This window comes from Zalophus californianus, chromosome 5 (assembly GCF_009762305.2).
Source record: "Zalophus californianus isolate mZalCal1 chromosome 5, mZalCal1.pri.v2, whole genome shotgun sequence".
NCBI lineage: Eukaryota > Metazoa > Chordata > Mammalia > Carnivora > Otariidae > Zalophus > Zalophus californianus.
The window spans coordinates 119975121-120081448 of NC_045599.1; the positions used below are offsets into that span (position 1 = coordinate 119975121).

At 39.3% G+C, this 106328-nt stretch overlaps 3 protein-coding genes across 20 annotated transcripts; all 3 read left to right on the plus strand.

Moving 5' to 3' along the window:
- The first annotated feature begins 9162 nt into the window (after positions 1-9162).
- On the plus strand, positions 9163-40236 carry PAIP1 (poly(A) binding protein interacting protein 1). 5 transcript variants are annotated; one of them, XM_027606524.1, is made up of 11 exons: positions 9163-9185; positions 10845-11014; positions 19742-19927; positions 23275-23387; positions 28113-28224; positions 29768-29893; positions 31157-31263; positions 32004-32121; positions 32913-32967; positions 36581-36674; positions 39053-40236. In XM_027606524.1, exons 2-11 carry the CDS (start codon positions 10916-10918, stop codon positions 39144-39146), a joined length of 1104 nt encoding a protein of 367 aa, XP_027462325.1. In that variant the 5' UTR covers positions 9163-9185; positions 10845-10915; the 3' UTR covers positions 39147-40236. The 5 variants fall into 5 exon arrangements, with proteins under 5 accessions (XP_027462325.1, XP_027462324.1, XP_027462322.1 ...); XM_027606523.2 differs by lacking the exon at positions 9163-9185 and adding an exon at positions 9333-9506; XM_027606521.1 differs by lacking the exon at positions 9163-9185 and adding an exon at positions 9776-10029.
- Positions 40237-45200: 4964 nt separating this feature from the next.
- On the plus strand, positions 45201-81763 carry C5H5orf34 (chromosome 5 C5orf34 homolog). Of its 2 annotated transcripts, XM_027606116.2 has the most exons (13): positions 45201-45513; positions 50093-50326; positions 50488-50577; positions 53406-54049; positions 60250-60348; positions 61445-61568; positions 68253-68344; positions 68819-68888; positions 69677-69847; positions 70254-70348; positions 72010-72108; positions 76919-76959; positions 81427-81763. In XM_027606116.2, the coding sequence occupies exons 2-13, from the start codon at positions 50132-50134 to the stop codon at positions 81618-81620; spliced, it is 1914 nt and encodes a 637-aa protein (XP_027461917.2). In that variant the 5' UTR covers positions 45201-45513; positions 50093-50131; the 3' UTR covers positions 81621-81763. The 2 variants fall into 2 exon arrangements, with proteins under 2 accessions (XP_027461917.2, XP_027461918.2); XM_027606117.2 differs by lacking the exon at positions 69677-69847.
- Positions 81764-82911: 1148 nt separating this feature from the next.
- Positions 82912-99285, plus strand: TMEM267 (transmembrane protein 267). 13 transcript variants are annotated; one of them, XM_027604333.2, is made up of 6 exons: positions 82912-83639; positions 86115-86229; positions 91371-91539; positions 93381-93473; positions 95894-96281; positions 98696-99285. In XM_027604333.2, the coding sequence occupies exons 5-6, from the start codon at positions 95970-95972 to the stop codon at positions 99029-99031; spliced, it is 648 nt and encodes a 215-aa protein (XP_027460134.1). In that variant the 5' UTR covers positions 82912-83639; positions 86115-86229; positions 91371-91539; positions 93381-93473; positions 95894-95969; the 3' UTR covers positions 99032-99285. The 13 variants fall into 13 exon arrangements, with proteins under 13 accessions (XP_027460134.1, XP_027460136.1, XP_027460138.1 ...); XM_027604335.2 differs by lacking the exons at positions 91371-91539; positions 93381-93473 and adding an exon at positions 86930-87058; XM_027604336.2 differs by lacking the exons at positions 82912-83639; positions 91371-91539; positions 93381-93473 and adding exons at positions 83656-84050; positions 86930-87058.
- Positions 99286-106328: the final 7043 nt, after the last annotated feature.

A 106328-nucleotide genomic window follows, 5' to 3' on the forward strand; every position in this document is an offset into this window, starting at 1 on the left:
TGTGAGTGCCCTATAAGAGTTAAAACAGAAAGAAGAGTCAGTTGACCCTTGAAAAATGTAGGGGTTAGGAGCATTGACCCTCTCCCACCCCCCTTAATTGAAAATCTGCATATAACTTTTGACTCCTCCAAAACTTAACTAAGAGCCAACTGTTGACCAGAAGCCGTACCAATAACATAAACAATTAACATACGCTCTGTATATTATATGTGTTGTATACTGTATCCTTATAATAAAGTAACCTAGAGAAAAGAAAATGTTAAGAAAATCATAAGGAAAATACATTTACAGTACCATATCTGCATATAAGTATAGTTCAAACCCATGTTGTTCAAAGATCAACTGTACTGGGTTTTGGCCTTGTGCCAACAAAAAGAGCAGTACATAGACTGTGCCAGAGAGAGATGGGGAAATAGAACACATCAGTAGCAAAAGACCTCTTACTTGATATTTATACATTAAACATTGATGTTCCCAATTGTCTTTCAAATGCCATATTTGGACCCTGAAAATAGCATTTCTAGCTATTACATTACCTTGTTGCTAGCCAGCAAGCACTTCAGTTCAATTAGTTGAATTGTGCAATTAGTAGAATGTTGCCCGTTGTAATTATTCACCGAGAACTTCCTCTAAAATTTTCAACCCAGATCTCATGCTCGGACCACCACTTTCTTTCTTTCCAACTCCCTTCTTTCTGACTCTTGATTTCCCTTTTCCTTCCAATCTATCATTTATCTTTCATTTTCAATCCTCTGGCTTAAGCCATGAGCAGCCCCTCAGCCCCTTCTGACTTTACTCTCCTGCCTTAACTGCATTAATGAAAGTTCATTCCTACATCAGGTTGTCAAGAGTTGCTAGAGAAAAATCACAAAATTGTTCAGAGCGTTGCCCCTGTAAATCCCTGGTCTCCAACTTCAGCTGGACTTTTTGCAGCCCCCAGCAGTTCTCCTGTGAACTGGCCACCTTCCGAAGCAGCCTTCTCTCCCAGAGCAGCATTTGCAACCATTGCCACTTTCCTCAGACTCCTTCTTTTTATGTCTCCCACCCTCACAGTAAAGACATTTCCTCCCTTTTTACTGAGAACATGCAAATCATCTTAAGTTTCCAGCATCCTCCCTCTCCTGCAATTTCTCTGCCTCTGCTTCCATTTCTTAGCGAAAAAGCTTTCCCCCATCCAAAGTCATTTCTGCCACCTATACTCTGAATTTGTGACCTGCCTCCTCCTCTGGTCCATTATTCCCTCAGTTTCCCCCTTTTTCCCTGATGTTTTCCTTTCTCCCCTCATTGTCTTTAGCTAACAAATGCATCTTTCTCCCATCTTTAAAATAAAAAGAAACTATAATGGCGACAAAACATCTCTAATACACTTGCCTTACAAACTTCCCGTATCTCCCTCATTTATTTTACTGTCAGGTTTAGAGCTGTGAATACTTCCTAATACTGACAGCTACTTGTACCCAAATCACTTGCAAATTTATATTATTCCATTTGCAAATTTCCTGGGAATGCCTGTTTATTTACAGTGAGAAATAGAACTCAAATACAATAGAATGTTTGCATCTCTGTGACGCACTTATTCTGGAGATAAAGTGTAGTATGGTTTCAGCTTGTGGACTCTGGGCTTAACAGAACTGGGTTGCTCACTATTTATGTGATCTTAGGCAAGTTAATTGGGCTCTCTCAATCTCAGTGTTTTCATAACACGAGGAAGTAATAGTACCTACCTCATACCATTGTTTGGAAGATGAAATGAGGAAATTAAAATGAGATAACTCATGTAAACTGTTTACTTAGGACACAGTAAGTGCTAAATATTAGCTATTATTGTTGTTCCCGTTCTTCTCAAAAAACAAATTTAGATAGGTAATTGGAAGATCACTTGGCAAAAGTGGACTTGGTTCCCAGAGGCAGTTGCTGTTCAGCTGGTTAGCAGCCTCAGGCAGTGAGTGCCTGCCAAGGTGAATAGAGTGCTCAAGCTCAGAGAAGGTGCACTTTTACAGATTCTTCATAATCCTAATTTTATCTGGCCTCTCTGTACCATACAACACCCTTGACCTTTCTCTTTTTTTTAAGATTTTGTTTATTTATTTGAGAGAGAGAGAGAGAACAAGCAGTGGGGAAGGGCAGGGGAGAGAGAGAGAGAAGGCGACTCCCCGCTGAGCAGGAAGCCTGACATGGGACTGGATCCCAGGGCCCGGAGATCAAGACCTGAGCCGAAGGCAGACACTTAACTGACAGCCACCCAGGCGCCCCTGGCCTTACCTTTTTTACATTCTGTTCTCCACTGGCTTCTCTCAGTTTTAGTCCTACATAAACAGAGGACACAGATCTCTCTTCCTCAACCCAGCCATTAAATGTATGTTTCTCTTTCCTCTTCTGCCTCTATCCACTTTCCCTAAGTTAGTTCATTTCTCCTGTGGCTTCAGCTCTTAAATATCTAATGCTAGGCAACATTCCTTTGACCTCTAACTCCATAATTTACCTATCTCTAAACAATTCCACTTGTATGCCAAATGAAATGTCCAAAACGGAGCTAGTGAGAGGCCCCCTCTTTCACTGAACCTGCCCCCCTCTGGTATGCCCGCTTTTGGAGACTGAAGGATCAAAGCCAGAATCCTGGGAGTCATCATTTTCCTGGCTTATTAATAAGACTTTCATACATCTGTCAACTTCTTCAGAAACATTTCTTGAATTTGGCCTTTCTCTCTAACCCCACTACCACTACCTTAATCACCATCATCATTTCCCTCTGGAATTTCTACTACAACCATCACAGGTCTTCCTGCTTCTAGTCTCAGACACCTCACAGCTACTAATTTCACACCCTTCCTTATCCTCAGCACTAAAACAGTGTCAGGTACAGAGCAGACATGTGATAAATATTTACTAAATGAGGGGTACCTGGGTGGCTCAGTCAGTTAAGCATCTGAGTCTTGATATCAGCTCAGGTCTTGATCTCAGGGTCATGAGATCAAGCCCCGTGTTGGGCTCCACATTGGACATGGAACCTATTTAAAAAAAAATTTTTTTTTTACTGAATGAATGAGTAAGTGAACGAATGAATTCCTGTCCTCATGGAATTATAGTCCAGCTAAGAGATCAACATGAAACAAGTAAGCATAGCAGATGTTGGGGAGATCCCAAGTAGCATTCCTGGCTATCTCAGACTCAAAGATGGATTGGTGCCTTGATCCAGATGGGAGTCAAGTGCTGACTGGCTGGGACTATATTTCATAGCAGGCCCAAGACATTAGGAGTGGAAGATAAGTTATACATATGAGACCCAAGAGAACAAACATGTCAGCTAATTCTTCTCTCTCTTAATGATGTCCCCACTAATTTATGATATATATGTTGCCATGATAACTTGGGCGGGGACGAGTGAACTGAATTAGCTAGGAAAAGGGTAGGGAGTGATGGAATAAGATGCAACAAGGTTTATTTATATGTGTTCAGTTTTTAAAACTTTTTATTTAGAGATAATTTAGATTCACAGGCAGTTATAGGAAATAATATGGAGAGGGCCACACAGCTGGCATAGTCGGTTAAGCATCTAACTCTTGGTTTCAGCTCAGGTCATGATCTCAGGGTCTGAGATGGAGCCTCACACTGGGTTCCATACAGAATCTGCTTACGAGTCTCTCACCCTCTCCCTTTTCCCCTCCCACTTGTACTTGCTCTCTCTCTCTCAAATCTTAAAAAAAAAAAAAAAGAAAGAAAGAAAGAAAGAAAGAAAGAAAGAAAGAAAGAAAGAAAGAAAGAAAGAAAGAAAGAAAGAAAGAAAAAAGAAAGACAGACAGACAGACTATGGAGAGATCTTATTTACTCTGCACCCAGTTTCCCCCAATGGTAGTATCTTACATAACTATACATAACTATAATACAATATCACATCCAGGAAATTGACAATATGCCTACCTTAGTTTTACATGCACCCATTTGTGTGTGTACACACACGTACATGTATTTAGTTCTATGCCGTTTTATCAATATGTAGATTCACGTGAGTACCACCACAGTCAAGAGCAAAATGGTTCCATTACAAAGATTCCTCATAGTATCTAACCTTTCAGTAGCCACACTCCTTCCCTCCAACCCCCAGCCCCTCCTTAACCTCTGGCAACCACTAAGCTATTTTCCATCTTTATAATTTTGTCATTTCAAGGCTATATAAATTAATCACATGATAACTGTTTGAGATTGACTTTTTCCCCCCACTCAGTATAATTCCTGTGAGAGCTGTCGAAGTTGTGTGTCTCAGAAGTTGTCCTTCTTGCTGAGTAGTATTCTATGCACCACAGTTTAACCATTCATCCATTAAAGAACATGTAGGTTGTTTCCAGTTTGAGAATAGTATGAATGAAACTGTGATTAAAATTTGGGGACGTGGTTTTGTGTGAACATAAATCTTCATTTCTTTGGGAAAAACGCTTAGTTTGAGCTGCTTTAACAAAATACCACAGACTGTGTGGATTAAAGAACAAATTTATTTCTCACAGTTTTGGAGGCTGGGAAGTCCAAGATCAGGTGCCAGCATGGTCAGGTTTTGGTGAGAGCCCCCTTCCTGGTTTGCAAATGACCATCTCTTTGCTGTGTCCTCACACGGGATAAATAAATAAATAAATAAATAAATAAATAAATATCATTAAATCAGAATGATTGAGATTCAAGGTACCATTCATCCTGAGGCAAAATTCCTCTCCAGCTGTGAAGCTATGAAACCAGTTATGTGCTTCTAAAATACAGTGGTGGGATAGGCATAAGACAGACATTCCCGTTCCAAAAAGGAAATAGAAAAGAAACCAACCAGCAGGCAAATTCCATGACATTGTAATACTCAAAACCAATCCTCAGATTTGTCTCACATGATTATGAGGGCTGAAACAACTCACTATTTGCTGTTTGCAAGCTGGGGACCCAGGAAAGCTAGTGGTATAGTTCCAGTCCATACCTGAAGTCCTGAAAACCAGAGCACCAGTGGTGTTAAGTCTCAGTCCAAAGTGAAAAGACCAGTGTCCTAGCCCAAGCAATCAGACAGGGAGAGGGAATTCTCCCTTCCTTCACTTTTTTGCTTTCTTTAGGCCCTCAATGGATAAGATGACACTTTGGGGAGAGCCATCTGGTTTACTCAGTCTACTGGTTTGAATGCTAATCTCTTTCAGGAACACCCTTATAGACATGCCCCGAAAAAAAATGTTTAACCAGATATCTGGGCATCCAATGGACCAAACTGACACATAAAGTTAACCATCACAAATATCCAGGAGTGCAATTTCTGGGTTGTATAGTAGTTATATGTAAATTTTTTTAAGATTTTATTTATTTATTCATGAGAGACAGAGGAGGAGAGAGAGAGAGGGGGAGAGAGAGAGAGAGAGAGAAGCAGAGGGAGAAGCAGGCTCCCAAGGAGCAGGGAGTCCAATGCGGGGCTCGATCCCAGGACCCCGGAATCATGACCTGAGCCGAAGGCAGACTCTTAACCATCTGAGCCACCCAGGCGCCCATACGTAAAATTTTTAAGGAAACTGCCAGGAACTAGTTTCTAGAATGATTATACCAATTGTACATTCCCACCAGCAATGTATGAGTGACTCAGTTTCTGGTTTCTCTACATTCTTGTAAGCATTTGGTGTTGTCACTATATTCTACTTTAACCATTGTGATAAGTAGGTAGTGAAATCTCATTGGTGTTTTAATTTTCATTTACCTGATAGCTAATGATGTTGAACATTTTCCCCTATGGGCTTAAATGCCATTTCACTTACATTCTCATCAGTGAAATGTCTATTCATGTATTTTGCCCATTTCTTAACTGGATTATTCTTTCACAGTTGGGTTCTGAGAGTACTTCATATATTCTAGATACAAGTCTTTTTTTTTTAAGATCTTATTTATTTATTTGAGAGAGAGAGCATCACTGGGGGTTGGGGAGGAGGGGCAGAGGGAGAGGACGACTCCCTGCTGAGGTTCAATCCCAGGACCCTGAGATCATGACCTGAGCTGAAGGCAGACGCTCAACCAACTGAGCCACCCAGGCGCCCCTAAATATAAGTCTTTTGTCAGTATATGGCTTGCAAATATTTTCTCCCCCATATTTATGAAAACATTCTCCTCTTAGCTGGACTTGAAAGCTGCACGTCTACTCCCATACAGTCCAATGATGATCTTGAAGCCATTAAGTTCTGCTAGATTTATGAAAACCAATCTCCTTTTTTAAATTTTTTTCTTCTTCTTTTTTTTAAAAGATTTATTTATTTATTTTGAGAGAGTGAGAATGAGAGAGAGAGAGAGAGAGAGAGCACATGAGAGGGGGGAGGGCTGGAGGGAGAAGCAGGTTCCTTGCTGAGCAGGGAGCCTGATGCGGGACTCGATCCCCGGACTCCAGGATCATGACCTGAGCCGAAGGCAGTCGCTTAACCAACTGAGCCACCCAGGTGCCCTCTTCTTTTTTTAATATTCATTTTTAAATTTAAATCTTCCAAAAACTATAAAAGAAAACCAGTCTTTTTTTTTTATCATCACTATACTAGTGACCTAAGGAAAAAGCAGCATTGCAGGTGATTCCTATCAGCATTAAAAGCCTATTGTATACCAAGTACTTGGCTAAGATCTAATGTTGTAGAGATGAAAAGGTGTCCTCAGGTTGGGGTGCCTGGCTGGCTCAGTCAGTAAAACATGTGACTCTTGATTTTGGGGTTGTGAGTTCAAGACCCACAATGGGTGTGCAGGTTACTTAAAAAAAAAAAGGTGTCCTCTGACTTCAGAAGTAGTTTAATGAAGAGGATAGAGAATAGACCAAATATTAATCTAGCATGCTAAGTGCCAAGACAGTTTTTCCAAGGTACAACTATCATAAGGGACTAGACAGCTTGGGTAAGTCTTCCTGGAAAACATCTTTCAAACCCAGTTTTTTTTTTTTTTAAGATTTTATTTATTTATTTGACAGAGAGAGACACAGCAAGAGGGGGAACACAAGCAGGGGGAGTGGGAGAGGGAGAAGCAGGCTTCCCGAGGAGCAAGGAGCCTGATGTGGGGCTCGATCCCAGGACCCTGGAATCATGACCTGAGCCGAAGGCAGACGCTTAATGACTGTGCCACCCAGGCACCCCTTAAACCTGGTTTAAGGAAACAAATCCTTTCCTTTCCATGGTTTACAGCGGATCCTTTTCCCATATTTTTTTTAATTTCCCTTTTCCCATATTATAACATATTTTCCAACTCTCCAAATTTAGCCCTACCCTCATAAATCAATAAGAAAGCATAAATGTAGAGAAGGAGCTTTTTTGATGATTCTCTCCAGAGAGTCCTTTATAGTACTTATGTTTGTGTGACCTCCTGGCATTTTTTAAAGGAATCTTTTCCCCCAATGTGGGGCTCCAATTCACAACTCCAAGATCAAGAGTTGCAAGCTCTTTGAGGCACCTGGGTGTCTCAAGCCTGCTTAAGATTCTCTCTTTCCCTCTCCCCCTCCTCTCTCTGCCTTTCCCACTCTTAAAAAAAAAAAAAAAAGAGTTGCATGCTCTACCAACTAAGCCAGACAGGTGCCCTGGCCTCTTGGCATTTTGCAATACCTACCACCTCCACTTGGCCCTATGACAGTCCCGAGATGGATATATCTTGGCACCCTTTGGTGTCCAGTGGGGACAATTGGAATGCTTATCTCACAGGATGTGAGGATTAAATAAAAGGATAAAGTAAAACTCTTGAAACAGCGGCTAGCACGTACTAAGTATTACCTAGTGTTATTATAATGAAGCTAAATCCATCCATGTTCTAAGGCTACCTTTTCCATCTCATAAGAATAGGGTTAAAGTTACATAACAGTAAATTGGGAGAAGGCAATGGATAGCATCTCAATTAACCACCTTATCTAACAAAAGGTGGCTATAAAGATGCCCTGATATCACCACAGATGCGGATGTGGAGTAACCTTATTCTCAAATAAGAATGTCTCAGGTGTAAAAAAAAAGTGCTAGTCATCATCAAAGTTCTAAGGAGAACAAAAGGGTGATGAATGCAAACAAAAGCCTGGGACAGGATTAGGGCTCCTACTTCAGTGGAACATCAGGATAACTCACTCTCACTGTGTCTGAGTATACCGTTTTACTTTCCTATTGAAAAGTCCCGGTAAGAAGTGACTGACCACTATATAAAAGAATGGATTTTAATGTGATGAATATCACCTTATCTAATTTTTACTGTAATCTTGTCTTTGTAATATATGCTGAGTGCTACAACATACTTATTGTTTTAAAGATGAGGAAAATGAGGCTCAGAGAAACTAAATCCTTAGCTTACCCAGGATCACAAAGGCATTAAGGATCAAGACCGAGATCTAAACCAACCTCCAGCTTCATACATTCTTTCTCTACACGAAGGAACGGTACTTTTTGTTGGCTTCCTTCCCTGACTTCATTATTTTTGTCAACAATCAACAGCATGAATCATTTATTTATGATTGCCCTCATTAAGGCCATTCTTCTCACTCATTTAGGTAAAGATGTTAATGTTTTTTTATTAGCACGAAGAGAAAATGGTTAAGAAGAGTTTTGTTCCTAATTGAAATGATTCTCAAGATGACAAGATTGGAAAACATTAAGCCCGTCTTAATATAAAGGGTCACAATCGAAGTTTGTGAGGATGTTTTAATACAACCGGAAAGAAGTTGATTTTTTTTCTCCTTCTCACTACTTATATTCATCCTTCATTTGGCTTCATCACTGTCAGTCCTGACAAAAACAATAATTTACACACAGATAACGTCTAGAACTTTGTTGTGCAATGCGGTAGCCACTAGCCACACGTGCCTACTGAGCACTTGAAATGTGCCTAATTCCAACGGAGACATGCTGAAGGTGTAAAATACACAGTGGATTTTGATTAGTACCAAAAAAGGAAAAACATCTCATTAATATTTTTGTATTAGTTATATGTTGAAATGCAACCATTTTGGATGAATTGGGGTAAGTAAAATAGATCATTAAAAATAATTTCACCTGTTTCTTTACTCGTTAACGTAGCTTCTAGAAAATTTGTAATTACATAAGTAGCTTGCATTTGTGCTCGCACTATATTTTTATTGGACAGAGCTAGTAGTTGACGAAAAAGGGGAATTTCATTGAAAGTGCGTTTTCAGAACTGGACAGGAAGAGAAAAGGGAGAAAACTGAAGCCTGGGCACAGTAGGTGGGATAAATACCTGCTGTGAATTGCAAGGGGCGGGGAGGGGGGCTGCATTTGGACTGTGTTCCTCCCTCCCTTTGCCGCGGCCGACGAGGCCGGTGGCAGAGCTTCTCCCGGAGCCCTCCTTCCGGACCAGTCCTCCCGCCAGTCCTCTGGTCGGCCGGCCGGGCTATTGAACACACCTGCGCGCCCACGGAGGTGCGCGTCCGCGAACCCTGGCGCTGCTTCCACGCCCCCTCCCCCCGTATTTTTATTTTCCTGGCATCAACCGTCAGTCTCGCACTTCTCTCCTGAGAACCACGGCGTGGGTCGGGCCCGCCTGGGGTAAGCGCCCCTCTCTGCCCTCGGCCCGGCCGTGGGGAAGGAGATGCTCCCCCGCCCCGCCGGCCCCCGCGGCAAGCCGGGCTGTCTGGCGGCCGGGACGCCGCTTCCCGGGCGGCCTGGTGGGCCGCGGCTCCCAGCCGGTCGCGAACAGGAGCAGACGCGGCGGGCGCGCCCGGGGCCTCCGGGCCGCGGGGGGCCGCTGTGACCCGCCTTCGCCCCCGCCGTGCCGAAGGCGGGGGAGCCGGGTTTTGGGGAGAATCGAAAAGCGGAGGGCAGCCGCGGGGGGCGGGCGCTCTGGAGCGGCGGGTTCGGCGGGTGCTCCGACTGCCGTCCGCTCCGCCCGAAGCGTCGAGGAGCCGAGCAGGGGCCCGCCGCCCTCCTCCTCCATGAGGGCCGAGTGAGCGCGGCGGCGAGAGCCGGCCCGCGGCGCCTCCCCCCGCGTCCTCTCCCGAGCGCAGCGGCAGCGGCCCCCGGCGGCGGAGGAGGAGGAGGAGCATGTCGGACGGTTTCGATCGGGCCCCAGGTGCTGGTCGGGGCCGGAGCCGGGGCCTGGGCCGCGGAGGGGGCGGGCCTGAGGGCGGCGGTTTCCCGAACGGAGCGGGGCCTGCTGAGCGGCCGCGGCACCAGCCGCCGCCGCAGCCCAAAGCCCCGGGCTTCCTGCAGCCGCCGCCGCTGCGCCAGCCCAGGACGGCCCCGCCGCCAGGGGCCCAGTGCGAGGTCCCCGCCGGCCCCCAGAGGCCTCCCCGGCCCGGGGCGCTCCCAGGTACGGAGCCGCTCTAGGGGACCCCGTCCTCCTGGGCCAACGCTTCCCCACGGCCCTCCGCGCGCGCCGAGGTCGGCGCGCTGTTCCCCGCCCCCCCCGTTCCCCGAAAGCATTCCCCGAGGGGCCCGGTTGTTAATGGGGTGGGGACGGGCCCGGAACGGGTTTGGAAGGTGGCTGCAGGAATCCTTTTGTGCGCCCCGGCTGGGGGAGGGGCCCAGTGCGCGGTCTCCGAGTTCGGCCGTCCGGGGAGGAAGTAAAAATCGCCTCCCCCTCCCAGCCCTGGAAAGGGAGACCTCAGGCGAGCAACCACCTCTTTTTAACCGACTCCTTAAGAAAAAAGGGAAAGAAAGCCCTCAAACATTCATTTAGGAGGCAGGTATGGCCGTAAATGAGCTAAAGCAAGTCCATTGTTCCTTTTTGCAGGCTCTGTATATATTCTGGCGTTAACCTTAAAATTCGTGACTGTTCTCGTTTAACTCTTAAAAACCTGCCCTTCGCATTTGGGTTTTTCAGGAGATAGTAAGTTGCTGTACAAAGGAAGGAATGCGACTAACACCTCATTTTTCCTTTCTCAGAACAAACGAGGCCCCTGAGAGCTCCACCTAGTTCACAGGATAATATCCCACAGCAGAACTTGGAGTCAGCAATGGCTAAACCCCAGGTGGTTGTAGCTCCTGTATTAATGTCTAAGCTGTCTGCGAATGCTCCTGAATTTTACCCATCAGGTTATTCTTCTAATTATACAGTAAGTAGGCCTTTTTACCACAATTCTGAGTTACTATTACTGGGATAATGTGGTTATTACTGTATTTTATTACTAGTATGCTGGTGCTTTCTACTACACATAAAAACCTTTTATTATGAATTCTTTGAACTCATGAGGAACCACACTGATTCAGGAATATATTTTGTAGTTATCATGTTTTAAATATCAGAATGTAAATTGAGAGTAGACCTTGTCTCTTCACTGCTGTATTCCCAGTATCTTTAGAGTATTTCTAGGCTAATACAGGATATGGTTAAGGGCACTTTCAATATATAAAACTAAGATTTGTGTTCAGACTTACTGGACAATCTATAGAATAATGGCGCCTGGGTGGCTCAGTCGTTAAGCGTCTGCTTTCCGCTCAGGTCATGATCCCAGGGTCCTGGGATCGAGTCCCACATTGGGCTCCTTGCTCCGCGGGGAGCCTGCTTCTCCCTCTCCCACTCCCCCTGCTTGTGTTCCTGCTCTCGCTTGCTCTCGCTCTCTCTCTGTCAAATAAATAAAATCTTTAAAAAAAAATTAAAAAAAAGAATAATGGCCTGGCAAAGCTGACTTTAAATTTGATTTTAGCAAGATAGCTGAATATTCATTGGTAGTTTTAGGGTAAATTAAACCATGGTTTTGCTGCAGGCTAATTTGAGGTAGGCTTTTGAATGTTACACATCTGGGCTCTGTTAAAACAGAAGTGTTTCTGGTTCTAATTAACTACTGTTATGAAGAAATATAAAGGGTTTTGATAAAATGTTTACACAGCTCTGAAGAACTTTTAAACTTTCAGATTCATCTTTGTCAGTATAAGAACTTAAAAAAATTGATCACATTTTTCTTCAGTGGGAGAAAATACAAAGCACAGCTGGGATATATAGAAAGGAACGTGTCCTGGGTAAATGCATAGCAATTAATTGTATATAAGTGGGGCAGGAACGATTAGAGGGTTAAAGAAAGGATGATAACTTTGGCAGAATTCTTATGTTTCCTAATTTCTTAGTTTTATTGACATTTAACATGAAACAGTGTACATAAAGATTAGCTCAAAGTTTCACAAAGTGAACATTTAGGCAACCAGCATCCAAATCAAGAAAAGGAATGTCATCTGCATCCCGAAAACTCCTTCCAACCCCTTCTAATCATTACTGCTCTCCTAGGTTAATTACTATTTTGACTTAACAAGTTTTGCCTGTTTTCAAAGTTTGTATAATTGGAGTCCTACAGAATATCTTTGCACAATTTTATTCAACATCTAAATTAATCCACCTTGTAGCTCATAGTTGAAGGTGACTTACTCTCCTAGCATTCCACTGTGTGAATATACCACGGTCCATTTGTCTTTTTTTTTTTTCTTCTGCTTTGTCTCTTGATAAACATTTGAGTAGTTTCCACTTTTGGGCTATTGTGAATAGGGCTGCTAGTCTGTGTATCCACGTCTTGGTGGATATTTGCCCTTGTTTCTGTTGGGTACATACCTAGGAGTGGAATCACAAGGACACAGGGTAGCCAACTCTTCTTCCCCCCCTCCAAAGATTTTACTTTTAAATAATCTCTACATCTCTACACCTAATGGAGTCAAAGTGCCTTGGTAGCCAACTGTAAGAGAGACTGTCAAATAGTTTTCCAAAGAGGTGTTCCAGTGTACACTCTGAGTAGTGTGTGATTTCAAATTGCTCTGCTTCCTTGTCAGCATTTGGAATTTTCTGTTAAGTTTAGCCATTTTGGTGGGTGTGTGGTATCTGCTTCTGGTTTTAATTTATATTTACCTGTTAACTAACAGTGGTACACACACTTTGTTACTTCTTGGGGCTGGGGGCCAGTGCTTTCCTTCCATTTTTTGATAGGAAAGGTATGGAAAGGCTGTATTTTATGTTTCAGAAACTCCATGCATCTTAGACTGCCCAGGAAAAAGCTTTGGGGCTGGGAAGGGGAAAGTATAGGCAAGCAGGAAGAGCAGTTGATTTGGGGTGAAAGGGGCTGTCAGTCATGTAAAGTAGAAGTGAGAACACTTGGGTTCTTGCCAAAAAGTTGTATTTGGCTCAGGAAATGAATGATTAGAGAGCTGTGAGTAGTTGAATAAAATAGTAAAGAGTACTTACTTTCAAAGAGCCACAAAACTTTTCTCTTTGTCTCCCTGTTTACCTCGGCCATTTTATGATAGGAGGGATGCAATTTTTTTTTTTCCAGAGCCTGTACTAAACTAGTTTACATAGTTCTACAGAGTTCAAGTGACTCCAGGGCTACAGAGCAGTGTATTGAGCCATGTTCACTTACTTTGAGCCACTGTCCTCTGTTAGGCATTCCTTGATATCCTCTATTATATCAGCTGCTTCTTTGTTCAGTCTGCCAGAGCAGATTGCATACTGGGAGCCCATGGTTCATGTGTGGCCTGCAGGTGTATCTTTTTATGGGGGGGGCACCTTTTAATAAGCTACCAACACTTAAATGTTGCAAATCTGAATTTTCTGGTTTCTCTTGAAATCCTAATATGTGTTTGTACCAGACTATTACTTTATTTATTTACTTAGAAAGAACGGGAGCCCGAGTCAGGGGAGGGACACAGGAAGAGGGAGAGAGAATCTCAAGCTGACTCTGAGCTGAGCATGGAGCCCGAGGCAGGGCTCAGTCTCACCACCCTGAGATCATGACCTGAGCTGAAATCAAGTCAGATGCTTAACCAGCTAAGCCACCCAGGCGCCCCCGGACTGTTAACTTTGATAGAGCAAAAACTGGAGCTGAATGGATGCAGCCCCCCTAGATGGAATGTGTGAGCTCTAATTGCTCGCTGGCTTGGTTTGTATTCCACCTTGATTCTATAATCATTCAAGCTTGCTACCTCTGCTCTAGTGCACTGTCTAGTCTTATTCATTTACCCTTTTACCCTCTGTCAATGCTAAGCATTTTTCTCTGTCTACTTAGTCACAGAATAGTAATATCCTTGTTTTTTCCTTGACTCTTAGGATAAGGTCTTATGAGGGAGACTTCTCCTCGTAGTAGCCATAATCCAGAGTTAGCTATATTCACTCACTCATTCAACAGGAAGTTGGATGTTTACCGTGAGGCAAGCACTGGAAATACAGCAGTGAACAAAATGGACAAAAATGCCTTGAGTCTGCTTTTATATTTATAAGAAAATCTGGGTATCTTTGAGTTGAATCTCTTCTCAAGAGTTCATGCCTTTTTTTTTTTTTTTTTTTTTTTTAAGGTTTGAGACCTTTTTTAAGGTTTTGACCACGGGGTGGAGGGGCAAAGGGAGAGGGAGAGAGAGTCCCAAGCAGACTCCGCACTGAGGGCAGAGCTCAACACAGGGCTCGATCTCACCACCTAGAGATGATGACCCGAGCTGAAACCAAGGGTTGGCTGCTTAACTAACTGCGCCACCCAGGCACCCCAAGAATTCATGCTTTTTTCTAAAAAGCCTTTATGATAGTCTTTTGTTGTGCTTTCTTAATCCTTCCAAAATTCTGAACCCTTTTATCTTAGAGTCCTTCCTGTAATCCCACTGCTAGAATTTCTTGCTTTCCGTGCCTTCTTACCAGGGAGTTGCTGTATCTAGCTACTCCTGCCCATTGCTGCTTGTCTGATGATAAACCATTACAGCTTGAATATTTAATCACATCTCACTTACAAGAACCAAAAATTCTACATAGGAATTCATAAAGCATTTATTAAGGGGTGCCTGGGTGGCTCAGTTGGTTAAGCGTCTGCCTTCAGCTCAGCTCATGATCCCAGGGTCCTGGCACTGAGCCCCATATTGGGCTCCCTGCTTCTCCCTCTCCTGCTCTCCCTGCTTGTGCTCTCTCTCTGTCAAATGAATAAATAAAATCGTCAAAAAAAAAGGGGGGGGCATTTATTAAGAGACCAAAATCCCACACACACACACTCTGTCCCTCCCTCCCCCTCCTCCCCCTCCCTCCCAGCTTTTTTCTAAGAACATTCCCCTCAAGTCATTGCCTGTTTGTTTTCTGCCTTTCAGTAGTGATGTTCTCCAAAATGTAAAAGTATTCACTGTTAGTATTTACTTCTCACTGTTCAAACCTCTGCTGACTGATCCCCCTAATTGAATTGATACTACTTTTTGTGACCTTTACTGGTGCTCTTTGGGTCTGAAAATCTATTGTTCTCTCAGTCCTCATCCTAGTAGACTTTGACCACAATATGATCTATGCAGTTTAACAAGTTCCAGTGTGCTAGGTCCTGTGCTAGGGGCCAAGGGTACCTTTTCAGTCTTTTAGAAGTTTCTCTTTATAGGAACTGAATAGTTAAGATACTAATTTTAATTTTTTCCTCTCTGTGCATAGTCTTTCACTTCCAGGACTGCAACCATTGTTCTTTCAGATTTCAACATGTAAAATTATTCTGTAGCATTTCCTTCTATGAGCGCCTCTACTTTTTCCTTTGGGCACTGTGGTGGTACTTCATCCTTGCAACTTGCAAATCATTCCTTCTTCCCTCAGATTGTAGTCCCTGAGGTTCTCTTTTATCCATTTTATTACCTGCCTTGGTGATCCTATCACCTAGAATCTGACCATTGCCTGTCTACTGATATCTGAAATCTGATTCTCCCTCTGAACTCCTGGCTTGTGTTTCCATTTGTTTTGACTTATTCATGAGGATGTCCCATTGAAACTCAAGTATAAAAAAGAATTTATCTTCTGCAAAGTTTTTTTTATACTAGCTGCTCAGGCTAAAAAATGGTGTATTGACTCACATTTCTTTCACACTCTTGCCCCCTTCAATCCAGTTAACTAAAGTAGTCTTGATTATTCCACCATCTAAGTGTCAGATTAGTTTCCTTTTATTCCTGCTGCTTTGGATCTCTAGCAACGCATTCAGAGTATCTCCCATGAAAAGTGTGTTTTCTATCTGATGTCCCTCCTAATATCCTGTCAGAAGTCTAAGAAAAATACATAAAACTTTAAATATTCCTCAGCTTGCAAGCCATCTAACTCCACTTTGAAAACTGACAAAATTTGTACTCTAAAAAATCTGGTACTAGAGAAATAACTCAAACATGTTAGAGTCCTCGTTTGTCCACAGTATGCTGTTCTTCCTTTTTCGCTTGAAACAACAGACTCTGATCAATTCCCTGTCGTTGTTTATTTTCAGTTATCCTACACCCAACCTGGGGCTTGAACTCATGACCCTGAGATTGAGTCACCTGCTCCACTGACCCAGCCAGATACCACCTTTATCAATCCCCTGTAATGCTTACAATTAGAGCAGCTCTGCTTTCCTTTTTTTACTTTCAGACTTCAGATTTTCTTTTTAAAGATTTATTTTAGAGAGCGTGCACACGTGTGCACATGAGAGCGGAGGGAGGAACAGAGGGAGAGATACAATCTCCAGCAGATTCCCCGCTGAGCAGGGAGCCCAACACGGGGCTCTATCTCAAAAGCCTGAGATAATGACCTGAGCCAAAATCAAGAGTCTGATGCCTAACCAACTGAGCCACCTAGGCGCCCCCAGACTTCAAATTTTCTTACAAGAGAGTTGGTCTTATTGAAACAACTAGAAATCAGTGTTCCAGACTGCATTTTTGCCACAGTGAATGACATTTGATAGAAACCAGACATTAATACCTTCAGTTGGGACCTGTAGGGTTCCTGCTTTTCTCTCATTAACAGGGACACTACAAGTCTGTAAAACCATATATCAAAAACTAATTTTTAATTGTAAGACTCACATAACGTACCTGGCTAATATTAAACTATATTTAATGTATACATTTATAATGCTTAACTGGTTTCACAATTTTATAAAAAATGGTCAGTATTCATAATATGAGCATTTATTTACTCCAGGGCTAACTATTTATCCCTTGTCTATCTTGCCAGAGCTTTTCATAGTCTATAAATCTCTTAAAATTAAACTGTACTAGAATAATGGTTCTGTGTTCTTTTCGTTTTAACATATTGGTGATTTCTATATTGATATAAATATATCTTGTCAGGTGGCTGTATGATCCATTATGTGGATCTAAGTTGGTATATTTAACCAGTTCTTTGTTGATAGATTGTTAGATGGATTTTTCTCTTACATATGTCAAGGTTAGGATATAAGCCTTTGTCAGTTACTTGGAGTATAGCATAGAGGTTAGAAGTACAGGGTTTGTTCTGTGCTCAGTTCTTCTGACTAGCTGTGTGACTTCACAAATTACTTAAGTTGGTACATGGTCCTTCCTTGTTCATACCCTAGCTTCTACGCCTTTGCCCGATAGTTTTTCCACTGGCTTTTGAGGCAGTCTCCCTGTTGTCCCCAAGACCCTACACAATTTCCCCATCTGCTTCACTGATATTAACTATTGCCTCATCTTCAGTTTCTGTGTTCTGGCTTTTCTTTCTCAAAGGTGTCAGGTAAGCACCTATCTTCTTGGGGCCTCTGTGCTTCTTGAGCCTACTATGTAGACTCTCTCCTTAGGTATTTGTGTGACTGGATTTTTTGGTTTTATTTTTTTCTTTTTTCTCAGATTAGATGTTAATTCTTCAGAATTCTTCCCATTTTTTCTGTTTTTTTTTTTTTAAGATTTTAGTTATTTGAGAGAAAGCGAGAGAGATCACAGAGGGAGAGATCAGAGAAGCAGACTCTGCTGCTGAGCAGAAAGCCCAGTGTGGGGCTCGATCCCAACACCCTTAGATCATGATCTGAGCTGAAGGCAGACGTTTAAGCCATCCAGGCGTCCCTCTGTTCTTATTTTTAAAAAATTTAATTCCAGTAAGTTAATATACAGTGTTAAATTAGTTTCAGCCCATTTTTTTTTCATGGTATATCCTAAGATCTGAATGATATCTTCTGTGATGGAAGATAAGTTCCACTGGAGGAGGACTTTGTTTCCTTTATTCATGCCAAGACTGTACCCCCAGCACCTAGAACAGTATTTGGCACTTAGTAGACACTCAGCAAGGGTTTTGAATGAAGAACCAAAGTGACTTAACTGCTCTGTGCTCATTTCTTCCATCTGTGCACAGGGAACAGTAATGCTTGCTTCACAGTTTTTTGGGATTGAGGCAGCCTTGCAGAGCTTTTAAAGTGACTGTCCCATATTTTGTATGGGATTGGTAGCTATTAGCTCATTAATCGAGTATCATCTTACATACCAAGAAGCATAGCTTTTTATTTTTAGATGCTCTTAGATATGATCCTTTAGGTATGAAAACACAGCTATGGCATTGGAATATAAGTATTTTCCCAGAAATGTAAAGATTTGCTGACTTAATGCCTTACTGTGTGCTAGTCACTGGTCCAGGGGCATTTACTCATTAACTCATTTAATCCTCCATCACATAGCTGTAATGTTTATGATGAATAAATTTGAATTTCGTCAATGTTAATTTGTTTTAGAGTCATTTAATTTATTTTTAAGTAATCTCTGTAGCCAGTGTAGGGGTCAAACCCATGACCCTGAGATCAAGAGTCCTTTGCTCTACCAGCTGACCCAGCCAGGCGCCCTTAGAGTGGAGTCGTTTAATTTGGATTGAGTTTTGAGCTCAGACATTTAATCTGTCCGTTTACCTGTTCTGCTCAGCAAACACTGTGAGCATGATACGGGCACATGAGTCCGCTCTTCCTGCAGTTGGTTCTGTTTCCTTAGTGCCTCTGATAGCACATGCAGTTCGTCATGGTAAGTAGTATCACTTTAATATCTGGAAATATATAAAAACTATGTAACATGGCCTCAAAGTGATGGTCAGCTGAAAAAATAGGACCAACTGGCTAGATTAGCCTTTCTACTAAGATTGTGTATTCATCTAACATGGAGCTTTCCTAAGGGGAATTTGGACTGGGTGTGATTTTATTTTTTCTTTATGCACTCACTGGCTTTAGAACTTAACCCCTTCATAAAATGTTCTATATTGTCATAATTCTTTCATGTGGTTTCTCATTTGACTCCTCTGGAAAAGGGTAACTTTCATCAGTAATATAGTCATTATTAGATCATAACTGTTAAGTAAATTTCAGAATGCTTGGTTAGTATTCCAGGCATTGCAAGTATAAGGGTTGATAATCTGATACCTTTTGCAGTACTCCCCCTGTTCAGCCTCCAGCCATTAATTAAAAGATTGGGAACTACCAAAGGTGATAGTGGTAAAACATTAGTTGGAAACTACTCCAGTCAAGGTTGGCTAGAAGGCTGGATATAGCAGTCTGCCACAGTGTACTATGGGGAAATGTTATAGTCCCTTAACTATATATATTTCACTGTCTTTGGGGATTAACAGATGACAAATCTTACTAGCTTTTTTTTCCTCCCCAATATAGAAATTCTCAAATACCTTTAAGAGTATGAAGAAGGGTATAATGAATCCCCATGGCCTCAACAGTTAGCTACCTGTGGCCATTCTTGTTTCTATTATCCCTGGCCCCTTCTTCCTTCCCACTTTGAAGCAGATCTCAGATGTTATACCCATAAATAGATCAAAATTTTGATGTCAGTATTATAGTGAAATATTGGCTTAAATTTTCTCAGCTGTCTCGTAAATCTGCCAGAATGAAAAGACAATTTCCTACCCAGTTAGATGGACTCCTTCTGCTATAATATAACACTTTGACCATTGGGTGAGGAAGAATGATGCAGTGGGCTTAATTTTATTGAGGAAAATAACAAATTTTATCATGTGAAGAATCACTTGTGCTAGAGACTTCTCACCTTAAGCTGCCTCAGGTTTATTTTAGCCCGTTGCATGGATTAAAACATTTTTTTAAACTTTTCACCTGTAGGAATCCTATGAAGATGGTTGTGAGGATTATCCTACTCTATCAGAATATGTTCAGGATTTTTTGAATCATCTTACAGAGCAGCCTGGCAGTTTTGAAACTGAAATTGAACAGTTTGCAGAGACCCTGAATGGCTGGGTTACAACAGATGATGCTTTGCAAGAACTTGTAGAACTCATCTATCAACAGGTAGGTTGGCTGATGCCGCAGGTGATCATCAGATAGCTTTCTGAAGCCCAAGGGTGGTGGTTGCTCCTTCACGTTCACTGGCCTCCATGCTTCTTAACTTTTTATGGTTCATGGGAGCTTTTAAGTCTGTTGTATGAAATTCCTGTAGCTGGGGATCTAGGGCCAGAGCCAGACTGGAGATTCAAGGCTCTGTACACGCAGTTGGAAGGACTGTTGGACATTTATGAGGGAGGCTAGGTAAGTATCTGTTTTTACAGGATCTGAAATTAACAGTACACAGAAAGAGTGCAATTCTCTTCTCCTACGTATCAAATTATATAGCACTTTTGGAGTATGGGAGGAAAAAAAAAATCAATGGGAGAACTTTCTTCCCTCATAAAGGAGCCCCCCCAAAAAAAGCTAGACCACAAAACACTGTATTGACTCTTAACATTTATGCTTATATTTATTTTAAATTTCCAAGGATTTATATCTTAATTCCATAAGTCTGTCAGTCTAGATTGTTCACAAAAAATTTAGGTTTGATCCTAGCATATTGGGCTCTGACACATTAATGCTATTTTCTGTGGGGGAGATAGACAACACTGGATTTTGAAGACAGATTTAAGGGCACTGTTTGAAACTGACCAAAAACAGTAGGAGATAAATAGAAACTTAAGTGTTCTCTAAGTCATTGCTGAAAGAGCAACTTGAATTTGGAATATGTGGAAGGGTGATTATGATGGCAGGTAATTTTCATCCTACCTAGTGTTTCATTTGATTACTTTCATAGCTTGTTCTGAATAGTTACTGGACCCCTCAGTATTACCTCGCCAACTCTCAGGTTTCTGGACATGCTTGAGGTTTTAGGAGTATAGAATTGCTTCATTTGTCCCGATACCTACTTTTGGCCTCTAAATGGATTGCAAAGGAATATGAGAAGAAAATGGAGAAATTGTTAGTGCTTTTCTGATTTCTCTTCAGTTTCAGCTCTTCGTAGGCTGCCTGGTTCTAGTCTTCAGGGCTGTAACCTAACAAACTACAGTTTCTGTGATTGTCTCAAAGCCAGTTCTTCAAATATGTACTCCCTATTAATATTCTGTGTCAGTGATACACAGATTCACCAACAGTTCTTAAATTTCACTGGGGGATTTACTCCTAGCAACTAACAAAAGAAGACCTGTTATAAAAATGGCAGATTAAACATACATATTCAACTTTGATTCCTCCCCAAATACCACTACAAATACCCTATAGGGGCTGACATGAGGGAAAGAGATTAAAGTACCAGTTTTGGAGACTAGAAAGCAGGTGGGCAGATCTAAAAAAAAAAAAAAAAAAATTGAATTCCAAGCCAGGGGGGAAAGTTGAAAATCACCCCGATTTACTGTGTGGAATCTCTGCAAGACTCTAGGACAAGAATGGAATGAGACTAAAAGGATAGCTTTAAAATATTAAACAAAAAAACCCCTAAAAAACAAAACAAAAAACACAAAAAAACCTAAAAAAACTAGACCCTCTACATTTTTTTGCACTGAGTATCTGGTTTGAAGTTTTATTACAACCCTTCTTGAGAATTGAAGGGAAGTACTCCACCAGAAACAGGAAATTAAGCCACAGATGAAGATGTAGAAACTAGAAAACAGAATTTTATAGGAACTGCTAAATGGATTATCTAGATGGTAGTGAAAGGAGATCCCAAGACAATAGCCGGGCTTCACTGGAGTAGGGCAGAGGCTCCAGGCAAGATTCGCTGGTAAGATGAGCGTAATTGCTATGTTTGAATGTGTTAAGAAGAAACTTGGGAACTTGTGAGTTTAGGGGTAAATCAATGAGATGTAAGTAAAGTACAGAGTAGAGAAAATTTAAGTCTAGGGAAAACAAAGTTGTGCAAGAAAGGAGAAATCTATATATTACATGGTCCAGCTGTAAATGGAAACATAAAACTAATCAAATCATGGTATGACCATGTCGGTAGGTGGAAAGATTGTCAAATAGTGGAAAGGAGTGAGGGTAAGCAAGGTGAAAGCTGGATATTCCTTGTCCATGGTGGGAAACTAGTAAGAAATAATGTCTAAACTGAAATCACAAAGCATGGGGATACAGAGGTTGAAACCTGATTTTCAGCTGAAAGAATTGAAAATGGTTGTCAATGGGAGTGAAGTTGAGGTATAGTGGGGAAGTAAGAAATTTTAAAAACAAGCCTTATAGAACTTCTTGTCTTTAAGTTGTGCGTGATAATTTTAAAAGTAAACTAAAGGAAAACAGGCAATGCCCATAATGGGAAAAGGTTGATTTTTGAATTTCAAGTCTTATGTGGTACTAGATACACGTCCATGAATGATCTCAGGAGAAACCAGTCTGTTGTCTTTGCAAGCAAGGAAATAATTAGAAATAAAATGATCTAACAATTAGGAAGTACTTTCTACCATGCTAGGTAACACTTGACATGTAATTAACTCATTTAATCCTCCATGGTTGAAGATATTACTTTTATCCCTTATTTTATACATATCTTAAGGGACTTGGCTTAGGTTACCACAGCTGGTAAGTAGACCCAGCAAAGGGTCAGGCCTCAGGCCATTTGTTAACATCTAGATTATGGTTAGCTACTATCTTTGTAACCTTGGTCAGGTCCCTTAATCTTTTAGTATGCTACCTAATATTAGGTAGTGAACTATGTTCTCTACTCTTCTTTAAAAACTGCAGTTAAAAAAGTTAAAACTTCCTGAGTACTGTTTTGGCTATATCAAACTATCTTTGATATGTAGTGTTTTTTCATGGTCTTAGTTTTTGGAATAGCTTATCTTTATTTTCGCTTTACCTCAAGTGTGTTTGGAGTATTCTTTAAGTGTTAATCTCTTGTACCAGGTACCATTTATCACCTCTTTTAGGAATCAAATGGAAGCCCAGGGAGGTTGAGTGATGTCCAAGGTCTCAATGCAGGCCTGGGAATCTTGCTCTGAACTGCTAGATGCCAAAGTCTGTGCCAGTTTATCCCTGAAAAACACCACAGAACAATCATTTGGCAAATACTCTTTTTCATAATTAGCACTATGCAACTGGGTACATGCACCTGTCTTATGCAAAAATTAGTTAGTATAAAGAGGTCTTATGTTTTTGCTTTCTGGTGACCTCAGGTAAATGATGGGGAGAACTTAAAATTTTTCCTTTGTTCTTGTTCTTTGTGTAAAGTTGGGAGGGAGAGTTAATTTCTTTATGCCTAACAACTAAAAAAGACTTGGACATTTGTACAGTGTGGTCAGTTTTAGGGGCGGAAATGTTTTCTTCTTTAGAATGTTGCTGTTAAGTATTTGCATTAAGAACAATGTATTTGTGTCCTAAAAAAGTTTTTTTCTTTTTGAAAGGCCACATCTATCCCAAATTTCTCTTACATGGGAGCTCGCCTGTGTAATTACCTGTCCCATCATCTGACAATTAGTCCACAGAGTGGCAACTTTCGCCAGTTGCTGCTTCAAAGGTCAGTGTGAATATATGAAATTAAAGGAAAGCTACTTTTAGACCTACTAGAATTTGACCGTTCCTCTTTTCTAAAGACTGTACATTATAGAAGGTTGCAGGGGAAGGTAGGGTGGACCATTATTTGTATTCTAGTATATACTGTTAAAAATTTATAGTCCCACATATCGGTCTTTTTTTTTCTGTAATGTCTGCCTTTGGGTTTTTTTCTTTTTTAAGATTTTTATTTATTCATTTAAGAGAGCACAAGTAGAGGGAGTGGCAGAGGGAGAGGGAGAAGCAGGCTCCCCACGGAGCACGGAGCCTGATGTGGGGCCCTGAGATCATGACCTGAGCCAAAGGCGGACGCTTAATCGACTGAGCCACCCAGGTGCCCTCTGCCTTTGGTTTTGTGCTTAGAAGGCCTTTCATTTCCCAAGATCTTAAAAATCTCCCACTTACATATTTCTTAGTTACATCTGTACTTTTGGTTTGAGTAGGTTCTAATTTATTGCCACATGTTGGACTAGTTTTTCCCATACCACTTTTTAGAATAATCCATTTCCTTATTGAGTTGAACTGCTGCCTTTATCACACTACATCCTTATATTTGGGCTTTGATTCTAGAGTTCAGTATATTTTTTTCATCACTTGTTCTATTCCTATTTTATTATGATACTGCTAAAAAGCTCTAATTTTTTAATATCTAGTACTGTTGGACCCCTCCCCACATTTTTTGGGTAGAATCTCCTTTACTATTCTTGCATGCTGCTTTTCTCCAATGAACTTTAGAATCAGTATGTGAAATTTCATGAATCTTTTTGACATGACCTTGAATTCAAAAGCTAATTTAGGGAAACTAATTTTCTTATGGGAGTCGTTTTATTCAATAACAAGGTTGCCTTCGAGTTTATTATAGTTGATCCATTAATTCTTTAAAGATACTTTCAGTGGTTGCAAAGTATTCCATCATGTGGTTAAACTGCACTGGAACAGAATAAAGGTCCCAAAAGTAGACTCCAGAGACACTTGAAAATTAAGCTTTTGATGGAAATACTTCAAATACGTATGTAGAGGGTAAATTGTGCTGCTGACACAACTGGCTAGCCATTTGTTGGGGGAGAAAACAAAGATGGGTTCCTGTCTCTTTACACCAAAATATATTTCAAATCTATAAAAAACTTAAAAGTGCAACACTAAATACTAAGAGAAATTGACAGTTAAATCTTAGGTTGCTAAAGCCCTTTTAAGCAAGACATGATATCCACAAATCCTAAAACAAGAGATTAAACCTAATTACATATAGATTATAATATTGGGAGGGGCCATAAATTTATATGAAGTAAAGAAAAAATAGGGAAATGTGTAACACATGACAATGAGCTCTGATATGAAAAGAGGGACCTCTTAGGAATGAGTAAGAAAAAGACCAGTTTTTTGTTTTGTTTTTTTTTAAGATTTTCTTTGTTTATGGGGGTGCGGGGGAGAGAAAGCATGAGCAGGAGGCAGGGCAGAGGGAGAGGGAGAAGCAGGCCTTCCCCTGAGCAGGGGGCCCAGCACGGGGCCCAGCACGGGGCTCTATCCCAGGACCCTGGGATTGTGACCTGAGCTAAAGGCAGACACTTAACCATCTGAGCCACCCAGGAGCCTTTAAAAAGACCAGTTTTTAAATTTTTTTTTTTTTTTTAAAGACTTTATTTGAGAGAGAGAGAGCGCTTGCGTACACACACATGAGCAGGGGGAGAGGGAGAAGCCGATTCCACTGCTGATCAGGGAGCCCGATGCGGGGCTTGATCCTGGGACCCTGGGATCATGACCTGAGCTGAAGGCAGACGCTTAATGACTGAGCCACCCAGGCGCCCCAGAAGACCACGATTTTAATAGCAATATTTGGAATGCCTTTGAATAGGTAAAACTTGGAAAAATATAAATGACAGAGTTCTAAAAAGCTATTTAACCTTATCTAGATGTATAGCTCCCCGAAAGGTGTTGAAAGTGGGTACTTCTGGGAGGTAGCATGGCAGAAAGGCTGGCTGCTTTTCCCTTGTACTGCTCACCTCTGGCTGTGCCTTAAAGTCACCCTAGAGACTTAAAATAGGGCTGTGAGATCCTGTCCTCATTCTTGGGAATTCTGATGTAATTCGACTGAGGTGGAGCCTCAGTGGTTTTTTTTAAAGCTCCCCAAGTGATTGAACTCTAGCCGTGGTTGAAAACTATTCTTCCAGGTCTCTTCTGACTCTACCCCATCTGCACTTCCATAATATAATAATACTGTCAAAGATACTAATGGAAGTGCTAGTCCTTTAACAAATAAAAAGCAGGGCATAATTCTATTAACTTATATATGTATTTTGAAAAGTTACTTTACAGCAGTTATCTCTGGGTTTTATGACTTTGTTTTTTATATTTTTCTGTTTTTTAACCTTTCTGAAATAAGCATGTAATGCTTTTCTAATTGAAAAATCTTTAAAAAGGGTTAGTTTAGAGGTATAGGTTCCTCTCATCTAGATAATTACATACGGGGTAGGGATTTACTTTTGCACTTGAATGAACATATTTTAATGTACAATCTAATAATCATTGTACTTATAAAACAAAAAGGTCATTTCATCAAAACTACTGATAAAGTCGTGAAGGGAGAGTAGACAATAAGGTGCTTGGATAACTACACTGGCATTAATTAACTTCCTTTCTATTAGCCAGAGTGTTTCATTTATAGATATCCCAACTTTTTTTTTTCTGATGAGGAATTAATTTTAGGGATGCCTGGGTAGCTCAGTCGGTTAAGCATCTGCCTTTGGTTCAGTTCATGATCCGGGAGTCCTGGGATCGAGTCCTTCATCGGGCTCCTTGCTCAGCTGGGAGCCTGCTTCTTCCTCTGCCTGGTGCCGCCCCCCCCCCCCACTTGTGCTTGAGCTCACGCGTGTGCACGTGCTCTCTCTCTCACAGATCTTAAAAAAAAAAAGAACTAATGTTTAGACGGTAACAAATATCTTACTATATCTGACTCAAATGAAAATATTGCTCATTTAATATGGCTTGTAAGCTATAGGCCACATAGACACGATAAATTATCCTGGGTTTATGGATGATTCACAGATTGACCCAAAGTAAATTCTCTGTAAGCAGTGACTTCTTTTTTCCTTAAAAAATTTACTTATTGGGGCGCCTGGGTGGCTCAGTCGTTAAGCATCTGCCGTCGGCTCAGGTCATGATCCCGGGTTCCTGGGATCGAGCCCCGCATCGAGCTCCCTGCTCAGCCAGGAGCCTGCTTCTCCCTCTCCCGCTCCCCCTGCTTGTGTTCCCTCTCTAGCTGTCTCTCTCTCTCTGTCAAATAAATCTTTAAAAAAAAAAAATTTTTTTTACAAAGCGAAGCTAAACTGGTCCTTTATACATGGAATCCATTCAGTCTCCATAAATCCCTCCTTTTGTCTTTAACAGAACTGTCAAAAATCAGCTTTACAAAACACATGACTTTCCTTGAGTTTTTTCACCACCTTATCGATAAAGATAAAAAATATTTAATGCCAAGAAGGTAAACATTTAACGTACATTTTAAAAATCCTTTTTTTTTTTTAAGATTTTATTTATTTGACAGATAGCGAGAGCAGGAACCCAAGCAAGGGGAGTGGGAGAGGGAGAAGCAGGCTTCCCGCTGAGCAGGGAGCCCGATATGGGGCTTGATCCCAGGACCCTGGGGACCATGACCTGAGCCAAAGGCAGATGCTTAACTACTGAGCCACCGAGGCGCCCCTTAAAAATCCTTTTTAATAACAGCTGACACCATAATTCACTGAAATGGGCAATGACAGGTTTATGGTGATTGTTTTAGAGACTTTATAGGATGGCAGATGGGCCAAGTCAAGGGAAAATAAAGCAAGGGAAACTAAGTTATATGACTCCTGTGGTCTCTGGGATATTGAGACCAAACTAATTGCTTTCTGTTTCTATGTGAATTTCAGTTGGGGACCTTTCCCTTCTTTTCTCTGGTTTGAATAATGGAAATTAAGGATAATGGGCTTAGTAAGAGTTCATTTTATTTTCAGCTTAGTTGGAGACCATCTATATATATATATATATATATATATAGATAGATAGATGTGTGTGTGTATATATATATAAAAGATGTGTTTCAAAGCTCATATATTCACAGTAGAACATTTTACAGAGACAATTTGAGTAAAAACAATGCTTTAAAAAAAATACAAAACATTGCTTTCTTGACAAAGCCAATAAAACAAAGGTGAGGCATTTTCTTTCTTTTTGGCGCCAGTATGCAATGAACCTCATGAAACCTGTGTTGCTTAAACAGATTACAAACTTGATCTGGGGTGCCTGGATGGCTCAGATGGTTGGGCGTCTGCCTTCGGCTCGGGTTGTGATCCCGGAGTCCTGGGATTGAGTCCCACATCGGGCTCCCTGCTCCTTGGGAGCCTGCTTCTCCCTCTGCCTCTCTCTCTCTCTCTCATGAATAAATAAATAAAATCTTTAAAAAAAAAACTTGATCTGATAAGAGTAGTTGAAAATAAACCCATTAGTTTCTTACAACTAGGAATCTTAGTATAAAAAGATGATGCGTGTTCTGGTCTCTACAATAGACAGGAACACTTTTCACTCCAGAAAGTCAGGGCATTGGTGCATGGTACTTGTCTCTGTATTGCTTGCGGACTGCAAATCCGACAGCTGGTCATCCTGTTTGTTCACAAAACAAAGCAGTGTGCGATTATAAAAGGTGTATCTTCATTAGATGTCGGACTGAATATGAAGTTAAAGATCAAGCTGCAAAAGGTGACGAAGTGACTCGGAAACGATTCCATGCGTTTGTTCTCTTCCTGGGGGAGCTGTACCTTAACCTGGAGGTGAGGAGGAATTTTCTTAAGTACTGACAAAGCCTGGGAACGTAAACTGATCATGATAAAGAATTTGTATTCACATTATCCTTGGACAACATTAAGGGTGAAATAAGGCCGGGCAAAGGGAGAGAGAGAAATAGTGCCTCAGGGGCTGCTCACGGTTAGTGCCTGCGTTCTAATGGAACGTCCCTAATGTTTGTTTCTCCTGTTTGCGGGGTGGCTGTTGGGAAGTGGTTACTGGGAATTTTAAAGTCTGTGTACTTTTGGAAAGCCATGGTTTCCATGCAAGTGTAAGCTCTCGAAATACAGATAATACCTTTTTTGAATTCACACATTTCGTCTATTGACTTTCACATGGTGGCTCAAAAGCAGCGTACTCTGCAGAACACAAAGCTTTGAGTTGAAAGGGCGGGGTGGTGGGGGGGGAGACACTAGAATATCTAGGGTTCTTTCCACACTAATTCACCCAGGATTGTTTGTCTTGGTGCTATTTTATATATTAATCTTCCACATAAAATGCATTTGTTTGAAGTCTGTAGCTAAACAAATTTATAAATTGGTGGTATTCTTGGATATATGTTCGTAGGCAACTAAGTGCTGAGTATTACTTTGTAATGGATTTGCTTTTTTATTTTTGTCTTGGACTAGTTAATCCCAGAGATAGATTATACCTCCTTTAACTTTGATTTGAAAACTTAATAGTAAACACCACTGAAAAGACCCATGAGATCCACCATCAAATGTGCATCTCAGTCAGTGCATCTAAAAGGTCTGTCCAGTCTAGTGCCTAATTTACTATCCCATTTTACCACAGATGGACTTAATTTTTTTTTTTTTGCATTGGGATTTTATTTTATTTTATTTTTTTAAGTAGGCACCATGCCCAACGTGGAGCTTGAACTCCCAACCCTGAGATCAAGAGTCACATGCTATGCCAACTGAGCCAGCCAGGTGCCCCTGGATGGACTTAATTTTTTAAAACTTTCATGCATTAATCTTTCAGTTTGATTTTTATATAAGCCAAAATAAGAGCATTCACCTAAAATGTGCTGTAAATGGAGAGTCATTCTAAGAACACAGTTGTTTCCTATGTGGACGTAATGATGCCATGTCTGGGGGGGTGTACAGATGAGGTGTGGCTCCTTAGCCTACAGCTCTTCTGGCTGGAGAGCTACGATACTTAGATGATTCTGACGCAAAACACTATTTTTAAATAGTATAAAAAGAATAATAAAATGCTGCATGTTCCAAAAAAGGTGGTAGCTTAAAAGACCAGAGAATGCTTTATGAAGCAGTAATTTATAAAGGAGGCTTCGGTTATCCTGACCATATGTTGTGTGTGATAAATGGAAAATTTTACCTGTAGTTTACTAGTTGTGTTAGAGGTCCTATATACATGGAAAATAGTATAATTTTTGAAGATACAAGAGCACTTCTGATTTTTGTATTGTTTAACTTAAGACACTTACTTTGCCAGGATGTTAGGCCATTTATTTATCTGTTGTAATATTTTCGTATGGTTGCTTTTCATTTTCTTCTGTCCCCAAAGATCAAGGGAACAAATGGACAGGTTACAAGAGCAGATATTCTTCAGGTTGGTCTCCGGGAGTTGCTGAATGCCCTCTTTTCTAATCCTATGGATGACAACTTAATTTGTGCAGTAAAATTACTGAAGGTAGGTTTTACTTATGTATGTCTGAAAATTCATCTTTCTACCCCATTCGTATATGATTTAGAGGAAGGAAAGTATGTATAGTATGCAGTGAATTCAAGATTAAATTTTTTTCTTTAAGTTAAATATTGACATTTTGCTTTGCTCTTGAATTTATTGGAAATGCAGTATGTGCTGATTTTAAGATTTTTTGCGGGGGAGAGAGAGAGTGCATGAGCAGGATCTGGGGGCAGGGGGCAGAGGGAGAGGGACACGCAGACTCCGCACTGAGCTCAGAGCGTGACATGGGCCTCAGTCTCAGGACCCTGAGATCATGACCTGAGCTAAAATCAAGACTCGGACACTTAACCAACTGAGCCGCCCGTGCTGCCCTGTACTGATTTTTTAAATACGAGAATCCAAATTTAGAAGCAAAAAATGGAAGTCCTTCACCCCCATCTCTAAATTTCCTTTCCCATGTATGTATGTGTGCCCTCAAAAAATCTCACTCTTTTTGGCTTGCCTTTTTATTATGTAACAAGTATCTTAGATCTTTGGCACAAAAGATTTACCTCTTTCTGCAGTAACTTCGTTTCTACATGTACAGTTGTTTATGTAGGTTCGATTCCTACACATAGATTTGGCGGGTCAGTGAGCATAGTATACTTTATTTTGAGAAGTAATGTCAAATTTCCCTTCTAAATGCTAAACCGGTGTATGGTTTGGTTGTTGTCCTACCAACAGTGAGTGAGTATACTGCTTTCCCCATATTCTTATCAGTGATGGATATAATCAATCCTGGTTTGTTTTGTCATGGGTAATGAGTAAAAACAAAAATCTTGTTTTGCATTTTCCTGATCACTAGTGAATTTAAGCATTTCTTCATATTTGTTAGCCATTTTTCTCCTATGAATTACCGGTTTATATCCTTACCTCTTTTTTTTCCCCCCGAAGTTTGTATTTTTTTTTTTAATCCAGAGCTTCTATACTTGTATATTTCAAAAAGCGAAAGGTTGATTTAGATTTTATAGCCTAACTTACATGGGGAATATAGCCTATAGTCATTGATCCATAAAACCTGTGATTCAGGTTCTGCTTTAATTTCTCTCCATCAGGAAAAATAGAGATTCCTGACTGTTAGATGGCGGAGAATAATTGGGCGTATTTAACTTACCAAATTCATTTTGTTCAAAGAATGCTTGAATTGCTACGAATACTTTTTTTTTTTTTTTTAGAATTTCTATACTTTATTGAATCCCTTATTTTACTGATAACCTGCTTTTTTAGTTGACAGGGTCAGTTTTGGAAGATGCCTGGAAGGAGAAAGGAAAGACTGATATGGAAGAAATCATTCAGAGAATTGAGAATGTTGTCCTAGATGCAAATTGCAGCAGGTGGGTAGCTAGCCAGTAGATCTCAGTTTCTTTTTCTGTGGGGCTTGTTTTTTAATCTGTGATGTATGCTATCATCGAAAGAATTGAAATCTTACAGATCTACAGAAATATTTTCCTAAAGGTATAATATTTTAGTTATGGCTTCTGCTCACCTGGCTTTTTTTGTTCAGTTGTGTTTGTAAATTGAAAAAGTTAAGATTTTCCTGTGGTAAGATAGGAGTCCATTGAAAAGTAAAATGATTCAGACTTTAAATTGTTCAATAAATACTTGGGTAAGGTACTATTATAAGTCCAGTTGGAGGCATAAAAATGTGGGATGGGTACTGCCTTTAAGAACCATATAGTCACAGTTAGATGGAATAATTTTTTTTTTTTTTTTAAGATTTTATTTGAAAGAGAGAGAGCGCATGGGCAGGGAGAAGAGGGAGAAGCAGGCTCCCTGCTGAACAGGGCAGGGCACCCGATGTGGGGCTTGATCCCAGAGCCTTGGGACCATGACTTGAGCCAAAGGCAGACACTTAACCGACTGAGCCACCCAGGCACACGAGATGGAAAAACTTTCAAGGCTGCTTTAAAAAAAAAAAAAAAAAAAATTATGTCAATATAGGAAATGCCTAAAAAATCAAAGCACTTAAATGTACATGTTAAATTTATGAAACATGGTTTTAGGAGTCTGTGGTATTCTAGAACCTAACAACACTTTTTTGGATACCCTTAACTCTTTTTCAACTTGTCTGCAGAGATGTGAAACAGATGCTCTTGAAGCTTGTCGAGCTCCGGTCAAGTAACTGGGGTAGAGTCCACGCAACTTCAACATACAGAGAAGCAACACCTGAAAACGATCCTAATTATTTTATGGTATGCCAGCGTTTACATTTTAAGTTTTGTTTATTGCTTGGATCCAATTTTGGAAATTTCTAGATGAGGTATGTAAAGGTATTCTAAAAAAAAAAAAGGTATTCTCAGAATTTAATGCCAATAACTCTTTTCATTGGCTTAGGGTCACATGGCAGCCAGCAAGCCAGGTAAATAGGAGAAGAAACATGGAGTCCTCTAAGGAAAGAGTGGACTAGAGAAAGATCCATCCAGTGGCAAGGGAAATCGATAAGGCTTGGACTCAGTTGAGTGGGATTGTGGAAAGTTTTTCCAGAGAATTTATAACCAGAGGCCTGCATCTCACACTTTTACTTTGCATGTTGTAGTAAATTAAGAAAATAAAAGTGATCACCAGGCCAATGATGCCCTGAGGCTCCTGACGTGACCAAACCTAACACAACAATGGAGAAATGCTCCTATAACCCCAGCCATGGAAATTCTTTAAAAAATGGTGGGGGGTGGGGGGAGAACCACAACTAAAAATAAGCTGACACAACGCTAAATCACAGTGCACAACAAAACAGTTCATCACGAGTGTGACAGACTAGACAGCAGGGTTACAGCCACAGGAACTTGAGAGAATAGAATAGAAATCTGAAAACCATAGACTTTCCCAATGAAATGAAAATGGCTATTAGGAAGCTAGTTTTTTGTGCGATCTTGCATTATCAGGTGCAGATGAGTGAGACCTCAGCCATGCTTCGTTAATTAATGTGCTTTAAAAAATCAGTTCTGAAATGCTTACATATTTGTATCACTTTGATTCATCCTAGAATGAACCAACATTTTATACCTCTGACGGTGTTCCTTTCACTGCAGCCGACCCAGGTAGGCTGTCTCAGAGTGCTTTGCCCCCCATTGCATGGTAAGCTAGTGAGTTACAGAAAACCATACCCTCACCTGTACAAAGTTGTAACTGTTTGAAGCAGGCATATTGTTCTAAGATACAGGGTAAATGTTTATCTCCTATAGAATATTCTTTATAGGGACAACCGCTTTGAACCATTTCAGGTGGAAAGTCTGACTCTGTATAGTATCTTGTCATCCTGACAATGGTTTTGGAGGAATCCCTTGATTAAATGCAACCATTTTTGTTTTATATTTTCTCTAATATTTCATTTTTATACTGTAAGCTTTCAGGTGGTTAAAATAGAAGGGAAAGATGGTTCTAGTTCACTACATAGAGTACAACGTTTGTTACTATGGGTTAATACTTGGAAATACTAAGAATTAACGGGTTTCATTAATAGTCAGTAGGTCAAAGTTAATTAAAATCTAAATCTCAGCACACTTCCCCTTCCAGAAAAGGGCTGTTTATAGAAAGATTGCTTTAATTGTGATAAATGGGACTGCAGTATGAGCAAGAGAAAATTTTCCCATTTGATAAAAATTATAACCAGCTTATTGTTCGGAATTTTCCCATTTGCTTCCTCTGGCCAGCAGGCACTGACTATCCTGTTTCTCTAAGGAGGTGGAAAGAAGGACTGCTTAACTTTCAACTTTAAATTACAAAACACTCAGAATATAAAAAGCATGTTGGTTCGTTTTAAATGCCAAATAATACTGCACTCAGAGTATGGCACTGGTTATAGGTCCCTCCTTGAGGGTGGTTGGGTGGCTCACACTCCTTACTATAGACCGTGCTGTATTCTTCAAGTAGTCCTTGTGCACATGCAGGAGGTTCTTCAGGATGAAGAAGTACAGTTGCTACATTGTAGGTTACCTGCATCTTCTACTTCACTAAATGTTGCTAACCTGCTTTCCAGTCTGACTATACCACATGATATGCCCCCTGCAGAACATGAGGATTCCTGTTTCTCATCCATGGCAACACTTGTTAGATTGTACCAAATTGTAAACTTTCATTTCCTTACTAGTGATAATGAATTTCTTTTCATGTTTCTATTGACAGTTGTTTTCATTTTAAGAATTTTTTTTTTTAAGGAATTTTAAGAATTGCCTATTTGTGTTCTTTGCCCATACTTGTCTTGGATCATTTGTTTCTTAACTGATTTGTAATTCCTTACATAGCCCAGAAAGGGACTCTGAGGTTCTCCCAGTGTATGCTCTCTTTCCATTATGTTTGTCTTGTCCTGTAGAAGCTTGGAGTTTTCATGTCAATGTATCTGTCTTGTTCCTGTTCTCAGTGGCTAAGGTTTCCTTATTACCATCAAACTCCATTTTCTTCTAAAAGTCTTTGTTGCTTTTCATATTTAGGTCTTTAATCCATCTGGCTAATCTTTATGTGATAGATGTAGTAGGAATTAAATATTCCATGTTCTCTTGTCTCAGCAACCAGTGTTGAGTTACCCATCCTCTCTCCTCAGTAAAATGCAGTCCCTCTAATGTGTACCATGTCCGTCCTCTCTAAACTTGTATATTATTCTGTGTCTGTGCATGTGGATCTTTTGTCTGTCTTAATACCAATACCGCAGTCTTAATTACTACTTTACTTTAAATCTTGCTATGTCTGGTAAGACAAATTTTCTTAGTCTTCAAAGTTACCTTGAATCGTTTTGGTTCTTTGTTCATCTGTGTCTCATTTGTTTAACCTATTTGTTCTTTTGTCTATAGAAATTTCTAAACATGCTTATTTTTGTTTCACATTTTTGTTCTGTCTTTTAATTCTAATCCTGTTATTTTTGATTATCACATAAAATTTATTTTGATCTTTTTTTAATTGTAATCTGATATTTAATGGTCTTAAACTTTTTTTGGAAAGGATTTCAAACTTACAGAAAAGTTACAAAAGTAAAAATTGTACAAATAACACCCATCCACCCATTACCCACATGTACCTTTTGTTAATGTTTATTCTGTTTGCTTTATCACTTGTTCTGTCCACACTTTTCTAAACCATTTGAAGTTATACATATTGTGGTCCTTTATGACTGCTCTCATGTTTTAACTGCTCTTTTTGTTTTTCTTTATGAAAACTCCTTGTGGCTTGGGTTGTAGTAACATCTATTCCTGCCAAGGAGCCACAGGGGTAAAACTGATTTGGAACAAGTTCTTATTTCTTGTCGTAGGGTTTTTTATGTGGGTAGTAGAAATTTGAGGTGTAGGCCCATTATTACAAATTTTCTGAGGAACCAGTTTCTTCAGAGTACTGTTGTTTCTACTTCAAACCCAAGAAGAGACCAGCAAGCTTCTTTGCTATCTCTCTTTGCCACCAGAGTGTTTTCCATTTTGTTTTTTTCCGGGTCCACCTTTTGTTTGAGATATCCACCCTTTGAAGGGCCCAGATTTTTGTAGGTAGAGGTGGGCATGGGCATGAATTCCATCTCTGTTTCACATGGGCCCAAGACCTTGCTTTCTGACCTTCTGTAGGTTTTTAAATCCAAGCCCCTTTGTTAACTGAGAGCATGTGGTCTGCCAGCCTCCTGGCTGGAGTAGGTATGTATGATTTTCAGTTCCCTTTTTGTTGGTCATCAGGGGACTTGATTTTCTTTTTTCTGAACTCATCTGTGCATTTAAAAGAATGTTTGTCTTATCTGTTACCTCAAGTATTTGTTGCAGGAAGGGTCTACAGTTAAAGTTGTTTCCAGATTGCCAAAATTGGATGTCAAAATATCACCAACCCTTTAAGCTGGAATAAGTTTTATAGAGACTGGCAATCTTGGGGAAAATACGGTCTAATGTAATTATCTTGTTGAAATTTGAGGAGCTGTTGTTCACAAGAAACCAATTTTAAGGTAACTAGTTTTAATACACACTGATCTGTTTTATTATTCAGAGATCAGTACTCCATATGGACATGCTAATCTTAAAAGATACTCAGTAACTCTGCCTAAGACAGTTGGCAGATGGAGAGCTATAAAATTACCCGTATTGCCTTGGAAGAACCCAACCAAGGGAAAGTTCGTATAGCTGAAACATTTATCAGGTAGCTACCTTCCAGCTGTCTCTGAGGGAAGAAAAGAAAATCCCCTGTGCTTAGAACCTTTGCTAGGTTAGCTAATCTGATTGAGAAACATGGGCCAGTGGCTGTTAGTTGCTAGCCACTAGCTCACTTTACTTCCTCGGGAAAGAGTAAGGGGAACAGAGCCCAGGCTATTTGATTAAAATCCTTCATTGTGGAAGGAAGAACAGGAATATGGAAGAACATGTTCTTTCCCAACAAGTTATATAGATATATATTTTGTCTTATGGAAAGAAGCAGCAGAGAGTATAAGTGGCATACACGGTGGCTGTGGTATATCCCCAGTGGCCTTGATTTGCAACAGGTAATTAGAGGAATGTTAAGATTTATGAGCATGCAGGTGGCAAAAGCAAGCCAGTTAGAATATAAGTTTTGTAAAAGCTATTAAATATGCAACTGGAAGCTTCCTGCTATTTAAACACTGGTTCTACTTAAATGAAAACTATTATTAAAAGTCATTTTTAAGGATAACTGGCCATTTTATGAATTTTGTCAGCATTTTTAAAAATTTTTTTGTAGATTACCAAGAGAAATATCAAGAGTTACTTGAAAGAGAAGACTTTTTTCCAGATTATGAAGAAAATGGGACAGATTTATCAGGGGCTGGTGATCCGTAAGTTCTTCCTAGCTATTAATTTCCTTTTGATATTTCTGTGGCCATAGTTTATAGATGGAGTTTAGATTAGAAAAAGGTAGGTGAAGAATGCACATTTTGATTTGATGGTATTGCAATGGTGTACATGTATTGCTTACCAAAAATTTTCAGGAAATCATACTAGAAAACATAAACTCTGATTCTGAAAATGTATATATATCTGAAGGGGAAAAACTAAAATAGTGGTATACTCAAGTATAGTTCTGTAAAATAGATTCAGTTCAGCTCTAATACTGTAAGGTCTTAGGCAAATTCTATGCCTGTTTTTTCCATTGTAAAGTAGAAACAGTAGACCCTTCCTTGAGTTCTTTTGAGGACTAAGCGAAAATACATATATACTTAGAACCACCTCCTGGCAGACAGTAAAAGAGTCAGATCTTAGCTGTTTTAAAGGATGAATTAAGATTAAAGAGAATGCTGATAACTACGTAAGTGTTTGGACTAATGGGAAGGTGTAAGTTATAGTCCCATTCACATCTCTCAATCCCTACCTGCCATTCTTTGTAATAAAAGAAACTTTTGCTACTCCCTTACCATCAGATTGCATTACACTGAGTTATAGAAGAACCAAGAACTTGTGAGGTTTGGTCCCAGCTCTCTTAACAGTTTATGTGAATTTGGACCACTCAAGTATTCTTCTAAGTGGAGGAGGGAATAAATTAAAACTGACTTAATTTTTTCCACGTCTCATCTCTCATGTATGTTGTAGGTTAAAAAAGTGAATCATTTTTATTCTCTCTCCCATCTAGTGACATTTATAAGTCTGTTTGAGATCTAATGTTACCATATTTTTTTTTTTTTTTTACATACTAGTTTAATTAAAAAAAAAAAATAGGGTTGTAAGGACTCAGTCCCAATAAGAAAAAGGTTCAACCCTGCTGGGTATATCACTGGAAGTTCAAGCTGTTCTCGGCATTGAATTTCAGGTTGTCTTCTGAAGTTATGCTTGGTAAACATTACATGCTCTTGCCCTGATACACTTATGGCCATTTCAACACATGGCCTTGTACTAGAAATGGAGGAACAACGACAGAAGACCCATCAGCAGTTGGTAGGATTGGCAAGATAGTTTTGTCACATATGTAGGTGGAAAGGATTATTGCGGGGTGGGGAGACATATAGACAACATGTTGTTACAGATGAATCGTGTAGAAAAGGGAAAAGATTTGGAGTCAGATTCTGGCTGTGCCACATATTTAACCCAAATCTGAGAGTATTTACTTAACCTCCTTCCAGAGTCTTTCTTTTATCTCTAAAACGGAGATGATGGGGTGCCTGTCTGGTGCAGTCAGTAGAGCATGTGACTCTTGATTTTAGGGTTGTGAGTTCGAGCCCCTTGTTGGGTGTAGAGATTACTTAAAAAATGGAGGTGATAGTAGTACCTATCTTTTTAAGATGGCTATGGGTATTCAGTAAGAATATATTAAATCTTTAGTGGGCTCTTTAAATTTTCTACCCATACTTAACTGTGGAAAGCTTTGTTTTCCATCATTTTAAACTACCTAATAGTTGGAAAAATTCTGAGATAGATGATCTTGAAGGTAGCTTCTTGTTATGAAAGTGATTCCAGATAAATCAATGTGACTAAATTGCCATTTCAAGAATACCATTTCTGATGTTAAGTAGATATAAAATAGGGGAGCCTGGGTGGCTTAGTCGGTTGAGCCTCTGCCTTCAGCTGAGGTCATATGATCCCAGGATCCTGGGATCAAGCCCTGCATTGGGCTCCTTGCTCAGTGGGGAGCCTGCTTCTCCCTCTCCTGGCCGCTCTCCTTGCTTGTGCTGTCTCTAGCAAATGAATAATATCTTTAAAAAAAGTAGACATAAAACTTTGCATTATTAGAGGTGAATGGCATATCTGAAATTATGTTCTAATTATAATGTGATTAAGGTAAGTTTATGAAAATAATATCAGTCTTGAGCCCCCAAATTTATATGTTGAGACTTTGAATTCACTTTTAGGTTAGGTTAAGAATTTAACCTATGTTGGGCGCCTGACTGCTCAGTCAGAAGAGCATGGGATTCTTGATCTTGGGCTTGTGGGTTTGAGCCCCACATGGGGTGTAGAGATAACTTAAATTTTTTTTAACATACATGTAAAAGTATAACAGAAGCTTAATTTCAAACAGAAGAGACTCAGAATGCAGTGTGAAAGGTAACTCCTCAGATTAAGCATTTGGTTGTCTGAGGACTGACATATATGTAATTCTGAAAGGTTCTTACATTCTGTAACAGTCTAAGAAAGTTATATCACCATACTTTTTTGTGTGGCTTAGCATCTTAGATATTTCTGAATTGAAAAATGTTAAACTTATGAATCTTTACTTCTTTCATAGATACTTGGATGATATTGATGATGAGATGGACCCAGAGATAGAAGAAGCTTATGAAAAGTTTTGTTTGGAATCAGAGCGTAAGCGAAAACAGTAAAGCTAAATTTCAACATATTTTATAAAGCAGTTTAGGTTATGGTGATTTAGCAGAACACAGGAAAACAGGAAAACGTGTCACACTTATACCAAATTAAGGATGTTGAGTTATGTTACTAATGTATGCAACTTTAATTTTGTTTAACACTATCTGCCAAAATAAACTTTATTCCCTATAACTTAAAATGTGTATATATATATAATAGTTTATTATGTACAGTTAATTCCACTGTTTTGGCTGCAATAAAATCGATTTTGAAATAAATGAAATGTTGAAAGTAAATTTTGCTAGTTGGTTAGAAGCTTAACCTTTAAATTCTTTTCTTGAGGGAAAAAGTCTTAGCCTGGAAATATGTATTATTGCAAAATGTAACATCCTTTTTTAGATGAGTATATAGCTTTCATTTAGTTTTACATTGTCTCAGTGAATTGGGTTTCAAATATGAATCACAATCATGAAAATCTTTAGCACTAAAGTCTTAGAATATATCATTAACTGATTTACATATCCAGATGCTATTTGATACCAAGGGCTTTTAAAATGTCATTAAAAAAAAAAAAAAAGACTTAAAACTCCCAACTAAACAACCAGGATTCTTCACTTAGGATTTATTGGAATTGTTCTTCCCCACCCCACCCCTCAACTTCATTACCCAAAAGCCTAGAACATTATTCTGCTTTATTTATATGGCTTTCATTTTTATTTTGTAGTATGAGTTGCATTGACTTTTTTACTAGAGAGTTTTACTAGATCTTTGTCACTCAAGTTTTCACCTGCTTTATAATTGATACACCCTGAGGATCACTTTTCTAATACTTTTACTATAATGCAGTACCACCTCAGCCCTATTTAAAAATATTTGTACCTAATGTCAAAAGCCTTTTTCCAGCTAACTAAAAGTAAAACTTATGTACAAAAGGATTGCTTGTAAATATGCATGTAAATAGTTCTGTTAATAACCCATTGTTTTACATTTGGTACATCTGTGTCTGCTAATACAGTTAGCTTTCTCACTTTTCAGCTTGTTTGTTCAGTCTGGATTAAAGTTAGACTTTGAAAATAAAATTTAAATAGTTTTGTTTTCCTCTAAGTTTTTGGAGTGGTATCCTGATATTTTAAAGAATTTCTGTTCAACTTTGATGTCATAAAATTAAGTGTTTGAAATCAAACTATGCTAGAAGATGTCCTATTCAGTGTGTGTTAAGAATTCAGTAACAAGTCTAATTGGAAAAATTAAATATAAAACATTAACCTTTAGATTCCTTATTGTAAAAGGGAAGGATATATATAATTGGGGTTTTGGGAACTTGTAATAGGATTCTTTTTTTCAAAATGGCTCCTGTAATGTGGATAATTACTTTAATCTGCAGTTCTCCAAAGACTGTGCTCATTGTAAATCTTGGGGGTGAGGGGGAAGGGGTATGGGGAAGAGGGAGTACATTAGACCAGGGGACAAGTACATGATAACTGAATATACTTTAAACTTCTTGTGGTTGCTTTGTGAATAACCATCCAGCTTTGTCCACTAGCTCGTTGTCACCAATCACTGCTGTACTCAGGATCATTATGTGTTCCAGTTACTAGGGCTGTTTAAATAACCACCCAAATTTAATGTCTTCAAACAATAAGCATTTTATTATGCTCATGAGTTCTGTGGTTCAGGGATTTGGACAGGGCACGGCTTTTTTCTTATTCTGCAGTGTTTGAGGCCTCAGCTGGGAAAACTAAGGACTGGAGGTGGTTCAAATGGCTGGGAGCTGTAATCATCTGAAGTCTTCTTCACTCACATGGCTGACTGGGCCGAGATGACTTGAAGCTATCACTTGGCAAGATCCACCTACACATGGCCTGTCCATGTGGCCTGGACTTTTCACAAACATGGCAGCTGGATTTTGGAGGAGGCATTGTAGAAGACTCACGAAGAAGCTGCATTTGGAAGCTGCACACAGCATTAACTTCCATTACAGTCTTAGTTCTGAGTCCCTAAAGCCATATCAAATATTAGGCCATCAGGAAATGTGTGGATATGTTTTAAAAAACTGCAAAGGTATATCCTGAAAGGAAGAGCCGGCCCTGTGCTACAATTGTTGGCCGTATCTTCAACAGAAACATGGGTCCTAAGTCTCTTGAAAGGATTAATAGTACAAGTCTCCAGTGAGCAAGAATGCACAGGTGCTAGTGCAGGTCATAGGCCTGTGTTCTGGTAACAAAGTACAAATACTGGTTTGTACAAAATCTGGCACTTGTGTCATCAACTCATACCTTCTGTCTTTATGTTGTCCGTGCCCTCCCAGCCAAAGACTACCAGGAATATACATGTACCTGAACAGGCTGGGCTTAGTACTTTTGCACTAAAGCAGAATACACATATGGGGAACTGTGGGGTGTGTCAGTAAGAGGGTATTAGAACCCATTATAATAGGGTTTTTGCTTTGGTTGGATAGTTTGGGAGCGGGTCCAAGAAACTGGAGGTTCACCCTAGATTGGAAATTGTCAGAAAGGGGCAATTCCATGATTAGGTATTTCATTAAGTCTTACCTATAGAAAAACAGATGGATCTGGAGGAAGTTCTTATTTAAGAAAATATCAGTCATGTTTAACAAGAGAAGATGACACATGGTATGAAAGAGTAAAAACCTGTTCAGGACTGAAGGACTGAAAATCAGTTCTCATTGGGGGGTAGGGGTGGGGGGTGTACCCTTGCTGTTATTCTGGTTGGGAGGACAAACATAAAGCTAGCTACAAAGTTAACAGGACACATTTTTCCCAAAGCCATGCAATTATAAACTGCCATCATGACCCCTTTGTAGGACTGCTGCTTTGTTGTCTTCAGACCTGCTTTGCTATCCCACCCATCTATTACTGGGGATACCCAATTATTAAACAGCCGTCACCTCATAACCACACCAATCCCTAGTCAATTCCTGCTTCTAATCTTGCTTCAGAAGCAGCATCCAACTCAGAACAGGTATCCCTTTAGAATCTCAGATTCCTTCAGCAGGAATCCAAATTTTACCGAAGTGGGCGCCCTCCTCTTTCCTCTTGTGTACCATGCCATTCGTGTTTTCCCTGGAGTTTCCTCCCTTGCTTACAAGTCAATAAGATTTTGTCAGACTGCAGGCTTTAACCTGGTGGTCTTCGGCTGACTAGACTTTAGTAGATGTGAATAATTTTAGGTCATGTATACTAGGTCATGTTTTGTGTCAGCCTGGCAAAACAACCCTGGATGGACCCAACACTGTTGTTTCAACCAGGCAGCTGGAGGTCCTATTTCTGGTAGGTTTGTACCAGTGTCAACTCCTAATCGCCACCTAAGCTATCAGCACTGCCAGTAATCCTGCTGTGTTTATTACCTTATTTCAAACCACTGTCTTTGTTTCTCATCCCCTAATGACTTGCTTAACAGAAGAAATCAGGCAAATGTACACAAATGCCTCTGCATTCATTTCATCTCTCCTCTTGTACAGGAAGTAGCCCTCCTGTTAAAGGCCAGTTATTCCACATGTGCTCAAATCCCATGCCCTCACTCTCTCATGAACTCTGTTGTTACTTGGTCTGTATTTTTTCTTTTTTAAATCTCTCCATTGGCCCTTTGCATGAGCTGTTGAACATGTAATTCCTCTCATCAGGAGAAATCTGGCCCTCACATTTCTGTATAGTTCTATCTGCTTCCTAGCCAGATTCAAATGTCCCATATTTGTTTTCCATTTCCTTCCTATTTGCTCTTCAGACCTATAGCTTTTGCTGCCACTATATACAATAGCTCTTATTAGAGCCACCAATGACATCTCTGCCACTAAATCCAGTAGAAATTTGATTCTTTAGCTTGTTCTCTAGGCAATATCTGACAGTATCAAGGGACACCAAAATTGAAAACCTCTAGGCATCTGGAATAGAATAGCTGCCTTTCTGGCTGTTCCTCAGTGTTTGTGGGATTCTCTTCCCTTTAATCTGAAGTATTGGTGTTCCTCAAAGCTCAGTCAACATTTTCTTCTCATGTCACTGTATCCTTGGACTATTTAATCCTCTCCTAAAGCTTCAGTTAGCAGCTATCAACACTGACCTCCAGATTTATTTCTAATCTGTTTCTAGACCTTGCTAACATATTTGCACTAGGAAGACACAAAATTGAAGTCCTGTGGGACTTCAGGGAAGTCCTATTCCCTAAATTTTCTTGCATCCATCTTACTGATGGCACTGCCCCCTATCCACTTCAGTCAGAACTCAACTATTTTTAAGTCCTGTTCAGTCATCCCCAAGACTATTGAACTGATGTAAATATTTCTTGGAGCTGTGCTCTCCATCCTTACTGTCTAATCTTGAGTCTGAAATGCCATATCTCCCATCACGTTTTCAAGAGACTACTGGGCTCCCCACATCTGCTCTTGCATCCTACAATCCATTCTTCACTCAGCCCTTCCAGGGATCTTTCTAAAATACAAATAGCATCACAAAACCCCTTAGTAGTAGATGGTTTGCAGATAGGAGGTCCTTAGTCATTAGAGAGGAAAAAGGTGGGAGCGGGATAGGACCTAAGTCAACAGTGTGTAATAGAAATTGATGTTAGTGATCAATGAAAACGGCATCTGAGGGTGACTTTATGATCTACATAAGATTGAGGTCAGTTTGTTTATCAGACGTTCAAAAATGGAGATGAATTTAAGGAGTTAGATTTATTCCCATTCCTTGGTGCTGCCACCTTTGCTTAAAAAGCCCTTGATTATCAACAACAGCCGTATTATGGAGAGAGCCCAAACGTCCATCGACTGATGAGTGGATAAAGACGGTGTGGTATGTATATACAATGCAATGTTACTCAGCCATCAAAAAGAATGAAATCTTGCCATTTGCAATGATGTGGTTGGAGCTAGAGCGTATTATGCTAAGTGAAATAAGAGAAAAACAAATTACCATATATGTGAAATTTAAGACAGAAAACAGATGAATATATGGGAAGTGGGAATAAAAAAAAGGAGAGAGGGGGAAAAAAAAGGAGAGACAAGCCCTAAGAGACTTAAGGATAGAGAACAAATTGAGGGTTGATGGAGGGAGGTGGGTGGGGGATGGGCTAGATGGGTGATGGGTATTAAAGAGGGTAGGGGTGTTGTATATAAGTGATGAATCACCGAATTCTACTCTAGAACCAATATCGCACTGTTAAGTAAAAATCTTAAAAAAAGCCCTTGTAATAGTTTACCATCGCTTTTAAGATAAAGTCCATCATTCATAAATCCATAATGATCTGGCCCTTGCCTATCTCTAAGCCCCCATTCAGGCTTCTTGCTCCTAAAAGCCTCTCTCTCCTCTTCAATCATTCTTAAATCAAACTGGCCTTTCGAAGGGGACAAGATCTTTCCTTTAGGCCTCAGGGCCTTAACACAGGCTGTTAGCTCTGCTTGAAACACTTTTTCCACATTGTACTTGGCTAACATACTTACCCTTTGGATTTCAGTGGAAATTGTCCACTACATGCTCTCACAGACCTCAGACCTCTGTATTTTAGTTTAGGAATATTTAACCACTACTGTGACCAAATTACTGTCTACTCCTTTCTTTCCAGTTAATCTCCAGACCCCATCCTCGACCCTGGGTCTCATTCCTTGCTTAATCCCCAGGGTGCCAAGCACATAGTAAGTTCCCTATAAATACTTACAATAAATTTAGCAGCCACGCTACTTGCTATTTTAGAAAAAAAGTGCAGATACACGATACCAAATTAGGAAAAGAGGTCTCTATCTTTGTCCAAGTTTTTGGGTTTTTTTTTTTACAGCTTTATTAAGGTATAATTGCTGTTTAGATTATTTAAATACGCATTACTCCACTAACAGCTCTTGGCTGAACTGTCCTACAAGGACGAATCACAGCTAGGTCGGACCGGTCCCAACCTGAGCATCGGAAGTAAAGATCAAGAAGGAAGCAACCACGTTCAGGACAGGGAAAGCCCGCCTCCCTTACTTCCGGTCCCGCCCTTCGCGAGGAGCGCGACGGAGATTGGCGCCCGGAGCGGAGGGCGCGGACTGGGCGGGACTTCCGGTCTTTTTCCAGAGAGGAAAGACGCTTCCCCAGGTTGCGGGAAGATTTGAATTGCTGTTGATTTCCTGTGTTTTCTTTGTGGGTTCATAGTTGGCGCTGCCGCCTCTCTCCCGCTACCCTGACACGATGGACGTCTCGGCCCGAACACTCTCTCTGTGACCTTATTCCTCTGCGGCTGTGATTGTTTTCTCTCATCAAGAAACATCACCGTTGGTAGTTTGTCAAATTCAAGAAATATCCCTGGAGAAGCGGTCGTGGGCAGGCTTCAAGCATTTTGGCAAATTAAAGGGGCCTTTGGCCTCATTTCCAGGAATTTTCGTCTCAGAACTGCCGTGTGAGTCCAAGACATTGGTTATTGTTTTGGTGAGGCTTTTTCTGTAACTAGATACTGCCATTTGGAAGAATGAGGTCCCATTGATGTCAAGTACAGGCTTGTGGCTTTTGATCGTTAAACACTCTGACGTAATGTACTGGGTGGTGAAAACAAACAGGAATACGACAGTAGAGATGAGGCTGAAATGTGGGTTGGAGCCGGATTATGTTTTTTTAATAATATGCCGGGATCTTTAGATATTCCACTGTTTCTTGTGTCTGCTTGTTGTTGAATAAATAATGATTATATCTCTGTAAACTTTTTTTAAAAATTTTTTTAAACAGATTTTATTTATTTGACAGAGAGCGAGCGAGCACAAGCAGGGGGAGTGGCAGGCAGAGGCAGAGGGAGAGGCAGGCTCCCCGCTGAGCAGGGAGCCCGACGCGGGCCTCTATCCCAGGACCCCGGGATCATGACCCGAGAGCCGAAGGCAGTTACTTAACCAACTCAGCCACCCAGGCTCCCCCCTTTTTTTTAAATTAAAAACTTGGCCAAACATAGAGACATTTTCCTAATTGGCAATCAGAAAAGACAAGTTTTCCGACGTGTTTTTTTTTTTTCTGAAATAGCAAGTAGATATCTGAGATTTATATGTATATGTGTGTGTATGCAGTATAAATACATTTATTGCTATGAATATTTATTGCTTGTGACATGAACAAGCACGTAAACAAGTGATGTAAAGTGGTTGGTATTGTCCAGATTGTGGAAAGTTACCTATAACAGCAATACTGGAAATGGAGAGGGAAGAAACTGAAGAAGGTTCCAGATAGGTGCAGAAACGGAGGGGAGAGTTGATGGACGGAAATGGAAAAGGAGCCAGGTTCATAAAAGAAACCTACCAAATCAACAAGACATGTTACAGGGGAGTGGAGAGAGAGTGAAAAGTCAAATATTGCTAACATTGAGATGCCATTAACTCAAATTGCAAATTCCGGAGGAGCAGGAATTTTGAAATTCACTTACTTATTCTTTCATCATTAACTAAATATCAATTGCACCCTTATTATTTGCTAAATATTGTTTTAAATGCCAGGAATACTACTGTGAATAAGACGGATGAGATCTCTGGTCTGATTGAGTTTATATCCTAGTGGAAAAAAACAAAAAGCAGGGAAAGGAATAGAATCAGTTTTGATAGTGATAGATGCTATGAGTAAAAAAGGTGAAATGGATAAAAAGTGATTGGGAGGGACGCCTGGGTGGCTCAGTTGGTTAAGCGTCTGCCTTCCGCTCAGGTCATGATCTTAGGGTCCTTGGATCAAGTCCCGCATCGGGCTCCCTGCTCCATGGGAAGCCTGCTTCTCCCTCTCCCACTCTCCCTGCTTGTGCACTCTCTCCCCTCACCCCTCTCTCTCTGACAAATAAATAAAATCTTAAAAAAAAAAAAGTGATTGGGAGGTGGTTGGGAACAACTTTGAGTTGAATAAGTCAGGCCTTTGAGGAAGTGATATTTAAGCTTAAAAGACAAAGAACCAGCCATGTAATAAGCCAGGGAAAGGACATGCTAGGCAGAAAGAACAGTGCAAAGGTTCTGAGATAGGAAACAGCTTGTTTTAAAAACATTAAAAAGGCCACTGTAGCTAAAGTGTCCTGAACAGGAGAAGAGAGTTAGGAGATGACATTTGGAGGGGAAGATGAGGCCAGATTGTATGGCTGTTATAGGTCATGGTTTGGAATTTTATTTAAGTGCAAAATGGTAGATTGTGAGCCAGGATGTGATAGATCTCATTTTTATTTTAAAAGATCCCTCTGGCTACTGTATGTAGACTGGACTTGAGGGAGGGACGTAAGAGTGAAAGTGAAATTAGGAGATGTTACAGAAGTCTGCTTTGGTGGGAGTGACGATGTTCTATTTTAGTCATGTTCATTGAGTGATTTATCTGTGGGACAAGGACATGAAGAGAGGTCTAGCAGGCAGCTTAAAGTTCTGGGGAGAGGTCAGGTGGATTTGGAAGTTTTCTAGAGAGGGGAATTAATAAAATTGTGTGAATCTCCTCAGGAGAGACCATATGGCTTAATGTGTACTTATAGTCTGACATATTTTACAAAGGATTATAGGCCAGTCATATGTAGCTGATTACATACATTGAAAGGGCGTAAGAGTTTTCTAAAAAGCAAAGGTGGGCATAAAAGCAACATAAGTAGTTATAGTAAGAGATGATATGATAAGGTCAGGTCTTAAATCCTTGATTTAAGAGCATGGTGAAAGGAATGATTAAACTAAAAACAGAGGTAGGGGTCCCTGTTTGGCTTAGTCAGTAGAGCATGTGACTCCTAATCTCAGGATCATGAGTTCAAGCCCCATGTTGGGTGTGGAGTCTACTTAAAATTTAAAAAAATTAAAATAAAAATAGAGGTAGATGTAGTGGGAGAAACCATGGCACTCCCTCCTTTTTTAAAAAAATAAAAGGCAGAGGGAAAGAGAGTTTGGTGCGGGGGAAGGTAGACAGCAGTATCACAGAGTGAGCAGTTTAGTAGGATGAAGACTGAAGTTACTGGGTGTGGGAAGACATTGGTGACCGTGGTGAAACAACTTCAGTAGAAAGGTGGAGGAAGGCTGGATTGCAATGGACGGAAGATGGATGGGAGAGAAAGTAGACAATGAGTGGATATTATACTTGAGAAGTTTTTTGGTAGGCAAAAAGGGTAAACTGAGGAAAGCTTTTTTCTGTCAGGTGGAAGTTGATCACCTGAGTAGTAGGAGATAATGTCCTAGAAGAGGATGGCCTAGTGTTTAGAAAGGAAAGTCTTAAAAAGGATGATGTCCTTGGGGCACCTGGATGGCTCAGTTGGTAAAGCTTCCAACTCTTGGTTTCAGCTCAGGTCGTGATCTTAGGGTAGTAAGATGGAGCCCTGCGTTGGGCTCCACGCTCAGCGGGGAGTCTTCTTGAAGATTCTTTCCCTCTGCCCCTCCCCCACCCTCTCTCCCTCTCTAATAAATGAATAAATATTAAAACAAAAAAGGATGATGTTCTAGAGGGAGATGGGTAAGTGTCAGAGAGCATGGCGATGGTGTTAGAAAGGAATCGTAAGATTTCCTGAGCTCTGGGACGCCTGGGTGGCTCATGGGACGCCTGGGTGGCTCAGTCAGTTAAGCGTCTGCCTTCGGCTCAGGTCATGATCCCAGTGTCCTGGGATCTAGTCCTGCACAGGCTCCTTGCTCAGCAGGGAGCCTGCTTCTCCCCCTACCTCCTTCTCCGTCTGCCTGCCGCTCCCCCTGCTTGTGCTCTCTCTCTCTCTCTCTCTGACAAATAAATAAAGTCTTAAAAAAAAAGATTAATTGGGCTCCTACAAAGCGACATTGCAATTCTGGCACTGGCATATGTGTTGTCTTGTTCAACCCTTGCAACAATCTTGTTACCATGCCCCATTTTACAAATAAGGAAACAAACAGCCTGAAGCATTTAGCTAGTAAATGGTGGAGCATGAATGGAATCCAACCCTCTAATTGCCCTTCATTCAACCCTATAAGGAAAGCATAGGTGATGACAGTCATTTTAGAGGTAGGGAAGAGGAAATTGAATTCAGTGAAATAAGAGTGAGTCTAAGACACTAGAAGATTACTTAGCTTGCTCAGTAGTGACCATGGAACTACTTCCTTAATGTCAGACTAGGAACAAAAATCCAGGTATTGGGATTTCTTTTTCAGTGTTCTTTTTCTTAGGCCTAATAGTTACTTTTGGCCTGCCTTTTGCATATATTACAAATGATTTGCTGTATTCTTATCGCAAAGATGGAATTTGCTTATTATATGAATTGACTTACTGAGCATATAATTTACAGAAATTAAACTTCAGGAGAACTAAAGCTACTGAAATTACAAAGGCAGTTATAACTTGGTGGGCTTTCTTATCCCGTTAGGTTATCTTCCCACATTGGAGTAAAGCCCTCGGGGTTAATCAAGGCATTCTGTTCAGGTTGTTAATGTCAGATAATTTAAAAGTATGTAGTAAAATAGTCACTTCTTTTTTTTTTTTTTAAGATTTTATTTATTTATTTGACAGAAAGAGACAGAGAGGAAACACGAGCAGGGGGAATGGGAGAGGGAGAAGCAGGCTTCCCGCGGAGCAGGGAGCCCGATGTAGGGCTCGATCCCAGGACCCTGGGATCATGACCTGAGCTGAAGGCAGATGCTTAATGACTGAGCCAACCAGGTGCCCCTAAAATAGTCGCTTCTTAAAATTTATTTATTTTGCTTCTTAAAATTTTTTTTTATTTTAGAGAAAGAGAGAGCATGGGGAGAGGAGCAGAGGGGGAGGGAAAGGGAGGGGGGAAGCATTTCAAGCAGACTCTGGGCTGAGTGCAGAGCGCAACGTGGGGCTAGATCTCACGACCGTGAGATAACCTGAGCCAAAACCAAGAGTCGGATGCTTAACCAACTGAACCACCCAGGTGCCCCAATAATCACTTTTCCTCCAACAAAAATACAAGGAAATACATTTTGCTTATGTTCTTAGAAAATGCATCCATTTTCTATTATAGAACTTTTGTACATTAAAGAAACTATTTGTGCTACCCTATTTCCTATTTCCTTCAGTCTTCACCTTGGAAGGACATTTTATCCATAGTCCTAGTAATGGCAGCAGAGGTGCGAATGGTACTTTATGAAGACGATTCAGTGCAAGTGCAATATGTTGATGGTTCCAGACTGCAGCTTTCTCCATGTGGCTCTGAATTTTTATTTGAAAAGGCACCTCCTGTTTCAGCACATCCTTTAGAACAACCAGAAAGAATTCGTCAAAGGACACACTTCGTTATTAGCACTTACCGGGTAAGTAAAGATGACACAGAAACAACTCTTTCTGATGCCAGAATATTGTTAAGGTAGTCAGAGTATGGAAAGTAATCAGTATTCCAGATTACTGTCACTCTAAATTGATTTTCAAATTATTTTACATTTTTTAAGGTTACATTTTGTATTTCTTTTTGTAGGAGCAACTACAGCGAGCCCTAGATTTTCGAAATTCTTTTGCCGTTTGCCCTTTTTTATCTGAAAGCATCATACCTTCTGAAAGAAAAAAGGTAATTTTTCAAAGCTTTTTTTTATAAGTAATATTTGAGGGCAAGTAATTAGAAACAGGTAGTTTCATATTTAATCTTTTTCTTTATGAGACTTGGGAATACACATGTTGCTGTAGAATGCATAGGCTTATATTTTTCACCAGACTAGGGTGTTCTGGTATGTTAAATATTGATTGAGACCCTGAAGGTACATAGTTCATCTTCCTGCCAGAATCTTTGTAGCCAAAGATTCTACTCAGAATTTTTCTGATTGATGACTTTTTGATTCTCGGAGGTATTCAAAATTAAGAAATTGGGGCGCCTGGGTGGCTCAGATGGTTAAGCGTCTGCCTTCGGCTCAGGTCATGATCCCAGGGTCCTGGGATCGAGTCCCGCATCGGGCTCCCTGCTCCTTGGGAGCCTGCTTCTCTCTCTGCTTCTCTCTCTCTCTCTCTCTCTCTCTCTCCCTCTGTCTCTCATGAATGAATAAATAAAATCTTAAAAAAAAATTAAGAAATTATGTGGCCATTTTCTGTAGTTTATGTGCAGTTAATGTTCAATAGAGATGTGTAATTACTTATAGATATGTACATTTTATTTTTTTGCTCATATTCTATTTTGAACTTTTATGAATAATAATATAGCTATCATTTATTGAGGATTTACTTTGTGTCAAGAATTAGGAATGATAGTAAACATATTTAATAACACCAGTCAGTATGGCATGGGTTCCTGATAATCAAAATGGATGTCCAGCCAGTCAAACAGGTATATTCAGCCTCTTTTTACAGGTGAGGGCACTAAATCTCAGAGAGTTTACCTAATCTTGTTCGTGGACATTTTCTAAAAGGCAGTCAGGATTTGAACCAAGTTTATCTGACTCTGAAGACTATGTCTTTTAATCACTTTCTGCTACTGTCATGATGGCAAAGGAGCCAAGAAAAACTAAGCTGTAACTTAGTCTATAAGGGTATTTGCTGCTGACGCTGTAGTAGGATTATTAGATAATCTAATTCTAGAAGAGAGAACTTTTTTTTTTAAGATTCATTCATTTATTTGAGAGAGAGCTCGCGTGAGGGGAGAGGCAGAGGGAGAGGGAGAAGCAGACTCCCTGCAGAGCAGGGAGCCCAATATGGGGCTCAATGCAGGGCTCCATCCCAGGACCCTGGGACAATTACCTGAGCTGAAGGCAGACACTTAACCGACTGAGCCACCCAGGTGCCCCGAAAAGAGAACCTTCTTAACTGACCATCCTTACAAGCCAGCTTTGCCATCAGTGAATACTGTACTAACATCTGTACACATAAATAGCACTATAAGTTTAAGAGGCTTCCTTGATACTAGTTTTTGTAAATTTAAGGTTTTATATAAATGGAAACTGAAATGTTTAACTGTTGCCAAGATTAATTGATTAAAAGACTGTTACGTGAAAAACAAACTGAGGGTTCTAGAGGGGAGGGGGTGGGGGGATGGGTTAGCCTGGTGATGGGTATTAAGGAGGGCACGTTCTGTATGGAGCACTGGGTGTTATACGCAAACAATGAATCATGGAACACTACATCAAAAACTAATGATGTAATGTATGGTGATTAACATAACATAATAATAAAAAATATTTATGGGTTAAAAAAAGACTGTTACGTGACACCTACTGTTTTTATCTTATATGAAGAGATGTAGTAGGCACTGGCACCTGTTACAAGTCTGTTTGCTATTGGTCAGGATCAGTTTACCTTTGAGTAATTAAGTTTTTTTTTTAGATTTACTTATTTATTTATTTGAGAGAGAGAGGGAGAGAGGGTGCGTGCAAGTGGGCGGGGGGCAGAGGGCGAGAACCCCCAAGCTGACTCCCCGCTGAACACAGAGCCCGACACAGGGCTCTATCTCACGACGCATGAGATGATGACCTGAGCCAAAACCAAGAGTCCAACACTCAACTGACTGAGCCACCCAGGCACCCCTAGTAATTCAGTTTTTAAAAAATGTTGCTCTTTAAGCTGCCTGGAATTTATTTTAGGGTATGGTATGCCAGGTGCTACCTAGGATAGGTACTTTATACATGTTATCTTATTTAGTCTATTGAATAACCCTTTTGAGATAGCGTTTCCCACATGCTATTCAGTAATTCCAGTACCATTTATTAAGTCATTCTCCCCTTCCCTCCTTGTTTTGAAAAGTTTGTTATCACATGTAACATCTTAAAATATGGTTGATTCTATTTCCTTATTATTTGAGTTGCTCTGTCAATGATTTTTATACTAGTTCCATACCATTTAAGTTGTGATTGCTTTGAATATAGTACGTTGTGGTGGTGTTTGTACATTGTAGTGCTGGACTTCCCTCATTAATATTCTTTTTCAGGGTAGACTTTTGGGAAGGGCTGAAAATCTATCTCTTTTTCTTCTCTTTCATTTTTTATCTGTGTGTGTGTGTGTGTTTTACATCTCTCTAAGAGAAATAATCTTTTTTTTTTAAAGATTTTTTTAATTTATTTATTCATGAGAGACAGAGAGAGAGAGGCAGAGGGAGAAGCAGGCTTCCCGCCGAGCAGGGAGCCCGATGCGGGACTCGATCCCAGGACCCCGGGATCATGACCTGAGCTGAAGGCAGACGCTTAACCATCTGAGCCACCCAGGCGCCCTCTAAGAGAAATAATCTTAACAATATCAAATATCCTGTGGAAAAATACATATAGGCCGACACCTGGCTCACCATTTTTCATTCTCTCTAGGTAGTAAAACACAAACCCAACTTCAAGAGCTTTCTTACACAATATATAAGCATCAAATGTATGGAAACATTGGACTGCTGACAAAATGCTCCCCATCTCTCTTTCTCCCTCTACTCAGCGTATCTTCGTTGACTTCTCAGAAGCAAGATGGCCCAGTCCTGACACTGCTGATGGCGTGGTATCTATGGAGAGGGGCAGTGTGAAGATAGCATCGTTGGATGGGCACGCATACCTTTGCCTTCCCAGATCGCAGCATGAATTTACAGTACATTTTTTGTGTAAAGTAAGCCAGAAGCCAGACTCGTCTATAGTATTGTCGGAAAAGAAGAATCAAGCCGGAAAGGACAAACTAGTTGAGAAAGAAGGCAAAATCTATACATATGGAAGTTTATCAAGACAGAGACTGAAGAATAAAGAAAATGACCTTTATTGTCAGCTCACGAAATCCAAGGAACCTTTAGAGAAGAGCTGTGTAGGTGGAGCTGAAGGGAGGGAGGAGCCACCCCCTCCTAGTACACGACACACATGTGTATACACATGGGTGAAGCAGCGCTGGCCCGTGGCCTCCTGCCCAGAGGAATGGAAGTATCCTTTGTCTTTAGCACTTCATTTTCATAGTAAAATCAGCAGTATGTCAAGAAGTGATGCAGACATCACCCGGAGTAGAACATTAACTTCTGAGATTTCAGAGGAAAGAGGAAAAGAGGTTTCTGCTCTTCCCAGGGCCCTGTTACTCAGCTGTCCTGTCCCCCACCTGCACAGGTAATGGAAGAATGGCTTCTTTGTCATCAAGCTCTTGTCAGAGCCAGTCCTTAAGTAAAGACAATTTTTCTTTCTCAGTCATCTGCTACCATTCTTAAGGAAAGTTCAGTGATCCAAAATTTTGCTAATAACCGATAGTAAATCATTTCCCTAGCCCATGTGTTGCTTATGTTCCTTACTCTGTGCCCATGCATTGAGTGTTTATGGAAGGCTGACCGTACCCTACATACTTTGTAAAGCACAGAGACTATAGAGATGACCAAGACACAGTCCCTGCTTTCTAGGAGCTTAGACTCTATGAAGGTCACTGTCACTGAAAAGATGATTAAAGTGTGCTAAGTGTTGGCACAGGGCTGTGGTGGGGAGCACAGAGAAACATCAGCTGCCTCTCTGTGGAGTCCTTGCATTGGTTGCTGGAGCATGGATCTGACTGATTTATGATCCTGGGTTCTTTCTTTCATACCTAGTCTTAGAGGCCACACCTATCTTTGGTTAGCTGACTATAAATTGATTCATTGAACATTTTTGAAAAAAGTGGCAAACGTGGAGAGGTTTCTGGAGGACAGATATAAACATTTTCCCTCGACTAAGAGGTGAATAACTTCTGTAAATAGCACAGTAGTGATGGTAATAGCTGACACAAAGTGCTTACGTGCCAGGCACCTCGGTACTTCACCTATTGAATTATCATACAAATTGCATGAGGTAAGTACTGTTATCACCCCATTTTGCAGAGGAACTTGAGATACAGGAATCTTATGAATTTTTTTATTATGTTATGTTAATCACCATACATTACATCATTAGTTTTTGATGTAGTGTTCTATGATTCATTATTTGCGTATAACACCCAGTCCTCCATGCAGAATGCGCCCTCTTTAATACCCATCACCAGGCTAACCCATCCTCCCACTGCCCTCCCCTCTAGAACCCTCAGTTTGTTTTTCAGAGTCCATCGTCTCTCATGGTTCGTCTCCCCCTCCGACTCCCCCCCCTTCATTCTTCCCCTCCTGCTATCTTCTTTTTTTTTTAACATATAATGTATTATTTGTTTCAGAGGTATAGCTCTGTGATTCAACAGTCTTGCACAATTCACAGCGCTCACCATAGCACATGCCCTCCCCAATGTCTATCACCCAGCCACCCCATCCCTCCCACCCCCCACCACTCCAGCAACCCTCAGTTTGTTTCCTGAGATTAAGAATTCCTCATACCAGTGAGGTCATATGATACATGTCTTTCTCTGACTTATTTCGCTCAGCATAACACTCTCCAGTTCAATCCACGTCATTGCAAATGGCAAGATTTCATTCCTTTTGATGGCTGCATAATATTCCATTGTATATATGTACCACATCTTCTTTATCCATTCATCTGTTGATGGACAGCTTGGCTCTTTCCACAGTTTGGCTATTGTGGACATTGCTGCTATAAACATCGGGGTGCACATACCCTTCGGATCCCTACATTTGTATCTTTGGGGTAAATACTCAGTAGTGCAATTGCTGAATCGTATGGTAGCTCTATTTTCAACTTTTTGAAGAACCTCCATACTGTTTTCCAGAGTGGCTGCACCAGCTTGCATTCCCACCCACAGTGTAGGAGGGTTCCCCTTTCTCCGCATCCCCGCCAACATCTGTCATTTCTTGACTTGTTAATTTTAGCCATTCTGACTGGTGTGAGGTGATAGCTCATTGAGGTTTTGATTTGGATTTCCCTGATGCCGAGAGATGTTGAGCACTTTTTCATGTGTCCGTTGGCCATTTGGATGTCTTCTTTGGAAAAATGTCTGTTCATGTCTTCTGCCCATTTCTTGATTGGATTATTTGTTCTTTGGGTGTTGAGTTTAAGAAGTTCTTTATAGATTTTGGATACTAGCCCTTTATCTGATATGTCATTTGCAAATATCCTCTCCCATTTTGTCAGTTGTCTTTTGGTTTTGTTGACTGTTTCTTTTGATGTACAAAAGCTTTTTATCTTGATGAGGTCCCAATAGTTCATTTTTGCCCTTGCTTTCCTTGCCTTTGGCGATGTTTCTAGGAAGAAGTTGCTGTGGCTGAGATCGAAGAGGTTGCTGCCTGTGTTCTCCTTTAGGATTCTGATGGACTCCTGTCTCACATTTAGGTCTTTCAACCATTTTGAGTCAATTTTTGTATGTGGTGTAAGGAAATGGTCCAGTTTCATTCTTCTGCATGTGGCTGTCCAATTTTCCCAGGACCATTTGTTGAAGAGACTGTCTTTTTTCCATTGGACATTCTTTCCTGCTTTTTCGAAGATTAGTTGACCATAGAGTTGAGGGTCCATTTCTGGGCTCTCTATTCTGTTCCATTGATCTATGTGTCTGTTTTTGTGCCAGTACTCATAATGTCTTGATGATGACACCTTTGTAATAGAGCTTGAAGTCCGGAATTGTGATGCCACCAGCTTTGCTTTTCTTTTTCAACATTCCTCTGGCTATTTGGGGTCTTTTCTGGTTCCATACAAATTTTAGGATGATTTGTTCCATTTCTTTGAGAAAAGTGGATGGTATTTTGATGGGGATTGCATTGAATGTATAGATTGCTCTAGGTAGCATTGACATCTTCCCAATATTTGTTCTTCCAATCCATGAGCATGGAACGTTTTTCCATTTCTTTGTGTCTTCCTCAATTTCTTTCATGAATATTTTATAGTTTTCTGAGTACAGATCCTTTGCCTCTTTGGTTAGATTTATTCCTAGGTATCTTATGGTTTTGGGTGCAGTTGTAAATGGGATCAATTCCTTAATTTCTTTCTTCTGTCTTGTTGGTGTATAGGAATGCCACTGATTTCTGTGTATTGATTTTATATCCTGCCACTTTACTGAATTCCTGTATGAGTTCTAGCAGTTTTGGGGTGGAGTCTTTTGGGTTTTCCACCTAAAGTTTCATATCATCTGCAAAGCTTGAGAGTTTGACTTCTTTGCCGATTCGGATGCCTTTTATTTCTTTTTGTTGTCTGATTGCTGTGGCTAGGACTTCTAATACTCTGTTGAATAGCAGTGGTGATAGTGGACATCCCTGCCGTGTTCCTGACCTTAGGGGGAAAGCTCTCAGGTTTTCCCCATTGAGAATGATATTCACTGTGGGTTTTTCATAGATGGCTTTTATGATATTGAAGTATGTGCCCTCTATTCCTATATTCTGAAGAGTTTTGATCAAGAAAGGATGCTGTACTTTGTCAAATGCTTTTTCTGCTTCTATTGAGAGGATCATATGGTTCTTGTTCTTTCTTTTATTAATGTATTGTATCACATTGATTGATTTGCGGATGTTGAACCAACCTTGCAGCCCAGGGATAAATCCCACTTGGTCGTGGTGAATAATCCTTTTAATGTACTGTTGGATCCTATTGGCTAGTATTTTGGTGAGAATTTTTGCATCCATGTTCATCAAGGACATTGCTCTGTAATTCTCCTTTTTGATGGGGTCTTTGTCTGGTTTGGGGATCAAGGTAATGGTGGCCTCATAGAACAAGTTTGGAAGTTTTCCTTCCATTTCTATTTTTTGGAACAATTTCAGAAGGATAGGTATTAATTCTTCTTTAAATGTTTGGTAGAATTCCCCTGGGAAGCCATCTGGCCCTGGGCTTTTGTTTGTTGGGAGATTTTTGATGACTGCTTCAATTTCCTTAGTGGTTATAGGTCTGTTCAGGTTTTCTATTTCTTCCTGGTTCAGTTTTGGTAGTTGCTACATCTCCAGGAATGCATCCATTTCTTCCAGGTTATCTAATTTGCTGGCATAGAGTTGCTCATAATATGTTCTTATAATTGTTTGTATTTCCTTGGTGTTGGTTGTGATCTCTCCTCTTTCATTCATGATTTTGTTGATTTGGGTCATTTCTCTTTTCTTTTTGATAAGTCTGGCCAGGAGTTTATCAATCTTGTTAATTCTTTCAAAGAACCAGTTCCTAGTTTCGTTGATCTGTTCTACTGTTCTTTTCATTTCTATTTCATTGATTTCTGCTCTGATCTTTATTATTTCTCTTCCCCTGCTGGGTTTAGGCTTTATTTGCTGTTCTTTCTCCAGCTCCTTTAGGTGTAGGGTTACGTGGTGTACTTGAGACCTTTCTTGTTTCTTGAGAAAGGCTTGTATTGTTATATACTTTCCTCTTAGGACTGCCTTTGCTGCTTCCCAAAGATTTTGAACAGTTGTGTTTTCATTTTCATTTGTTTCCATGAATTTTTTAAATTCTTCTTTAATTTCCTGGTTGACCCATTCATTCTTCAGTAGGATGCTCTTTAGCCTCCATGTATTTGTTTTCTTTCCGACTTTCCTCTTGTGATTGAGTTCTAGTTTCAAAGCATTATGGTCTGAAAATATGCAGGGAATGATCCTAATCTTTTAGTACCGGTTGAGACCTGATTTGTGACCTAGGATGTGATCTATTCTGGAGAATGTTCCATGGACACTAGAGAAGAATGTGTATTCTGTTGCTTTGGGATGGAGTGTTCTGAATATATCTGTGAAGTGCATTTGGTCCAGTGTGTCATTTAAAATCTTTATTTCCCTGTTGATCTTTTGCTTAGATGATCTGTCCATTTCAGTGAGGGGGGTGTTAACGGCCCCCACTATTATTGTATTGTTGTCGATGTGTTTCTTTGCTTTTGTTATTAACTGACTTATATAATTGGCCACTCCCATGTTAGGGGCGTAGATATTTACAGTTGTTAGATCTTCTTGTTGGATAGACCCTTTAAGTATGATCTAGTGTCCTTCCTCATCTCTTATTACAGTCTTTGGTTTAAAATCTAATTTGTCGGGGCGCCTGGGTGGCTCAGTCGTTAAGCGCCTGCCTTCGGCTCAGGTCATGATCCCAGGGTCCTGGGATCGAGCCCCGCATCGGGCTCCCTGCTCCGCGGGAAGCCTGCTTCTCCCTCTCCCACTCCCCCTGCTTGTGTTCCCTCTCTCGCTGTCTCTCTCTCTCTCTCTCTCTCTCTGTCAAATAAATAAATAAATAAAATCTTTAAAAAAAAAAAAAAATAAAAAAAAATAAAATCTAATTTGTCTGATATAAGGATTGCCACCCCAGCTTTCTTTTGATGTCCATTAGCATGGTAAATGGTTTTCTACCCCTTCACTTTCAATCTGGGGGTGTCTTTGGGTCTAAAATGAGTCTCTCGCAGACAGCATATCAATGGGTCTTGTTTTTTTATCCAATCTGATAGCCTGGAGACGCAGGAAGGTTAAATAACCTGAGCAGAGTCACATAGCTAGCATGTGTAGAATTGGGCTTTGATCCCAGGTTGTCTCTGAATATATATTTGTTATTTAAAGCAAAACAGGGGAGTGATTTTTCAGGCTTGTCATGATTATCTAGTTAAAATTGGAAGTTCCAGTGTTATAAGTACACATTGAAAGAGATTTAGGCTTCCAGATGAATAGTTTTCAATAACTTGCCACTAACCTTAAAGTCCATTATCTTTAAGCATGGCTTAATAGGCCTTCCATTTTCTGATCCCTTCCTACATCTGTAATCCTCACCACGCTTCCCTTGCTTTTTCTACTTGTGGCCTTTTTACAATCTCTAGAATGCCTGTCCAAACTTTGTTTGCCACCTCACCTGCTCTGTTCTTGGCCAGGAGCACTGCTTTATCTTTCTCAGCTCGCTAACTTGTGTGCGTTTCCAGGTCTCAGCAGAAGTTTTCTTCCTTCGGGTGGTTGTCCTAAAGTTCCCAGACAGGATTAGGTTCTTCTACAGTCCCACAGCATCCAGCAATTCTCCTTTTTTTGTGTTCTCTGTCTACTGTTTAACATCCCTGCTTGATAAGAATCTTCACTGAGGGCAGTGACTGTGTCTGCTTTTTTGGGTGTTATATCCCCAGTGTGTGTGGCATAGATAGTGCAGGAAATATTTGTTGTTTGAATCCTAAATTTTAAAGCTTAGTAAAACTGTTCATTTATGTCATTGTGCTGAGATTGAATAGTGAGATTGTTAAAAATACTGAAAAAAATACATGGAAAAATAAGTTTTCAATTTCCTTCATATACCTTTATGTTAATTTTTGCTTTTCTTTGCTCTAGCAAGTTAAGCAAGAAATACATCTTGTTCCAATTTTAGTACATGTGCTGCTGAAGTGAGCACAAGAAATACATCTTGTTACAGTAGCACTATTTTGTTGAATTCTAAAGGTAATTATGTTAAGTGACCAGAATTACAAGCTTGTACTTTGTCCTTCACAGGTGGAATTTTTGTGATTCACTTTCACAAGGACAGTTTGATGAAGAATATTCCTATGCTGAGCTAGTGAAAGTGGTTTGGTACAAAGGTGTAACTTACCGGTAAGGCACCTGTGTTGGAATGGGAGCTCTTTAGCGATGTCAGAGGGGAGGGGACTAGCCCTGCAGACAGACTCCCACAAAAGGACAGTTTGGCCAGGGCCATCATTCTTCTGTTTGGTCCTAAATATTATAGGTCTCAAAACTTAGTTTTATGAGTGCACATAGGGGTCTTGTGACTAATTCACATTAACCATATTCACAGGATTTTTGTGACAACTCCAGAGCCAGTGAGGATTAGTTTTCCTGGTGAATGAAATACTCATGTCAGTTATTTAGGATTCCTCTTCCAAGCATCAGGGGATCTAGCTGTCTGAATTAGTCACATCAAAATGTTGCCTGTTGAGCATGGAATTAGAGAAGATTAGAGGCTCCTCTGTGTCTGCACTATCCCATTGAATTATTCCTACCCCACCACAAAGTATACCTCTCTGGTGACTAGAATACTAATATTGGCTAGATTCATGGTTTCACTACTATAAATAATGCTAGAAAAGCACTGCAAAATGTTGTTCTTTGGGCTCTCGTTTTATACATGAAAGCCCACTCCCTCCGGACAATATATTCTTCATATATTAAAAAAAAAAAAAAATAGACTTGGCTAAAGTTTTTGTACATTATATACCCAGTCCCTTGATTGTACTTGGCTGCTTCAGATATGATCAGTCACCTTCTCTTAGAGATGGCTCCTTTTACACATGGCTAATCTCATTCATCAGATACTGATTCTACTAGTTTCATTATTGAAGAATATCCTATTTTCGGGTTCTGGAGTTGTCATATTTAACTTCTTTGCAGTGAGCATTTCTTTGGTGATTAGTATATGCCAGCTACCATGATTGGCAGTGGGGATACCAAGATGATAAGATGCCTGACTTCCAAAAACTAGGCTCAGTTGTTGAAATAGGTACGTTAACCAATTCTATGTGTTTTATTTATTTTTTGCAAAAAATCTAATTTAGCTGGTTGGGTGCAGAGTTTGAAATTATCCATTTTGCTGGATAGGCAAAATCCCATACTAATTTGTTTGTTTGATTGCTCTCATTTATGTTTTAATCTCAATTAGAAAAAAAAATTAATGATTGTTTTTCTTCCTTAGACTAAACCATAAAAATGTGAACTCAATAGAGATTTATCCTGGAGATGGATCTGTTTTCAAATCAGAGGGAGCTTATTTTGGGAGGTATTTTACATATTATTCCATTCAAGAAGGATCAGAAGAGGTAAGCTGACAATTAGGTCTCAGCTCAAGAATTTGTATATAGCTATTTCTAAATAATTCTGAATATATATAGGAAATTTGATCTTTACATAACATTGCTTGCCTACTACTATGCAGTCTGGAGAATTCATATAACGTTTTGCCAACATTGTCACAGTGATTACTAGTCACCTTATTTTTATTGCATTTTTATCCTGTATTCTGCCAGTCATTTGCCTAAGTAATTTGTATTGTTTTTTTTTTTTTAAGATTTTCTTCTTAAGTAAGCTCCACACCCAAGGTAGGGCTCGAACTTACAACCTTGAGATCAAGAGTCACACACTCTACCGACCGAGCCAGCCAGGTGCCCCAATTTATGTTTAAATCGGAAGTTAAATTTAAACTTCTCATGTCATAGAATTTATCAATAAGGAAACACTAAAACCAGCAGCATTACTTTGAATCAGTATTCTTTGAATTAATGTATGCACATTCTTTTTTTCCCCACCATGTAACTGTTTGCATATTTAAAATACCTCCTAACTCCTAAATGTTTATATACAACTAGAAAGTTGAACAAGGGGCACCTGGGTGGCACAGTCACTTGGGCGTCCAACTCTTGGTTTTGGCTCAGGTTGTGATCTCAGGGTTATGGGATCGAGCCCCGTGGTGGGCTCCATGCTGAGCATGGAGTCTGCTTGGGATTCCCTCTCCCTCGGCCTCTTCCCACCCTCTTTAAAAAAAAAGAAAGAAAGAATGTTGAACAAGATTGTTCTCTGTTTTTGAAAGCAGCAAAACATAACATGATATATTTAATCTATCAGACCAAAATGTAGTCATATGGCTATATTATTAATAGTCTAAATTTGCTCGTTCCCAATCTGACATTTGACATCCACCATTATGTAAGGATCACGGTAGTATCCCCTGGCTTTGCTTTGCAGGATGGAACATAATGAGTATGTTTCTTTCCATATTACAGAGTGGAATTTTGAGTGATCATTTGTTTATCCACTTGTTCCATCTATACTTCCCACTGCCCCCTCCACTCCCTATTTATATTTTAAGTAAATCCCAAATATCTTTCCATTCATTAATATTTATATATATATATAACATATATATAGGAACAGATTTCCCACTGGGTCTGTTTGTAGGAAAGTGTTCATTTATTCAATACATATTAATTGAATACTCCTAGGCAGACACTCTGTCAGGCACTGGGTAAGGATGAAGAGCTCCTGCCCTCAAGGGTTCACAACCTAGTAGTCAGTCAGATAGGCAAACGAGCAAATGAAATAAAAGTGTGACCAGTATTCTGTGTGTGTGTGTGTGTGTGTGTGTGTGTGTGTGTGTCCAGTGTATGAGACAAGTAAACAGGCAAATACAGTGGGTATGCATACCTACACTGCTGACTGCTATGTATTGGGAATTTGAAAATGTACAATAAATATGCTACATCTTCCTGGAGCTTCAATTTTACTCAAAGGTGTAAAGGGGAAGGATGATAATTTTTTTTTTAAAGATTTTATTTATTTGAGAGAGAGAGAAAGCATGAGTAGGGGGGAGGGGTAAAGGGAGAGGGAGAAACACTCCCTGCTGAGCAAGGAGCTTGACACAGGGCTGGAGCCCAGGACCCTGAGATCATGACCTGAGCTGAAGGTAGACGCTTAACTGACTGAGCCATCCAGGTGCCCCAGTGATGATAATTTTTATACTGAAGCCAACGTATCAGGAGGAGAAACATGAGCTTTGGGGATGAAACAGAAGGTCCAGACCAGTTGTGCCTTTGTGGGGGACTTCTTCAGGCTTCACTCTCAGACTACCTTTGTGAGCAACACTTCAGCTCTGTCCACTTGAATGAGGAGATTTAGGAACAATTGGCTATCTTTTCAGGATAAAATTGTTTGCTCCTTACTTTAACCCATACTCGAAAATAAATTCCAGATGGATTAAAGGGCTAAATGTAAGAAACCAAACTTTCTCATGTTAGAAGAAAATATGGAAGAACAATATTTATAATCTTGGGGGACGGAGGTCTTCTTAAATACAGTACAAAACACCAGAAGGCATAAAATAAAAGTTTGGCAACCTTGAAATTTTCAAACTTATGTTAAATTTTAAATATTTAACTTCTGTTAAATTAGATAGAGCCAAAAAGATAAGCAGAGGCCTAGAAGAAAATATTCTACGCTATAAATCAGAATAAAAAGACCAAAAAACCCCCACAAACTCTTGTAGAAAAATGAGTAAACGATAAGAATGGTTAAGCCATAGAAAAGGCAATATAAATAACTCCAAATATGTGGAAACATATTAGGCTTTACTGCTTGCATCAAAGAAATGCAAATTAAAATAACGTATGTTTTCACTCATGAAATTATCTAAAGGTTGATAGTGTCTACTATGGGCAAGGGTGTGGTGTAAAGGGTGTTTCATAGTGCTGGTTGGAGTGTAAATTGATTCACCCTTCATGAAGGACAATTTGAAATATCAAGTTAAATTGGCTAGAAATTCTGCCTCTAGGCATCTATTCTAGCAGAATATTAGCACATATACACAAATAAATACGGCCAAGGTTGTGGGTTGTAGCATTGTTTGTAGTAGCAAAAAACTGGAGGCAGTCTAAATGCTTATCAGTAGAGAAATGGTGAAATGAGCTGTGTGGCCAGATTATGGGGCTGCTGTGCAGCAGTTTAAAGGAATGAGGAAGATGTAGATGCATAGAGAGAGAGAGATTGAAAGATCTCCAAGACACTGAAAAAGGAAAGTTGCAGAAGAACATGTACAGTGGTATCTTCTGTAAAGAAAAACCCCAAACCCAAATATATTACTGTATATAATACACATGTAAATGCACAGGGGAAGATCTGGGCAGATAAAAACCAAACTGAAGGGACACCTGGGTGGCTCAGTTGGTTAAGCGTCTGACTCTTGATTTTGGCTCAGGTCATGATCTTAGCACTGTGAGATCGAGCCCGGCATCAGGCTCCATGCTCAGCAAGGAGTCGGCTTGAGATTCTCTCTCTCCCTCTGCCTCTCCCACTCGTGCTCTCTATCTCTCTCTCTCTCAAGTAAATAGATAAATCTCTTAAACCTTAAAACTGAAGTGGTTAATTTTGGGGAGGAGTTTGGGATTTTGTGAGGGAGGAAAAGTAGGGAGGGACTTAAATCTTGTATATTTTTAGCTTTGTTTTCTTCCAAAAAAAAAAATAGTGATGTATTGCTACTTGTACACTTAAATTTTTATTTATTTTTTTAAAGATTTTTTATTTATTTATTTGAGAGAGAGAATGAGAGAGAGAGAGAGAGCGTGCACATGAGGGGGGAGGGGCAACACTTAAATTTTTAAATAGGAAAGATGTAATTGCTTCTGTAGAGATAAGAACTTGGTGCTCTGGAACCACATAAGGAGGGGCACCTGACCTAGTTTGGGGGAAAAGTCTTCTGGAGGATGACATGGCTGAACTAGGATCTATAATTATATTTTATTTTTTAAGTAATCTCTACACCCAACATGGGGCTCAAACTCACAACCCCAAGATCAAGAGTTGGATCAAGAGTTGGATGCTCTACTCTGAGCCAGGCAGGTGTCCCTAGACCTATGATTTTAAAGAAGGAGTTATACAGAAGAAGGATAGAGGTTGGAGGAGTATATAGCTGAGGGAACACTGCTTGCTCCACTCCTTGCCTGGCTGGCTTCTTGTTGGTAAAATTTCTATTTAAATGTCATCTCCTCAAGGAGGCTTTTCCTGACTATCCAAATTAAAGAAGCTACCTATGACACTCTCTGTCATGGTACCCTCCTCTTTTTTTCTTCCCAGCAATTAATACTATGTGACATTTTCTTACTGATTAATGTTTGTTTGCTAACTAGCCCACACTAGAAGTAAGCCCTATCTTGTTCAACACACTATTTTCGCTAGAGCATAGAAGAGGTAGATAAATGTCACCTAACTAGAGGCTGGGGCGAGTGTGGAGTGTTGAAGGAAATGAAAATGCTATAGATAGAATGCTGTAGAGATCGAGTGTGGGGGGGAATGTCCGGGGAAGAGACTAAATCACTAAGTTTGGCCAGCTCATAAATGGGTCATGAGAAACCATATTGCTTTTGCAGAGCCACTGAAGGATTTAAGTAGGGAAGTGACATCCTATTTTTGTTAGGTCATTTTAGAGGAAGATAAACTGGAGTAGGGAAGAGGTAGACCAGTTAGAAGACATTTATAGTAGTTCAGGGAAGAAAGTATGAGGACTAGGTAGTGGTAATGAGAATGGAAACATAGGAATGGACACAAGAAATATTAAGGAAACAGAACTGTTGGCTGACTGGATATTGGGGATGAGGAAGGAGTTGAAAATAATGGCAGATTATTGAATAAATCAATGAGTGGTGGTGGCAGGCACAGTATTAAACCAAAATTTTATCAAATCTAAATTGTTTTGAGGACTAGGTAGTGGTAATGAGAATGGAAACATAGGAATGGACACAAGAAATATTAAGGAAACAGAACTGTTGGCCGACTGGATATTGGGGATGAGGAAGGAGTTGAAAATGATGGCAGATTATTGAATAAATCAATGAGTGGTGGTGGCAGGCACAGTATTAAACCAAAATTTTATCAAATCTAAATTATTGAATAAATCAATGAGTGGTGGTGGCAGGCACAGTATTAAACCAAAATTTTATCAAATCTAAATTGTTTTGATCTTACTGGGTGGTGTCAATAAAACATTTAAATTCTATTAGATCTCAACCCCATGTGCCTAAAAGTGAGATACTCTTAATTATAAGATATATCCAGATGTCATAGAGGTTAAATTGTGAAAAATGAGCATCTTAGAATTGATGAAATAGGGCAGTGGAAAAGACAAGAACTCTCAAGGAACTCAGTATCCAAAAGAAAAAGATGTAAATAGTTAAAATGCAATAGTTTGAGTGCCTATCATGTGCCTTAGCACATTGCTAATAAATGCTGGGGATACAGAGGTCAGTAAAACAGACACAGCCCCTACCTTCACGAAGCTCTATTCTAGCAGGGAGGACAGACATTCAGTAAAAAAGTATTAAATTGAAATCATAATGAAAACCAAGAAGCTAGAGTGGAGGGTACTGTGCTTGTGGACATAACTAGGGATTTCACCTAGTCTGTGGGACCTCAGTAATGGCTTCCCTGAGAAGAAGGAAAAGTAGGCATTAGACAAAGGGAGATGATGGAGGAGGGAACTGAATTCCAAGGAGAGGGAACACACCAAAGGTATATATGAAGTAGAGAAGGAGAAAATGTGAATTTTGAAATGAAGGTAATTCCATTTTCTACATGTTGAAGTGAGATATCCAGCGGAGAAGCTTAGTAGAGAAGAGGAAGGACTATTTTTTGAGTACCTACTATATACTAAATTCTGTCCTGGGTGCTTTATATATGTATTATATCGTTAATCCTCAGTCTAGGTGGTAGGTAGTATCCCCATTTCACAGGTTGTAGGCACTGAGGTTTATAAAAGTCTGCATAAGGCGTGCCTGGGTGGCTCTGTCGGTTGGACCAATGACTCTTGGTTTCAGCTGGGGTCATGGTCTTCTCTCCTGGTTGTGAGATTGAGCCTGCCTGGGTGGGGCTCCTGCTTACTGTGGAGTCTGCTTCAGATTCTTCCTCCCTCTCCTCCCTGCTCTGCCAGCTGCCCCCCACCCCGCCACCCTGCTGCATGCACTTTCTCTCTCTCTCTCTCATGAATGAATGAATGGATGAATAAAATCTTAAAAAAACCCAAAAGGTTACATAAACCTGTCCATCATTATAGTTAGTAAGAGGCATACCTGTGATTTGAATCCAGCTTTGTCTTAACTTCAAAGCCCATCTTCTCTCACTGATGGTAAAGCATGTATGGGCTATATTCTCTTGTGGTTCAAATTAGATCTGTGCTACTTCTTAGCCCTCAAATTTCGATTTCCTCACCTAAAAAAAATAGGCATTAATAGTTCTTATCTCAGAATTGTTTTGAAGAGTAAATGAAATAACCATGTAAATTACATAGCATAGCACCTAGCATATAGTATCTGTTCAATAAATGTTAGCTGTTGATATTATATTTATTATGAACAGAACTTTGGACTCTGCTGGTATTACCCAGGAAGAAATCAGGAAATCAGAAAACAAGGCTGAAGACAGAACCCAGGGAAACACAAGTATTAAAGAGTCTGAGAAAGAGGGAATAACAATTTTTTTTAATTCAAGAAGCTGAGCTTATAAATAATATGCCTTCCACAAACTGTAGCGATAGTTCTTCCATTAACAAAACATAATAAAATTATATAATTTGTTCAATTAAAATAGTTTTTTAAACCTATATAGGCTTTTTTTTTTTTTGGTCTAAAGGTAAAGTGGGGCTTATATGATGTTTTCTGCTAATGTGTAGGAAAATTAATTTGGTTGCCATATTAAGTACAGCCAGAATTTAAAGTGGGCAGTAAGTTATAGGGTATCAGAATGCAACTTTTGTAACTATCCAGGATGAAAGCTAGACTTCAGAAAAAATGGGAAAAAAGGAAAAGCATAAAATAACTTTAAAAATATACCTTTTATGGGCTTTTGATTAAGTTAAAATAACTGCTTGCATCGTCACAATATAAATACAAAATTTAAAAAAAAAGAGTTAGCTAATAATGGCCAGGATTTATTATTGAGATATTTCATTTTAAATTAATTTTCAGAGAGAAGAGAAAACTTACTCAGTAAATAACCTTCCTCCGGACAGACCAGGAAGTCTGTTCTCTGTGTGTTCTCTACTTAAACAGGCAACCAGGTAAGTTCTTCACATTCATCTGACCTAAGTGTTATGTGTCTGAGAATCCTGATACATTTTCTGATGGTTAGGGGAAGATTAAAAATTTGTAGTACAGTGGAAATACTTGTCTTTGGTAGAATCTGTCAAGTTTTCTGGCCTCTTCATTTATAAAATAAGGTAATCACATCATTATAAGACAAACCTTGCAGGTTGTGAATCCATCACCTCTTAGAAAGGAGGACCTGAAAAGTCTCTATTTGGAGTCATTTCATTGCTAAAAAATTAGAGGAGTAGCCTTCACTATATAAGATTAACACAAAGGAAAGCAACCCCCCTTCCAGGGCATAAAGGATTTCTGGAAGAAAAGTGTTCTGAACATATTTTAGTGGAAATGAGTTACTTGCCTAACATGTATAGCAGTAAGAATGCGTTGCTAGAATTGGAAAATGCCATTATTTGCAAATGTTTAAGTACTGTTTTTCATGTTCACAGAATTCTTCAACACTGTGCCAAGACAAGGCTTTCTTTAAGCCATAATTATCGTATATGCTGCTGGAAAATGGTATCTTAAAATTATTATTATTATTATTTTGAAGATTTTTATTTTTAAGTAATCTCTATACCCAATTTAGGGCCCGACTCACAATCCTGAGATCAAGAGTCACATGTTCCACTGACTTAGCCAGCCAGGGGTCCCTTAAAATTATTTTAGAAACAAGATTTTTAAAATTATTTTATTGTTTGCATACATACCTCTAAGTTCAATTTACTTTCATCTAAGTCATGTAAGAAATTCTTTGTAACATTAATATTGGTTTATTCAGAAAAATATCCACTTATTAGAAAAACACTGCAAAATACAGCTTTTATGTTATACTTTGTCTATAATTTGTTTTTGTTTCTTTTTTCTTAGTGGAGGGGGAAGGGCAAGGAATTGATTGGATTTGAAGTTTGTGGAAATGTAGTTCTTTTAAACTATGATATTACAGTATTCTACTGTATTTCCATAACTGTACAAGTAAATTCTTTTAACGTTGACTTAAAGGAAGTGATTCTCAGACTTTGATTTCTGTATCTGTACTAATTTAGTTATAAACCTATACGTTGCTGTAGTTCCTAATGTTTTTCTATGTTTTATGTAAAATTCAGCAGAACAGTGATTTTCCAAAGATATTAGAACTTAATCTGCTTGTAATAGACTAATTTGGGTATCCACTTCTGGAAAAGTCAGAATATATGTAAGGATTCTACAATATTCAACTTCTGAATAAAGTTGCTTCAGAGTTTGTTAATCATTTAAGTAATAATCGATAACTCTCTTTCCTGCTATTTTTATTAACTTGGCTTTAGGTACCTGGGATAAATGATAGCAATATACTGCCTTTGCTTTTGAGAGAATCAGTCATACCCAGCGTGGGAAGATTTCTTGCATATTCTGATGACAAAGTACATGCTGTCTTTTTAGATGGCATTACTCTAACCCTAAATTGGAATTTCAGCTCTTTTATTGAAAAGAGACAGGTGATTATATTTCAGACTGAAATCTATTTTTTATTGTTTTTTTATCTGTGGAAATAGAACAAAGAAAATAAAGTACCACACTATTTCAATTTATTTTTTGAAGTATAAAATCTGTTAAGAAGCTTTAGTGATCTCATTGGATTTCCTAGCAAAAATCAGAAAGGATGACAAAGAATCATTTTTATAAAGGTAACTGATTATATAGAGAAGGACTGGCATAGAGGGGTGGTTAAATAATACCCATAATCCATGTGAAAGATAACTTTTTAAATTAATCAAAATAAAGTTTTAATGATTCATCTACTTATTTTTTAAATTGATAATTTAAAGAGGCTTTTGTTGCACTTTATGTTTTTTGTTTCAGTTTTGGAATGATAAAACTTACCTTTCCTCTTTGCTTCTTAAGGTAAATCAAGGTCTCAACTTAGGTTGGTGTAAGTTAACTTTTCCCGATGGACAAGATCAGTTAATTCAAATTGAACACCCTGGACCATATGAAAGGTACTGAAAAGCAGTTTTAAAAATTCTTTTCCTTTTTTTTTTTTTTTAAGATTTTATTTATTTATTTGACAGAGAGAGAGAGCACAAGCAGGGGGAGCGGCAGGCAAAGGGAGAGGGAGAAGCAGGCTCCCTGCTGAGCAGAGAGCCCAACCTGGGGCTTGATCCCAGGACCCTGGGATTGTGACCTGAGCCAAAGGGAGCCACCCAAGTGCCCCTAAAAATTATTTTCATGATAGGAACTTTTACTTTTAGACAGAGGGGAAGCATATAAACATGATTTAAATGTTATATATATTTTTAGTTTTTCCAGGTAGATAATGTACATGATGTCATTTCAACAGGTTTCAGAATTTACAGTAATATAATATTGACATCTAGCATAACTAAATAAATCAAGTCAACTTTAATCATTTCCATTTGTATTCAAGTGGTTTGTCAAAACAAATGTTTTAAATATAACTGGCTTGCTGTGGAAATTGGACTCTGGACAGCTGTGTTACCAATTAACTAAATGCCTTAACCAATTTGAGGTAAGGTTTGCACAAATAACTAAACTTAGGTATATTTCTGTAAAGTGGAATAAAATTAATTTGTTGATGCTTAAGTTGGAGAAGATTCTTGAAATCAGCTTTTTATGAATATGCTTTTTTGCTTTTGTTTTATGTGATTTGTTATCAGTCAACTTGCAATGTTCTCGACATGTTAGTGATTTTACTTGAGAATATTCACAAAAGAATTGCTTTTTTACCTCATGAATTTATTTTTCTTTTGGGAGTTATCGCATATTGGTCTAAATGCTCCAACATTCATTGCTAGTTTGAATAATTTGCATCAAAAATACAGTGTCTTGAGGCCCCTGGGTGGCTCAGTTGGTTAAGCATTTGACTCCTCATTTTGGCTGAGGTCATGATCTCGGGGTTGTGGTATCAAGCCCTGAGTCTGCTTGAGATTCTCTCCCTCTCCTCCTCTCCTCTCCCCTCCCTCTGCTTGCGTGTGCATCCGAGCATGCTCTATCTCTCTCTAAAAGAAATAAATAAAGCTTTAAAAAAACTACAGTCTTTGGCAAGCATTACTATTTGTTTCGGCCCATCACTTCAGATCATTCATTTTATTGACCTTGATACTTGTTTTGTATATTCAGTGAGTTATATATAATTACACATTTATGTATGTGTGTGTGGGGGAATTAATGGGTGTGTTCCGGTTTAAATATTATTTTTTTATTTTTGGTGGGGGTTTTTTGTTTTTTTATATATATTTTTTTAATTTTAGAAAGCAAATGCTAGCTTAGTCGTAAAGACATTTTCGTTATAAAACATAACGAAACTCATTTTACTTTGTAAAACTAAAAGGATACTTTAGACATTTGAATTTTAATTTTGAGTGAAATCCAAGTATCACTTTGTTCTGATTCTTAAATCTCGTCTTTATTAATCGTGACTATGAGTAAATCATTTTCTCCTTGCTGAATAATGAGAAAAATTTGCCTTTTCCATTTCCTTTAAAAAAGATTCAAAAAATTGCCCAGTAAATGCCTCACTTGGGAATTTCTTTATCCTTTTCCCCCAAGTTGTCTTAATGATTTTTCCTTTTTAAAAAATGCTTTTATAAATATTATACTAGTTCATTTTTCAAATATTTCTTTTATGTTTTCAATCTAGCTATGTGATAGCAGTTATATCATGGTGCAGAAGACTGACCCAGACTGGTCAGAGAGAGATGCCCACACATTCTTCATCTTCTGTTATTGAAGAAAATTGGTATTTATATTTCTTTTAAACTTCATCTGTGTAGAAGAGACACAAAAATTAAAAATGTCAAATGGCAAACTCTTAAGACTTTTCCTGATAGCTTAAGCTTGAAAATAATTTATCTTTAATCAGATATCTAATTTATTACATTTCATCATATTTTATCTGAGGTCAGAAAATTGCATTGAAAACTTCATATCAAAATGGGTGACTTTTAATGTGCTAAATTCATCCTGAAAACTTTATGGAAAAATGTAAAGAGATTTTTAAAATTTTAGTAATATTAAAAGAAATAAAATGTTGACTAACATAATAAACTTTCAGCAAAAGTTGATTTTGAAATCATTTCTATCGTGTTAATTACCTCTCCCAAATTAACTGGAAAATCAACAAATAAAGTATGTTAGTCCTTCCTGTGTGCCTTTCAGTGTGCAGGGGACTGGAACTGGGCTTCAAAGGAATATTTAGGAAAATTAAGACATTTTAGGGAGGGAGCAAGAGCAGAGGTAAAAAGCATATTTTGTCCTATGGAGACAGTGAGAAAACAGTTTTTATGGAGCAGAAGCTATCTGTTAGGCTGTCGTGTGAGTTTCAGTGGATAGAAATGGATCTTGTGATCAGTAGAGGAGCTCAGACTTGATAGAATTACAAGTTCCTAAGTAGAACGAATGGCAGAAAGAAAGGTCATTAGGAAGGTTAGTATCACTGAGAGGATAATCTGAATATACAGGTATCTCCCACTTTTTGAAAGTTTGCATTACACCACTTTGCTTTTACTAAAGACCTACATCAGTGTGTACCCATTTTTCTATGGACATACCACCCTGAATACACCTGATCTTGTCTCATCTCAGAAACTAAGCAGGGTGGGGCCTCGTTAGTACTTGGATGGGAGTATGTACCTGTTTTTGCTAACTGAAAGAAATCCAAAAAGGATTTTCGCTTTTAAGAAAAAAGGCAAAAAGTGAAAATAGTATTCAGTATTTGTTTTGCAATGAGCTCTTATAGAGGCAGTTTGCACCCCAAGCAGGGAGAGTGGTACCTCCAAGCTCCTTCCCAGGAATTATACTCAGCATCTCAGCTTCAAGCTGCCATAACTTTGAACGTGTCTGTGAGCCTCTGTGCTTCATTTCAGTTTATTTCGTGCATCCATTAGCAAGATGAGTCCTCAGGTGTCAAAAAAAAAAAGCCTAAGAGGTTATTTTTTGCATGTGGGAATGATCAAAAAATTTTCCATAAAAATTAATGGTAATTGTTTTTCAGCTTTTGGATAGTGGAGGAAACCTGTATTGGAAAAGAGGGGGGGCGCCTGGGTGGCTCAATCGGTTAAGCGTATGCCTTCGGCTCAGGTCATGATCCCAGAGTCCTGGAATTGAGTCCTGCATGGGGCTCCCTGTTCATTGGGGAGTCGGCTTCACCCCTCCCTCTGCTGCTCTCCCTACCTGTGCACTCTCTCTCTGTGTCAGATAAATAAATAAAACCTTTTTCAAAAAAAAAGGAAAAGAGGTATAACAGGAACAATTTAGGAAGCTTTAAGGTAGTTTTGTAAGGTGTCTTAGCATAGCATGGTGAAAAAAATATAAACATTAAGCCTGATCCTTATCACCTTTTCCTAAGTTACTTAGAGAAAGAGATACAAATCAAATCAGTAAATGTTATTTAATATCTTAGGTCTCCTAAGGATTCAGCTTTCCAGATCTTCCATTCTTCAGCTACAGCCTGTTTGGGAGCTGAAAAGTTGCCCAAGTAGCTGGCAAAAAATGTAGTTGGGATGAAAGGGAAATTGTATATGACTATAGGATTGGTTACTTCATCATCGCTCTGCTGACAAGGTTTTTAAGATGCTGGCCTTTTCATATGAAGTCTTTGAAGAGGATAACTGTCAAGACATACTACAAAGTGAGGGCGTGAGGGAAGTGCATATTGGTGATAGTAGCTCTGGGGGGAAGCAACAAGGAGCAGCAGAAAGACAAAGGAACTGAGGAAGAGTAAGGAGAGGAGAGGCAGTCCCTGACAATAGCTCCATTTCCTTTGCAAAGCCGAAGACCTCTCCACTGTAATTTGTTTTCTTGTCAGAGAAGGAGGGTTGAAGGAAGAGAAGTGATTGCACAATGAAGAGCTACCTGAATTTATTTCAGTATTTTTTTCCAACTCACCTTCTATTATTAATTTACTGATTCAACTTTTTTTTTTTTAATTTATTTGACAGAGAGAGAGAGAGAGCACAAGCAGGGGGGGAGCGGCAGAGGGAGAGGGAGAAGCAGACTCCCGGCTTAGCAGGGAACCCAATGCGGGGCTCAGTCCTAGGACCCTGGGATCATGACCTGAGCCGAAGGCAGTTGTTTAACTGACTGAGCCACCCAGGAGCCCCTGATTCAACTTCTTAATAGGGATGCTAGTCAAAACATAGAACAGCAGATCGTTCACAAGAGGTTGGTTCATCATATGAGCAACAGCATAAAGGTAGTTTGTATTGTTTGCTTATGGCCAGAAAAATATGTCATATGTGGGGGAAAAAAAGGTGTTTTGCAATGATGAAGAATCAGCAGGCTTTGGAGTAAGTCATATCCAAGTCTTTACCACAGATGCTTAAAATGTTGAAAGATCTCTTTCATTCTCCATCCAGAGGCTAGAGTACAGGAAAGAGTGCCAGTTGACAAGGGCTGTAGTAAAGCCAGTAAAGCAGACAAGTTCTATACCCCTTTGTGAACTGTGAAGACTCTTCTAGTGACTTGAATAGAGAGATCTTTTAGATATTAAAGTCCTCGTTAATTTTGCAGAGAGCTAGTTGAGTTACAGTGTTTTCTAGTTGTGTCCACTGCTCATATTTCATTCTAGCTTAATGAGGAAAAAGAACACACGCATAAGAGATTCTGCTGAAGTTGTGTAAATTTAGCCCTCTGCCCCTTACCAGTTGCCCCAATATCTGTTTCTGTGGAACATGGTAAGAGCTAATGTTCATCATGTTAACCCTTCCAATCAAGGAGAAGAGAATGTTTAGTACACTGTGTTTAAGAAAACAGTAGTCTATTCTAGAAGAAATTTAATAGAAAATACTTATTTGGGGGTACCTGGGTGGCTCAGTCGGTTAAGCATCCAACTCTTGATTTTGGCTCAGGTCATGATCTCAGGGTTGTGAGATTGAGCCCTGTGTGGGATTCCATGTTAGGCATGGAGCCTGTTTAAGATTATTTCTCTCCCTCTGCCCCCCCACCCTCTCCTTCTCTAAAGGAAGAGAGGAAGGGAGGGAGGGAGGAAGGAAGGAAGGAAGGAAGGGAAGAAGGGAGGGAGGGAGGAAGGAAGGAAAAGGGAAGGAGGGAAGGAAATAGAAGGGAAGGAAGGACTTACTATGTTTTGACACCTAATTCAACTGTGTAAAAACTTGGCTCTCCAAAACTGTTTCCTAAGAGTTCCATATAAATGAGGTCTTATTATATGTGCAAAGTACAGAAGAAAAAGAAAAACATCCTTTCTCCTGAAAAAGACAATCTAGGTGTGAAGATCAGAAAATTAAAAGAGTTTAAGAGACGGTATTGCAAATAAGTATATGATTAGTTGACATAAGGCTATAGGAATTCAAGGAAGGAGAGAGCACTCTTTTCATAGAAGTGATAGGATTTTACTAGCTTTTTATTTTTTTAAAGATTTTATTTATTTATTTGAGAGAGAGAGAGAGAAGGAGAGAGTGTGTGCATGCACTCACATGCAAGAATGGGGGGAGGGCCAGAGGAGGAGGTAGAGGGACAAACCAACTCCCTACAGAGCATGGAGCCTGATGCAGGGCTCCATCCCACAACTCTGAGATCATGACCTGAGCCGAAATCAAGAGTCGGCTGCTTAACTGACTGAGCCACCCAGCACCCCTAATCTTAGTAGGTTTTTAAAGCTTGACTAAAGTCTGAGGAGGAAAGCAGAGGGTATGCCAGGTTAGTATTAAGAAGTTGTAGCAGGCAGGGCCTGTGGGTAGACAGGGTCCTAAAGGAATGGTCCCTGGCACTCCAGCAACATATGGTGGAGGGAGAGAAGAGTATGAAGGCCCAAACAAAAAGCTCTGATTTTATTTTTTTTATTTTATTTTTTCATTACAGTTTGTTTTTGTCTTTTCTTGGTTAGATACCAGTCCTTTAAATTCTTGCATTTTAGTGAGAAAGCTACCTCTTTATGGATGTTCGCAGTTTATTGACCTAATATTTGCAAGTGGTCTGTTTGGGCAGGTAAAATTAGGTAATACAGTGTTTCAAATGGGAATTTTTTTCCCTTTTTATTTCCTTTCTTTATTAACTGTATAATGTCCCTCAAGTTATGGCAGTTGTACCTTATGCCACTGAATTTCCAAAGTGTACCTTTTTTTTTTTAACTGTGCTTCAAATAAATAGAAAAAAATGGTTATTTAAAAAAAGAGAGAGTTATAGCAAGAATGCTCGTTACATTCAAACATCAATACCTGATTCAAAAGTCCTTGAGGTGGGGACTTTTATTCATTTTCCTTATTCATTCAAAGCACTCAAGTATCGGTTGAGTCAAGTTGATGTGTTGCTAAATAAAGCCAATATAGAGAGAATTCTTTTTTTTTTTAAGATTTTATTTTTAAGTAATTACACCCAACATGGGGCTTGAACTTAACAACCCCAAGATCAAGAGTCACACGCTGCCCTGACTGAGCCAGCCAGGCACCCCTATAAAGAGAATTCTTAACTTCTGGGCTCTTCTACCTACAGTTCTAAATTTTATGAAAAAAAATCAAGTATGCCTATTTGAAATATTGTAGCTATAAAAGACTCAGACAACTACCATGAACTTACTTTTTCTTTTTGCACAGGTCTGTGGCCTCTGAACTTGAAAAGATAAAGAAGTTTAACTGTATCCTTTAAACTGAATTTATTGTCCTGCATAATTACCCCTTTCCATTCTAGGCTTACTTCATAACTCTGTACTTTATATTAATCCATACTTATATATTCTGAAGCTTTATTGAATAACATTAAGATATATCTTGTCTATAGAAGGTACATCATGTCAATATTATACTTTTGAGTGGGTTTAAAGAGGGCAAAAGACAGTGAACTAGGGATAGGTCTCCTGCGGAGACTTATTCACTTATATAATTATATTCTAAATTATGACAGACCTATGTCTTTTTCTTTCTTTTTTTTTAGGATATTTATTATGAATTATTTTTAATTTCAGCTTTATTGAGGTATAATTGACAAAAATTGTAAGATATTTAAAGATATTAACAAAATTGTAAGATATTTAAAGTGTACATCATGGTGATTTCAGACACATATATATTTTGAAAGGATTACCCTGTCTTGTTAATTAACACCTACATCACCTCACATATCTGTCCCTTCCTCCCCACTCTTTTTTTGGTAAGAACATCTGAGTTTCATCCTCCCAGCAAACCTCAACCATACAACACAATGTTATCTACTGTAGTCACCGTGTTATGTATTAGATCCTTAGACCTTATACTTTTCAAAGCTGAAAGTTTGTATCCTTTAACCAGTCTGTATTTTATCCACCTTCCAGCCCCTGGAAACCATCATTTTTACACTGTTTCAGTCAGTTTGACTTTTGAAAAAAGTTCCATTCCACACATAAGTGACACTGTACAGTATTTGTCTTTCTCTGTCTGGCTTATTTCACTTTAGCATAATGCCCTCAGGATCCCATCTGTGTTGTTGTAAATGGCAGGATTTCCTTATTTCTCATGGTTGAATAGTATTCCATTGTGTACATATACCATATCTTTATCCATCCATTTGTTGATGGACACTTCGGTTGTTTCCATATCTTGGCTATTGTGAATAATGCTGCAGTGAACATGGGAGTGCAGATCTCTTTGGGATCCTGATGTCATTTCTTTTGGATACATATCCAGAATTGGGATTGCTGGATGGTATGGTAATTCTTTTTTTTAATTTTTTGAGGAGCTTCCATACTGTTTTCCTTAGTGGCTAACCAATTTACATTTACACCAAGGTACACAGGGTTTTCTTTTCTCCACATCCTCACCAACGCTTATTAACTATTATCTTTTGGATGATAGCCATTCTGTCATGAGGTATCAGTGATACCTCATTGTGGTTTTGATTTGCATTTCCATAATGATTAGTGATATTGAGCACCCTTCCATATACCTGTTGACCATTTGTAGGTCTTTGAAAAAATGTCTATTTAGTTCCTCTGCCCATTTTTTAATCAGTTTTTTTGCTATTTGTATGAGCTTTTTATGTATTTTGGACATTAACCTCTTACCAGATATATATTTCAAATATGTTATCTGATTCCATAAGTTGCCTTTTCATTTTGTTGATGGTATCCTTTCCTGTGCAGAAGCTTTTTAGTTTGATGTGGTTCCATTTGTTTATTTTTGCTCTTGTTGCCTTTGCTTTAGGTATCAGAACCAAAAAATAACTGCCAAGACTGATGTCAAAGAGCTTACCCCCTGTTTTCCTCTAGGGGTTTTACGGTTTCAGGTCATATGTTCAAGTCTTCAGTCCATTTTGAGTTGATTTTTGTGTATGGTGTAAGATAGGGATCCAGTTTTCCCAACACCATTTATTGAAGAGCCCATCTTTTCACCATTGTATATTCTTGGCTCCTTTGTTGTAAATTAATTGGCCATGTATGCATGGGTTCCTTTTTTTTTTTTTTTCTTTTAAGATTTTATTTGAGAGACAGAGAAAGCACACACATGTGGTCTAGGGGAGGAGCAGAGGGAGAGGGACAAGTAGACTCTGTGCTGAGCACAGAGCCCAATGTGGGGCTCGATCTCATGACCCAAAGATCATGACCTGAGCCAAAATCAAGAGTCAGATGCTCAACTGACTGAGCCACCCGTGTGCCCTGCATGGGTTTATTTCTAGGCTCTCTATTCTGTTCCATTGATCTATGTGTCTATTTTTATGCCCATGCCATACTTTTGGGATTACTATAACTTTGTGATATAGTTTGAAATCAGGAAGCATTATGCCTCCAGCTTTGTTTTTCTTAAGATTGTTCTGGCTATTTGGGTTTTTTTGTGGTTCCACAGAAATTTTAGGATTGTTTGTTCTATTTCTTTGTAAAATGCTGTTGAAATTTGATAGAGATTCCATTGAATTTATAGATTGCTTTGGGTGGCATGGACATTTTTACAATATTAATTCTTCCAATTCATGAGTACAAAATATCTTTCCATTTATTTATGTCTTCTTCAGTTTCCATCATAAATGTCTGTCAGTATACAGATCTTTCACCTCCTTTCTTAAATGTATTCCTAGGAATTTTATTCTTTTTGATATAATTATAAATGGGATTGTTTTCTTAATTTCTGATAGTTTGTTATTAGTGAATAGAAATATAATTGATTTTTGTATATTGATTTTATATCCTGAAACTCTACTGAATTTATTCTTTTTTTTGTAAGAGAGAGAGAGGAGGGGGAGGGACAGAGAGAGAGAGAGAATTTTATTTTTAAAGATTTTATTTGAGAGAGAGAGAGCATGAGAGAGCACAAGCAGTGGAGAGGGAGAAGCAGGCTGCCCATTGAGCGGGGAGCCCGATGCAGGACTTGATCCCAGGACCCCGAAATCATGACCTGAGCCGAAGGCAGATGCTTAATGAACTGAGCCAACTGGTCCTGGGCTCTTTATTTGTTGGGAAGTTTTGGATTACTGATTCAATTTCCTTATTAGTGATCCGTCTATTCAGATTTTCTATTTTAAGATTCAGTCTTGGTAGGTTGTATGTTTCTAGGAATTTTTTTTAAAGATTTTTATTTTTGATTTTTTATGAGAGAGAGAGAGAATACAAGCAGGGGGAGCGGCAGGCAGAGGGAGAGGGAGAAGCAGGCTCCCTGCTGAGCAGGGAGCCCGACACAGCGCTCGATCCCAGGACCCTGGAATCATGACCTGGGCCGCTTAACCAACTGAGCCACCCAGGTGCCCCAGTTTCTAGGAATTACCTGTTTCTTCTAGGTTGTCCAATTATAATTTGACTCATTTTTCTTATGAAATCTTTTGTTCTGTACATTCCTACCCCATTCATCTAATTTCTTTTATCATGTGATTTTTTTAAAAGATTTTATTAATTTATTTGAGAGAGAGGGAGTGAAAGAGCATGATAGGGGGGATGGTCAGAGGGAGAAGCGGACTCCCTGCTGAGCAGGGAGCCTGATGCGGGACTCGATCACGGGAGTCCGGGATCATGACCTGAGCTGAAGGCAGTCGCCTAACCAACTGAGCCACCCAGCCACCCTTATCATGTGATTTTTCTGTAGTCCTATTCAAATAATAAAGTAGCCCTGCATCAGAGGACAGGTTTCTTTCCACTCCATATCATTCATTCATTCATTCATTCATTCATTTATGCAGGTGAGGGGCAGAGGGAGAGAGAGAATTTTTTTTTTTTTAATTTTATTTGACAGAGAGATAGCGAGAGCAGGAATACAAGCAGGAGGAGTTGGAGAGGGAGAAGCAGGCTTCCTGTGAAGCAGGGAGCCCAATGCAGGACCCCGGGACCATGACCTGAGCGGAAGGCAGACACTTAACAACTGAGCCACCCAGGCGCCCCGAGAGAGAATCTTAAGAAGGCTCCATGCCCACTAGGAGTGCCTGGGTGGGTGTCTCAGTCATTTAAGCATCCGACTCTTGATTTTGGCTCAGGTTATGATCTCAGGGTTGTGAGATCAAGCCCTGCATCAGGCTCTGTGCTGGGTGCGGAGCCTGCTTAAGATTCTCTTTCTCCCTCCGCCACTCCCCTGGATCCCTCTCTTAAAAAAAATTTAAAAATATACTGCACAGATTATTTATATTCCTATCACTCCTACTTTTGTTCTTTTATTTCCACATCACTTTTCACTTCAAGAAATGTTGAGATTTTAATTCTTTTATCTCCTCCCTATCACCAAACTTCCATCCAAATACACATAGGTACTCTTTTCTTCCTTTTCTGTTTTGTTTTTTTTTTTTTTAAGATTTTATTTAACAGAGACACAGCAAGAGAGGGAACACAACCGGGGGAGTGGGAGAGGGAGAAGTAGGCTTCCCGCGGAGCAGGGAGCCCAATGTGGGGCTCGATCCCAGGACCTTGGGATCATGACCTGAGCTGAAGGCAGACACTTAACGACTGAGCCACCCAGGCGCCCCTCCTCTATCTTAACCAGTTTCTTCATCTGTAAGGGGTAGACCTGATAAGTTCTGAAGTACCAAATCTATTATGAATCCAAGGGATCTACCTAATAGAGAAATAATATTTTAATATGAAGACTAGGCTTTCTGAAATTAAATGAACTTGTATAATGAAAAATGCGGGGAAAAACTCCTTAACTAAGCAACTTAGTGTTATTGGAGAATAGTGGTATCCTAAACCAGATTTCTAACAAAAAAAACAAACAGTCATCTGATCATTATGAACCAAAATCTCCAGAAACCTTGCTGGAAGAAGTTAATGAAAAGAGAGTATCAGTGGCATTGAAAAGAACCTCTGAAATCCTTCAGGATATTGACTGTCTTCTATCAAGTTCTAAAAAGTGAAAAATGGAATTATTATAAACCTTAAGGATGTTGGTTCAAGTGACTAGTATAAAATTACTAGTAAGCCAAGAAATTATATATATTACTTCTGTGCAATGACATTTAATTTTGGAGGTTACCTAACTTGTAAATTTTAAACTATATGTTTATAATGTATTTTATTAATAAAGAACTGTTTAGGATTTTGAACAATTTATTTCAGATTTATGAGAAAAACAAAATTATAGTTGCTGTTTTATCTTGTGGAGCATTCACTATTAATCCTCAAGGTTTTTTTTTCCTTTTTAAATATGCAGAATTGTGTGCATTTGGTCATTTGCTATTTGGTCTCTCCAAATATTTTTCAACAGAACTACCAAAAGAGAATTAGATCTTTATATATGAAATATTGCTTCAAGCTAAGAATCGAGCACTTCAGCAAAGACCAAATTTTATCTGAATTGTCTGATTATTTTCATTTCTTTTGAACATCGGAAAAAAACTTATGCTACACAACTGTGTGAAACTAAAATAGCTCATCAAAAGTGCTATTTACTGCAACCTAGTGCTGTTTATTGGGAAAGCACAAAACCACACATCTAAAGAGACTTCAAGATTAGACCAATATAGCAGAAATGTTCTAATTAACTTCTGATTTCTAGAAAAGACCAGCTTCTTGACATAAAAGAAACAACAGAGGAAACAAGGAGAAAAAGAACAAAGCAAGCAGAGCATAGATTAGGAGTGATAATGTCAGTGATTTGAATGGTCACAATATTCTCTTGTTAGCTCTTCTCACCCTGGGCTCCTTGCTACCTTCAGGTTTCAGCACAAATTACCACTTATTCAGAAGGGCCTCACCCACTTAGTCTCTATTACATCACCCTGTTTATTTCCTTTACAGCTCATACTACAGCCATCCAACTTTTGTTTCTTTATGGCCTAGATCCTCCACTAGAACTTGAGCTCCATAAAGTCATTTTGTAGCCTGTTACCAAGCATTGTGCTTGGCACAAAGAGCATTCAGTATGTGTTGTATAAATGAATCAGTGCCTTTGGGCTGTAGGGTGATTACAGAGAAAAGAATTGTAACAATTTCGTTGTTTTGGTTGCAGGCAGCCATCCATGTTGTTCAACAGCTCTAGAAAGCGTAGAGTATAAGACATGTACAGTGCTGCCATAAGGGCAATGCGAAATTGTTACTGCAGACAAAACTGTCCTTAACATGACTAAAAGCACCCCATTTTGTGGTTAATGTGTTCTTTTTAATTAGCTTTTAAATTATGTGGGTTAAAATGTGTATCATTTTCCCCCTCAGTTTTTTCCATTGGCTAAGAACCAAGACAAGCAGTGAAAAGTTCTAGCATTAAGAAACTGAGCCACGCTTTAGGGTTCTGTGAGAGGGAGGCCTAGGAGTTTGCTTGAGATTGAAAATCTCACTTTTTGCTATAGAATTGTCTTTCAACTGTAAAATATAACCCCACTATTTCCCTTGCTTTCCATCTCACCCTTGTTTTGAGAAACTAGGTAGGAAGAAGAAAGCAATACACCTTTTTGAGACTATTTTGCACCAGTGCTTCCTAGAGCCAATGCCAAGCTAGACATCTTGGTGCTCACTCAGGCGGAAAGGCGGGCTGGGACCTGGTCATAGTCCCATTAAAGAGCTGCATGTCGAGTCCGGTTAATTAGGGTCAAGCTACCTTTTATGCAGTTTTTTTCCAACTCCTGTGCGTTTAGTAGTCATGATTAAATGATTCAGCCCTGTCACTGCTGCCACAATAAAGTGGTAGCCCCCCACCGTCCGCCCACAAAGTGGCAAAGAATAATTATCAAGAAATCCCCAAGGGGGCGATGGAGCGCTATGAAGAAGCGGCGGATCTGCAGGATCGCGCTGTCCCTCCATCTCGTGGAAAAACTCCGGCGGCCAACCTGAAACACCCGGTAAAGGAAGCCGAAAATTTCTCTATCCCTTCGAGACCCAAGATGGCCCGTGGCTCCTAGCTCAAGGTCTGGGTGTTGGGCCCGCACATCCGACATTAGGTGAGGTCACTTCGTCCCCAGCTTCCCAGCCGCCAGTAGGGGTGCGTCGTATGTCGGCTGCTAAGTCTGGGGCACGGCGCCGGCAAAGCCAAGAACGAATGCTCAGGTTTGACAGAGGAAACCAACAAGGCACTTGGCACTTCTCACCCCGCTGTCCCAAAGGTTTCCTTATGGGGCACGGCGGGGAAGAACTCATAGTACCCACCACCTCCTCCAAAAAAAGAACCGAGCTACTGGTTCTCGTCCGTTAAGAATGGGGCCGGTATCCCGGCGTCCTCTCCGCCGGCGTTTGGGGGCTGGAGCCGCTCTGGCCGGCGGCCGGCGGCCGGCTTCTCTATGGTGCCGGCCGCGTGGACGGTAAAGGGGCAGGGCCACCGTTTGCGCTGCGGGCTTCAGGCTGGAAAGACGAAGGTGGGCGCGGCTGAGCTCGGGGAGGGCCCGGGCGGGAGGGGGTCGGAGTGGACGCCGCCAAACTGCGTCCTGAGGTGGGAAGCCAAAGCCCCAGGTTCCAGATGGGGAGGGCGTGCAGGGGCGGCGAGCGCGCGGGACCCGAGAGCCAGCGGGGTGTGCTTGACCGCCGGCACTGTCCGACGATCCCGGGATGTGCGCCTAGCCCCGGCTCCTTCCTCCGGCTTCCTGGAGCCTTTGAGATTCCACAGGCACCCAGTCCTCGCCTAGGCTCTGTCCCTGGCGGCGTTTCCCTGGCCCAGAGCGGGGTGACGGGGTTCTTGCCGGAGTTGCCCATTGCCCTCTTTCGCAGGCACGAGAGTCCCAGGCGCCCCGGGTCCCTGAAGGCGTGACTACTGTAAGTGTGACAGGATCCCTTCCTTGCATAGGAAATGCTATGACGCCAGGGCTTCCTACCCTGTTTTCTTAATGGGCATTTTAAAATTACTGCATCACACCAGCCTTGGGAAAGAATGATTTGGGGAATTTGCTGAGACTCGATAAATGTTTAAATTCAGAATTGTATGTTTTATTCCTAATGGTGTAGGAACTAAACAAAAGTTTCTGTGAAACTGAGCAGGATTTGTGTTTCTTACCTTTGCAAATTAGCTGCATTTGGCATCTGCTTTAGGTATTATAGCATTAAAAAATTAAATATATTAGGGGCGCCTGGCTGGCTCAGTCGGTGGAGTGTGTGACTCTTGATCTCGGGGTTGTGAGTTTAGGCCCCACATCCGGTGTAGATATTACTTTAAAAAATTAAAATTAAGAAAAAATTAAATATTTTAACTTTCACAGTACTGATATTGAAAAAGACTTATTTGTGAAACAATACTAAAGGTAGTTATCAGATTTTAGACTGCTTTTACCTCAGGTTTTTGTGAACATCTGTGTGATGGGAAGAGTGAAGCAAATGCTATTTACTTTGGGAATTTGTTCTTTATTTTGGCAGAAATATTTGTCTAAAATTATTAACAAACTGTATAATAGTGTATAACTAAAGTGACTGGCTAATTATGTTTGTGGAGTTAAGGACAGGGAAGATTACTACTATGTATACTTAAAAGGCCCCATATTTGACGATATTTTACTATAATGGAATGGGGTGTGGCAGTTTGACCATTGTAGAAAGTGGCTGCAAGTCATAAGGACATGTTAGGCTATTATGAGATAAGAAGTCATCCCCAAAATATTTTTAGTTCATAGGCTGAGGGTTGCTTACCTGCTTACCCTTTGTATTAGTATAATGAAATATTTATTAAATACCTTCAGCACATTGATTTTATGCATGAGAGGCTTAACAAAATTATAATTACTACTCTTAAGGGAACTACCCAACAAAAGTAAGTATGTAGAATAAACAAAGTTATGTTACAGTTTTTGAGGTTCCAGGGTCCATTCTATTTGTAGGGGAGTGGAAAAAGGAAGAAAAAGGTATGAAGAAAAATGGGTACACTTGGGTGTCTTAGAGACAGTAAATTAAAGGCAGTACACTTATTAATGTTCTTTCTCCCCCGCCAAAAATATTTTTTTCTTATCCTCATGCTCAGAATCTAAGCTAAGGATGTTAAATATATGCCCTAATAGAGTGGAATAGATGTCAGAATTGTGTTTCTGGGACCATAATTGTACCTTTATAAAAATGGAAAGAGTATTGTGTTAGATACCTATTACTGTATAACAAATCACCCTAAAACTTAGAGACTTAAAACATTTAACAAGTATTATCTCACTGTGTCTGTGGGCTAGGACTTTGCAAGAGGCTTAGCTGGATGATTCTGGCCCAGGGGCCCATGCAGTTATAGTCCAGACGTTTGCAGGGCTCTAGTCATCTAAAAACTTGACTGGGGCTGAAGGATCTCCTTCCATGTTCACTCATTAGCTTTTTGTTCCTCTGTCATCAAGCAAGCTGTTGTATACTCTCCATTTATAAAATCCATTTCGTGCTGCCCCATTATGTGTATGTGTTCCTAATCATAAACCATGATATAGTTATATTATTATAAACGATAGGGTTTTCTTTTTCAGGTCACTAAATTTGGATCATCATTTAAAGACTTGAAGTGATCTTTTGATGCTTCACTTTGCTCGTAACACATCATTAGCCTCTCCATCTTTTTAAAATCTGAACTTAAAACACAAGGTTAGTAACATTTAAATATATTTGGGGTGATGAAAAATTTTCCTCTTTTACAAGAGTAAAAGAAGATGGATGTAATGCAGTGGCTTTATAGTAGCATCATGCAATTTGCAATTAAGTGGATAATGACCTCTTATTTTTGTCCCCTTTCTGGGATAAGATTTGAAAATAAATTTGTCATAAATGCAGATATAAGCATAGTTGAGTGGCAGCAGAGCTTTTCTCTTGAACTTCTATGTAAGTGTGTCCAGCCTACATTCTTATGCTCATTCACCTGGTGGCCTTTCTTCTTTGGGCTAATTTGCAGGCCACAGCTTACTGAAGGAGGGGAATTTTTCTGCTAGTGTAGTACTTCTCTGGCGTGGTCGTAAATTGAAATTTGTGTGTCCCAGTTCCCATCCAGCTAAGTGGATATTGGCATCTGTCTTTGGTTCAAAGGGATATTTTATAAACTTTAAAATTATATGCACCGAACCTTTAAACATGTTGACTTCTTTATCCATGCAAGTGTCAAGAGTTTATTTTGTAAAGTAGAAACAAATGCTTCATAATTTATGGGACTGTAAATCCTGAAGTTTATAGAAAGGTTTCATGACTTGGACGTATCTTTTGCATTTTTTACATTTTGGTCTTGCCTGAAAGTATGTTGAAATCACTCATTTCCTCATCCTGGAAGAATCTGTACACTTTAACCCAATCTTAGTGCTTTTCAGAACAATTTTCATTATTGCAAATGACCAAGAATTTGAGGATTGTTGTAGACTCCATTATCATTAACAAAACAGTTGTTCAGTGCAAAGCAAGTCTTCTTCACCATATGAAAGAATTAAAGGTATCTATATAACTTTTTTCACCTGGAGATATAGAAATCTTTTGTACAGACTTTGCATGTGTCAACTAATACATAAACATGAACAAATTATTTTTATATTATCAGTTTTACTTAAAAGAATTGTATAAAATTTTATTAATGTTTATTGATGTTATATATTCTAATATTTTTATTAATACATATTTTTAATGTTATAAGTATGTTTCTACTTTTCAAAAATTATACCTTTAAGAGACTGACTTTAGCATCGTGGTCTGAGTTGTTTAATGACTTCTGACTAATTTCAGAGTAGCTTTATTTGTTTTGTGGTCATAATAGAAAGACATTAGAAATCTTTAGGGAGGGGCACCTGGGTGGCTCAGTCGTTAAGCGTCTGCCTTTGGCTCCGGTCATGATCCCATGGTCCTGGGATCTCGTGCTACCCAAGCACCCATAATTCCCTAAAGATTTCTTTCTTTTTTTTTTTTTTTTAAGATTTGTTATTTATTTATTAAAGAGAAAGAGACAGCTAGAGAGGGAACATAAGCAGGGGGAGTGGGAGAGGGAGAAGCAGGCTTCCTGCTGAGCAAGGAGCCCGATGCAGGGCTCCATCCCAGGACCCTGGGATCATGACCTGAGCCGAAGGCAGACGCTTAACCACTGAGCCACCCAGGCACCCCATATTTGCTTATTTTTAAGTGATTTTTGATATATATTGTCAAATTGTGTACTAGAAAATTATACTAACTTATACTCCTGTTAATAAACAGTACGAGTTATCATCTTCCTACCACTACTAACAGAAAGCATTAGCAATCTTTTGTCAATTGTACATTGAAATATTGTTTTAATATAATTCAATTGATTGCTAATAAAGTTGAAACCTTCTAATAATTTTTTTGATCATTTGTATTTCTTCCTTTTCCAAATTGCCTTTTGATGGACATTGCCCACTTTATTATTGGAATACTTATTTTTTCTTCTTAATTTAAGAGTCCTTAATAAAGTAAAACTTCGAATCTTTCCCCATCATAAAGAGAATCACAATTCCTCCATTGTCTTTAACTTTGCCATGTATAAGTTTTACATTCTTATGTAGTCATGTCTATCAATATTTTAAAAATAATTTAGAGGGACACCTGGGTGGCTCAGTTGGTTAAACATCTGCCTTTGGCTCAGGTCATGATCCCGGGGTCCTGGGATCAAGTACTGCATCGGGCTCCTTGCTCAGTGTAGAGCCTGCTTCTCCCCTCTGCCTGCCGTTCTCCCTGCTGGTACTGTCTCTCTGACAAATAAATAAAAAAAAATTTTTTTAAATAAAAATAATTTTGAGCTCCTCTCTAAAAGTCAAGCTAGCTTGACTATGTAGAAGTCTGTTTACAAATTCATGTAAATATCCCAAACTTGATAACCAAACTGATTACAAAAGCTGTCTAATCATAGACATTTTCCAGGGCTAGTCAACGAAACTGATTCCCTTTGTTAATTTAACCAGGGAAATGTTCTATTACGTTGCAAAACTGATCCGTGTGGATGTGACATTTTGAAACCTAGAGTTGTTTGATTAAACAACTCTACTGTATTGAACTATGCATTGCATAGATTGAAAGCAGATGATCCAATCTCAGGTTTCGTCTGATGATTGACTCTCTCCAGTATTACTTAGCAATTAAAGCCTAACAGACTGCCTACTAGTGTGGACGGCTCTTTCTGTCCAGCATAGTATATTTGTCAGTATGCTGTTCTAATGCAACTGGAAGAAACAGAGAGCCCACTTTCCACAATATGTGCTGAGAAAGCCAAATACTGTCTTTTCCAGCCTCCCTTGCAGCTAGTCATGTGATGTAGGCCCAGCCAATCGGACACATACCCTCCCCCATCCAAATAGTGTATGAGCTCAAATAAGCAAATACAGTCAAGAGTCTTCCACGGCAGCAGTGGACAGGGCAGCACTGACTCAGTGCCAGTGGTAATACCTGGTGACAGGGGTTAGGCAGTGTAAGTTGGGCTCCGTGGTGGGGAGGTCTTCACCAGACCAGTTGTCTGGTGTCATTTTCACTGAGGTGCTTGAGGCATAGCTTTGAGGCCTGATTCTTGAAACCTGGCAAATCTGTGATTTCCCAGTATCCTTTTAATAAATTTGTTTTTTGCATTTACTGCCAGAGTGTTTTCTTTTCCATGCACTTAAGAATCCTAACGATACAGGATCAGAGTTAAATAATAATTGTTCCTCTACCAATTTAGAATTATATACACATTCCCCATACCCCCATACACACACTTACTCGATTTCTAGACTTTGTATTCACCTTTCAGTACACTCTGCTTTTCCAAGTTTATTGGCATTAACTCTTTTAAATGAAATTTAGAAACACTTTGTGAAGTTCCTAAAAGAAAATCCCTTTATGATTTTAATTAGATTAATATTAAATTTATAGATTTTATTTGAGGAGAATAGGAGAATAACACCATCAATGTTGTCTTCTTACTCAATAAAATGGTCTGGCTCTTGTATTAGTTACATTCCATCAAAGAAGCAGAACTACTTTGCCTGAGACTTAGGGGTTAGACATTCTGTAATTGGGGGCACTGGGAAAGCAGTCTGGACAGACTCCTGCCTCTGAGTCTGTTGTTGAGCCTGAAGAGGTTACAAACCAGCTAGACACAGTTGAGAAGGGAAAGTGGATGTGGAGGAGAGCAGGGACAGAATGGAATCTGCATTGGCTTCTCACCAACTCCAGTTTTGATGCTGTGGGTGATGATCTACAGGAGAGGCTAGCACCCTTGACCCGGGGATTGCACATGCAGACCCAGGATTTGGAGAAGCTGAAGGAGCTGCAGGCCAGTCCACTTCCCCATGCCAACAAGGCAAGCTAACAGATCATGTGCAAGCTCCACATGCAAGGAGGAACTATACAAGAACTTTACAAGGAAGGGAATTCTGAAAAACGTGCTTCCAACTAAGCTGAGCTGACATAGTATGAAGCCACCAGAGCTCGAAAGAACGATTGATCTTTTGTGTCCTTTAATACAGCTTTGTTGTTTTCCTCACAAATATTTTTTGATTATTCCTTGGTATTTGGGTTTTTATTGCTGTTGTGACTGTTTTTTCCCACTTTTTTCTTATGACGATTACTTGTATATTATAAAGGTTATTTTAGTATTTATCTTGAATTAGCCACCATTTGCAACTTAAATTCTAATGGTTTTCAATGGATTCTCTTGAATAGGCAGTCATTTCACTTGCCAACTAATGTAATTATCTTGTTCTTCCTGGTGAGGTAATGATACATTTTCTTCCCCCCTCCCTCCATCCCTTCCTTGCCTGGTTAAGTGGAATGAAACTGCCAGAACAATATTCTGATAGCTTTACTGTTTCTAACTTTTAAGGTAATGTTTCTCGGTTTTCATGTTTTTGGTTTCTGGTAAACTAGTGTTTCTCAATGTTTAGTGAATATAAAAATTACTTGGTAGTTATACTTGCTAAAAATGCAGATCCCAGGAATGGATATTACATTTTGCTAAATGCCATTTAAGTATTTAATATGCAATTCCTGCTGGATAACAGATCCAGTATATGAAGATTTTTCATGAATTCATTCAACACTTATTGAGCACTTAGTATGTATGAAAGATACAGTAGTGAACAAAGTTGACTGAGTCCTTGTTCTCTGAACTTTTGTTTTCCTTCCTGAAATGTGTACAGAGCATAAATACTTGAAAACAAGTCTTTTGGCTCTAAAGGTATTACTTGCACCACCATTTAAGCTTAGTTTCTTTGAGCTAACTAGGCCACTGTATTTTTCTTTTTAACCAGGTCCCATTCCCCCTGCTTGTGTTCCCTCCCTTGCTGTGTCTCTCTCTGTCAAATAAATAAAATAACTAAAATCTTAAAAAAAAAAGTGATGAATTGCATTGTCGTCAGAGAATTTGGCCTGAACATTTCCAGTATTTAGATTTTATTGAAGTTTTTCTTGTGGATGAGTAAATGGGTAGTTAACTTTTGTAAATGTTTCATGGACAATTGGAAAGAATGTGTTTTCCATGTAAAATGTGTCATTTTAGACCTGCATATGAAATCAAACTTGTAATTATATTGTTTAGATTATCTATACCTATTTTTGGCTACTTGATATAATTTACATATCTTACTGCTTTTAATTAGATTAATATTAAATTTATAGATTTTATTTGAGGAGAATAGGAGAATAACACCATCAATGTTGTCTTCTTACTCAATAAAATGGTCTGGCTCTTGTATTAGTTACAAATTTGTGGTTTGTCACATAAGCATCTTTTTTTTTAAAGATTTTATTTATTTATTTATTTATAGAGGGAGAGCAAGAATGCAAGAGAGAGCATGAGCGGGGGGAGAGACAGAGGGAGAGGGAGAAAGATTTTCAAGTAGACTCCGCTCTGAGCATGCAGCTTGACTCAGGGCTCTATCCAATGACCAAAATCAAGAGTTGGACGCTTAACCAACTGAGCTACCCCAGTGCCCTGTAAGCATCTTATATAACTTTATTTTATCTCTTTTAGTACCACTAAGTCTTTTGCCATGAATTTTGTATTTGATATTAATACTACCACAGCTGCTTTATTTGGCTTGTATATTCTAGATACACATTTTCTCATCTCTTTATTTTGTATATTGCTGAGACTTTTTGTTTGAGATATTTTCTTATGAACAATAACTGGGGTGTTTCCTTTTGTCCCGATCTGTTTCTTTATAGATAAATTTAATACATGTGTGTTTTTTTTTAAAGATTTTATTTATTTATTTGAGAGAGAGAATGAGATAGAGAGAGAGCATGAGAGGGGAGAGGGTAGGAGGGAGAAGCAGACTCCCCGCTGAGCAGGGAGCCCGATGCGGGACTCGATCCCGGGACTCCAGGATCATGACCCGAGCCAAAGGCAGTCGCTTAACCACCTGAGCCACCCAGGCGCCCCAATACATGTGTGTTTGATGTTTGGTCCCTTTTACTCTTTTGGGGGGTTGGGGTGACAGTAAAGTCTTTTTTCTTTTTTTTCCTTTTCTGTTTTGCTGTACTGATCAAGTTTTCTTTATTCCTCTTCTGTCTCCCTAGTGATTTAGAAGTCTTGTTCCTCCATCCTTCTTCCCCCAGAAATCGTATATAGCTGTTATAATTTGGAAGGCAAAATTATGAAATTCATGATTGTCACAGAGGTGCCATAATTTAGTTTATGTAGAATCCTACAGTCATGATCCATTTCTCAGAGCTTTAGTAATGTTGGCCCACAGTATTTTGGCATTTATTGCCAAATCACATTTTCCTTTTGCAGATAACCTTTTTGGCTGGGGGGGAGGGCAGGATTTGGAAACTCTAAAGGATTTTATCTTTATTTTTTGAATTTATTTTTTCTTTCAGTGCTTAACTCTTTGTCATTTTTTTCCCCAACAAGCTTTGAGAAAATTCTTCAAAAATGTTCTTATTCACTAGTTGTGTTTTTTGAAGCATTCATTTTACTATGCATTGTTCCTGATGAGCTTTTATTTGGGCAATCAGACTTTTCATCTCCATAAGCTCTTGTTTTCAGAGTGCTCCTTTGAAAGCCTGATGTTGTTATTGACAATAAAGTATATTCTCCTAACTTTTTAACATCTTTGTTGGAGTATAATTGACACATAACATTTTGGTACATTTTGATGTATATATGAAACTATAAACCATGAAACTATCACCACAGTCAAGATAATGAACACATCTGTTCCCCCAAAGTTTCTTAATGCTCCTTTTTTATCCTTCTGGCCCCACTGATCTGCTTTCTGTCACTTAAATTGGTTTACATTTTCTTGAATTTTATATAAATGGAATCATGTTCTGTACTCTTTTAAAAGTATTTCCAAATGAAAATTGCAAATATATAGAAAAGTAGAAGATAATATAATGAACTATAGTATATCCATTACCTATATTAAACAATTATAACATTTTCCATACTTACTTCATTTATTTACTTTTTAAAAATTAAGACTTTCTTTTTTATTGCAGTTTTTGGTTTACAGAAAAATTGAGCAGACTGTATAGAGTGTTCCCGTATGTTACTTCTCCCCCAACACACATTTCTCCTTATTATTAACATTCTGCATTAGTGTGATACCTTGTGACAATTAATATACCAACATTGATATATTGATTGAAGTCCATAGTTACATGAGGGTTCATTCTTTGTGTTGTACAGTTCCACAAGTTTTGACTGTATACTCTATTTTTCTTTTCTTTTGTTTGGCTTATTTCACTAAGTATTATTTTGAAATTCATCAATGTTTTTGTTTGTATTACTTTTTTGTCTCTTTTTGTTCCATGTTTTGTTTATCCAGTTGGCTTGTTCCAGTTTGGAGCTAATGTAGATAAAGCTGCTGTAACATTCACGTACAAGTCTGTGTGTGGGTGTATGCTTGCATTTCTCTCAGGTAAATACCTAGGAGTAGAATGACTGAATCTATGATAGAAGTATGTTTAACATTTTGAGAAACTGAAAAGTGGTTTATCATTTTAAATTTCCTCCAGCAGTGTATGAGAGTTCTGGTTGCTCCACATCTTTTCTACGTTTGGGATGATAAGTCTTTAATTTTAGCCATTCTAATTAGGTATGTCTTGTATCTCATTGTGGTTTTGATTTGCATTTCCCTAATAATTAATGAGGTTGAGTATATTTCATGTGCTTATTGATCACCTGTATATCATCTTTGTAAAGTACCTTTTCACATATTTTGCCCATTTTTGTATTAGTTTATTTTTCTATTATTGTGTTTCCAGAATTCTTTGTTCTAGATATAAATCCTTTATCAAATATGAGATATGCAGATATTTTCTCCCAGTCTGTGGCTTGTCTTTTCGTTCTCTTAACATAGTCTTTCAAAGAGCAGAAGTTCTTAATTCTGATGAAGTTCAATTTATCAATTTTTAAAAAGCAGATCAGCCTTTTGATGTTGCTTCTAAGAACTTTTTGCATAACCCAAGGACATAAGAATATTCTATGTTTTCTTCCAGGATTTTTATAGTTTTATGTTTTACTTTTAGTTCTGTGATCCATTTTGACTTAATTTTTGTATATGGAGTAAAGTGTGGTTTGAGAGTCATTATTTTTGCCTGTGGATATCCACTTGTTTCAGCACCATTTGCTGAAAGGACTATCTTTTCTCCATTTACTTGCTTTTGCATGTTTGTCAAACATCAATTGACAGTGTATGTGTGGACCTATCTCTTTTTTTAATTTATTTTATATATATATATTTTAAGTAGGCTCCACACCCAGTGTGAAACCCAACACAGGGCTTGAATTCACAACCCTGAGGTCAAGACCTGAGCTGAGATCAGGAATCAAGTGTTCAACCAGCTGAGCCGCCCAGGAATCCCTGTGTGGGTCTATTTCTGATCGTCCTTTCTATTCTATTTCATTGCTCTTTCTGTTCTGTTTCATTGCTCTATTCATGTCTGTCTGTATACCAATACCACACTGTCGTTAATTACTGCAGCTGTGTAAGACTTGAAGTCAGATGGTTTAAGTCCTTCAACTTAGCTCATCTTTTTCCAAATTGTTTTCCTGTTCTAGTCTTTTGTGTTTCCCTATAAATTTTAGAATATATATATATAATGAGCTATGGATAGTTTTTATTACAGAATGAAAGTTGAATCATCTTTAATACATCATTTAGTTATTCTTTAGTCTCAGAATTAAAACAATACAAAACAAAAACTTCAGGTATCACATAATATTGATAACTTTAACTGGATAAATGATTTCAGTATTCTATGCCAGGTAAGTACTCAGCACAGAATTATGATTGCCTTTTTATATCAATTAAACTTCTGTGGTTAGAGGCAACAGGAAAGAAAAAGGGATTTATTGGAAGAATCCTGGGTTAGCTCATAGAAGTAAAGTAAAGGGTAAGCTGTAAGAACTAGGGCAGCTCTGAGAAACTCAAAGATTGGACCTGAGGAGTTGATGTCCTTATGATTCTTTTTACTTATGCTGCTCCATGTAGTGGAGCCCAGGTCTGTAAGAAGAAAAGGAACTTTCTCCCACCAGCTCCAGTTAGGAAATTCTAGAAGGAAGTCTGATTGGTCCAGCCTGGATCACCTTAATCACCATATTATTTATCACTAGTCTAATCACTACTGGAAAATGATGACTAATTAATAATTACTAATTAATTACTACTACTGATAAGAGAGAGAATTCTAATTGGTCAGTTCCAGAGTTTGGGTATTGTGATGAAGCAGTTTTCCTAAAGGAAGGAGATGCTGTTTTCAGAAGTTTGGAAAATAGTTGCTGGGTACAGAGACACAATGGGTGCCCACTACCATGTAGCACACATTGCTGAGAGATAAAACTATTTGATGACCTCAAAGTAATAGATTACAGTTGGTGGGCTTTCTTAAATTTACCTTGATACATACTAACGTGTAAACTGTTGTTCCTGTAAAGCTAACCTATTCTCTTTGGGCTGCGTGGCGTATTGTATATAACATGTAAGAAGTACAGTTTTGTTATATTTGAAAGTTACTAGGAGAGTAGTCTTAATGTTCTCACCACATGCACAAAAAGGTAACTATGTGAGGTGATGGAGATGTTAACTAACCTTATTGTGGCCATCAGTTCACAATATGTCTGTATATGAAATCATCACAGTATATACCTTAAACTTAACAAGTATTATCTACCAACTATACCTCAGTGAAGCTGGGAAAAATAAAATGAAATTACTGACAATGGTCAAAAAAAAATACCAGTTTTTACAGCTTGGTTTTGTATTTGTGAAATTATTGCTGAAATTGTTTTGTTTAAATGTTACGTGGCATTAATCTTTTCCTCTGCTTTCTGTTTTAGGGTGACTGGGAATGTAAACAAAAATAAGCTATTTGTTTCCTGATGGCTTTTAGTATATACTGACGGATTGTCTGGGATGGCATCTGAGGCTGAGAAGACCCATGCTTTACTCCAGTCTTGTAGCACTGAGTCTCTTATTTCCAGCCTTGGTCTGGGGATATTTTGCCTAGTAGCCGATAGACTTCTTCAGTTTTCGATAATTCAGCAAAATGACTGGCTTCGAGCCCTCTCAGATAACGCCGTACATTGTGTGATTGGCATGTGGTTGTGGGCAATTGTCATTGGAGTCAAGAAGACAACTGACTTTGGAGAAATCATTTTAGCTGGATTTTTAGCCTCTGTTATTGATGTAGACCACTTTTTTCTAGCTGGATCTTTATCTTTAAAGGTAAGAGGCATTTATGTTTAATTTTTCTGGTCTTTAATTTCTTTAGCACCATTATATTGATCTTCACAGCATCATTTTAGAACTAGAGAAGATTATCTTTATTTTAAAATAAGAAAGCCCATTCATCCAACTTTTTTTTGAGCACTTAGTACTTCCTTGAAGGCGAACACAGACATGTTGCTAATCAAGTTATTGGCATCACCAAGTGCCAAGGATGCGTACAGAGCTAAGGACTCACTATATGTACCTGAGGAGTTCTGTGTTGGCTTTACAGAGGATGGTACTTCGCCAAGTCTTGAAGGAAGCATTAATCAACTGGTTTAAAATAATGGGGGTCATTGTCAGCGTTCTCCTGGGTCTTTTTTCGCTGTTCTAAGATCATTTTTTCTAAGTGTCAACAGATTTGCCTACCTTTTCCATGCTTATGACCTGTAAACATTCACAGAGCAAGGACTTTGCTTTGTTCACCGCTGGCCTGGAATAGTGCCTGGCTCATCTAGAAGGGGTTCAGTAGGTGTTTGTTGAACGAATGAGAAATGATCACTTCTTCCTTTTATGTGTCACATACCAGGTATTTCTCAGAGGTTGTCTCACTTATTAAAAAACTTCAGTAAGGAATCAGTAATTCCTGATTAAAGACAAATTTTAGCTTTTTTGCTGTAGGTGAAGGCAGAATAACATTGTGTTTGAGATTGGAATCAGAAGACATGAGTTTGAATCCTAGTATGTGGTGTTAGAGCACTTTCTTGTCTCAATGTCTTCTGTAAAGTGTGGATTCTGTCATTACTTACCTCACGGGGCAGTCATGGGTGTTAAATGAGCACATTAAAGGACAGACCCCGGCAAATAGTTCACAATAAATGTTAGAGTAGAGATTGGAATAAACTACCAAGCATCATAAAAAGTGTGGTTCCTAAATACATTGATCTAGAATTTATCGTAAGGGAGAAGGAAGAAGAATGTAGCGTAAACTCTTTGATTGATATTCAGTCAATAGGTGAGAGTTAAAGACACAGGTTTAAGGATCATGTGACTGCACATGGTGAAGGTATAATCCCTTTAATGGATGCCTTGTATTTTAATGGTGGGAAGGTCATGCCTCTAATTTTTTTTTATAGGTACCTAATTTTTTTTTTTACTCCTTCTTTTCCTCTTTACCACCCAGTGTCCAAATGATTCCCCTCCCTTCCTTTTTGCCATCTTCTGCCCCAGAACCAGTGCCTCTTAAAGCCTTGAAACATGCACACTTTTAAGTCCTTGCTTTGTAGCCAGTGCTCTGATCAACCAGGACCGTTTTCAATACTTCTCTTTCCAGTGGTAATTTTAGATCAATCGTAGGTCCCCTCATCTTTCCTGGCTTGTGGTGGGAGTGTGAGAGAAAGCGCACAGATGTGGTATGTATTTTAATACTTCAGAGTATTTGAAGTTTTGGGCACTCTGGCTTCTGTCTATGCTGAGTGGGGTTTGGTATAGTTTTATTTGCCCTTGTCTGTAATGTTTTTGAGGATGTGTGGGGAGATTCGGATTTAGGCAATCTTCACTGCCCTTGGCTTCCTTTTTATTTAGAAATTATCTAATTGAAAATTAGCCTTTAGAGTATATGAGAGCAAAACCTTACTCAGGAATCATTCAGGGGGGTGCCTGGGTGGCTCAGTTGGTTAAGCATCTGCTTTGGCTCAGGTTATGATCCCGCATTGGGCTCTCTGCTCAGCAGGGAGCCTGCTCCTCCCTCTCTTTCTCCTGCTTCCCTGGTTGTGCTTTCTCTGTCAAATAAATAAATAGAATCTTAAAAAAAAAAAGAAAAGAATCATTCAGGGGTTGGTTAACCCTGAAATTTTCATTTGTTTAGTTACTGATTAAATTTTTTGTACTGGTTTAAAATTTTTACTGGAGTTTAACTCAACTTTATAATACTTATTTAAAATAATACAATCTTTCTAAATGTTGTTTTAAGTGCATTCTGAAAATATTCAAGGCTAATATAAAGTGGTTACAACAAAAACATTTCCTTTTCATGCCCTTATTAATAGAATATTTTATTCAGTTGTGAGATTTTTTTCAATGCTTAGAGGCCCCAGATAATTCTCTAAAACTCCAAATTTACACAAACTATACATTTGGGATATAAATTTACATTTGTACTGTGACTTTTCTAAGCAACTAATAGGAAGCTTTAAAAAATTAATCACCATGTTCTTGAGATCTTGGTTTCATTGTTAATGCAGAGAATATCCCACTCACTCTTCTTTGCTTTATATGTAACAGATTTAATACATGTATTCATAGGTGATGCAGAAAATGTTTCCATTGTATTTCTAATAGACTCATAGAAGATGTTTTAGAATATTAAGAAGCATCTACCAAATGTTGTTTGCCAAGAGGGTAATGATACTAGCTACTGCTCTCCCCGGCAGGCTGCTTTGACTCTTCCACGAAGACCTTTTCTTCACTGCTCTACTGTCATACCAGTTGTGGTTCTGACCCTGAGGTTTACTATGCACCTTTTCAAGCTCAAAGACTCATGGTGCTTTCTTCCCTGGATGTTATTTATATCGTGGACCTCACATCATATCCGAGATGGAATTCGTCACGGCCTGTGGATATGCCCATTTGGAAAAACCTCTCCTTTGCCATTCTGGCTTTATGTCATTATCACCTCCTCTTTACCTCACATCTGTTCGTTCGTTATGTATTTCACAGGGACCAGGCAAATGATGTCTTCAAAACATGGGATCCATATTGACGTCTGAGGTAACCGTATGCCAGTCTTAGAGAAGCAGGTGGTTCCGATAATGATAATTAAGGGTGGCCGACATTATCAAGTGAATTTTTAACAACATATTAAATTTATTATTATAGTTCCTGAATCCTCTTGTTCAGGAGGCACGTACACTTTTTTTTTTTTAGGGCGCCTGGGTGGTTCAGTTAAGCGTCTGCCTTTGGCTCAGGTCGTGATCCCAGGGTCCTGGGATCGAGCCCCGCATCGGGCTCCATGCTCGGAGGGAAGCCTGCTCTCCCTCTCACACTCCCCCTGCTTGTGTTCCCTCTCTTGCTGTGTCTCTCTCTGTCAAATAAATAAATAGAATCTTTAGGGGGAAAAAATACTGATACTGAGAAACAAAACATGTTTTTTAAAATGAAGGATTTTTAGGAAATTTGCTTTTTCCTTTGTTCTTTCAGGTGATCTGTTAAAAATGATTAACCTTTATTAGAGAAAGAAAATTTAGTTCCTATAAAATTTTACATTTTCATAGTTTAATGTTATTTTGGTATAAAAGTCATGTCCTGATGGCACTTGCTTTTTTTCCCCAATACCATTTGTTGTCTTTAGATTTTCTTACACATTTGTGATTTGTAATGCTAGTGATTGTGTGCCTTATTCTCTGAGAAATGGTGAAATAATGGCTTATCCAAAGCATATTTTTCTTATTTATTAAGTTAAACAGAGCTGTGTAAATTGTTGTAAAGGTTCACATTCTTTAGTTTTTCTTTTTGTTGTTAGCCAGTTGGTTGCAATCTAATTATGTTTTAGAATCTGTTAGATTTTACATCTGTTATCTTTCAAGAGCAATGATTGTGTCAGTTTGGTTGGTATAATAAATATTATATAGTGGGGGTAAATTTGAATAGGGAGATTTTTTTTAAGTATATAATTTCAGAAATCCATGGAAATAAAACATGTATCTTGTATCACTTTTTCTGACTAAATTACAAAACTCTACTTTTTTCTTTCTCCATATTAAACAAAGGAATGCCATTAAAATATAGGACCTTATATAAGAATATCACACTGGCATTTTGGGGGCTGTCCTCTAACTTTTTGTATTAGAATGGGAATTCACTTTGACCATGACTCCTTGCTTAAACAGTAACTACAGATTTTAAGTGTGGGTTTATCCTTGTTCCTTCCTCTACCATCAGAAATGCTCCTTGTCCTCTAAATAGTCTATAACAGCTGTGGTTGTAGTGTCTAGAAATATAACAGCCAACTTCCCATGCCACCATTTTGTTTTTTTATCTTACTGAAAAAGTTTGCGTCAGTACATTATATTGAAAATTGGATTATATCTTGTTTGCATGTATGTGTTTTCTCCATCCACTAGATGTCCTCCATTCATTTAATGGAGGCTGGTCCACTGATCGACCTTCTGGTCTACTGTGTTCTTGAGGCATGTTAGTTATGCTAACTACTCAGAAGAACTTCCACCATTGAACTGTTTTCTACTCATCCTCAAGCCTAGTTTGCTTTCAGCGGTGGGCTAAGTTAAAACTCCCATGTATCCTCCCCTCCTTTCTTCAACTTAGGCAGCCACCATCACTATCTCCAATCAGGCGGACACTCCCTGGCTCCTTTTTCTTTTGACAATTACTTAGTTTTTCCCATTTTCCCAACTAAAGAGGAGAGAAAATAGGGGCTGTTCTGGTCCTTGCTCATTACTGTCATGGCTAAACCTTTTATCTACCATAGTTCTCAGTTTCTTTCATTTGGTATCCCAATATATTACTCATTCTCAATCTTTACCTTCACAGACTATCCTCCAAGACTCACTTTCACCTTCTTTGATGATATAAGCACCTGGATCTCTTTTTTCCTTTTATTCCAACCCTTGATTTTATCCTCAGTCGTCAGATGAGTCACCTGAATATTCCCTTCTTTAACCACTGACTCATCACCACATCACATCAGCCATGAACCAGTACAACAGTCCTCTGTACCTCTTTGGAGGACACTGCTCACTGCTGAGATCTCAAACATTGTTTACTTTTTCTAGACCAGTGGTTCTCAAACTCTAACATACATCAGAATCACCTGTAAGACTTGTTAGAACAGGGATTGCTTGAGATCTGCCTCCAGAGTTTTGACTCCGTAGGTTCCAAGAATTTGCATTTCTAACAAGTTCCCGGTTGATACTGTGAAAGGTGAAATGAGATGGGGTCACTTGTGTGAAGGGGTTTTAAAATGCAGCCGGGAGGCCATTAAGGAGGTGGGCCTTTTGCACATCCTCACTGATGGAACCATGAACTTTTGAACTGGGTCAGACTGCAAATATTCCAAGGACTCAGCCTGAACACCTGCAACTTGCTATAGTAAGAGACTTTGCTTAGTGATAGCCTTAGTAACCAATTATACTGGGTCAAGAGTAGCTTTCTGCCGTCAACACCAATAAAAAATTCTTTGTAAACAACCTATACAAACTTTACTTTTTTGCTTTAAAAACCTGACTTTGCTCTCTAATGGGACACTATTTGGGTTACTACCCAAATTTGTGTACCCCGAATTGCAATTCTTTGATCCCAAGTAAACGTTCCTTCTTAATTATTGCCTCCTGACAATTTTAGGTTGACCATAGGAAGTAGCTGTTCAGGAACCCCACTTTAAGAACCATGACTGTAGACCCAACCTGTTTCTTTAACTTCATTCCCTTCCCTCCTCTTCCTTGAGCCAACTCTTTGCCTTATCGATACCTTTAATTTTTCCCAAGCTTCCTTTGCCCCCAGGTCCATCCAGTCCTGTGCTAGGTACATTTAACTCTGTTCCTGTCCTACCTCTGTGGTGCTGGAGGTTCCTGTGTACTGTTTCAGCACTCCAGTGCCCAGCTACCCTCGTGTACTCTCCAATTAGCCAATCCGTATAATCCACATAGTCTGCTTTCCCCAGTTCCGCTTCAGGCCACATGTTTTGAAAGTTGTTACCAAGCCCTGCTGACTCGACCTGCCACCTGACTTCAACTGGGGATTTAATAATACTTTGCTCACTACTGAACAATTTTTTTTCAAGTATGGAACAAGACAAGCCCCAGAATATCTGCCCCTATTAGATCCAGCCCCAAGCCAGGAAGCTCACAGCATTCCACTGATCTGAGAAATTCATATTGATATTCAATCTCCACAGTTACTTTGCACTTTGCATAAACCCAAGGCATTGCCACCTATGTCCCCTTGGCATTTCTTTACTTCCCAGGAATAATGATGCCAATTTAAGTGTTTCTGAGGCATTTTACCCTTTGCCTGACCTTGCAAGGAGTTTTTTGGCTTACATACCCAGCAGCATTAAGTAATGTTGCTTCAACATTTGGCAAGAGGAGGGGAATGTCAAATTCAAGCTCTAACACCCATTCTGATCCCCCTCAGTACTCTGTGTGAGCTTTCAAAGAAAGTACCCATTTGAATTCACACACCCTTTCTCATTATTTACGTATTATTATGAATATTTGAGAATCATTTCTCAAATATTCATTTGACTTAATTCAAGCCCCGCCCAGGTTCCCAGGTCAGCAACACTGGTGCCATGCACGCAACGTGGAAGGCAGAGAACATTTTCCGAAGATATCTGGGTGATGCTAAATAAAGTATAAATTGTGGGATAGTGGTTACATAACAGACCACATGCAGGTATAACATATCTAAATGACACAGGTCATACCTCACTACCCTCAGCTTTTGCACGAAGTCACAGGGAATGCTTGGAGCTTTATAGAGTATTCGTGAGAGACCCTGCTATAAGGACCTCATTGTGTGCTCTAGAGGCCCTGCTCTTCTTGGAGAACCGTGTGTAAATACTACCCTTCCAGCTTCCTGGACTGCCACGCTTTTTGCCCAGAGTCTGTAACAATCGTCCCTCAGTGCTGGGCCTGGTCTCCTGGCCAGCAGAGACTCTAGTGTTTCTCTAGATGCTAAACAGATTGGCACAGGACCGCTCTTTGTCAATTTGGCTTCATGAAGGGTGTCATGTAGCCCAGGCCAATCCTTCTGGAAAGGGCTGTGCCATTTCTCAGGGGTGAGACCCAGAGCCAATCACTCTGCAAGCCCTCTGCTCCAATCTTCACCTATCAATCCAAGAGAGATGGGATTAAAATAAACCTCAGGGGAATCTTTGAAAGGGTAAAAATACTACAAAAGAGTGAGAAGAAGGAATGGAGAGAGATGGGAAGCCTGTCTACTTGGCCTGCTTAGGGGTTATAGGGTGCATGCCTGTGTGTGTCCCAAATTACTCTTCTTTTGCTTCTATAACAAATTACCATGAATTTAGTGGTTTAAAACAACATAAGTGTTACAGTTCTGCATGTCAGAAATCCAAAACAGGTCTCACTGGGTTAAAATCAAGGCATCAGCAGGGAGGTGTTCTATCTGAGTTCGTAGGTAAGAATCTGTTTCCTTGGCTCCTTCAGTGTCTAGATGGCCGCCTACATCCCTTGGCTAGTGGCCCCCTTATTCTATCTTCAAAGCTAGCAATGGTAGGTCAGTTTTCTTCACATGTGTCTTTCTGATCTTTGCACTACCAAACTCTTACCATTGTCACCTCTCTCTCGGGCCACAGTTGGGAAGATTCTCGTATTCACAGATGTATGTGATTATCTTGAGCCCAGCTGGATAATCCAGGCAAAGTTCCCCATCTCAAGGTTATTTATCACATTTGCAAAGCCTCTTTTGCCATGGAGGGTAATCTATTCACTGGTCCCAGGGATTAAGATGTGGAGATCTTTGGGGTCCATTCTTCTGCTTATCCCTAGAGATTTTTAATTGTTGTTTTGTTGCTGGTGGTTTTGTTTGTTTAATATGAGCTGGCAGGACACCTCTCACATACTTAAGACTGCTCTTTTGAGTCCTGTGCACAGGACCGGAATCTAACCCTGATGTCTTTGGATAAGTCACATGTCCTTTTTGAGCCAATGAGGAATAGGCCAAATGCCTTCCAAGACTCTTTTCCTGCTCTAACTTTCTATAATCCCAGCTCCTTGTCCCAGTAATGGTGGGGCTCCTCGAGTTCTGGGGAGATAGCCTCCAACTCGTCTTGCCAGAGTTAAGTTTGCTCTTGGGAAGATAATATCCTTCTTTTTTTCCTTTGCTATTGACACTATGGTTCTATTTGTCCTCTGTTTTCTCCATGTAGAACTGTTGAATCTTTTTGTGGATAAACTATTGTATATAACTATTTGTATAAACTATTGTATAGTTTATATATATAAACTATTATAAACTATTGTATAAACTATTTCTCTATTCTCCATGAAAAAAAAAGATTTAAATTCATAAAAGCCTAGGCCAATTAAACATCCATAGTTCATTTGGGTGAAAATGAATACAGTACTTGCCCTCATACAACACTGGTTCAGTTGGCCACTGAACAAGTGTTTGATGTTTCTACTCTGTAGCAGGCCTTGTATTAAGAAGTAATGTTCTGGGTGCCTGGGTGCCTTTGGCTCAGGTCATGATCCCAGGGTCCGGAATCGAGTCCCGCATCAGGTTCCTTGCTCAGCGGGAGTCTGCTTGAGAGTCTCCCTCTCCCTCTGCCCCTCCCCCTGTGCATTCTTTCTCTCTCTTTAAAATAAATAAATCTTAAAAAAATTTAGTACACATTTGGGCATTTACCGTATGGTCAGTTAAAGTAGAATGCTCAGGTGAGGCAAGTGATAGCTTGGGATAATAGCCCCAGGATATTGGTTATGGAGCAACCAGTGCAAAGATATGTTAACGAAAGGGATAGCACTTTCTCATCACCAGAAGTTCAAATGGGAATTAATCTTGGGGTGCTGAACCAACAATGGCCCTTACCTTTCTTCCCCACCCTTACCGTTAACTGAGTAGCAATAATACCTGGGCAGAGGAGATAAGGACAGGAATGCAAATCTGCATGTCACCACAAGGCACCTGTGAGGATCGAGACGTGATTATTTCCATAGAGAGGTGCCAGAGTGGAGCATGGGGTGAAGGTGTGATATGGGGAGAAGGCTACTGAAAGGGAGGCAGAAGCAGGAAGAGATAGGAAATGATGCCTGCCTGAGGGATCCCTCTGAAGGCCCAGGGAGAAGTGCCTTCAGGAGGCTCAAGGGATAAGAAGGCTTTGTCCTAGAGAAAGAAAAGCTCACACAGTGTGTGTTCACTTTGAAGAAAAATGTGAGGAAGTATCAGGAAGATTGATTGATAGATGAGTTACTCAGAGGTTACCAAACTTTCTTGGCTTACAGTTGGTGTTCTTAATGTCAGTGATTTTTTCACCATACCACTAGGTCAAAAGAAATACCAAGTAGCTCGGGTTATTTAGGTTGATCCAAATGACTTAATAGTAGTAGTTGGGTGGTGTCCAACAGACATCTGTTGTTTCCCTCAATAATTTAGAATATCCCACAACACCCCTAAGAGTTCATCCCAGCACCCCAGGGTGCCTTGACACACAGTTTAGGATCTTCCTTACTAATTTGAATGCAATGGCAGCCTTCTTTCTGAGGGCTCGGGTGCTGGGAACCATCAGTCCCAGACAAGACAAAGATCCAGCTGGAGACCGGTAAGGGTGGTTGTCTTGATTTGGCCCACTGGAGAGAGTAACAAAAGACTCACCCTGAGGAACAGAAAAGGATGGACCCTACCATAGGAATTAATATTGAAATTGTTGTTTCTCTTTCTCTCTTCCTCCACCAGCTTGGGTTTCTTGAGGGCAGTCGTTGTCTGCATCTCTTCCCTAGGGCTGTGCTCAGTGCAAGGGGGAAACTCGAACATTCCACTGAATAGATGAATGACTGGATGGTTATATTTACTTCATCCTTCCCTATTTTCTTAGAAGATAAGAGCTGACATGTCCTAGATAGTCCTACCTCAGGCATCTTCCCTGAAATGTCAGCCAAAAGAAAGAAAATGTAATTATTCAGGTTCAAAGCCAGCAGCAAAGACCTGATAGGAGCTTAAAATTTCATTTGTTCTCCACCCTGAGGGAAATGTAAGGGGGAAAGGTGATCTAGGAGTATAAAAACAGGAAAAAGAAAGACATTACTGTTTTATTATTTAAGATTTTGGGGCCTTTTTCTTGATGCTTCTGAAGAAAAGAATAGCTAAATTATTGGGATGGTTTGAGTACAGACTGGTTCTGAGATGGAGGACTCAATTGATTAATCTTTTGTGGAAGATTGACAGCAATATTTTAGGTCCTCATGTTCTTCTAGAACCTTGCCACTCACCACTGAGAGTTGAAGTCTATTTCCCCTGCCCTTCAACACGGGTAGGACTTTTTGACTATCCAGATGAATCGAATGCAGTAGAAGTGAACCAGTATAA

Coding starts and splice junctions, on each gene's coding strand:
- PAIP1 (XM_027606520.1), top strand. CDS start 10,002: ATGTCGGACGGTTTCGATCGGGCCCCAGGTGCTGGTCGGGGCCGGAGC. Junction 23,388..28,112: donor CGCCAGTTGCTGCTTCAAAG/GTCAGTGTGAAT, acceptor TATCTTCATTAG/ATGTCGGACTGAATATGAAG. Junction 28,225..29,767: donor AGCTGTACCTTAACCTGGAG/GTGAGGAGGAAT, acceptor CTGTCCCCAAAG/ATCAAGGGAACAAATGGACA.
- C5H5orf34 (XM_027606116.2), top strand. CDS start 50,132: ATGGCAGCAGAGGTGCGAATGGTACTTTATGAAGACGATTCAGTGCAA. Junction 68,889..69,676: donor GTATATGCTGCTGGAAAATG/GTATCTTAAAAT, acceptor ACTTGGCTTTAG/GTACCTGGGATAAATGATAG. Junction 70,349..72,009: donor CACCCTGGACCATATGAAAG/GTACTGAAAAGC, acceptor TTTTCAATCTAG/CTATGTGATAGCAGTTATAT.
- TMEM267 (XM_027604335.2), top strand. CDS start 95,970: ATGGCATCTGAGGCTGAGAAGACCCATGCTTTACTCCAGTCTTGTAGC. Junction 96,282..98,695: donor CTGGATCTTTATCTTTAAAG/GTAAGAGGCATT, acceptor TCTCCCCGGCAG/GCTGCTTTGACTCTTCCACG.